This window comes from Nothobranchius furzeri, chromosome 3, assembly GCF_043380555.1.
Source record: "Nothobranchius furzeri strain GRZ-AD chromosome 3, NfurGRZ-RIMD1, whole genome shotgun sequence".
In the NCBI taxonomy this organism is placed as follows: domain Eukaryota; kingdom Metazoa; phylum Chordata; class Actinopteri; order Cyprinodontiformes; family Nothobranchiidae; genus Nothobranchius; species Nothobranchius furzeri.
The window spans coordinates 49,977,035-50,117,027 of NC_091743.1; the positions used below are offsets into that span (position 1 = coordinate 49,977,035).

At 42.2% G+C, this 139,993-nt stretch overlaps 7 protein-coding genes across 15 annotated transcripts in view; 4 read left to right on the forward strand and 3 right to left on the reverse strand.

Annotated features, from left to right (window-relative positions):
- The first annotated feature begins 9,298 nt into the window (after positions 1-9,298).
- Positions 9,299-22,375, forward strand: si:dkey-195m11.8 (fidgetin-like protein 2). The gene is made up of 2 exons (XM_070549877.1): positions 9,299-9,513; positions 21,007-22,375. The coding sequence occupies exons 1-2, from the start codon at positions 9,489-9,491 to the stop codon at positions 22,146-22,148; spliced, it is 1,167 nt and encodes a 388-aa protein (XP_070405978.1). The 5' UTR covers positions 9,299-9,488; the 3' UTR covers positions 22,149-22,375.
- Positions 22,376-28,758: 6,383 nt separating this feature from the next.
- LOC139068948 (SCAN domain-containing protein 3-like) lies at positions 28,759-30,675 on the forward strand. Its single transcript, XM_070549792.1, has 3 exons — positions 28,759-29,689; positions 29,798-29,972; positions 30,111-30,675. Exons 1-3 carry the CDS (start codon positions 28,759-28,761, stop codon positions 30,673-30,675), a joined length of 1,671 nt encoding a protein of 556 aa, XP_070405893.1.
- Positions 30,676-39,061: 8,386 nt separating this feature from the next.
- Positions 39,062-96,489, reverse strand: scn8ab (sodium channel, voltage gated, type VIII, alpha subunit b). Of its 5 annotated transcripts, none has more exons than XM_015957072.3 (28): positions 96,325-96,489; positions 93,840-94,177; positions 87,344-87,462; positions 84,007-84,096; positions 83,788-83,916; positions 82,308-82,399; positions 75,882-76,103; positions 75,693-75,756; positions 75,470-75,611; positions 74,880-75,086; positions 74,521-74,802; positions 62,319-62,675; positions 61,242-61,374; positions 60,843-61,081; positions 57,128-57,301; positions 56,688-57,044; positions 56,412-56,585; positions 56,047-56,340; positions 53,424-53,541; positions 53,140-53,294; positions 52,089-52,262; positions 49,352-49,474; positions 46,927-47,211; positions 46,788-46,841; positions 45,848-45,985; positions 45,495-45,599; positions 44,891-45,161; positions 39,062-44,410 (listed from the first exon to the last, which is right to left on the reverse strand). In XM_015957072.3, the coding sequence occupies exons 2-28, from the start codon at positions 94,119-94,121 to the stop codon at positions 43,248-43,250; spliced, it is 5,943 nt and encodes a 1,980-aa protein (XP_015812558.1). In that variant the 5' UTR covers positions 94,122-94,177; positions 96,325-96,489; the 3' UTR covers positions 39,062-43,247. The 5 variants fall into 5 exon arrangements, with proteins under 5 accessions (XP_015812558.1, XP_015812559.1, XP_015812557.1 ...); XM_015957073.3 differs by lacking the exon at positions 82,308-82,399 and adding an exon at positions 81,959-82,050 and having other exon boundaries at positions 62,352-62,675; positions 96,325-96,488; XM_015957071.3 differs by lacking the exon at positions 82,308-82,399 and adding an exon at positions 81,959-82,050 and having other exon boundaries at positions 96,325-96,488.
- Positions 96,490-102,452: 5,963 nt separating this feature from the next.
- LOC107384046 (thiol S-methyltransferase TMT1A) lies at positions 102,453-108,445 on the forward strand. Its single transcript, XM_015957070.3, has 2 exons — positions 102,453-103,028; positions 107,881-108,445. Exons 1-2 carry the CDS (start codon positions 102,516-102,518, stop codon positions 108,112-108,114), a joined length of 747 nt encoding a protein of 248 aa, XP_015812556.3. The 5' UTR covers positions 102,453-102,515; the 3' UTR covers positions 108,115-108,445.
- A 767-nt stretch (positions 108,446-109,212) lies between these two features.
- Positions 109,213-113,278, forward strand: LOC107384045 (thiol S-methyltransferase TMT1A). Its single transcript, XM_015957069.3, has 2 exons — positions 109,213-109,754; positions 112,817-113,278. The coding sequence occupies exons 1-2, from the start codon at positions 109,257-109,259 to the stop codon at positions 113,051-113,053; spliced, it is 735 nt and encodes a 244-aa protein (XP_015812555.1). The 5' UTR covers positions 109,213-109,256; the 3' UTR covers positions 113,054-113,278.
- On the reverse strand, positions 113,260-123,387 carry atf1 (activating transcription factor 1). Of its 2 annotated transcripts, XM_015957066.3 has the most exons (8): positions 123,225-123,387; positions 122,356-122,459; positions 120,295-120,417; positions 116,495-116,592; positions 116,281-116,411; positions 115,989-116,171; positions 115,570-115,723; positions 113,260-114,058 (listed from the first exon to the last, which is right to left on the reverse strand). In XM_015957066.3, the coding sequence occupies exons 2-8, from the start codon at positions 122,452-122,454 to the stop codon at positions 113,914-113,916; spliced, it is 933 nt and encodes a 310-aa protein (XP_015812552.3). In that variant the 5' UTR covers positions 122,455-122,459; positions 123,225-123,387; the 3' UTR covers positions 113,260-113,913. The 2 variants fall into 2 exon arrangements, with proteins under 2 accessions (XP_015812552.3, XP_015812553.3); XM_015957067.3 differs by lacking the exon at positions 122,356-122,459.
- Positions 123,388-126,177: 2,790 nt separating this feature from the next.
- The window catches only part of dip2bb (disco-interacting protein 2 homolog Bb), a 56,248-nt gene continuing 42,432 nt past the window's right edge, over positions 126,178-139,993 (reverse strand). For 2 of the 4 annotated variants that reach the window (XM_070549278.1, XM_070549277.1), the window contains 18 exons: positions 139,819-139,933; positions 139,460-139,661; positions 137,322-137,434; positions 137,085-137,108; positions 136,591-136,671; positions 136,339-136,462; positions 136,131-136,252; positions 132,628-132,739; positions 132,295-132,404; positions 131,912-132,042; positions 131,664-131,832; positions 131,419-131,589; positions 131,275-131,336; positions 130,326-130,383; positions 129,391-129,465; positions 128,996-129,170; positions 128,022-128,145; positions 126,178-126,647 (listed from right to left, as the gene is read on the reverse strand). In XM_070549278.1, the coding sequence (XP_070405379.1) occupies positions 126,395-126,647; positions 128,022-128,145; positions 128,996-129,170; positions 129,391-129,465; positions 130,326-130,383; positions 131,275-131,336; positions 131,419-131,589; positions 131,664-131,832; positions 131,912-132,042; positions 132,295-132,404; positions 132,628-132,739; positions 136,131-136,252; positions 136,339-136,462; positions 136,591-136,671; positions 137,085-137,108; positions 137,322-137,434; positions 139,460-139,661; positions 139,819-139,933 (2,221 nt within the window). In that variant the 3' untranslated portion in view covers positions 126,178-126,394. The remainder of the gene's footprint in view (positions 126,648-128,021; positions 128,146-128,995; positions 129,171-129,390; positions 129,466-130,325; positions 130,384-131,274; positions 131,337-131,418; positions 131,590-131,663; positions 131,833-131,911; positions 132,043-132,294; positions 132,405-132,627; positions 132,740-136,130; positions 136,253-136,338; positions 136,463-136,590; positions 136,672-137,084; positions 137,109-137,321; positions 137,435-139,459; positions 139,662-139,818; positions 139,934-139,993) is intronic. The other 2 variants (XM_070549280.1, XM_070549279.1) reach the window with 1 other exon arrangement.

Here is a 139,993-nt window from a genome sequence, read left to right on the forward strand (position 1 = left end):
TCTCTCTCTCTCTCTCTCTCTCTCTCTCTCTCCTCCCCCCCCCCCCCCCCTCTCTCTCTCATAACTCACCCCTCAGGTCCATCGACATATCAGGTCTGATATTTAACTCTGTAGAGCAGTGGTTAGCACTGCTGCCTTGCAGCAAGCAGGTCCCAGGTTTGAATCTCAGCCTGGGGTCTTTCTGCAAGAGTTTGTATGTTTTTCCTGTGCACTGGTGGGTTACCTTCAGGTGCTCCAGCTTCCTCCCACAGTCCAAAACCTGACTGTCAGGTTGACTGGCCTCTTGAAAATTGTCCTTAGGTGTGAGTGTGTGCGCATTGTTGTTTGTCCTGTGTGTCTGTGTTGCCCTGCGATGGACTGACAATCTGTCCCGGATGTACCCCGTCCCCGCCTGTTTGTCCCTGGAGGGCTGCTGGAGATCAGCACCAGGCCCCTGCAACCAGGGGCGGATTTAGGACTGAAGAAGATCCGGGGCTTAACACACACACACACACACACACACACACACACACACACACACACACGTGATACGCACTAGTCAACATCATATATATTTGTCTTGTACCACATAATTTTTAATCTGAAGCTACATATTAAACATATTCAGGGCAGAGTATTGTTCCTGTTAGTGTTTAGTGTGAGAAGATAGTAAATATTCCCTTTCTTTCTCCAACAACTTTGCCTGATAGTAAGCTAACTTTAGGCAAATCAGCAGCACAACAAATATTTTCAAATAAGACTCACAAACCTGAGTCAACACCAGTCTCATCAAAGCTGCGGTTCTGTCGCGGTACTTTTTGTCTAAAAAACGTCCTTATGTCCATCTTTACTCATGCATTTCAGGCAGAGAGTGTAGAAGAAACCGGCTGCTGAAGGGCTTCTTCTTCAGTGGTGGAGGCTCAGGCAGGCTGTATACAAACTACTGCAAGCTGCTCCCTCTCTGTTGGACTTTGGTACTGCATGTTACTTCCGCGATTTAGATCCGGGGCTTTTCATAAAACATCCGGGGCTTGAGCACAAGTAGCCGGGCCTAACGCCGCCCCTGCCTGCAACCCTAACAAATAAGAATCACAGACATTAGCAGGTTGTTTTAACACACAAGAAAAATACGTATCACCTTCTAGAGCTTCAGAAAATATAGCCAGTCAAAGATAGCATCACAGATAAAGCTAACAGGAAAATTTACACTCACCTCCATCACTTCACATTGAGCGGCACTTTAGCATCAACTCTGAGCAAATGCTGCTTGATGGATTAAGTCCAGATTAGATATAAATGTACAAGTGGTTAATGCTCTGAATAAACTCCAGTAAAGATGACTGCCGCAGGAAATCTACAAAATAGAAAAGACTTTAAATCGGTGAGGTTAACAGGAAAGGTGTTTCCAAGACAAGCTTTTATTTCCATCATTTGTCAACATGATCTGTTTTCTTTTAGTGAATTTGTTTTTTTTAAATTCCTGATTTAAAGAAGGCTTTTAACTAGAGCAGCAACAGCATAGAGAAATAGATTGGTGTTCTTGACCTGTACGTTTGCTCCGATTGCATCATTTCACAAAGCGTGAGATTTTTCTTCAAGTAAAGTAAAATAGACAATTCTGAACATATCTGAATCAGTATTGGATTTCTGTAACACCCGCAGATCAGCAAGCAAGATGCTACAAGAAGTGAATCTGACCAACCAGTATTAACATGGACAATGATGCAAAGAATCAGACCGCTTCAAAAATAGACAATTTATTAATAATTGCAAAGCTAAAAGTCCACATAAAATCTCAGTCTGTGCAAGTTGTGCCCAGGGCAGGGAGACCAGTTAAAAAATAGGGGGAGTTGAATTGTCGTCATCAAAACATGCATGAAGCCAGGTAGTGACTGTGACTTGAGTGTCCCCCAATCAGCCCGGAGCCTCCAGCCGTCTGACTCAGTGCTGGACTTAGGCGTTTGGTCTTTCTGGTCGGTGACTCCAGGTCTCCCCTTTTTGGCACACCAGTGAGCCTCTACCTGCAGTGTTCAGCACAGCCACAATAGATGCAGAGCAGTGTGACTTTCACAGTGCCTGATTTCTAATGGAAATCACCTGTGTTGCTGCAGACACACACACACACACACACACACACACACACACACACACACAGTGTGATACAGCGCTACCAGGTTACAATTCAAAGAGGATTTTTTAAAACGAGAAATTAAAAAGAGGCACTTGGAAACAAAACTGTGTTTCTCAGGATAGGAAGTTGATCTGATCTTAGTTTAAAATTCTGGGATGAAGGGTGAAAGTGAAGGGTGATGCTTCTAGGAGTTCTGAGGTGATCGTAGCTGCTTGTTCATTTGTTATAAGGCTAGACTGTTCTGCACTCATTATATGTGTAATTGATCATAACTAATCCCAACCCATCAAATAAAATTTGATCAGCGATTAATCACTAAATGATGTTAAACTGTGTGTGCCTCTTCTTCATTAGCTTCAATAATACGAACCAAATGTTGTTCTGTGTATCTTACCAGTCCTTCATTTATTTTCATTACCAGCCACCATCCTCACACACACACACACACACACACACACACACACACACACACACACACACACACACACACACACACACACACACACACACACACACACACGTGCTGACACTAATATCATTACAGGGACAGTTCAGTGGAGCAGTGGGTCAGCGCTCAGCTGCTGCAGACAGAATTAGAGGCTAACAGCTGAGCTTCTCTAGGCTGCTATCATGTGACCTGTCCCACCCACAGGACAGAAGCAGCTCAGGGTTAGGGTTACCACTTCCAATTTCCACCATGACTGTTATATGCACGCCTGCAAATCTGTCTTCCTGTGTACATTTGTGTCATGTTACGGTGTAAAAGAAATCTTCCAGCTGACACCACAACTACTCACCCCGGCCTTTCTTCCTCTGGTTTTTGATTTCACCTGCTTACTCACAGATGAAGGTGTTTCTGACGTAATCTGACCAAATAATCATATCAGTGGGCTTCGACTCAGGTGTAATGAGAAAGGCTTCCTGCTACACATTTGGGTTTGTTCAGATTTAATGTTTTCTCTCTTATAAACCATCCATCCATCCATCCATTTTCATCCGCTTATCCGGAGTCGGATCACGGGGGCAGTAGCCTAAGGCGAGAGGGCCAGACTTCCCTCTCCCCAGCCACTTGGGCCAGCTCCTCTGGGGGAATCCCAATGTGTTCCCTGGCCAGGTGAGAGACATAGTCCCTCCACCGTGTCCTGAGTCTACCTTTAGGCCTCCTCCCGTTTGGACATGCCCGGAAAACCTCACCAGGGAGGCGTCCAGGAGGCATCCTGACCAGATGCCCGAGCCACCTCAACTGGCTCCTCTTGATGTGGAGGTGCAGCGGGTCTACTCTGAGCCCCTCTCGAATGACCGAGCTTCTCGCCCTATCTCTAAGGGAGAGCCCAGCCACTCTTCGGAGAAAACTCATTTCGGCCGCTTGTATCTACAATCTCGTTCTTTCGGTCACTACCCAAAGCTCATGACCATAGGTGAGGGTAGGAACGTAGATCGACCGGTAAATCGAGAGCTTCGCCTTCTGACTCAGCTCTCTCTTAACCACGACAGACCGGTACAACGCCCGCATCACTGCAGATGCAGCATCAATCCGCCTATCGATCTCACGCTTCAGTTTTCCCTCACTCGTGAACAAGACCCCGAGATACTTAAATTCCTCCACTTGGGGCAGGACCTCATCCCTGACCCGGAGAAGGCATTCTACCCTTTTCCGAATCAAGACCATGGTCTCAGATTTAGAGGAGCTGATTCTCATGCCAGCTGCTTCACACTCGGCTGCGAACCGCTCCAGCAAAAGCTGAAGATCACGTTCTGATGAAGCCAACAGGACCACATCATCTGCAAAAAGCAGAGACTTGATCCTCAAGCCACCAAAACAGATGCCCTCCACAACTTGGCTGCGCCTACAAATCCTGTCCATAAAGGTTATAAACAGAAACGGTGACAAAGGGCAGCCTTGGTGGAGTCTAACTCTCACTGGGAACAAGCCCGACTTACTGCTGGCAATGCGAACCAAGCTCTGACACCAGTCATACAGGGACATAACAGCCCGTATCGGAGGGCCTGGTACCCCACACTCCTGGAGTACCCCCACAGGGCCCCCCGAGGGACGCGGTAAAACGCCTTCTCCAAATCCACAAAACACACGTAGACTGGTTGGGCAAATTCCCACGCACCCTCAAATCAAATCAAATCACTTTTATTGTCACGTCACATGTGCAGGTACACTGGTACAGTGCATGCGAGTGAAATTATTGTGTGCAAGCTTCACTGCAACAGAGTTGTGCAAAAATACAGTAATGTAAAAACAAGCAAAATATAAAAATGGCTAATCTAAGTAATAATATGTTTAGTATGTAAGGTATATACATTACTAAATGTGTGTGCTAGTATTTTTTTTCCTCCATGTGTGCGTGTGAGTGTGTGTATAGTGTGAATATACATGTTTTACAAATGAATAAAGTAAACAATAAGATAAGAGATATAAAATATACAGAGGTTGGTATGTGCAAAACTGTGGCATTAATGTACAGTATGGAGTGTGTAATGTTGGAGTTTCAGTAGTGAGGGTGAGGTGTCTGTGAAGTGTTCAGCAGTCTGATGGCCTGATGGAAAAAGCTGTCTCTCAGTCTGCTGGTTCTGGACCGGATGCTGCAGAACCTCCTTCCTGATGGAAATAGTCTGAACAGTTTATGGCCGGGGTGACTTGAGTCCTTGATGATCCTCCCCGCTTTCCTCAGGCACCGCTTCCTGTAGATGTCTTGGAGGGAGGGAAGCTCACCTCCAATAATCCTTTCTGCACACCGCACTACTCTCTGGAGAGCTTTGCGGTTGTAAGCGGTGCTGTTGCCATACCAGGTGGAGATGCATCCAGTGAGGATGCTCTCAATGGCACAGCGATAGAAGGTCCTGAGGATGCGGCGGCTCATGCCACATCTTTTCAGTCTCCTGAGAAAGAAGAGGCGCTGCTGTGCCTTCTACACTGTATTGTTCGTGTGCACTGACCACGTAAGATCCTCAGCCAGATGAACTCCAAGGAAACGAAATACCCACCCACCCTCTAAGATCCCCCTAAGGGTATAGAGCTGGCCCAGTGTTCCACAGCCAGGACGAAAACCACATTGTTTCTCCTGAATCTGAGGTTCAACAATCTGATGGACCCTCCGCTCCAGAACCCCTGAATAGACCTTACCAGGAAGGCTCAGGAGTGTGATCCCCCTGTAGTTGGAACACACCCTGCGGTCCCCCTTTTTAAATAAGGGGACTACCATCCCGGTCTGCCAGTCCAGTGGGACTGCCCCCGATGTCCACTCGATATTGCAAAACCGCGTCAGCCAACACAGCCCCACAACATCCAAAGCCTTAAGGAACTCTGGGCAGATCTCATCCACCCCTGGAGCCTTGCCACAGAGGAGCTTTTTAACCACCTCAGTGACCTCAGCACCAGAGATTTGAGAGGCTAACCGAAAGTCCCCAGATACTGCTTCCTCACTGGAAGATGTGTCGGTGGGACTGAGGAGGTCTTCGAAGTATTCTGCCCACCGATCCACAACGTCCTGAGTAGAGGTCAGCAGCACACCGTCCCCACTATAGATAGTGTTGGTAGCACACTGCTTTCCCCCCCTGAGGCACCGGATGGTGGACCAGAATCTCCTCAAAGCCGTACGGAAGTCTTGCTCCATGGTCTCACCAAACTCCTCCCATGCCCAGGTTTTTGCCTTAGCGACCACCCCAGCCACGTTCCGCTTGGACTGCCGGTACCTTTCAGCTGCCTCTGGAGTCCCACAGGCCAAAAAGACCTGACAGGACTCTTTCTTCAGCTTGACAGAAGAAGAAGAAAAGAAGAAGAAAATATCATTTCTATAGCGCCTCTCAAGATAAAAATCACGAGGCGCTTAAAGGACACCATCCCTAACCGCCAGTGTCCACCAACAGGTTCGGGGGTTGCCTCCACGACAGGCACCGACGATCCTGCGACCATAGCTCCGGTCGGCCGCCTCAACAATGGAGGCACGGAACAGGATCCATTCAGACTCAATGTCCCTTGCCTCCCCCGGAACATTTTGGAAGTTCTGTCGGAGGTGGGAATTGAAGCTCCTTCTGACAGGAGACTCTGCCAGACGTTCCCAGCAGACCCTCGCGATACGTTTGGGCCTGCCTGGTCTGACCGGCGTCCTCCCCCACCATCTGAGCCAACTCACTACCAGGTAGTGATCAAGTGGACAGCTCCGCCCCTCTCTTCACCCGAGTGTCCAAGACATGCGGCCGCAGGTCAGATGAAACAACAACAAAGTCGATCATCGAGCTGCGGCCTAAGGTATCCTGGTGCCAAGAGCACATATGGACACCTTTATGTCTGAACATGGTGTTCATTTTGGACAATCCATGACTAGCACAGAAGTCCCAATAACAAAACACCACTCGAATTCAGATCAGGGGGGCCATTCCTCCCAACCACACCTCTCCAGGTCTCACTGTCATTGCCCACGTGAGCGTTAAAGTCCCTCAGCAGAACGAGGGAGTCACCGGAAGGAGCGCTTTCCAGCACCCCCTCTAAGGTCTCCAAAAATGGTGGGTAGTCTGAACTGTAGTTTGGTGCGTAAGCACAGACCACAGTCAGAACCTGTCCCCCACACATAGGCAGAGGGAGGCTACCCTCTCATTCACTGGGGTAAACCCCAACATACAGGCACCAAGATGGGGGGCAACTAGTATGCCCACCCCTGCTCAGCGCCTCTCAGTGGGAGCAACTCCAGAGTGGTAGAAAGTCCAACCCATCTCAAGGAAACTGGTTCCAGAGCCAGAGCTATGAGCTGAGGTGAGTGCGACTATATCTAGTCGGAACCTCTCAACCTCACGCACCAACTCAGGCTCCTTCCCCACCAGAGAGGTGACATTCCATGTGCCAAGAGCCAGCTTCTGTAGCCGAGGATCAGACCGCCAAGGTCCCCGCCCTCGACTACCACCCGTCACACACTTTACCCGACCCCTTTGGCCCCTCCCACGAGTGGTGAGCCCATGGGAAGGGGGACCCACGTTTCCTCTTCGGGCTGTGCCCGGACGGGCTCCACTGGTGAAAGCCCGGCCACCAGGCGCTCGCCAACGTGCCCCACCTCCAGGCCTGGCTCCAGAGGGGGCCCCGGTGACACATGTCTGGGGGAGGGAACACGGTTTCCAGTTATATAATTCATCGTAAGAGGTCTTCGGGCTGCTCTTTGTCTGATCCCTCACCTAGGACCTGTTTGCCATGGGTGACCCTACCAGAGGCAGAAAGCCTCAGACAACTTAGCTCCTAGGATCATTGAGACACTCAAACCCCTCCACCACGGTAAGGTGGCAGCCCAGGGATCTTATAAACACGTGACTTTTTTAAGTCTGAAACAGCTGAGCACTGCCATTATTCCTCCAAGTCAACCAAAACCTCTGCTTTCACCTCTAATTCTCAACTCTTTAATTACTGCTAGAATAAACAGAAATAAAACTGGAAATGTACAATTGACTAGTTTTTCATGTGTCTGTGTTTTGTCTCAACAACCAATGAAATGGCAATGAGTTTTGCAGAAATCATGCTACTGTTTGGTATCATATTAGACAAAAACGTAATCCCTGAATGAATGCCGGGCCTTTCATTTTTCTACAGAAAGTAAAAGTAACCACCTAAAACATGGCTCACACATGCCAAGCATGTGATTTGGGGGGCAGAAAGGAGAGCATCCTGCAGGGCTTTAACTGTTTACTGCACGGTAACATGAGGTGGGGCCACAGCGTCACAGCACAGAGTCACAGCTGTGCTTCTGCGTGCGTGAGCTGCAGGGCGACGGGATGCTGAAAAACACACAAGTAAGGGGAGGAAAGGAAAAAGGTCCAGTTGAGGTAGTTAAAGTCAAAGGTTTGAGGCAGCGGGGAGGTCATTTACTGCTGGTCATCCATGTGCATGTGTGTGTGTGTGTGTGTGTGTGTGGTGGGGGGATGGGTCACCTCAGGAACAAGGTAATATTGACATGGCTGTTTGAACCCCACCCTCCCAACAATATTAGGATCAATAAACCTGATCAATAGAAGTTATTGGCAATAACTGAACTTCTCCACGTGATCAACGGAGGAGAAAATTCAAAACATCTTCCCTCACATGTGTCCCAACATGCTCATCCATCATGCTCACACACACGCACACGCACACGCACACGCACGCACACACACACACACACACACACACACACACAAATCAGCTCTTCTCTGACACTGCATGATTGGTCACTTTTTCCCTCTCCTCTCTCTCCCTTCCTGCTGAAATACTAAGTTTGAACAAAAGAGAGAGGGAGGGGGGTGTACATGGGTGGGGGAGGGGACGCTCCTCTGTTGTCACCAGGAGGGAGGGGGGAGTCAGAAAAAGGGGGGAGGGAACTGCGAGCAGGAGTATTGTGGGAGAAAAAGGATAGGGTCCTGGGGGGGAGAGAGAGAGAGAGAGAGCGAGAGAGAGAGCGAGAGAGAGAGAGCGAGAGAGAGAGAGAGAGAGAGAGAGAGAGAGACGACCTGATTCCCATCGGCTCCTCCTGTTGTTTTATCTTCAGGAATACTGGATTACTTTCGGCTCTGCGGCTCTAACCGACACGGTCGGGTCGGTAATTATTTACTCACTTGTTGGAAGTAATCTATTATTAATCTAAAATTTACCCTTACTTTCTTCTTCTGTTCTATTTCTTGTCTGTTTTAGTTTTTTTAACTCTTCTACTATAATAATTAAGTTATTTTGCTTCTTCTTCTTGCTTTAAAATTTGCGGTATTTTCAAGGTTTGTCTGTGCGTCAACTCGCGTCTTTGCGCAAAATGTTGATTTTTCTTCCCTCAAATGTGCTCCGACAGAAGTGTCTTCCTCTGTCCAGAGTAGAAGGATGGGGGTGTACAAAGTTCGGTTTTTTGCTGTGGAGAATATTCGAGCTTTCGTTTATAGTTTTGTTGTTGTTTTCGTTAATCAGTTTTAAATTTTTCGTTACCAGATTAATATACAATCTGTTTGAGGGGTTTCAGTAAGTACGTTTTATTTGTTAGCGTTTAGACCCTCTTTTACTTGTGTAATTTTCCGCAAACGCATGAAAAACTATTACAGCAAGTATTTTCTTCAGATTATTTTGCTTCTTCTGTTTTATTATAATAAATTACATTTAGTGTGTAGACCGTTAAAAGCGCGACTCATCTAATGAATGATCCCAGTGCATCTATTGACACTGCTGGTGTCACTCTTCAGGTGGCAGCATGTCAGACTGGTGTTGAGGTGTGAGATGAACCATGGAGCCACACTGGAGGCAGGTCAGTAGCCACGACAGCAGCAGCCACCACATCTACAGCAGGAGAGGACCCGGGAGCATGCAGCCCGACCCCCAGTAGGAGCAAGTGGACCTGGTCCTGTCCTCTTCACCTGGGACCAGGGCTGCAGAATGCTCAGCCCTGCTGCCCCTTACAGTGAGTCAGAACCTTTTTTACGTCTACTGCACCATAGCTGCTCCTTGAGTCAGCTCGATTGGGCCTGTTTTCCTGTCCACAATCCAGTTTTTTCTGGTTCCTCTCTTGTCCAACTCCTGGTTAGAGGGAAGGGAGCTGTGTAGTGGGGAGGATCTCTGAGAAGTCACGTTGAGAAGGCAGATATGCTAATGGCTTTAACAGCTGCTTTGGGGAATTTCACAGAAAGTGTTCAGTAGCTGTTTTCTTTTTTAACTTGTGCGTGAGCAGAGTTCAGCAGATAAAAGTTTCACGTTTCTGCTGCATGTTCACGGGGCTGCAGCTAGCTGGAGAAACAAACTGTGAAAAACAAATGACCTGTTATTAAAATGCATTTGATGCATACAAAACTTTTTTGCAAGAAGTTGTAGAGAGATTACTTCTGATGCATGTGAGGTGCACCAACGACTGCAAATCTGAGCAGGATCCTGGAAGCCCACTCCCATGCTCATTTTCTTGTTGTTAGGACTGAAGAAAACATGTTTTTTAATTTTTGGGGGGTCCCTTAATCGATAGATCACTAAAATAAAGCAATTTTTTCATACTGGAAACATTTACTCACGTTGGTTTCAGAATAACATCACAAGAGTGATTCAGAGAATCAACATTAATGAGATATTCAATACCTACATCTATGCATGGATGGCTTATGACTCAACCAACATTTGTGCAAACCTAACAGAGAAATGAACAGCATATTTACTGATTTTAGCGTGGAAATGCCAAATCTGCAGCAGTTTTTCTATTTGGTCACAAAGGGTTAGTTAATCCTTGTGTTTGTGATCGGATCACCAGCCCTTCACAAGGGTTTCTCACACTTACCAAATGACTCTGTGGCTATTTTGAGAGGAAGTTTGTTGCACATTTTTTTAGAACATGCTGAAAATTCCAGCAACTCCAGAAGCTCACACCCCTGCAAATGTCTGAAGATAAGTTGGAAACTCCCTTCAGACTGCTGCTTGTCACCATCCAGTGAGTTACTGAGTTGAAGCTTTATCAGTTCGTTAATGTCTTTGATGCAAAGTCAGTGAAGTAAAAAGCAATCAGATGTTTGAATCTGCACAAAAACACATCCAGCAGTGTCTAGCGTTGTTCTTGCATGCTGATCGTGAGGCTTTCCTAGCTCAGCTACTTGCTATGCTTCTATTGACTGATCAGGTTATTGATCAGGACACGCTTTAACAAGATTACAACACTAACCTGATTGGAATAACCTGAAGGGGAATTCCCTCTACATGTTTCTGCATTCAGAAAGCAGACTTCGTGATCTAAGCCTCTTTTTTGTCTTTTTAGGAATGAGGGAGTTGTAAGGGCAGATAGAGGTTTACTAGCATGCATTTGTCACACTCCTTCCACAAAGTGACTCCCAACGTTGTGTTACTTCTCCCCTCCTGAATAACACACACCTATAAGATTCAGTAATATCTCACAAATAAGCTCCCAGATAAATAAGCACCTCGTTAAGGAGCCCTAATGATGACAGTGTAACTCAGAGAGAGTGATGATTAGCTCTTTTTAGAGGCCCGTTTCCACGGTGAAGCGTTTCTGTGAATGAGAGGCGCATCGTTAGTAACTCAGTGTCAACAGCCTCTCATTAGTGTTGAATAGTGAGCCACATAAACATCAACCTCTGCTTCTCCACCCCATGCACATGCATTACTCCTCCAAAGTAATCATGACTGCTCATTAGGCAAATTGAAGGACACCTTCAGACTCCCCGTTAGAGCAGCTAGGCTAAAAGATGGAGAAAAGAGCAACGTGGAGGACAGATGGAGAAGACGTGAGGAGGGACTGGTCAGCTGCAGGCTGATATATGAGTGGAGCCAATAAGCAGGGGGAGAGAGAGGGAGCTGGGGGGGTGGGAGTCCAGGGTAGCCTCTGCCACATGTGAGTGGGAGCTAAAGGAGGTAGGGGGAGGGGGAAACTGACCACACAGGCCGGGACACACGGTCATGTCGTTACAAGGAGAAGAGAGGCTCCAGGGCGTGAGTGTGTGGCAGAAAATCAGGGAAACAGATAAATAAATGAATAAAACATTAGTGTTTGAATCCATGGCAGCTTCATTTATAGGAGTGCAACAACAAAAAAAGAGGAAAAGGAATTAGAGAGAGAATGAGGGTCCATTCTCCTTCACACTGACTTTGTGTTCACTGCTTACATAACAATCCAACCCTCATTTACCCTGAAAGCAAGGAAGCAAGGGCATGGACAGCTGTGTGTGTGTGTGTGTGTGTGTGTGTGTGTGTGTGTGTGTGTGTGTGTGTGTGTGTGTGTGTGTGTGTGTGTGTGTGTGTGTGTGTGTGTGTGTGTGTGTGTGTGTGTGTGTGTGTGTGTGTGTGTGTGAGTGTGTGTTTAATCCACTCTGCTCTTTGAAGATTCATACCATTTTTTGGATCTTATCCTTTCTGTATTGATCGTTGCAGAAATGTGAATCAACTCCTGACACAAACCACCAAATGAAACACACACAGCTGTCATGGCCATTTATTATGGCTTTCTGTTTTTGCACTGCTCATTCACACACACGCACGCACGCACGCACGCACGCGCGCGCGCGCGCGCACACACACACACACACACGCACGCACGCACACACACACAAGCGTCTGCTGAGTGTAAGGAGAGGATATATGTGCTTTGTAAATAGATCTCAGGTTAGATTCCTGACATTCCAGCAGCTTGACTCATCCGATGGATGACCAAGAGTTCCTCTGCTTGTTGTCCGGCTGAAGTCAAACTCTGCACGAACACCAGTGTGTGTGTGTGTGTGTGTGTGTGTCTGTGCGTGTGTTTTCTGATTGGCTGTCTTCAGGCAGATCTCTTTGTTTATTGTGAGTAGAGTTAAAGCGCTAACAGAGACCCTTCAGCTACAGAAGGGACACTTTTCTACTCCCCATCCAACCATCTCCGATGCTTCACAACCCCCAAATCCCCGTTCCAGTCGGCCCCTTCCCCCACCGGTACTTCCATCTTATTAACCCCTAATTACTCATACTGACCACGCAGCCAACCAGCAGTCGAACAAGCCTCCACTCATGCACGGAGAAGAATGATTAGTTCACATAATCCTGAAAAGAGAAAAACATGAGAAATGGAAAAATCTGACAGCAGCTGTTTAATAAATTCTCAATCTTTTGGAGTATTTTATCAGCCAGCTTTAAACTCAGGGTAATTTTATATTTCTGATTGTAGTAAAGCATCTGTTAAGTTTACTTTAGTCTGCAGAAAGTGTTGCTGTTGTTGGATTCATCTTGTAAATCAGCTCTTCTTTGTCCTCTCTTGCCGCAGCATGCCCACTTGTTCTGTAATGTCACACAAGTTCAATAAAAGATTCATAACATTTGAAAAAAGTGGAGAAACTTAAAGATATCTTAAAATTTTTTGACAAAGGTGTCCAAAGTGCAGCCCGTGGGCCATTTGTGGCCCTCTGAGAAGTTGTGTGTAGCCCTTGAGCCCAAACATGCTGTAGTTACTGGGTTTAAATATTTTAACCCTCTGGAGGCAGGCATTGCAGATTAGCAACGTTAAAACCTACCTACCTGGTTACTCCACACACATATTTCATGAGCATTTTTTAACTCAGAAGTACCCCTGAAGGACTTAGTTGTTCGTCCTTTTATCAAAACCTATTTTGAGCCTGAGAGGGTTAAAGACTAAGTTCACTTGTTCCATCAACACATTTGCAGTGGTCTCTTGTACAAATGAATGCCTTGTAAAGCCTGGTTCATGCTTCTCCGTCAGCTCCGCAAGGGACAGACACGCACGGACTGATGGAAGTGCTTTGCTCTTTTACTTCTCCGTCTCCTGGAGAGTGTTGCAAAGCAATTGCCCGGCAGGACAACAGAGGGCGTAGCGCTGTTCTGTGGTATCCTGTCATGTATCGGTCCAAGATAGTGTGTTTATATTGTGTTTTTTGTGTATATAAGAGACTTTTTAACACAGACAAATTTGTCTCTCATCCTCCTCCACCTCTTCAAGCGCTCCCCACCTCTAAACCCACGTTTTCTGTCATTTCAGTCCACAAATAAAACGCTTGCTGCGCATCTTTTCACTCCTCCAGTCACGGGGAATTAAACGTTCATGTTTTTAGAGTTTTCTCGCGAGGTATTCTTCAAGATTCTCCGTGTCTGCCGCTTGTTATCCTCGGCTCTCTTTATGTTTTTGAGGGAGCAATGGCGGCGCTGTAAACAACAGCGGCGTCCTGACCAATCACAAGCTTGCGTTGTCCGTCTCGACGGACGGATGTTTAGAAAAGAGAGCTCGACTCCGTCCGTCCTTGTGGAGCTCTCCGGTAGGCCCGCAGGGACGTTGCGTGTCTCCGCACTGACGCAGACGGAGAAGCATGAATCTCTCCTGAGTCCATCTCTAAGGGACTTAAGTGTCCATGCTCATCTGTCAGAAACTAGAGGTGAACCACAGGAGAGTTGAGCTTCATACGGCAGGATTTGGAGTCTTATCTCCTGATATTCTGGCATCTCGCCTCTGATTGGCTAACAGCAACACAACTTTTCTGACTCTGCTTTGCAACGTTGATGTTAAATCTCCACAAATAACACAGGCCTGAAGGAGTTCTGTCATATCGTGGAGTTGCTAATGCTAACTGTTAGCTTCTGCTAGCCGAGACACGCTCTGCTCTTTCCTGGATGCTAGATCCACAATAGCCTTCCTTGCCATGCAGTGGCGGTTCTACATCGAATTACTCCCCGGGCGAGGCCCCCTTTGAGCGCCCCCCCCCCACCACCACCACACCACCCCACCTGCATGAACGCACGCATGTTTTCTACAAACAGGCATGTTTTATTAGAACGACTATTGAACATTCATTTCTCTAAGTTGCACATATTTACATTAATTACTATGAAGTTGTCAGAATGTAAAGCACTATACATTATATACTGTATCAAAATATATAGAATCAAATATACAAAAACAAACAATAACTAAATATTAAGAATATATGAACATAATAATCGACCGGAAAAGGGTGGCTTGCCACCTCCGGGTCGGGGGAGAGGTCCTACCTCAAGTGGAGGAGTTTAAGTATCTCGGGGTCTTGTTCACGAGTGAGGGTAGGAGGGATCGGGAGATCGACAGGCGGATTGGTTCGGCGTCTGCAGTGATGCGGACGATGAGCCGATCTGTCGTGGGGAAGAGGGAGCTGAGCCAGAAAGCCAGGCTCTCGATTTACCGGTCGATCTACGTCCCAATCCTCACCTATGGTCATGAGCTTTGGGTAATGACCGAAAGAACGAGATCGCGGATACAAGCGGCCGAAATGAGTTTCCTCCGTAGGGTGGCCGGGCTCAGCCTTAGAGATAGGGTGAGGAGCTCGGACATTCGGGAGGGACTCGGAGTAGAACCGCTGCTCCTCCGGATCGAAAGGAGCCAGTTGAGGTGGTTTGGGCATCTGGTCAGGATGCCTCCTGGACGCCTCCCCGGGGAGGTGTTTCGGGCATGTCCTGCCGGCAGAAGGCCCCCGGGTCGACCCAGGACACGTTGGAGAGGTTACATCTCCAATCTGGTCCGGGAACGCCTTGGGGTCCTGCCGGAGGAGCTGGTGGACAAGGCCGGGGAGAGGACGGCCTGGAGCTCCCTAGTTGGGATGCTGCCCCCGCGACCCGGACCCGGATAAGCGGAGGAAGACGACGACGACGATGAACATAATAGATAATAAATATTCTAAATAGCAAAAATATTTCACACATAACAAACTAAAGATAATCACTACAGCATTGCACTTAGAACAGAAAACACAAACAAAAATTAAAACCTAACCTTGATGCAATGTCATCAATAATGTCATCACATGAAATCTGCTCCCCTACTGAGTGATTGATACTAATCAGAGCCAGGTTAGTGAGCCGCCCCTGAAACATAGGTGACCTCAGGTATGACTTGATCAAGTTTTGAAAAGCTCCTCTCAGCTGGAGCCACAGTGACTGGCAGAGAAGTCCAAAAGTTGGGGTAGATCTCCAATAGATCTCATGATCCATAATATTTTAGAATTGCCTCTGAAATTGTAATTTAAACTGACATAAAAAACTGTAGACTACCAAAAATGCCAACTTTTACAGAACAAATCATGTAAAAATAATCAGTGAAGCCATCTGCAATAAATAAACAGGATAGTTAGTGGTGACTTGGGAGTTTTCTTCTGCTTGTAGAGTTGTTTTATTTATTATTATGTGAACATGATCAACATGTGTTTGTTGTTGTTCATGCAGGCCACAGGCTGCAGCGAGCATTTAACAAATCCTAGTTTGAATCAGTAAAAATCGATTCAAGGACTTTTTTCGAACCATTTGAATATTCGTTTCAATATTTCAGCCCTATTAGCTCTGTTAGCAATTAGTTGACCGCATTTAAGCATTAAAATCCCAGTTAACTGGTTCAAAAAATTGAAAACATGCATCATGAGAGCTACATACCTTTATCTTTCTCCTCTTTTTTATTTTTTAATCCCCTGAATGGGGCACCTGGTGGTTTTAGCCTTTTTATGTTCATCTCTTCTGTTTGGCTCCTGACTCAGTAAGTTTCCTTTAGTCAGGACTAAACAATTTGACCTTGATGGGGGGGTGACCACAAAATCGTTTTGTTTTTCCTTTTTTTATTCGGTCATTTCACACAATTCAGAAACACCTGAAAGAATGATAGGCCTGTGTTTATGATATTATGAATGAAATATGGAAGAACTTTAAGATGTGATTGACTTTAGCCATGTTAATACAGTTGATTCAGCCCCTGCACGCTCATTTCATTTGGGAAAGACGCAGAGGTGAATTCCCCCGCCGCACCCCTCCCCTTCCTGTTCTTCATAGACACACGGTGCACGTGAACGTTCTCAGTCAGCAGGAGCGCCTGCAGCTGCAGGGGGCGCCAACTCGCTGTTTCCAATCCAGACACTATGACAGATAATAGAAAACCTCGGTGCGGCGCAGATTTCCTTTTTTTTTTTTTTTTTTTTTACTCCGCGCTTGTGCGCCCCTTTTGTGTCATGAAAAAATGCCGCCCCGGGCAACTGCCCTGTCTGCCCGTGCCTAAAACCGCTACTGTTGCCATGTGAGTCCATGAATGCTAATTTGACGTTATGATGTGCACATCTCTCTGGCTCTTTTAATTCAAGCATTTCACCATTCTTTTTTTTTTTTTGGCGCTAATGCAGGAAATAGGGGTAGAAGATTCATTCTGTTAAACTCGTTACCGATCAAATTTCAACAAAAGTAAAAAACTGTGAACTTGGCCTTTAAGGTTGAGATTTTAGTAATGTGAGTTTGATTCTAACTTTTTTGATTTTCAGAAATGCAGACATACAAAAAGCTTTACAGTGGTGAATGTTCACCACAATATATCCGTCAAACTTTCCATTTTTAACGCTAATTACATCGGCTAAAAATTGGACAATGCTGTTATTTTGACTGATGCTGAAGTTTAAATTAAGAAGACTTTTGTTCTAAAACTAAATCTAATTTTCACTTAATAAATAATCATTTGTGTATTTTAGTAAGAAAATGTAAACAAATTCAACTGCAGTATAAACTAAAAAGAGTTTTGAAAATGGGCTAAATGAAACAAAGCTAAACAAATATTTCCATTTTTTAAATTCTGTGCAGAATAAATGATAAATGACCCACGCTTGTATAGCGCCTCTTAGAGTAAGGTCTCCAAAGCGCTTTACACTACAGTGTATCATTCACCCATTCACACACTGGTGGGGATGAGCTACGATGTAGCCACAGCTGCCCTGGGGCACACTGACAGAGGCGAGGCTGTCGAGCACAGGCGCCACCAGTCCCTCCGACCACCACCAGCAGGCAAGGTGGGTTAAGTGTCTTGCCCAAGGACACAACAGCAGAATTCTCTGACCGGAGCTGGGATCAAACCTGCAACCTTCCGATTACCGGACAACCCGCTCAACCTGTTGAGCTACTGCTGCCCATAAAGTAATATGTCTGGGGATTTACTGTGATCTCTGGGTTTTTAACTAATTAACTAATTAAGGTGACATTAATCAATCCTGAGTATCGTTACTCTCCATGGCAACCACACCAGGAGCTTTGTCATTAAAGTGACAGTGTGTATTTTCCCTGGTGATAAGGAGCAGTACATACCCAAATCATTGCAAACAAGCAGTGTTTTTGTGTTCGAGTAGGACCTTACCAACGGATGGCCATTATGGTCAAAGGTCCAGCAAAATAACAAGCACATCAGACTCCCTTTCATCACTGCCAAAGAGTGAAGAAGTAAAAGTGTAAAACAATGTTTATTAATGGCGAAAGTTTTGTAACAGTTTGTTACAAATCAGTAAATGCATTTTGTCCTCACGGGCTTCCATAGAAGGAAACATGGCATCTAATATGGCGTCACCCAGAGACTTAGACCCGCCCCCATGCATTTTAGACCTGATTTTTATGGTTACATGTTACGAAGCTGCCAATATTTTTTAACTGGGCATCTTTTCATTCATTTTCAACAACGTTTCGATGGATTAACGCAAAAAATTGCACATTGTCTCTTTAAGATTATGATGAATACAGTGACTGAAATTAAAATATTAACAATTAAACAACAGCAGTAAAGAGAGAGGCTGGAGTTCATTCTGCAAGATTATTAATTTCCTTAAAGGAGAAAATTTGGTGGATTGATTTCAAATGTCTTAGTTTAGATGTAAGCGATCAAAAGAAAAGAAGATGTGTATCCAGTTAAAAATGAAAGATAAATCAGAAAAGACATGATTTTATTGAAATTGACTAGCTCTGTTTTAATATGTAGTAAGAACCTCCTTCTGCATCATTGTTTCACATCAATTGGTTTCTTTATGACCTTTAGACTACAATATACCTTATAGATTACAACTGAGGTAAATAATCTCTTATATCATTGAATATATTGTAAATGAAGTTGTGTTCAGATGTCAAAATAAAGGTTTTTAATGTGTTTCTGCTTCATCTGAATTAGAGGAATCACAGCGAGACAATCCAGGAAACAAACAGAACTTTTAGAATAAACAGCCGAGCTGTGGGTTGCCCACATGGATCCGGGACTTGTTCCCATTGTAAACATCTCATTAATGTCCATGTAAAAACATCTCAGTCCTGCGGCCAACAGCTCCCACCACATCAGAGCTGTGACTCGTCTCCACACACCGCCGCAGCTCACGAGACTCAGAGCATGCAGGGAAACAATTTGTTTCAGTCAAGATATTTATTCTAAAGATTCAAAAGATGATCAGTCACCTGTGATTTGTCACATCTATGTGTGTGCATTAGTGTGTGAAACGTGTTTTTTGGTTTGTAAATCTGAGTTTAATCTGCTGCACCCACTGATCACCAAGTTTTGAAGCCAAAACAGAAATTTGATTGTGTCTTTTGCCTGTGAAGGCAAATATTTTCATATGAAAACTATTATTACTAGAAATCTTGCTGTAATTTGCATATTTTAGATGACTTATGTGTGCCGTTTTGAGGATTTGAGGAGTTTAAATCCATTTAATCAAGACTTAACGTCACTGTGATGATAGATAAGAGTTTGCAAAATATTCCAGACATACTGAGGATATTGTGCTCTAAAATGATTCGACACCAAGTGATTGTTTCTTTCCTGCACCGCGCATGACCAGAGAATATTAATCTGATGATCCTGGTTGATTGCACCCGCACTTCTAGTTTTTAATCATCATTTAGAGTGTCTTTAGAGCAGCGTTAGTCTGATGCAGGTAAACAAATGCTTAACTGCATGCTAATATTGGGATTCAAAAATAGAACTACAGCATAAAGAACAAGATTACAGACAATACAAATAAATAAGAATTAGAGAAAATACCTAAAACAATAAACAGATACAACCTTTAGGACACTTTCTGTTTGGTTTTAAATGTTTTAATAGAGGTAAACACCCTCTTCCATCATCCTGTAAACTGTTAGGCGAGGGAATGTTTTAGAGGATCCTCTTGTCTATTAACACCAGGAGCTTTAAACATGACAAAATACAACTCTAAAATATTACTGCTATCTGTTAACCTATTTCTGGTAAAGGGGGAATATATTAGGTAGACAACGTGTACATGTGGTTCGATGCTCTAAGCTCCTGTCACATGGTTGTTTGTCAAAACTGTAGACTTTAGATAGTCGATCATTTTCATTTTAACCTCAGTGCGATGGAAAATTAGCTGATATTTCCATCTGTAATAAGGTTTTTGAAGCCTGGACCTCTGGGATTTCCATGATTCAGTTTGAAGCTTCTGCTGGCCGAGAGCTCTGCGATCCTTGGATTGGAGGAAAGGGATTAGAGGGCTGAGGGATCATTTGATTTAGGGATCAACATGTGGATTGGTTAGAGGCCCATCTGGTGGTCCTTGTAAACATGTGACTCAACCTGGTGTAATCCAAATGTAGACATGGGTCAGACCAGGCAGGGGAGCCAGTGAAGGTGTTTGCATGTTCAAAAGCTAATAAAAGACAGGCACTTCCTGCTTCGGTAACTCTCAAATGAATGCTTTCTGATCATTTAGATGCTTTTATTTAGACTATTTAGTCTCAGAATTAACTAACTAACCCATTCTTTTAATTATTAGCCCGATTTGTTTCATTCAAATTTATGAAACATTTCACTGGAACAGTTAATGTTGAGAGAATCTGGAAAATAAAGACAAGCCAAAACACAAAACACCAGACGTATCACAGGATTGTGTTGTGCTGGCATAAAAGTGATATATTCTCCTGAAGTCTTGCAAAAACATCCAACTCTGTCCGATGCTGAAGCAGGGAAGTGTCTCTGGCCCAGGCCTGGGATCAGGACAGTTTAATAACTCTCTGCAATGCCTGGAATGTCCTCCTAATTCCAGTTCAAAAAGCCTGTGGTGCTCAGCCACTAAACAAGTGGATTACTCTGTGGTGATGTCCATCAGTGATTGCCCATGTTACATGAAAAGTAGACATCTTTTGCACGCCCAGTCAATCACGACAGTGGTAAAGGTGTTTATGGAAGTTCTGCACAAGTGACTGTGACGGGGAGGAGAAAATTACCCGGATCCCTCTTCTCTGTAACCCCCCTGCACTGCAGACCCCCGAGGTTTGGGCAGAATTAGATCACACGCTTGGAGGGGGTGGCTTTGTGACTCACTGAGAGACAACAATGGCTCCAATGTGAGAGAAACGGATTCAGAGGGTAGCGTGCAGGCTGACAGGGTTTTATCGCCGTGGAGACCAGGCTGGGGGCTATGCTGGCAGCTTCACATAAAGGTTAGAACGTCCGTCCCCTGCCTGGACGAGACTGTGTGAAGGAGCGGGGGCTAAGCATTGAAAGGACTTTGAAAATGCTTCAGTTTTTAGGTGATTATGAGAATTCAAGGTGGCCTTTAAGGGGGAACAAAAACACGTTTAGGTGTTTAGTAGTTATTTCACGTAGAAAGCTTATCCTTGTCTGTATTTGAGCTGACCCTTGCTTCCTTGTCTCTATCAGGTCTGTTGAAGATGCACTGGTCTCCGGAGCACACTGCCCCTTTATCTCAGTGGCCTGAGCAGCACCTAGACGTCACGTCTACCACGTCGCCCCAGTCTGCCCTCAAACAAGACCCCTACACTAGTGTTGCGCGACGCGGCTACGCCCCTGCAGGTTATCCCTGGGCCAGTGATGACATATCAGCCCTCACTGCTTCTTCACTGCTCAAACGCTATGCTGAGAAATACTCTGGCCTGGAATTGTCGTATGAACGCCCTCCTACAGGTTCCTACTCAGAGTCAGGAACTTTCCTGAAAACTGAATCGGAGCCCTGGGCTATAGGTCAGGGTATGGAATGCTACCCTGGACTGGAGGCCCTGAGTGGCTCCAAAGTGGGCTCTGCCTCTGTGGGAATCCCAGCCACTGGAAGTGTAACGGTGGTGAGCAGTAACTTAGCCTCAGAACCAGGCTATAGTGGCACCGGCTCTTGCAACGTTCCTCCGTCTCAGGAATACCCTCCTTCCTACAGTAGCACCTATCTGCCCTCAGGATACTGCCCACAGCCCAGCACAGCACTTCCACCTGCCCCTCTACACTCTCTGCAGGCTGCACCTACTCTAGTGACCAGCTACAGCGCCAGCACACCTGTCTACAACTACCCACCAGGTTGCTACCCGCAGTCCGGCCTGTCCTCTGGATACACCCACCCTAGTGCCTCCTACCTTTCCTCAGGAATAAGTGCTCCCACTCCTCTGACCCCTAGGCCCACAGTGGTCGGGGGCAGTTACAGCTACCCATCCCACAGCCTTGGAGGAACTTCTGATGGAGGAGTGCAGCTAAAACGCAAAGCCTTTGAGATGACGGAGGATGTACAAGGGGAAGCAGAGGTGGAGGGATCGCGCTACAAAAAGTTTGGCAATGGCCAGAGCAAAGGTAGCGGGCAGGGAAATGGCTACAATATTAGTGGCTTGGCCTCCGACCCACAGGCCTACAAATCTGCAAAGCCTCTGATCTCACCTCCTTATGGCGGAGCAGGAGACTTTAGCCCACCGTCAGGTCTAGCAGTTGAGAGGGTATCAGGGGAGCACACTTTTCCTCAGCCATCAAGAATGAAGATACCTGCACCTCACACACGAGCAGAGGACCCCACTGGTGGTCGCTGATAATCCCTTAAATTAATTTGCAAGTAAACCCATATGGACACGTGTAATACCTCTACCAAACACTAGAGGGCACAATACCTCTACTTGTACATCATGTCCATCACTTGTTTCCAAAGATTCAAATGGACATTTTGGCCTCTAAGGTTGAGATGAGTGTTGGGGGGTTGGGTCGAGCCATTCTCCACATAGATCGCATCAAGATCGCTTGTGTCTGTTTTTCTCAGGATCTTCTTCATTTCTGCTCAGCCACAGTGGAAGCAGCATCACAACCTGCTTTGGTAAAGGCCCTGGAAATAAAAAATCATAACTGACCAAAAAAAATGAAACTGACAAATAAATGAAACGCTGAGATTACCATGCAACTTTAGCACAATCACCGCAAGGCTTTGTGCATCACCTGACCTCAAAAAATGATTGTTTTTATTTCTCACCTCATTGTTTAATTTCTAATGTGGAACTCTGCCCTTTCTACTTTCTACATTTATTGTTGGAAGCTTTTGTTTTGTCCCCTTTGGTCAAACAAAGCTGCTTATCAAGTAGAAGGAAAGAAGTTTTAAAAGATCAATTTAAACTCTTTACATTTTAATGTAATAAAAGAAGGCTAAGTTAAACATATAAAAACTGGACAAATGAAAATTTTATCTTCATCTTTTATCATTTCAACAATAAGACATTTAGCAGTTGATGATGGACAGAAGGAAGCGGTTAAAAGAGCTTAGAATAAACATATGACGTACTCTCCAGTCTGTCTCATGCCTTGTCTTTAATATTTAAGATTCTTTCAAAATAAAGTAATATGGCACTTCATAACAAAAGCATAAACTGCTAACATTCAAATCTTTTTGAATGTGCATAAACGTTGAAAGTCACAGTTTGAGAGTCCTGCAGCTTTCTGTGGAGAATGAGTGAGTGCCTCGTAACACTTTTCGCTCAATGTAGTAATTCTTTATGAAGAATTGCTTTTTTTTTTTTACTATGATTTACTTCTTTTTTTATATGCAATCTCTGTTCTTAAGCCTCTCAGAAGGATGATTAATAGTCGTGAATACTCAGGAAGAAAACTGTTACCTCAGAATGATATAAGAAGAATGTATGTTATGACCTTAGGGTGTTGGTAGCGAGCTTTATGGAGCACGATTTAAAAGTGTTTTTTTTTATGGAACCATGGCTAAAACTTCAGGGAAACTAAGAAACTGACAAGGCCTTTAGTGATATCAAACATCCGTGCACAAACACCCTCAGCTTCTTTTTTGTTTTTATCTCTGGGAAACTTGAAGTTTTTGTACCAAGGCCTGAAACGTTGAATGTAATTCAGATTTTTTTTTTGTTTTTAAGGACAATACATGCCATAATGTTCATCGATGATGTTTTAGATATATGAAACTTGTTTTCTTTGTGTATAGATGTAATTCTCATATAGGATTTGGTGGAAAAAAAAAACATTGGCATGTTGTGTTAGTGTAGTTAGTGTTGGCAAAACAGTTCAGCTGACAAACAAAAAGCACTCCTGAAAAATGAAAACCCAAACGTCCTTTCTGACGGAAATGTTTATAAAGACAGCCTTCACCTCTCATGTCAGTTCATTAGAAATTTTTAACCAAAACTGAAAGCAACTCAAAGCAAAAAAATAAATAAATAAGGCAAAAAAATAAAATAAAACAAGGATGCTTTTAATAGTTAAACTTAGGCTGATATGCAGCACCTGAAATTTGCTGGGATGAAAAATGTATTTTGACGTCCCTTTGGGAGACGTACATTTAAAAAAGTTTTAAACCAAAAGTTCCTTTTAAAAAAACGAGCTAAGATGAAAAAAGAACTCTTAGGTATACAATACTAACATGTTGCCCCTAATTCTTTAAAATTTTAAGCGCTTAAGCTACAAGAAGTAAATGCTCTTCAAAGTCGCACAAAGAACATGTGCTACATTAACTACAACAGCTTTTTATTGGTTTTGCTCTGAATAATAGAAGTCAAAGATTAATTTCTGTGTTATTTTGGTTATTTAGTTGTACTTTTGACATATTTTGTACATTCTCTGTAACCATTTCTACCTCAATTTGAAGACATTGTACATGAAAGTGTTTATTTCATGTCATTTCTACACCAGTTTGTGGAGCAGTGTTTTTAATGCTTGACCTGTTATAGTCTACCTCACTAAAAACTGTCCTGTCATGGAAATAAAAGTATATATAAACAGCCTCTTTTGACTCTGTATTTGTGTGTGTGTGTGTGTGTGTGTGTGTGTGTGTGTGTGTGTGTGTGTGCGTGCGTGCGTGCGCGTGTGTGTGTGATTCAGTACAACCACCACTGAAACCAATGAGAAGATATTCACTTCAGCAGCAGTGATTCTTGAGATGCTTGGCTGCATGAGCAATAATACCCACCATGGAAAAGTAGGTTGTAGGCTTAAATCAAGGCAATGTGGAGAGAAGTGAGCCAACTGTCAGAGCTCCAGAAGAAAAAAAAACAGAACCCAAGAGCTACAGCCAGATACCCATACTTGAAGCACTGGAAACTGATAAACAAAGGCTCTAAGCCACCTAAGGAGCTGCACAAGAGAAAGTGAAGCCAGATGAATGAACCGGCTCTTCTCGACCCAACCAGCTAAGTACTCTCAGTGGCAGGGTAATAACAGAGCAGACCCACCAAGGCTGGAGACTGAACAGTACTGGAAGGGCATTTGGGAGAAGGAGGCATCACACAACAGCAAGGCAAAGTGGCTAGCCTCTCTAAGAGAACCTCCTTGAGAAGTAGCCAGTATCCATCACTGTGGCAGAAGAAGAAAAGGTCTCAGGTAGTCAAATTCAAAAATACTTTATTAATCTCAGAGGGAAATTAGAGTTTCAGTACACACAATTCTGAGATCAGACATACTTACATAGACACATGACAAGAATTGGTGACTGTGGTCATTCGCAACCCGAGTCGCACTACCGTAATAGATCAAGAGGGTTAATATGAGGATAGAGTCAGGGGGAGGGAAAAAAGGCACTTCAGAGTTACCCTCCACAGAGAGGGTAGCTTTGCTATGCAAAAAAAAAAAAATAAATAAAAACACCTCAGACAGATATGCACACAGACTTCAGACATTACACAACATAAGTGTCCACCAGGTGGGGAGGTAGGGTTGGGACTCTCCTCACTTCAGTGTGTGCAGCCGCATGGAGCAGCGCTCACCACCTCATCACAGACTCAAGGGCACCAGATTCAGATAAGAATTGTTTCTGTCATGATCCGCCCCAGCCTCCCTGACTGTGTCTCTCCTGCCCTGATTAGCCTAATTGTTCTCACCTGTCCCTGATTACTCTGCCCATGTGTTCCTGATTCCCTTGTGTATTTATACCTCCCTCCTTGTTGCTGTCTTTGTCGGTTCATTGTCGTTTGTGCATGTTCGTTCGTCCTGTTGCTCCCAGTCTACGATTAAACATCTTTTTATTTTTTCATCCGTCTGCCTGATCTTCTGCCTCCTGAAACCCACCACCACACATGGTCTGCCATCTCCACCCGCAGAACATGACAGAATGAACCGACCAACCTGGACCTGTGGTGAGCTAACACCTGCTTCTGGAGGATTATTTTTTCTTTTTTTTCCCTTTCAGCAGAGGGTGATTTCTGGCCTGGAGTTTTGTGTTCGGCGCATCCTACCTGTTCTCGGGGTGGTCGAAGTCCTCTGGGAGATCCTGGCGCATCCTACTTTGTCTTCGGGGTGGTCAGGGTCATTCACCTCCTGCTGTTTTTGCCCCGTCCCGTTCTTCTCCTGGAAGCCACGGATCCTGGAGCCTCGAGGGAGCTTCACCCCCTACGCACGCCATTGTTCTCCGGTGTGGTAGGGCTGGTCTCCCCACTCTTCTCCGGCTTCCCTTCACCCGAGCCTCCGCCGATGGACCCAGCAGATCGGGATGTGCACCTGCTCTGATTGGATGTCAAGTACCTGCCGCCGAGCTGGGCTTCCACGCGTCGCTCCCGCTGCTACCAGTTCCTGGTCCACGCCTGCAGGGTCTGTGCCTGCAGGTTCTCCACGCGGCAGTTCCTGCTGGGGCCTATGCCTGCTGCTGCAGTTCCTGCTGGGTCCCACGCCTGCTGCTGCAGTTTGTCTCAAGTGTTCCTGGTGTCAAGTGTTCGAGTCTAGTGTTCCTGGTGTCAAGTGTTCAAGTCAAGTGTTCGAGTCTTTGTGGTCAAAGTGTCGAGTCAAGTGTTTGTGGTCAAGGTGTCAAGTCAAGTGTTTGAGTCTTTGTGGTCAAGAAGTCAAGTGTTCGTGTCTCAAGTCAAGTCAAGTGTTCGTGTCTCAAGTCAAGTCAAGTGTTCGTGTCTCGTGTCAAGTCAAGTCTTCGTGTCTCAAGTCAAGGTGTCAAGTCAAGTCTTCGTGTCTCAAGTCAAGTCAAGTCTTCGTGTCAAGTCAAGTCTACGTGTCAAGTCAAGTCTTCGTGTCAAGTCAAGTCTTCGTGTCAAGTCAAGTGTCCGAGTCCAAGTCAAGTGTCCGAGTCCCCTGTTCCCGAGTCTTTGGTTCGATTCCGGGTTTCCCAGTCCGAGCTCGAGAGACCCTTTGTAAGACGGAGTGCCGCCTGATCTGAGAGGCCCCTGCTCCGCGTCCCTGGTCTGAGTTCGTGGGAACTTCTGTAAGTCGGAGTTGTGCCACCTGAACCGAGAGGCCCCTGCTCCGCAGCCCTGGATGGTGTTCCTTGTTCCCTGGTCTCGTCTTCTGTGTTCCCTTGTCATGTGTGCCCTAGTCTGGTCTTCGTTCGTGCCTGGGTCTCCTGTGTTTTGTGGCTTGTGGGCGTCTGGTATCCGCCCCTTAAGGGGAGGGGGGGGGGGGGGGGTACTGTCATGATCTGCCCCAGCCTCCCTGACTGTGTCTCTCCTACCCTGATTAGCCTAATTGTTCTCACCTGTCCCTGATTACTCTGCCCGTGTGTTCCTGATTCCCTTGTGTATTTATACCTCCCTCCTTGTTGCTGTCTTTGTCGGTTCATTGTCGTTTGTGCATGTTCGTTCGTCCTGTTGCTCCCAGTCTACGATTAAACATCTTTTTATTTTTTCATCCGTCTGCCTGATCTTCTGCCTCCTGAAACCCACCACCACACATGGTCTGCCATCTCCACCCGCAGAACATGACAGTTTCGGGGACAGACAGAGATAAATTCCTCTCTGCCTTAGTGTTCTGTTGGTCCAACCCCTCTAGATCCATTAATGGCATAATTAATCTATCCCAATCCGTGCTGATCCGTCAACTTGCTCCTTGATGGAATCCATCTTCTGTGCCAGAGCCGAATCCCAGCCAAAGTTTGTGCGTTCACAGTGCGGTGCATTCCATCCCTGAGCTCCGGGATTGAGCCAATATTCCTCGACAGCTCATTAATTTTCCGGTAAGCTAGGTAACCACTCAGGCCGAACAGCAGGAATCCCGACACCAAAACGACAAATATCCAAACATCTTCAGAATCCTCTACAGACAGTTGAGAGAGGCAGATCAGGTTCCACTGTTTCCAGGAGTCCATGATATTCCCAGCTGGCTCTGTCCCAGAGGGGCACCCAGGAGCCCCTTCTCCCATTCTCATCATTGAAAAAATGTTATCTATCGCATTGAGTGACCAGCTGACCAGGTCCATTTTTAACAATTTCCACTTTCCAGAAAAAATGCACCGTGCACCCAAAAACAGGACAAAGAGCCTTGGGATGAGGAGGGAGGCAGAGGAGAAAAAAGCGTCTGTACTCTCCAAGAGCCGGAAGTGAAAAACTGGACAGCACTGGGGCCTGACATGATCCACGCCTACCTGCTTAACAAGTTCGTTGCACTTATTTGTGGGTGTGATTTCTGTATGGTCTTGTCCTTTGATGCTATGTTTTATTCTCTGTTTTAATTACTACTTATTTACTATTTTATGTTTACTGTGATGTGAAGCACTTTGGCTTTTGCCTGTGAAATATGCTATACAAATAAAAATTACTTACTTATTTACTCCATGAGCTCCTGGCAGCTCAAATGAACCAGCTGCTAAAGGTTGGGACTCACCCTGAATGGCTAACTGAAGGGTGCACAATCCTGATCCTGAAGTACCCTTGCAAGGGTACAGTCCCATCCAACTATCGGCCAATTACCTTTCTGCCCACAACATGGAAGCTCATGTCAGGCATCATAGCAACTAAGATAAGTGGGCACATGGATCAATACATGAGCACAGCACAGAAGTTCATCGGCAGAGATATCAGAGGAGCCAAACACCAGCTGCTGAAAGACCAAAGAGTCGCCCAATGGATGACATAAAGCTGTCGCCAAGAGCGAACAAGACATCGACTCACTGATCCACACCACGAGGATCTACAGCAGCCCTATTCAATAGGCGGCCCAAGGGCCAGAGCCGGCCCATCAAGCATTTTGGACCGGCCCATTGTCTTCATAATTCTTGATAAATAGTTTTTTTAAGTAGCAGTGTCGCAGTTATTAGCAGCCGATGGCTAAACCGTAATCGCGGCAGTTTACAACACTTTGCGACATTTTACGGCACGTTTTGGAGCGGGGACCTATCCAACAGGTCGGTGACGCTGTTATGCTCTTCAGTGCCCGTAAACCGCAGGTTTTACGACAAGTTGCGCAGCTCCTGATGGAAAGTATATGACGATTTATAACAGCGGTTTCTTGGAAAAAAACATGTCACATTCAAAAGAGAAGAGACGTAAAATCGACACTGAAAATAGAAGATTTAACAAGGAGTGGACTGATAAGTATGCACACATTCAAAATGCTGAAGGAAAACCCATGTGCCTTGTCTGTCTCGTCATTTGCTCGGTAAATAAAGAATACAACGTGCGGAGGCACTTCAAGACGAGTCACGCTAACTTTGACAGTGAATATTCACCAGGCTCTGAGGCTCGACAGATAAAAATAAAGACACTGAGCCAAAACTATCAGCGGAGTTGTGTGCATTTCACCCGAACCTGCACGTTGCAGCAGAAAGCTACAACAGCATCTCTGCGAATCGCATGGATATTGACTAAAAATAAAAGACCATTTACAGATGCTGAAACAGTGAAAGAATGCATACAAGCTGCTGTTGAGGAAGTGGTGACGGATGAAAACGTAAAAGAGCAAGTTATAACTTCGATTAAATCAATTCCACTGTCCGATACAACCACTGCGAGAAGAGTGGATGCTTTAGCTACGGATGTTTTTGACACTCTTCTTGATCAACTGAGGAAGGCTGATTTCATATCCCTCGCTGTGGATGAATCAACGGACAACTCGGATGTTGCTCAACTTTGTATGTTTGTGCGTTTTTATGATGGTCACGGTTTCAAAGAGGACATATTGGGATTAATACCACTTGAAGGGCATACAACAGGAGAAATACTCTTCCAGAAGATTGTGGATTTTTTTCGAGAGAACGGACTGGACTTGGAGTGTATTAACCTGCTTGTTACAGATGGTGCACCTTCGATGGCAGGGAAGATCAAAGGATTGTCTGCACGGCTGTCTGCACTTGCGCCAAAAATGAAGTCGCTGCACTGTCTCATCCACCAGAGTGTCCTTTGCGCACAATTAAGTGGTGAGTTGAAAAACATAATGGATTCTGTCATGGCTACAATTAACTTTATTAGATCAACATCTGGTCTTCAACACAGACTGTTTCGCAAACTTCTTGTTGATATGTCAGCTGAGCATGCTGACCTACTTTTGCTTAACAATGTGAGGTGGTTAAGCCAGGGAAATGCACTCATGAGAGTCTGTGAACTGAGGAAAGAAATCATTACTTTCCTTCGTGAATGCAAGCAGAGAAAGGCTGAAACATTTCTGACCAACATGCTGGATGATAAATTTGTGTCTGAGATGTGTTTTTTATGTGATATTTTCCATCATTTGAATGTACTTAACCTGGGGCTTCAAGGGAGAGATTAAACTGTTGCTGATGTGGTTGAAAGACTGACTGCTTTTCAAAATAAACTAGACATGTTTTCATCTGATCTCAGTAGCAGACTGCTGCATTTTCCAACCCTCAGTGGCTTCATTAAGTCATCACAATGTGGTAAAGTCACAAAGGTCATGTCAGACTTTCTGGACAATTTGAAACACAACTTTGCACAGAGATTCTATGACTTTGGCATTCCCAAAGAGTTGCTGCATGTTGTGAGGAACCCATTCACCAGCACGCCCAATACTTCCCCCAAAACAGCAGCGTTCCTGGAGTTACATGGCATTGATGAAGGTCCCCTGCAACTTGAAATGATTGAAATACAAGCATCAGGGGAATTCAAAGATGTCCTTCAGGAAAAAGGTTGCACCGAGCTTTGGACAAAGCACATTGTCCCAGAGATGTTCCCAAACATGAAAAAACTGGCTATATGTGTCTTAACAATGTTTGGATCCACATATACATGCGAATCAGCCTTCTCTCACATGAATGCCATAAAAACAGAGAATCGAATGTCCTTGACAAATGAGCATCTGCATCATTGTTTGCGGATTGCCGTCACCCCATATGAGCCTAACTTTTCTCATCTTGCCCAGTCAATGAAGTGTCATTTTTCTCATTAGAGATTGATCAAAGTCTCCTGCAGTATGAAGACTAAACACATTTTTGTTTCCTTTGATATGCTTTAAAAGCCAGCAGTTTAATTTTGTTATTTTATTCAAAATTTAGATTGTTCTTATTTGCACAATCACTCTTACTGTTTTAGTTTATGACTGTGATATTTCCACAAAAAATATTTTAGGTAATGCTACTGGGAATTTATGTTACTGGGATTTCAGTCAAACTAAAACTGGTTATGTTTTCTACGCTTTACTAAGCATAGAGCAAGTGCTGTCACTGAGTTTTTGACTAAGACTTTTGTTTCATTTATATGCTTTAAAAGCCAGTAGTTTAATTTTGTGATTTAATTCAAAGTTTTGTTTATTCTTATTTGCACAATATGATATTGCTATTACTGAGAGCTGTGAGGTTGTTACTGTATTTGCACAAAAGACATTGGAATTATTGTTACTGGCATTTTATGTGACTGTGATTTCAGTCAAACTAAAGCTGGTTATGTTTTCTTGGCTTTTATTTTAAGAGGAAAAAAAGTACTGTCACTATGAGTTTGTGACTCTGATTTCTGTTAAACCAGAGTTGGCTATGTTTTGCAGTTTCTATTATTTTCACTAAAAACCAGCAGTTAATCCTAATGTCATTTGACTTGTTTAAATAAAAATGTTGAAAATGCAGTGGTACTTTGTTTTAATGGAAAAATATGAGATACAGGGAAATGTGCGGCCCACTGGCAAAAGCCTTATGATAATTTGGCCCAACAAAAAATCTAATTGAATACCCCTGATCTACAGCACTGATTTCGGAATATCATTCGGACTTGAGAAATGTAGTTGGATGGTGACAAAGAAAGGGAAGGTAGTTTACACAGAAGGGGTCTCACTCCCAAAAGGAACAATAGCAGACATTGAGGACAGCTACAAGTACCTCTGTATCCCACAAGCAAATGGCAACCTCGATGAAGCCACAAAGAAAGGAGCCACAGCTAAGTACCTACGAGTAAGGTAAGTCCTAAGAAGTCAGCTCAATGGCAAGAACAAGATCTTGGCAAGAAACAGCTACGCCCTGCCAGTAACTACATAACCTGCAGGAGTAAAAAGCTGATCAAAGAAAGAAATACAGACCACAGATGTTAAGACACAGACGTTTCTAACCATGCATGGAGGTTTCCATCCCAAGTCCAGCACCCTTAGACTGTACACTAGCTGTATGGAAGGAGGCTGAGGACTAGTGAGTGTGTGAGCCACTGTCCAGGATGAAACATCCAAGATCCATAAGTACATCAAGGATAAGACCCCAAAAGATGAAGTGCTCAGTGAAAGTCTCAGACAATGGTGAACAGAGGAGGAAAATACCATCGCTACAGAGATACCATCGTGAGAGGACAAACTCCTACATGAGATGTACCACTGACAGATAACTGAAGTGGCTGGTATCAAGAAATCCTACCAATGGCTAGAAAGAGCTGGTCTGAAGGACAGCAGAGGCACTCATCTGGCTGCACAGGAAAAGGTCCTGATCACCAAAACAACAGAGGCCAAGATCTATCACACCAGACAAGACCCAAGGTGTAGGCTATGCAAAGAGGCCCCTGAGACATTACACCACATAACTGCAGGGTGTAAGATGCTGACAGGGAAAGCATTCATGGAACGCCACAACCAAGTGGCTGGCATCGTGTACAGAAATATGTGCAGAGTATGGACTGGAAGCCCCAAGGTCAAAGTGGGTAACATCCCCAACGAAAAAGCCAAGCTCCTGTGGGACTTCCAGATCCAGACTGACATAGTGGTGACGGCAAACCAACCATGGTGGTGGTGGACAAACAACAGAGGACAGCTTCTGTGGTTGATGGAAACTTCAGGAAAAATTAAGCTAGAGAAGTACCAGGGCTTCAAAGAAGAACTTGAGAAAGCCTGGAGAGTGAATACATCAGTGGTGCCCGTGGTCATTGGAGCAATCGGGGCAGAAGCCCCCAGACTAGAGTAGTGGCCAAAGCAGATCCCAGGAAAAACATCAGACATCTCAGTCCAGAAAACAGCTAAGAAACTGCAGAACCCTCAAACTCCCTGGCCTCTGGTAGAGGACCCGAGGTTGGAAGGATGAGACCACCCGCGGAGGGTGAGATGGGGGTGTTGTTTAAATCCACTTCCATGTGGGATTTTTACCCTTAGTCAGCCACCGATTGTGCAAGTTCTCCCACTTAAAATGATGACAGAGGTCAGTAATTTTCATCATAGGTACACTTCAACTGTGAGAGACAGAATGTGAAAAAAAAATCCATGAATTCACATGGCAGGATTTTTAAAGAGTTTATTTGTAAATCAGGGTGGAAAATAAGTATTTGGTCACTTCAAACAAGGAAAATCTCTGGCTCTCACAGACCTGTAACGTCTTCTTTAAGAAGCTTTTCCTCCTCCACTCATTACCTGTATTAATGACACCTGTTTGAACACATTATCTGTATAAAAGACACCTGTCCACAGCCTCAAACAGTCAGACTCCAAACTCCACTATGGCCAAGACCAAAGAGCTTTCGAAGGACACCAGGAAAAGAATTGTAGACCTGCACCAGACTGGGAAGAGTGAATCTACAATAGGCAAGCAGCTTGCTGTGAAAAAATATACTGTGGGAGCAATTATCAGAAAATGGAAGACATACAAGACCACTGATAATCTCCCTCGATCTGGGGCTCCACGCAAGATCTCATCCCGTGGGGTCAAAATGATCATGAGAACGTTGAGCAAGAATCCCAGAACCACACGGGGGGACCTGGTGAATGACCTGCAGAGAGCTGGGACCACAGTAACAAAGGTCACCATCAGTAACACACTACAACGGCAGGGAATCAAATCCTGCAGTGCCAGACGTGTTCCGCTGCTGAAGCCAGTGCATGTCCAGGCCCGTCTGAAGTTTGCCAGAGAGCACATGGATGATACAGCAGAGGATTGGGAGAATGTCATGTGGTCAGTTGAAACCAAAGTAGAACTTTTTGGTATAAACTCAACTCATCGTGTTTGGAGGAAGAAGAATACTGAGTTGCATCCCAACAACACCATACCTACTGTGAAGCATGGGGGTGGGAACATCATGCTTTGGGGCTGTTTTTCTGCTAAGGGGACAGGACGACTGATTCGTGTTAAGGACAGAATGAATGGGGCCATGTATTGTGAGATTCTGAGCCAAAACCTCCTTCCATCAGTGAGAGCTTTGAAGATGAAACGTGGCTGGGTCTTCCAACACGACAATGATCCCAAACACACCGCCCGGGCAACAAAGGAGTGGCTCCGTAAGAAGCATTTGAAAGTCCTGGAGTGGCCTAGCCAGTCTCCAGACCTCAACCCCATAGAAAATCTGTGGAGGGAGTTGAAAGTCCGTGTTGCTCGGCGACAGCCCCAAAACATCACTGCTCTCGAGAAGATCTGCATGGAGGAATGGGCCAAAATACCAGCTACTGTGTGTGCAAATCTGGTAAAGACCTATAGTAATCGTTTGACCTCTGTTATTGCCAACAAAGGTTATGTTACAAAGTATTGAGTTGAATTTTTGTTATTGACCAAATACTTATTTTCCACCCTGATTTACAAATAAATTCTTTAAAAATCCTGCCATGTGAATTCATGGATTTTTTTTTCACATTCTGTCTCTCACAGTTGAAGTGTACCTATGATGTAAATTACTGACCTCTGTCATCATTTTAAGTGGGAAAACATGCACAATCGGTGGCTGACTAAATACTTTTTTGCCCCACTGTATATATATATGTATATAAATATATATATGTATACATATATATATATATATATATATATATATATATATATATATATATATATATATATATATATATATATATATATATATATATATATATATATACATACATGTGTGGCTGGTGCTTATCTCCAGCGGTCAATGGGCAGTCAGGCAGGGTACACCCTGGACAGAGAGCCAGTCCATTGCAGGGCAACACAGAGACACACAGGACAAACAATCATGCACACACACAAACTCACACCTAAGGACAATGTAGACAGACCAGTTAACCTAACAGTCATGCTTTTGGACTGTGGGAGGAAGTCGGAGTACCTGGAGAGAACCCACGCACAGAGAGAACATGCAAACTCCATGCAGAAAGATATATATACATATATATATATATATATATATATATATATATATATATATATATATATATATATATATATATATACTTTTCATACTATACTATATATACTTTTCATCAGGATCTTGGATATAAAATGTATTTTCTACAGGTGCCACCAGATGGAGTCAGATAGCTTTAGGTAATTTTGAGGAACTCCACCAAAGTGTTGTTCAGACATTACAGGACCATCTAGTGGTCAGTCCACCCTCAGTGGCAAAGATAAAAACAGTCATCAAATAACATCAAATAAAATATTTGGGGCACATTTTAAAAAGTGACCTCTGTGATGATGAGGATATTAAGAGGCAATGCGGTAAGTTGTACATGCACTCTGGCACGTAACTTTGGCATGTGCTCAGATCCTGTTAAAGTGTCCCTCTTTCGTTCCTTTTGTACTCCTCTCTATACAGCCCACTTGTGGTGCAACTATAGTAAGGTAGTAATGAAGAAGCTTCAAGTGGCTTATCAGGATGCTTTTAGAATCCTCATGAAGCTCCCTAGATGGACCTCTGCAAGGCACATGTTTGTTGTGAGTAACATCCCTACTTTTCATGCGCTTCTGAGGCTCTTCGTGTATAAATTCATCTGCCGACTGAGTTTGTCAGCTAACGCTGTTGTTAGAGCGCTGTCATCTTTAACTTACAGTGACACGAGGTACTCCTCAGTCCTTTTTAAACATTGGAACAACTGCCTATATAGTTTGTAATTAGAATGTGTTGTTACTTTTATTTTATTCTTGTTACGGACATATCCCATGTCTGAAATAAAGTTTGAATGAATGAATGAATGAATGAAATCCAGGATGTGACAGCAACTTAAATGTTCAGAGTGGTATTGTGTGATGGGAGAACACAGAAAACAGAATGCCCTACACATGTGATCAGGATTTGGATCCTAGTGATTCCTTGAAGAAATGCAGTCTTTTTCTTTCCTGTCTCCCTTAAACATGAACCCACACAGTCTCCCCCTCTTTTTCACAAAACTCCCACCTGACAGATCTCACCAATGCCCCACTTAATCCACGTCCTACGTCTGGAGCTAAAGAGGAAGAAACAAACTAAAGGATGTGCAAAATGCAGCAAAATGCCTGCAGAGGGGAAAAACACATTAAATCCACTCAACATCAAAGCTATTGCAGCTTCCAGCACAAAGCATGTAACATAAAAACAATCATTGCACATCTTGCTTACTGAATTGTTAAAGCCAACTGGTGATAGGTGGAAAAAGACAGTTCTGTAAAGCAGTGTTTCATGTTATGTTTTAATGTGTGATCCTGCGTTCATTGTTCTGATTTACTTTTGTTCTCCCTCCCTCTCCCTCCTCCTGCTTTGATGGCCGTGGATGAGGAGGTGCTTTACAGTGCAGTGTACAGTCTGAGCCTGTTGGGAACATGCTGCTGACTCAGCCCAGGCCACTGCATTCATCTATCTGCACTGCAGTGCTGCCTCTGCTTAGCCCCTCACACTCCTCCCTCATTCAGTGCCACACACACACACATCCACACACGCACACACAGGGAGGTTGGGAGGGGGAGAAAACACTCTTGCACACACACCTGCCATGTTGCAACCTTGCACACCCAAACGTTTCATGTAATAAATGTAGTCAGGTGTTGAAAACAAAAACAAAAAGGCACAAAGAAAATGATGTAATCTTGAAGAAAACAGTGCTGTTGTGTGCTAACTAGGCATGTGTGGGTGTACAGTGTTTTTTTTATTTGCGTTTTCATTTATTTGCAATTTTCAAGCAGCCCCAGCACATGTTAACACAGACAAATTCAAGGTATCAGCTGCATTTTCATTGTTTCGGATTTATCTAATCAGTGACTGAGATGATTTTATCAACCGCAGACAGGAAGCGAAGGATGTGATTGGTAAGACGAGGAGGTTGAGTCTAAGTTTTCATGATTCATTTCAGCTCCGACTTATTTGTCTTTAGCTGCTCATGACGTTCATTCTAGTTTACTCAGTTCTGTTCTTTGTAAAATGTAAACACTTGCCACCTGACTCACATACACATCCACAGCTAGTAACAGTTTAGAGTTACTGGTTCACCTGACACATGTATCTTTGGTCTGTGGGAGGAAACCAGAGCAACCAGTAAAAACCCACACCTGCTTCACCGTAGGCTTTAATCTGAGGTTTAAAGATTACAAATGTGCATGCAGCCATCAGCATATCTTCTCCATATGTCACTTATTGGGTTTGTCCCCCTAGATGAGCCTGTAAGCCCCACCCACCTCATGAATCCAATAGTTCAGGGATCTGCAACCCGTGTGGACTCAGAGAGTAACTTTTTACCTTAATTTGTAGAAACTGTACTCGATCCCTGAGAGTTGAAATTCAAATGTGAATTTAGCAACACTGTCAGGTTGTTCATGACATAAAAAAATCAGCAATAAAGTGTTTTCTAGTGCTTTTAATAGGATTTTATTTCTGCTTTTCTCTTTGTTGTTCAACTATGATTTATTCTAGACTAGCTCAGTGACCTAGTGGTAGAGGGTCCGCCCTGAGACTGGAAGATCAGGATTCGATTCCTGGTCGGGTCATACCAAAGACCTGGAAAAAATGGGACCCAATGCCTCCCTGCTTGACACTCAGCATTAAGGGGTTGGGGAGGTCAAACCACCAAAAGGTTCCCGAGCGCGGCTGTGTCTGCAGCTCACCTCTCCCACCAGGGCATGGGTCAAATGCGGAGAACAAATTTCACACAACTAATGGGACTTTAACTTTAACTTTGTTTAATTGTCTTAAATTTCAAGAATTCTAATAAATGTGCAAAGCTGCCTTCAACTTTTCAGAAGTTCAGCTCGAAGATCCTGAAAAATATTAGTTTTTTTGTTGGATTTGGACAGAAATCTCTCTGAGTCAGACAGCTCTGTAATTATTCTGCAGCAAAAGGCAGGCAATAAAGTTGTTTAAAGTTTGCATAGTTTACTTTAAAATAAATGTTAGTCTAGTTTAGGTTAGTTTTGATCAAAGGAGCCACTCAGGAGCCTCTGAGGAGCATGTGGCCCCAGAGCCTCAGGTTTAAGAGCCTTATAGCAGGAGCTTCTGCTTTTAAATGTAACTTTATCAGCCGATCGATCACCTGTTGGTTCAAGTCCTAGGAAATAATGGGTGTCTCAGCTCTGGGGTTTTGTAAAAAAAATTGCATTAAAACGTTAAAATAAGACGAATGTCTTGATTCTCAAAAATCACAATAAATGCAGTGAAGCTGTCACCTTAGTAAGCTCAGATTAGCTGTTTTTATGCAAAGGTTATGAGTGGATTTTAAGCTAACATATAGTGTTAGCCTCATAGATGCTGCTCTTTCATTTTAGTGTGCAATTTGATTAAAACATTTTTTATGAAAGCTATTAATGCTGTTTAAGTGTCTTTTGTTCTCCAATAAGTTTGTTTTTATTGTCATCAGATACCAATAGCAGGTGACAGCCAGCGGTCGGTATTGGGCGTGGCTTGTTCAGCTGCAGATTGTGTTTCAGTTCGGTTTGGTTTCACCATCTCTGTGGCTGATTGTTCTCTGTAGTATGTTCTGTGTGCAACACCATGCAGTTAAACACATTCTTACTGGTGCAAAAATGTACAAATACATTACATAATGGTCAACTGGCAGCTAAAGGTTTATGGAGTGTGTGTGTGTTGTGTTAATTTGATCAAAAGGCTTTCTCTGAGTAGCTTAGCTTAAAAACTCCATGAGAAATCTGTAGACTCCCCCTCTCTCTCTCTCTCTCTCACACACACACCCACACACACACACACACACACACACACACACACACACACACACACACACACACACACGCGCGCACGCAAACACACAAATAAGAATAAATACCAACGTTGATTTACGTTATTTTGCTTTTTTTCACACAGGCAAGTTAAAACTGGGCCAAATTAAAATTTTAACATGTAGACTAAATTATCTACACACAACCAGCTCACAGTTATCTCTAAACAAGAGCTGGGACAACTATGATTGAAGATTTGATCCCATTCTGAAAGTCGTAAAGGCGTCACTGATCAAAGACTCTGAGAAGTTTGTTTATGACACCAACAGAATGTCCTTTTTTCTTGCCTTGCTTCTCTTTTGTCAATTATGTGACTTGCCCTCAAACGTTTTTGTAATTATTTGCATAAAAATGTCAAAAAGTTTGAATGATTTAAAATAAGACATTTAAAATGACATCATTCACTCAAAAAGCAGAAACGACACCAGCCGCAGAGATAACTGGAAGGCTGCTTTATTGTTTGGAAATAGATTCGTGCTCAATTGAAGACATTCTTTCACTGATTCTCACTTAGATGTCCCAGGTGGTTTGCAACACATGTCCTCAGTCTGACTGTAGTAGTGGCAAGAAATGACAGTCAACGGTTGGTTTGTAACCTATTTGTCAAAGAGAAGTAGTTCATCTCAGTCATGCTACAAAAACAACGGCCTCATTAACCAACCCATAATTAACAAACATTTAAATAAACTAACGTGGGGCAAAAAAGAAAAACAGAAGGCAAGTTTTTCTTTAACCAGCACACACACACACACACACACACACACACACACACACACACACACACACACACACACACACACACACAGAGCACCTCCTAGGATGTTTGTCCACACAGGTCTGAACTAGGTGGTGAGTTTTCACTTCATTTGAAACTCAAAGGAAAAAAAAGAAGACAGACATCATCGTGCTCCGTTTCACTTCACTCCATGGGTGTTAAGAACTTTGTTGCAAATTTTAGTGATCGACTAAATAGAAAGCTAAAAAGGCACATGCCGTTAAGAGATATTGCACCATAAACAAACACTGACAGGTATAGGACAACTAACCCTTCAAATCGTTAGATTATATTAAAAGTGACAGCAGAGAAAATGAAAGTCTAAACTGCAGCAGTGTGTTAGGGAGAGGCATGGAGGGTTATGGGTTGCAGCGAGCAATAGTTAGCCAAATAAAGTGATCCGTGGATCGTACTGGCTGGCTGCAAAAGGCTGTGAGCGAGTGTGTGTTTGCATTTCTGTGTGGAATACACAGGAAACGAGGGGCAAGACATCTTCACACAAGTACAAAAAAGGGGTATGCTGGTAGTGCAATCCTCTCACCAAGGCAGGCTCCACAAATGTCAGCAAGCAGCCAGTACAACATCATGCATCCTACTCCTAAAACTCTGAGGACCTGGGCTAGCCGGAGGTTTGGGTTTTGTTCTCTGAACATGTCACACAAAGAAAAGATGCATGATCAGCTACACTCTGTGGACCTGGTGTCACCCCAACGAGAGCAGACAGGAGAGCTGCGTTACAGACATTGTTCTAATATGTATTATATATTTGTGTGTGTCTGTGTGTGAGAGTATAAAAGAATATATATTTAAATATGTCATATAACTTTGTATATGTACGCATTAATTTATACAGTTTTACATACAGTTTTCTGCTGTTTAACATGGATTATTTTAGTGTACTCTCCTCTTTTATTGTGAAAAGTGACTGAAACAAAACTGAACCATCTAACGTGTGTCAGGGGCATCAGCTGGAAGCCATTCTATTCACGATTACTGATATTTAGTGTTAGACTAATAGCTTTACTTTTTTTTAAAGTAATTTATTATCTACAAAAAAAACTACACATGCTCTTAAAACAGTATTTTACATTATTTATAATTTCTTAAAAAGTCCCGTTTTAGCCTTTGCAGTTTGTGCCTGACAGAGCTTCGCCTGAATTCAGGTCATTTATCCTAAACAGATGAGTGCGTGGCAGATTTGTTTGTTTTTGTTTTGGATTTTTTTTAAATCATAAAAATGTTGTGTCCGTGAGGATCTGAGAGAAAATGCACGGCAGTAGCTTTGATGCTTGTCATTCAAATTTTTATTTGGTTCAAGTTGACACCCACACTGGTTTTGGAGATCTCATGCAGCAACTGGAGCCCGGAAAGTTGAAAATGAACGAGGGACTTCTTCATAAACAGGAAAGTGACATCGCTGCACTACAGGAAGTGTAAAAAAGCTCTGCTGCGGTGCTCAGGTTCACAGTACCTTAAAGAATGCATCCGGTGCTCTGTTGGGTTATTTGGTATTTGTTATGCTGTTGAGTTGCATGAATTCAAATGGAAAAAGCAGAACTTGTTGGTATATAAAATTTGGGTTTTATCTCTTGAACAGTCCACTTCTCTGTGTGTGCTGCTCAAACCAACTCAGCCCAATTCACTCTCAGGATGTCTCTCCATAAAATCGCCTGTGTTTGCTAACAGTTTTTTATTTTTTTCATTGAAATAAATAGAGGTCAGACCTTAGTCCAGATTGAATTGGCCACAAATATAATCCACAATCACTAATAATGTCACCTGTTACAAGCGAACGCAATGTCTTTGTTCCACTGCGATGCCTCTAGCCCTATTTTTCAAAGCATCAGAAGCAGGAAGCACTACACTGACCCCCGACGAGCAGGTGTCAGATTAAGACAGCCGGCTGAGATCATTGTCCACCAGCATGGCATACAAACTAAAAAATAAACATGATTTCATGTATACTCTCATCACATTCAGTTGCATTTCGTTGCAGAACTCTTAATAATACATCGACATAATCTCCTGAGAAAAAAGGGGCGATTTTTTTTCTTCAAGCATAGCATACATTTGCAGGGTCTCTGTCTGATAACGGCAGCAAAAAACAGAACGGAGTAGGGCAGGCTTCGCCCGGCCCCACTCCACGGACAACAAGGGATGGCAAAGGCAGATCTCTTTGGCTTCTCCACACACATTGTTCTCATCACCCATTCAGAATGTTCACGTTCCTCGCTGTAACAGAACACCACTAAACTCCCGACCATGAACTTCAGGCTTATAAAATCATGTAACACAAGATTTGTCGCACAACAAAGCAATAATATTACATACGGGGAAGCAAAGACACACAGATTTACATTTACATGTGGACAAATCAAAGGATGTGAAACGGAAAACTCTTCTCTAGCCTTTCAGAAAGGTCTAACCACCCACAGAGAAACAGGAGGAAACAGAAAGGAGGAAAGCCCCCAAAGACCACTGAGAGTTGGACTCCCAAAACGCCCTCTCGCATGAACATGACACACGTTACGTATAAATTATGAACACAAGCTTTTTAGCTTCAAAGTGTTGCACCTTTAAAAACATTTCAATACAAATGAACAAACATCTCAGTCCACTGATGTGCACAGACATCCAGTCATTTCTTCACCTCAGAACCTCCAAAGCCGCTACGAAAGTGCTTAGATTTTACCCACTGATTCACTTTGGTGGGATTATGTGTTTCATTCTGTTGTCTACATAGGCAATCGTTTAAAACGTCTGAAATGTGTTATGTGATGAGCTAAAACTTTGATCTCTTTAAGGATGACTAATCCCACATCTCTTGGTTTAGTAAATTCCATCTGAAGATATTTTCTGAAAACGCTTCCGTCGTACCGTCGAGCCACCGGTGAGGTCTGCGCATTAGTGTCTTGTGGACTATGTTAATTCATGCAAGATTTCTGATCAAAACATGCCATCATGCAAGTCATTTCTATGCATTGAACAAGCACAATTATTTATGTAACTGTTTGGAAATCTCTCTGAGTAAATGTAAGCCCTTGGCCCGAGTTGACCCCCGTGATTAAACAGACCCTTTGACTAATTGGTGAGAAAGCCCATGTAAAAGAAAGCATTTCAATGTGGGTATTAACAAAGAGGAAATGAGTAGAGGAGGAGGTTTAGTGATATGGGCAAACCTTTGGATATTGTTCCTTTTTTTTTGTCTGTTTGCATTTTTGCTGCACAAAGGGAAAGAAAAATCTAGCTTAAATAAAACAAAAACAAAAACATTCAAGACAACTATTTGTGTCTTGTTCTCACTCAAAAGTCAGAGTTTGCACGTAGAGTGAGTATGTCATTCCGTTCTCTATACACCGCACTAGGACATGACACAGGAACACTTTGGCGGCTTTAAGTGGACACTTTGAACGTTAAGCAGCATCCTTGTCTTCCTTTCACAGCACTGTCGTCCTGGGGAATCTGTTGGTAGCGTCAAGGCACCAGATTCCACGCCCCCGGTTTCAGAGTAACTGGTCTTATCGTTGGACCAGTAGCAGATGAGCACTGGCCCTTTCCCTCTCTGTTTTTGACTGCGTTTCCTCAAGATCAGCAGTTTGGTTACGGCAATGCCACGCAGAACGTTAACCAGGTTTGGTTTTGACAAAAGTTCAAGAGTCCTTAAGCTGTCACAGACTGAGCTGTTTCCCTCTGCATCAATATAGTAATGAAGTCTGTAAACAAAATTATTGAACACTATTTTTTGTACTTGCAAATGCAATAATCTGTACATCTGTGTGGGTGAGTTTCCTCTGACTTTGCTTGAAGTAACATTACTTTTATTAATGTGATCATTCATCCACCACCCTAACATTGAGATTCCCTGATGTCTTTTTGGTTTCTTCCTTTCTCTTTCCTGTCTCCTTTGCCCTCGTTGTTGTCTTCGTGTTTCTCCTTCTCAGGTTTGGTTACACTGTCATAAGAGGGTAGGGAGGCCGTTGATGGGGTGCCCTCCTTCTTGTCTTGCTCTCGATTGTTACCATCGTTCTCAGGTTTTTTGACTGGTTTGCGCTTACATACAAATCCCCGCCATGCCAGGTGGGAGCGGTAAGCTCGTTGAATGATCCTGGCGGACACATCCTCCTGCTTCCGCCTCAGAGTGGTGGTGATCGGCTCATAAGAGACCTTGGAAGGATTGGCTGCGACAAAACGCTCCTCCATTTGTTGCCGCAGCATGTCCAACTCACCGCTGTCGCCAAGCACACGCTTGGTGAACGCGAACAAGATGTCCAGACAATGGATGCGGTCTCCACTCACCATTGGCATGTCCATAGCAATCAGCTCGATGGTGTTCGGCTTGGGGACGCGCAGTGGGTGTTCCAGTGCGTCAGCAAAGTCAGAAAGCTTGGCATAAGTGATGAACTGGGAGGCATCGGGGTCAAACTTCTCCCAGATTTCATAAAAGGTCTCAAAGTCATCCTCACTAAGTGGGTCGGCACTCTCCTCCGTGGCCACACTGAAGTTCTCCAAAATGATAGCAATGTACATATTGACCACAATCAGGAAAGAAATGATGATGTACATAACAAAGAAGAAGATCCCCACAGATGGGTTTCCACAGTCTCCAGTGGATGGAGTTCCAGCGTTTTCCAGTAATGGGTCACAATCCGGGGGGTAGTTGAGTATGGGCAGGAGCAGGCCATCCCAGCCAGCCGACGTGGTGATCATAAACAGGATGATCATGCTGTTTCCAAACGTCTCAAAGTTGTACATGTCATCGATTCCAGCCATATGCTTCACATAGCCAAAGTTGGACATGCCGAAGATGGAGAAGATGAACATGACCAGGAAAAGCAGGAGGCCGATGTTGAACAAAGCAGGGAGTGACATCATGAGGGCAAACAACAGAGTTCGGATTCCTTTGGCTCCTTTGATGAGACGAAGGATTCGGCCGATTCGAGCCAGACGAATCACCCTGAAGAGCGTCGGCGACACAAAGTATTTCTCTATGAGGTCAGCCAGGAACATTCCTGCAAGAGTGAGATAACACATTTTTGATTAATTATAGGAAATGTTAAGCATTGGAAAGTATTTTTTTCTTTGCTTGTCTCACCTTAACTGATCTACAAATAGATTTTCATTGGTGTTCAGTTTAATATAGCGCCTTCTAGAGTCCTAGAGCCCCCCCCCCCCCCCCCCCCCCCAAGGTGCTTTACAACCCAATCAGTCACCTATCCATGCACACGCACATTCACACCCTGGTGGTGATGAGCTCCAATGTAGATGCTCAAGAACACAATGACAGTGACAGACTGAGCAGGAATCGAACCTGCAACCATCCGATTATGGGGCAGACAACTCTTCGGCCCTCGTGGTTGATAAATAAACTAATTGGTAGCTCAAGAGAATATTTCAGAAACCTCAAAAACAGAATACAAAAATGACCTCACGTCAACACAAAATGCTACTTTTTCTATTCAGGAGGTCTCACACTCTTTTCAGATACTTGCCCACAATTGAAAGGATGACCACCACCACATCGAAGATGTTCCAGCCGTTGGTGAAGTAATAGTGACGAAGCGCAAAGAGCTTCAGTAAAAACTCTCCAGTGAAGACCACAATGAAGACAAAGTTGACCCAGTAAAGCACTTCCTCCGTGTCCTCCGTCTGATCGTCTGTCTCCACCATCATTGTGACCATGTTGAGGCAGATGAGGATCATGATGGAGATGTCAAACACCTGCTGCGTCACAAAGTCAAACACCATGCCCTGGATCGGGTTCTGAGGAAGAAATCAAAGGAAATTGTTGTGTTTTTGGGTCATTTCTCAACTTAAAGTTTTATTTTTAATTACGAGCTAAATGTGCACAGTAGTGGTCTAGTGGTAGAGTGTCTGACTGGGGACTGGGAGATCAGGGTTCAAATCCCAGACTTTAAAAATGGGGCCCAATGCCTCCCTGCTTCATACTCAGCTTTAAGGTGTTGGATTGGGGGGCAAACCACCAAACAGTTCCTGAGCATAGCCACAGAGCACTCCACGCAGGGATTGGTCAAATGTGGAGATGTAATTTCACCAGTGTGTGATGACTAATGGGACTTTAATGTAAATGTTTACCTGAGGCCTTGGTATTGGTTTTTGAGGTTTCTTTGACCCTAGTTTTTTCATGGCATTGTAGTATTTCTTTTGCTCTTCGGTCATGAAGATATCCTGACCTCCAAAGTAAGGACACAAAAACAGTTTGGTTACAATCTTTAAAGACAAATGTTATTTAACCCAGAGATAATTCTAACAATATGAAGACATTTGGTGGTATTGCTTAATATGTATCTATTTAATTAGAATTTTCAGGTTCAATGCCTGATTTAGAGACTTAGCAAACAGGTGGTATGAGCTTTTACAGACTAAAGTGTTAGTTTCAATAGTTTTCAAACTGGCTTTTTTGAGAAGGTGAGGAAAATAGGCCTTATCTTTTTCTTCTGTTGGTTGAAGTTATCAATGATGACACCGATGAAGAGGTTTAAGGTAAAGAAGGAGCCAAAGATGATAAATATGACAAAATAGATGTACATATAAAGGTTGTCCTCATAGACTGGCTGGTCTTCCACCTGTAAATGTGCAAAAAAAATCATAAACACACAAAAATCTAATCTGCATGCAAGGGCGCCCCAAGGGGTGGCCAGAAAATCCCCCCCCCCCCCCCCCCCCCCGAAAGGCAGTGTTAAATGATAAATGATCCGCACTTGTATAGCGCCTCTCAGAGTAAGGACTCCAAAGCACTTTACACTACAGTGTATCACTCACCCATTCACACACACATTCACACACTGATGGTGATGAGCTACAATGTAGCCACAGCAGCCCTGGGGCGCACTGACAGAGGTGAGGCTTAACAAATCATATTAATGTTCAGTCAAACCATATATTGATCTTGTTTATTTAAGACATAATTGTAAAACAAAAGAAATACATTACAATTAATGAGTAAATAAATAATGAGACTAAAAATTGCATATGCTTCTGCTGCTCACCATTAAAAAAATTGATCTCTAGTTTTTTTTTGGGGGGGGGGGGCACAGCAACAGGTGACAACCTAAAAAAATACATTTTTAAACTAAATTAGGGATAACATTATAAATAACTGAAATGTATTTTTCTAAAATGTTTGTGTTTGCAAAATTTAAGTTAAATGTTTTGGATACGTACTGTTATTTTAATCAAAACGAATACAGACACAATGCAGTACATCGCCACAGACTAAATTCAACCAGAGTTACCACAGGGACCAATTTGATGTGCCACCCCAAAAATTTCTTTGGCCCCATCTGGCCACCCCTATCAAAATTTTCTGGCGGTGCCCCTGACTACATGAGTGATCTTGAGGTGGATGTTAAAGCTGTAAGGACTTACCTTCCTAGAATCTATTGCTGCATACATAATGTCCATCCAGCCTTTAAATGTTGCCTGTGAAGCAGACAGTCACACTGTGAGAAATCATGTTTCTCCAAAGCAAAGAGAGGAAAACAGCCGCAAAAAAATGGAGTCTCACCACTTGCAAGAGAGCCAGGTATCCAGCACCCACGTTGTCAAAATTGATCTTGACGTTTTTCCATCTGACTTCAGTGTAATTTTCGTTAATTAACGCAAGGCACTGTGTTTTGTTGTTCACAACATCTGGCAAAAAGTACTCTTCGGCTGTTTCGTTGAAGCAATAGTAATACTTTCCAGCAAAAAGGTTGACGCCCATAATGCTGAAGATGAGCCAGAAGATGAGACACACCAGCAGCACATTCATGATGGAGGGAATAGCACCAACCAAGGCGTTCACTACAACCTGAGGAGAGCAGTGAGGAAACTAAACTGTGATTTTACCTTCACACAACAGCTGCACTCAGATGGTCACACACGAGAACATCAATAAACACATAGAAATGCACACTCTTCCTCTAGAAGAAGCTCACGCGTGTTGTTTGGTTTCATGGCAACAGTTCAAGTGAGCCATGACAAAGGAGTGTAATAATGCACAAGACAGACGGATAACTAAAATCAAACGTTACAACGTGACTGAAGGCTTTTCCTGCAAAATGCAGTTTGAATATGAATATGAAAAATAAATGGTTTTCGGACAAATAAAAGGCATCTAATCCGAAGAAAATGTCTAATTAATGTTTGTAGTAACTATCTTCAAACATTTTACATGACATTATTCACTTCAGCAATAGATAAAGATACACGGCTATGTCACTTTATGTTAAAAAATACCATTTATTCACTGAAACTCTCTTGTAATTAGTTCAAAAATGTTCAAAACGTCAATTAGAATGAGTGGTGCTGCAATGAATTGTTACACTCCTGTGTAATTCAATCTAAAAACACCGTTTATTAATTGCACAAATATATTTACAAGAAAATATTCCAGCATCTATGCAAGATATATCAAAGTAAAAATAATTACTTATTTTTCTTATGCGCCAACCACTAGACATTTTTATGAATGTGCATTTCCACATACAGAGGTGCCATGGGGACAAAAAGCCAAATAAACCAAACCAGTAACATACAACAAAAAGCCAACTTTTTTCTTTAGTTTGCTCGTGTTTTCTAATATCACAATATATAGACAATGCAGTAAGTGCAAAATTGTGATCACGAAACTCATAATGATGAGAGTCACTGAGGAGTGATGAGCAAGGATGGCGGGGGAGGGGGGTATGCAACCAGAAGTTTGTTGATCTTCCAGTGTGACAATGCCAAAGCCAAACTGTGATAAGATCCGATAGGGGGACACTCGAGGCAGAGCAAAAGTCAGAAGATGCCAGGATTTTTTTTCTGCCCAACAATAACAACCAGAGGCTGACCAGACCCATCACAAATTTAAGCGAAAGTGAATTCTGACATTGTGACAGTTTTTCAAACTTTTCTCAAAGTATGAGAACTGTTGACTCACTGAGAAGAAGAGTGCATCACTAGATAATCCAGATCTTATGAAATGGCATTCTGTGGAAATATGATGTTTGTTTGAACAACTTTAATTCAGAAAAATTCAAAAAGAGTTCAATTTAAACCGGACTGACGAGCCAACTGCTAGCTTGAGTAGGGCTAAAAACAGTGTAGATTGATGCCATATTATTTATTTTTAAATTCCACAGGGATTCTTGCAAACACATGTCATAAAACCATTACTCCACCATTGTTTTCCAGTCATTATAAGAGAAACCTTATTTTATCCCTGCTGGAGGAGCCCCAGGCTGGACAGGAAGTGATGTAGCACACTGGAAAATGATAATGAAATCTCAACTCTGTAACAAACCACGCACTGCAAAACTGATAGGGATGGTTTATAAAGTAGTTTCCACATGAGAAGCTGTGAATTTATTTTAGATTGAAGCTGTTTTAAGCCTGTCTTGCTAGGAATAGCTGTTAGCTTGAATGTTTGGTTTCTCCAAACCAGAGGACATCAAATGTTCATAACTTTTCCACAGAATTCCAATTCAGAAGAAATGGTGCTTTTCTTTGGAATCAGTAGCTGCAAGCCTGAATGTATTCGGTTCTGTATTTTAGGTGGAACATGTTTCGGTGCGACAGTTCAGGCCAACCTCTTGTTGTTTCTCAGCCAGCAGCTAAAGTGCGTGTTTACTCTGTGTCATCATTCAGGTAGAAATATAAGAGGGATGCATATTTTTATACTGGGTAATATTTTATTAGAAAAATCATTGCTGATAACCTGCACATAATGCTAAAATTAATTATATGCTGAAATGAAATATGATAAATCAGATCAGATGCCTTGGAACCATCTGAGATGATCGTTATCCATGCAAAAAAAGCTCCTCTCTGACTGGAAGTGTTAATAAAATATTGTCTTCTGAGAGATTTAAAGTTTCTTTTATTTTACTGCCATTTCTAGCATGCGTTAAAGCTTTTATTCAAAACGTCATGCAAAAGGACCAGCTGCCTGGTGTCTCAGGTCTTACCCTCATCCCTTCAAAACGTGACAGGGCCCTGAGGGGTCTCAAGGCCCTCAGTGTCCTGAGTGATTTAATCGGGCCTAGATCGGAGAAGCCCAAAGCATTAGCTATAAGGCTGACTATAGACACCTACACAGATAGGGACAGAAGGAGAAGGAAAGACAGAAGCAAAGGAAGAGAGGACCCACACAGTTAGAAGGAGAGAAATAGGAACCCTAAATCGTAAGGATGGCTGAGTGATCATAGACAGATGAGTACAGATTAAATCCCTTATGCGTGAGGATATTTCTACAACATAAACAACATAAAAAAGGTCAATAAAGTGGACCCAGAATTATAATTTTTTCCCTTAAAAAACTGTTTGTGTTTGGTTTAGTTTTGGCAAGCCAGCGTGATAACCAGCTTTACAGCACAGTGAGCACACCTGGAAAGAAACTTGTGGTTGACACAGTGAGAGGAAGAGAAGATAGTCAAACAAAGGGATAAATCAGAGGAGAAGATGTGTTCACGAACACCAAATCAATGTGACACAATCATATACACACAGTACACAGTACGAAACAGTAGCACAACCAGAGGGCACTTTTACTTAAAGACGGGAGAGAAAAGGCAGGAAGGCTGAGGACAACTTTCAGGGTTAGAAGAGAAGATAACCTGTGAAAGTAGGCGCCCCACCACTGCACACAAACCTTACCCTAGACCCCAAAACACCGACCTCTCAGTCCGTCTCGACAGCTGCACAATGTCTCTCTGAACTTAAAGAGACACAGTTAGAGGTACCTGCTGTGAGAGAGAGGACAGGTCAGCAAGAGAGGATTCAGTTACCTTTGTGCATCCAAACTCCCTCCTATGTGACACACTACAAAAAAGGATCAGGTCTTCTTTTACAGACATGTAACATGTATTCATAAATAACTCTCCTTGTAAATGAGGACAATAGCATCCTTTTTGGATCTTTTTGTGTTTATTTCTCCACACGATGACAAATTCCAATAAAAGATGTTTCTGAGGCAAGCTGATCATTTAGTCAGTGGTCATTATTGTTCTGGACACTGATAGATTATAGTCAGTAACTGACCACCCAACTGTGAGACCACAGGGAAATGAGGACATTTTGCTGTTGGATGGGTTTAAAGGTGCAGTATGTAAGAATATAGTGAGAATTTTACAGGGAGAAAACCCCAAAGAGACTAATGTTTCTGTCAATTTGGATGGAATGTTTTCCTGAAACATATTTTATATCCAGCTGGCCGTGGAGATGGTCAGTTTTTCTCCTTTCAGAACAAAGGAAGGAGGGACGTAGCTACGATTTACCATCAGTGAGTGGGGGGTTGCCGTGTCCCCTGCGAGCTAATACTGCAGTGCCGACAATTGTAATTTGATAGCGGCCGGCAAAACGCTCCAGAGTTGTTTAAAGTGGTTACAGCACCCAGATTTTACCACAGGGTGTCCTTTTTAATTCATTTCTACATAATGCACCTTTAATACGTATCCAAAGTTTCTGGGAGGACACCGGTAAATATGTTAAACTTATGGTCAGTGGAGGATCTTTAACTTAAACCAATTTAAGATCAAAACATCATGAAAAAAGCACAGTAGTCATTCTAGGAGTTCATTTTGGTTCTAAATGTCCGAGCCTTTACACTCTGATCCGCTACTGAGACTGGATCAGCCTTATGCCCAGATTAATTGTGCATTATAAAGCTCTGTTGAGTGGGAATAAGGCTCCCACTGCCCCAGAAGTCTTCATCAAGTTTATTTGCCCAAAAACGAATGAACTAATGAACAAATACAAATCTTCTCATTTAAATTTCTTTAGCTTTTGAAAAATGTTCTTTGTAAATACAAGATTTTCTTTTCTTTTAAATTATTTTTTCTTGAGAAAGTGTTTCTCTTAATGTTTCTCCAAAACCTCTTCATTGAATAAATACTTCCTTTCCCTCACATTGCAACAACCAATAACACCACCAGAATTTATACATTTACAGACAGATAAATGGGCTTTTGGAATGTAATTTTAAAATGAACATAAGATGACGTTAAAAAGAAATATTTGTAAAAAAAATTAAAAAAAAGAAATGGTTGAGTTAAAAAAGAAAAAGCTTTAGAAAATTGAGTCATTAAGTAGAAACACCAGAGGAAGAACAACAAAGATGAGACATTTACATTGATATAACTCTAACAGGACTCACCTGAAACAGCCTTTGCATGTTTGTAGGACTATTTATCTTCCAAATTTGTCATCTCCAAGCAGCATTGTTGCTACTGACTGAAAATAATGTTTCTTACAACACGTTCGCTCTTGAAATGTAACTCTGAAAAGGTTTTCAAGTGTTCTATATTAAAAAAAAGTTCAAATACAAAAAGAGTGGCTTTACACAAAAAGTCGTGCAGCTGGTGAGTAAATTAAACATTTTATAGTCTTTAACTAGAAGCAGGTATAGAAAAATGTATCCTTCTGTTTTGGAAATTTTCTAAATTCCTGTCATCTAAGGGTTTTGAGGTAAAAATAAACAATAAGTTCTTTCAGATAAAAGTTTCATTTAAATATTTTTAATCTGTTAATAATTACCTCTACAGCCAGTGAGCGTTTCTCCATGAGCAGGAGAGATGTGACCTATGTGGGTGGGGCCAGTCGGCACTAAACCTGCAGAATTTTTGACTTGACTGGTGATATAATTTCACAAAGCGGCGCTGAAGCGAACAGGAAGTATGCAAACGAACAAAACAGAGGTGTACTCACATCCACAATGAAGAAGTCCAGCCAGCACCAGGCGTTAGTGAAGTACTTGACAAAGCCGTACGCCACCCACTTTAGCAGCATCTCCAGGATGAAGATGTAGGTGAAAACCCGATCCGCATAATCCAGAATGATGCGCACGGTCTTCCTCTTTTCAATGTACACGTCCTCGAAGGCCTAAAGTGTAGCAGAAGCGAGTTACGTGTTTGTGACTGAACAAACTTATTTACTTTTTGATTTAAATAAAACAGTTTTCATTTCAACAGATCAAAAAAGTGCTTCTGGTGTTTTTGTCAAACTTGTCGATGACTTACTGTATATCACCCTTTTAGAAGAGAATAGACTAGACTAGACTAGACTAGACTAGACTAGACTAGACTAGACTAGACTAGACTAGACTAGAATAGAATAGAATAGCTTCTGTTGTTGATGTACAAGGTACAGCGAAATTGGAGTACCACTCCTTTTGGTGCAAATTGTAAAATAATGCAAATAATAATAATAATAATAATAATAATAGTAATAATAATAAAACTGAAATAATATAATGTAAAATCAACAGTAATTTTTACTAATATACACACACATTTGATTACTTTCAGTTGTGAGTTCTGCATTTTGTTAAGGAAACACAGTTCAGTAGCAAGGTGGGGACTGACAACTCCATCATGGTGTGTGTTCACTCTTCAGAATGGGAGTGTTTGGATTTGGCCAGAGGCTGCTTTCCTTCAGGAAGCTGCACAGCTAAGCTGAATTCTCCTGGTTGAAAGGTTGGTGCATTACAGCACGTTGCTGTCCATTAGTGACTAAAACATCAAGAGCAGTAGCAGAAGAAAAGCAACATCGTGCTCTTGGCTGCCAACATCCTGACAGAGAAAAAATGTTCACCATCTGTCAATAAATGTTAGGTCTAAATCTATTCCATCAGTAATTTATGTCAGTTTTTACTCACATGTTGTTGATGTGAAACCATAAGTGAACTCGGCTTTCATGTCTTTTACAGCAATAATCATGCACTTTGTGTCGCTATGTCTAGGTTGTTGTTTTTTTGTACCAGAGCTCCGCTGCTGAGCAGGATCATAAAGATGATGAGGGTTTCAAACCAGTTGTGTTCCACTATCAGGTAGCAGGTTTTCCTCAGGAACCACCAATGTTTGCCCCAGCCGTGGGTGATGGGAACATCGCAGCACTTGTATTTAGCCACACACTCTGCACGAAACGTTAAAAAAAAAAAAAACAGAACTTCCATTGAGACATCACAGAAACAGGGAAACATAATGAAATGCAAACATCTTAGGAATCCCGGATATAGAAGAAAACGTTCATAAGATCACATACCATCAGTCCAGCAGGCGTCTGGGTCCAGATACTCCTCCACAACTTCCACCACAGCCACCTCCTCCACATCAGGCTTGATGTCTATGGTGCTGCCCTCAGATGAACTGGTGTCATCCAGCTAGGACAAAATAATGCCATCAGTGTCTGAGAAGCTCTTATATATGGAACAGTGTGAGAACAGCCATTACTAAAATTTTAACAGTCCTGTGCATTGAACGTTATATGTTTATGTTTATGTTTATTTATTTAGCAGACGCTTTTATCCAAAGAGACTTACAATTTATAACCTATAGGGCATGTTGTGATCTGTGGGGGAAACCGGAGTAACCGGAGGAAACCCACGCATGCATGGGGAGAACACGTAACTCCACGCAGAAAGGCCGCAGCCGAGTTTCGAGCCTGCGACCTTCGTGCTGCGAGGCAACAGTGCAAACAACTGCGCCACCATGCATATGTTATGATTCAGCTCAGGTAGCATGTAGCAGCAGCAGTAACACAGCTAGGTGCAGCAGACCAAATCCACTGAGATAATGACAGAAATAACATCACCAATGATGAGTCCTTGTTTCAGTGATGATGAGTGTAAAATCTGAATATTTAATGATGGGGAAAAAATGTTCTTTTTGTTTGAACTTTTAAACAAAAACAATGTAAAACAGACCCAAAAGGGTTCAAATGAAGGCAACTGGACTTCTTTGGTTTCTTGAAGATGTTTCGGTTCTCATCTGAGGAAGTTTGTCGTTTCTAACTGGAATATGGAAGAGTCAAGCTTATAAACTGTAGCTGTCTGTTGTTATTTAACGAGCCGAAACTACTCTGAGTACCCCGTCTCTCTACCCCCTGATGAGTCGTTAGCCTCTATTGAGAGGGAGTCGTTGTGCTGATTAGAAGCAGGAAGGTGTGACCTAGACTGAAGCAGTTTAGGAATGAGATGCAGAGCTGCCTAAATAACAACAGACAGCTACAGCTTATAAGCTTGACTCTCCCACATTCTAGTTAGAATTGACAAAGTTCCTCGGATGAGAAGCAAAATGTCTTCTAAAAATAAATGAAGTCCAGTTGCCGTCATTTGAACCTTTTAGATTACCATGACCTGGACGATTGAGAACCTTCACCAGCATAATGTAATACAGCGGAGGAGGAGTTTGAGTGCCCTAATGATCCGAGGAGCTTGTTTTTCTCCTTTGAAAGGTCTCCCACGAGACATTCAAAGGCTACCTGCTTCAAAAGATCTGAACTAATTTCTTGTCTTTGAATGGTAAAACAAAAAGCTTTTTGAAGCTTTTGAAAAAATTCTGCCACTTTAAAACGTGTTGAACGTTATTCAACTAAACACTTTAAGAAACATCAGTTGTCAAGAAAACACGGTAGTTATTTTAAAGGGCATGAGCTTAGGGAATTGAAGGCATTTCACTTGAAGGTCTCTTAAAGCTACAACACCAAATTTGTTATCCAAATAGTTGTAAATACATGGGGAAGATTTAAAAACAATTAATAAAGTGGTTCTCTCGCATTTGTCTAAAAACCTCCGCCAATAACACCTTTTGGACCGGAAGCAACTATTGGACCGTCCAGTTGTCGGTTTCGCCAAACCACTGCACTTCCCTGGGTCCTCCTTTCATTACGCACTCATGTATTTAATAACAGAACACCACAGGTGTGAGAGGTTTGTGGCTCAGTAATATCAGTGAAGGAGAAACAGCCAGCTGCTACCACTTCAACTTTAGACAAACTGCCAGAGTCCCAAAACAAAAAGCACCATTTGAAGTCACGGACAACCTAAGGCATTTGGACATAGAAAACAGCGACTGGTGTTTAGCACTATCTCGTTTCCTCTGGCATCGCGGCTTTTCGGTTCCGGCAGAAGCGTCTCAGGGAAGATACTCGAGGGGAGAGGTGAGTGTTCCATGACCATGCTTGTGTTCAAAATCTAGCTTGTTCTGTAGATTCGCTATAACAGCTTTATATCAATCAGAAGAGAGGAAACACTTTAAACGAGGTGAAAAGTGCTCATTCAAGACCAAGAGCAAAAACTGCATGATGGAAAATCTACTCCACAATACTCTAATGTATAATCCTGGATCATCAGCTAAGAAAATCCCCATCTTCCTGTAATCTAGTCAGATTGATCTGACTGGATGACAGCAGCTCTCTGTGATCTTCCTTTCAGCGTGCTCTATGGTTGGTTGTGGTACAGAGAAGATGGTTGTTAGAGAAATGAGGTCCAGGTGCAGCTGTGTCTCCTACAGAGTCAAGTCAAGGTGACTCATATACTACACATCCCTACAAGCTTTGGGGCTGACTTTAGCTTTTTTTTTTCCACATTCATAATATAAACAGGAGTATGCTTCTCTGTCTGCCGCCTCGTTGGGCCTGCCTCAGTCTGCTTTTTCTTTTTCCTTCATCTGCAAGATCAGCACTTAGGCTCGGCGTTACAGCACTCCTAGCTAATGGGATGTTCTGAAATGCTGCTAAGACTGGTTCGCCTCACCTCATTGCTTGACAAACACGTTTGAGCTTTTTCATGTAGTTATAAAACACGGTTTGGGCAGATTTTTCAAATGCTTTGCTTCATACAATCACCTAAACCCTGTTTTTCACACTCGTAGCACTTGCTACTTACATCTTTGCTGTTCTCAATGTCCGACTCACTGCTGAAGTCTTCCGTGTTCAGGTTTTCAAAGTCAGACTCTCCAACAGCGATGGGAACGCACACGGTGAGGTTGGGGTTGTGGATGAAAGACATGTAGTCGTCATCAATCATGTACTTTCCCACACTGCTCCCAATGCCACTGGTGGTACCGTTCCCATTTTTGGGATAGTCTTGCTCACGGTTGATGTCCACTGTGTGGTTTGCGATACAGTTGAGCTTCTCTTCATACATATCACCCAACGGCTTCTGTTCCTCTTCTAAAGGCTGCATATCAGAAAGATGACGACTTAAATGCTGTCCTTAAACCATCACCTGTACGGTTTGTGGTGCTTTACCTTTTTGAGCACTGTGGCTACCAAGAGCCGCATGTTGGCCTTAAACCAAGCAATCCCTTTCTTAATGCGGGCCACGGCAAGCTGGAGGTTGTTTGGCTCTCCATCATCATCGGTAGCAGCGAGGTTGTCTGCACTGAAGGAGCTCAGCAGCAGAGCCAGGAACAAGTTCAAGACCTCGGGACAAAAAAGAAAACATCTGGAACTCCTAACCTTCACAACACCTCCAGACTAAATGAACTTAACTGACTGCATCGTGTGATTTTTGTTTGTTCTTACCACAAGGTTTCCAATCACCATGACCATCATGAAGACAATTAGGCACATGGCTTGTCCTGCCACCTCCATACAGTCCCACATGGTTTCAATCCACTCTCCACACAGAACTCTGAACACGATCAGGAAGGAGTGGAAGAAGTCGTTCATGTGCCAACGAGGAAGCTCACAGGTCTGTGCGATCTTGCAAACACAGTCCTTGTAGCTTTTGCCAAATAGCTGCATCCCCACCACGGCAAAGATGAAGACAATGATGGCCAGTACTAGGGTCAAATTACCCAGAGCTCCCACTGAGTTTCCAATAATCTTGATCAGCATGTTGAGCGTTGGCCACGACTTGGCCAGTTTGAACACTCTTAGCTGCAAGACAAACAGTATTATCCTATCGTGCCTATATCAGGTTGAACAAGGCTATTTGGGAGACCGACCACGTTTCCACTCACCAATCGGAAAGACCTGAGAACTGACAGGCCCTCCACGTCAGCCAGTCCCAGCTCAACTAAACTCAGAGTCACAATGAAGCCATCAAAGCAGTTCCAGCCTTCCTGAAAGTAGTAGTAGGGATCCATGGCAATCAGCTTGGCAAACATCTCCCCAGCAAAGATCCCGGTGAAGACCTAGAGAAGCACAAGGAACAGAGATTTTAGAGGGAAACCTAAAGGACATTTTAACACATAACTTCTTTTTCTAGTAGGTCTTTTCCCAGCCAGACCTTCTGTTGGTGAAGCACAATGTTCAGGAAAAATATTATATGATTTCCTTTTCCACTTATCACCACTCGATCGGTGTTTCACAAATGTATTTATTCCACTAAAAGCAGATTTGATCACATGCGCGTTTGTGCATGCATGTATGTATGTATGTGTGTGTGTGTGTGTGTGTGTGTGTGTGTGTGTATGTGTGTGTGTGTGTGTGTGTGTGTGTGTGTGTGTGTGTGTGTGTGTGTGTGTGTGTATGTGTGTGTGTGTGTGTGTGTGTGTGTATGTATGTGTGTGTGTGTGTGTGTGTGTGTGTGTGTGTGTGTATGTGTGTGTGTGTGTGTGTGTGTGTGTGTGTGTGTGTGTGTGTGTGTGTGTGTGTGTGTGTGTGTGTGTGTGTGTGTGTGTGTGAAAACTGCCTTTTACAGCATCTAAGCTGCTTTTAAATGAGTGTTTGTTTTCTCCACCCTTCTTTTGATTCATTTTTTAAAAAGAGCTTCTGCTTTTTTACAAGTTCTTTCTCCCCCCCCCCCCCCTTTCCATATTGGTTGCCATGGTGATCATCGTTATTGTCTGTCTCTGTGTGGAGCTTTAGTGTGTATGTGTGTGTTTCTCTTTCCCCTCCACCCATCACTCTGTCTACACGGCTGTTCTGATCTCCAAACCATTTCATTTGAAATCATTTTAAAATGTCACACCGTTGAACTGATTGTTTTCTTTTAAACTAACCGTGTTGGTTCTGGACCTTTTTCTGATCATCAACAGCAAACCGTTGTTCCAGTCGGTGCTGCAGAGGACTCTCGGGTGATTCACACTGCACCATCCAGCATCTTATGCAGACTGAGTTAAATTTTCCTTTCACTTTGGACAGCGTGCCAGTGCTTATGACCTCATTTCCTGTCTTAGTGCTGACACAGAGCCAATACTGCTGTGCTACAGTGATATTTGAAAAGCACAGCCAAATCAAAATGTCTGCGTCAGGTGATACACTCTGCCAGAGCTGCTCTGAGCAACCTTTAAGTCCACCTGTGTGTTTGTGTCAAAGCATTGTGAGAGGTCAAAGGTCTGTCTGCGTGCAGACTTTTGATAATCAGGACCAACGGCCAAAGGTTAAGTGATCTAAGTGGGGGGATAAGGCTGGGGAGCTAAATCTTTAATGAGTCCTCACAACCCCCCCCCCCCCCCAACGCCCATCTGATGGCTCTATATGGTACGTGTGAATACTTAAGTGCACATATCAAACGATGCATGGATTACTTTAGGTATGACTCTGGAAGAATGCGAGGTTCTTATAGATGGAAACATTACTAAAGTAAGCAGTGAAATAAGTTTCTCCCTGAGCTGCAAACCGTTAGAGACATAAATGTGCCAGAACATGTCAATATTCTGTTGAAATCACATTAAATTGGTGTTGGTGACAAATTTGCTGCAAGTTCTCCTCCTGGGACTGTTTGTTTGTTTTTTATTAAGATCCCATTTAGCCACTGTTGAAACAGTTGCTATTCTTCCTGGTGTCCAGTGGCACCCCCAGAAAACTTTCGAAGGGGGGGCTGGGTGGGGCCAGCGAAAAATTTGGGGTGGCACACCAAATTGGTCTCTGTGGTAACTCTGGGAGAGCTAAGACTGCATATAATCTTTTATCTTTCTTATATACCGTATTTTCCGGACTATAAGTCGCTCCGGAGTATAAGTCGCACCAGCAATAAAATGTATAATGAAGAAGGAAAAAACATATATAAGTCGCATTTTGGGGAGAAATTTTATATTTTTCTTACAAAATCTGAGACCAAGCGTTTCACATTGCAAGACAAGTACTGGTAACAATAACAGAATAAACAACGCAGGCGCAGCAGCGCACCGCGGTCTCCAGCACAGAATGGTGGTGTTTGAAACCCTCCAAACGGGCCAGGGGAGCTCATTCCTGGGTCGGAACCGGCCCCCAGCAGCGCGCCACAGGCTGCAGCAGATGATGGTGGGGCAGAGGAGCTGAAACCTGGGCCGGATCCAGACCGCAGCTGCTCACCACAGTCTCCAGCGGGTGATGGCTGTGTGTTTTTAGTTGCCTGCGGGTCAGGGGAGCTCACTCCTGGACCGGAGCCGGCCCGCAGCAGTGCGGTATAGCCTACATAATTTGGAATATAAGTCGCTCCGTAATAGAAGTCGCAGGACCGGCCAGACTGTGGGAAAAAGTGCGACTTATAGTCCGGAAAATACGGTATATCTTTCATATTTGAGAAACACAATTTTTTCCCCTAAAAAATGGACAAAAATTCAAAGAGTTATTCCAGCTATTGTTTCAAATGTTATAGTTTAAGAAATTTAAAAGAGTTTAATTTGCCTGTTGCTTTTTCACATAAATATTCACAAAATCTCCTGGGATTTATACGTTTTTAAACGATGAGCCTCAGTGACATTAACTATAACTATAAAAAATGAATTTATAATTTTTGTGAACATTAATGTGATTTCGATAATAACATTTTACTTTCTTTAATCATTGAATGTGCTACTGCTAGTTTACCGATTGAATTATTTATAGATTCACTAAGATAAATACAATAAAGTTGATCTCTTACTAAATGGAATATTTACTAAGAAATCACAACGTAGCCATAGGAACACTACTTGGTAAATATGTTGTGTGTGTGTGCGTGCGTGCGTGCGTGTGTGTGTGTGTGTGTGTGTGTGTGTGTGTGCTTTGTCTGCTCTGTCTTCTCGATCCCCAGTGAGTCGTGGTGGATGGCTGCTTATACTGAGCCAGGATCCTCTGGAGGTTTCTTCCTGTTAAAAGTGAGTTTTCCTCTCCACTGTCGCTACATGCTTGCTTAGTATGAGGATTGCTGTAAAGTCACTGACACTAGTCAGTGACTCTATGCAACCTGCTGGGTTCCTTATATAAGAAACCTTTTTTTCTGATTGGCTTAATGAACTGACCTGTATTGGAATGTTTACTATGTGAAGTGCCTTGAGACGACTCTTGTCGTGATTTGGCGCTGAACTAAACTATGTCTGTATGCTACACAGGAACACAATTCAGCACAAAAATGGTGGTGATGTTGAACAATCTGCTCAGTTTTATGGCATTTTGTCAGACTCTGAACCAGGAAATGGCTGCAGGCAGCGAGGCAGCAGCCGGAAAGTTCCAATGCAACCAATGACTCCGCCCCCTAGCCAATCAGCGGCCGACAGTCGCGATGCCAGCCCGGCTCAACCCTTGGAACCACAATGGAGCAGAAACTGAAAAGTTGAAGGAAAGTAGGGGGAAAATACCAAACTTTGCTGTTGGAAAAAGGGACCAGACCGAACCACACCAGCCCGAGTCACATTTAGTGTCGTTGGAAAAGGCCTATTTACTCACACACACTCCCTCACAAATGCAGGTTGCCAACAGTCCAAATTCAGCTAGGTACTGGTGTAAATGGTAGTAATGGGTGAAATGTGGGAAACAGAAGCGTCTCACCAGGTTTCCGGTCGACAGGACGCCCTCAAAGTGTTCAGTCATGGGGTAGTGCTCCATGGCCATGAAAAGGGTGTTGAGAACAATGCAGATGGTGATGGCCAGATCAACAAACGGGTCCATGACGATCAAGTAAACAATGTGCTTCAGCTTGAGCCAGATGGGACAGCACTCCCAGATGAGGAAGATGTTTGCAAACTTGTACCAGCAGGGAGGACACTTCCTCTGAGACTCCTCCAATTCTGCAAGAAAATATTCAAAATATTTCCTGATTCCGGTCAAGCGAGAATGAAAAAATAAAGGTAATCTTGTCCAAAACTTTCTGCTTCTTTATGCATTTATTTATTTTCACCAATATTCTAATCTCCAGAAAGAAAGGTGTAAAGACGCGCCCGAGCGTACCCTCTAGGAGCGTGTTGGTGACCACACTCATCTGACTGTTGGCTCGGTCTTTTCCTTTGAAGGAGGAGTTGAGCTGATCCACAGAAACCATGAGAGAACCGGAGTGTTTCTTCTTGATCTCCACGTCTGTCGTCTGTACTCAAAGAGACAAACAATACCCGTCATCTACAGATAAAACTCAACAGATGATCAAACATTCGTTTAAACAAAAATGATGCTGAAGATGTGATCACACATCAAATCTAAAAACAACAGCTAATCATTTCTCTGGATATGTTACACAGCAAACCTCAGTTGTGTTCTTTTAGCACAACTACAGAGAATACTAGATATTTGAATTTGCCTCACATTAATCACTGCATAGCAGATTTTGCGGATTTAAATACATTTTTATCCCTTGTGATGCATTATACTTTGCAACATTAAACTGCATGCATTGCAGTCGCATGCATGTCAAGTCAACGAAGGGAAATTCAAGATGTCGACACCATGCTAAATTTAGAAAAGGATAAAAAGAAGGTCAACTGGTTGAGAGTAAAGAAGGTCTACCATGCTAGCTGGAATAAAAGGAGACATATTGTTACACAGAAAGTTTCAGGTTTGGTGTTGCACCATCCAGGGTTACGAGCAGAGGTCAAATGAAGAGAGGAGGAAGAGTTACAGCAGCAGGAGAGTGAAAATGAAAGACAGGTGCAGACAGACATGGATACTGGTAGATATAAATAAGAATAGAGCATATTAATGGATGAGAAGAGCTTTGAGTTGTTTTGTTTTTAGAATTGTGATCAATAAAAGGAGCCATAATGTTATAAGATGATGAGTTACGCTTCAGCTAGTTAGTGACCTTTTGAAGCTGTTAAAAAATAATCAATGGAAATGGAGAGTCGGATCAGTTTGGAGGAATAACGGTGAGATGACTTTCAGATAATCAGAGAAGAAAAAGAATGCTGCTGAAGTTTGAAAGTAAAAGACTCAAAGAGAGGGAAGAGGTTGTGAAGGAGGAGCTGCAGAGATCAGGGCCGCCACCATCATCACCATCATGCCTAAACTGTATTAGTGTCCCATGGACGTCCTTACGCTGTCATCAGTGGCTGCCTTATCTATTTTCACCTCGGGCAGAAGCCGTCTGCCGGGCCCAGGGCCGATGAGGGACACCACGCCGTTGCAGTCCACCGTACTGTTCCTCTTCCCTCCAGAGTGGGGGGCCAGCGGGTGGATGCGCGACGAGCCTTGGCTGTATCCGCTGTAGCTGTTGCGACGGTAAGGTATGAACAACGAGCCTCTGCGATCCTCGCTCTCCTCCACCGTGCTGTGCTCGTCGTCCGCAAACTCGTTCTCCGAGCCCATGTCCTTGGAGCGGCCTTTCAGGCTGAAGATGCTGCTGCGGCTGTTGTGGCGTGACATGAAGGGCGAGCCGGGGATGCTGAGCAGCGACTGGGGAAGGACGCATAAACAAGAATTAAATGTTTAAAATGGAAGGGGAGAGAAAAAATCCACAAAGGGGCAGAAAAATAAACTAGAAAAGGTCTAATTATTTTGCATAAGACACAAAATAACAACAAGAACTAAAACAGGGTATTCTTCATCAGCTGCATACTTTGATTTCTCAGCTACATAAAAGTAAAAAAATAATTTACCATTAACTCTGACAGGACTGAAATTAATCAGTCTGAACTTTATTCAGTGTTTAGGGATGAAACACAACAAATTTGTTTTAACAAAACTGTATAAAAATTTTGGCTGCAGAAAATCTGTTTTTTTAACCAGACCTGGAGAGGCTGAGAACATCCAAACAAACCCAGCCTGATCTTGTTGTTCAGCCCTAGTGAGCTGATAAAAGCCTGCTCACAATGTTCCACTCATCTCAAACTGAAAATGAAGCTTAGCTTACAACAAGTGTAAGCTTAACAATTATTTTATGGTCATTTTAAGTGATGGCATGCCAGTTGTTTATCTACAGCAAGGGTCCGATCTGCAGGTGACAGAAACAGGAAGTAGTTCTCTGACCGAAGCAATACAGTCAGATTAGCAACAAACTAATGGCTAATTTCCGCTGTTTAAAACAACTCTTGTTCAAAAAGTCATACAGATGTTATAGAACCCTATTGCACATCTCTACAATTTTGCATGAGGCTGTTTGGTTCAGTTTATGGTGTTTGTTTCAACCGAACGTCCAAATGACCACACTGCTGTACGTGTGCCTCGCTGCTGCTCCTGTATCACTTCACCTGATTGGCTCAGGTTTTTCCCTCTGGCGGAGCGACACAGCAGGAGCAGAGTAGTAATCCAGATTTTGTTCAGTTGAAACAAACAGCATAAACTAAACAAATGGTCCAATGAAAATTGTAGAGGTTTTAAACCAAAGTAAATACCACATCTAGCTAGCATCTACAATTCGGCTAGCCATGAGCATTGCCATCGGACAAGGCCGGATTATAACATGGGCAAACTGGGCACAGGCCCAGGGGCCCACAGCAACAAAGGCGCCCACGCAAGCAGTAGTCTTTTTTTTGTGCAGCAGTCTTAACGTTGGAGAAAAATGTTGAGAAGTAATTAAAATTGCGCCCACATTTTCTAAGTTAACACACATTTTTTTAACAACTGTAGTTTTTGCATCTTTACTGTTCCTGCTTCAGCCCTCTCCTCCCTCCCTCTGCGCAGCCACTGCAAACTCACTGATGCGCCTGCAGCCTCTCAGAGATCCTGCTGCTGTACACTTTGAAAGAATCATTTAATTTTCTGTTCCTCATTTCTGATTACCTTTAATGGTGTCTGTTTGTTGCAACCACCAGGTACAAAAACAAACTTGTTTTTATTTGACTATTTTTCTGTCCTGTCTGTTTATTATCTTCCTGCATCTCCTCTCAATCCTAAAGAAAAACTGCTACATGGCTTCATATATATTCACCTTATGAGTTACCTTTGAAGTGCAGTTCAAAAAGATCTACCGACTGCAAAAATAGTGGAGTGCGCACCGCGCGCCGGCCGCACTGGTTATCCGCTCTGCAGCAGTAAAACGCATCAGGCACAAATAAAAGACTGAAAACATAAAAGGATATGAGCCGACATAAACGATCGCGTGTTTAATTTGTTTTTGAGGTGGCGACACTTCCAGACCGCTTCAGTGGGAGGAAATCTTACCGCATGCGCAGTGGTTCTGTGCTGCGCTGCGAACCCCTCTACAGATCTTTAGCCCACTGTCCACCGTGTGCGCTGCGAGCTGCTCTGAGCACAGTGTCCAGTATAAAGCTCTGATGTTCTGATGGGAATCTTTTCTTGATTTATTTAGTTACCTCCACGATGTGCGTAACGATTAAAATATCAGCTCATCTGTGTGCGCATCCATGTGCGTCGGGGTAATTCTTTCAAAACAACCAACATCCTTGAGTTTATCCGTCAAAATAAACAGTCAAATGGAAATATCTGTAACCTGCCATTTAACTGTTTTGCCTTCTTGTGAAGATTGTTGCAAAGAGAAACAACTAAACTTGATTAACCCCAGAGCCATGCGCAATGCGCTGTACTGACTGTAAATGAGGGGGAAAACGATTTAATCTGATCCTTTTCTTACCTTTTCAACATGGTTTAATGTAAAAATTTCATACAAACTTTAGTCGCACCAATATAATGAGACAGAGCCTGGATTTGTGTTCTGAACAGTTTAAACATGTTTCAAATGGAGACATGCGTGACGCGTCTAAAGTTCGCACCTGATCAGCTATTATGGAAATTAAACTAACAAGATGAATAACATAATTATTTTAGGCACAGACAACATCCCCCACACTTTTGAAAAGCTTGTAATGCGCCTGCCACCAGTTACAAATTGTGAAGGGAACGATTTTCATAAATGGCAAGAATAAAAAATGAACTGAGAACAACACAAACTCAACAGCACCTCAGTGCACTGTCACTGATGGCAATTGAATCTCAGCTTGTCAGGAATCTGGACTTTGATGACATTGTAAATGAATTTACTAATAGAAAGGTCAGAAAGCAGTTTTTCTGAAGGCAAGAGAGGAAACCAACAAGGAAACAAAAGGAGGAGGAAGGAGCCAGGGGTCAAGAGGAAGGAGACAGGAGAAAAGACGAGGAAGGAAACAGGAGACAAGATGAGGAAGGAGACAGGAGACAAGAGGAGGAAGGAAACAAGAGACAAGAGGAGGAAGGAGACAGGAGACAAGAGGAGGAAGGAGACAGGAGACAAGAGGAGGAAGGAGACAGAAAACAAGAGGAGTAAGGAAACAGGCCCATTGCAGGGGCCCTTAGCACATTGTGCCCAGGGGCCCCTGCAATGATAATCCAGCCCTGCATCAGATGACTACTTCCTGTTTATGGAGACTCAACTTTCTTTGAGTGGTGTCACGTATGGGTAGCGTCTTTGCTGTAGAAAATAAACAACTGATAAAACATCAAAAAAATAACTCCACTTGACTGCTTTTCATATTTATTTCAGACGAATGCACTTTAGCTGCAATAGTCTCACATACGGAGTGCTCTCTGCACAGCCTTTTAATGCATAATCAATACACAGAATTGTGCAAAAGTTTTAGACCAGCCCTACTTTATTTTCTCCGCCATTTTCAATGATTCAGACCTTCTTGTAATCTTTTAAAGTGGTCTTGATCAATAGTCTTTTCAGGCTTTCTGAAGGTATTTTAAAACTCTGGCTGCTTCCTCACACATTTTTATTCCAGCACCTCACCATCACAGCAGTTTGGGGTAAAAACGAAGAAAACTCTGAAACCATCCACTGCACAAGTCACCCTTCAGATTATTACTGTTCTCAGCCAAAAATCCCCTTATTAGTTATAAAATTGCGTTTTAAGTATCAGACTGTGTTATTTTGTGTCTTTATGACACACTACTGATGGGAAAGTGCCTAAAGCTCCTAATTTAAATAATTTCCTTGCTCATTTGTTAATGTGTTGATGCAAAATTGATTCATCTCTGAGTCTGTGCCATTTTATGCTGAATATTCAAAAATTATTAATAAACAAGCAAACAAACAAAAAACTTCCTTTGAAAATGTTCAGATACCAGACAGAAAAGGAGTGGAAAAAGTGCTAAATTAAAAAATATACATGTGTATATCCAGAAAGTCTAAAACATTACTGAATTTAAAGAACCCACGAAGGCCTGGCTGCTTGGAAGCAAAAACTAAATATAATGAAAATACAGAAAGGGCAAATAATCTAAGACTTTATCACATTGTCTTACATAATCTGAAGTCTTAGCTTTAAGGCTAAACCAGTGAAGGCATCAGCAGAGGAAGAGAGAAAAAGATCCCTTCAACACCCAACAAACGACGTGCCGGCTTTCCTTTTCAGTCAGACATCTCAACGGCCAACGCTAAGTGACCAGCGTGTCCACTTTTCGTCAGAATCCTGCAGTCGCTGCCTGTTGTGGCTTTTTTGTTGGATAGCGCGTGCTTTCAGTGCAGAATGAATACTGGGTTGAAATGTCCTTACAAATAAAAGGGCAGTCCAAAATACATGTTTGGATATGCTGATCCATTTATTGAAGTAAAAAGGCAGAGAAAATAAAACCAAAACTCAAAGAATATTGATGCCTACACTATCCTGCACAGTCAAACTGTTTGTCTCCAAAGCAACACACCTGTCGCTTGATTAGGTCACCTTTAACCTCTAAGTAGAGCCACTCCCAGAGTGCCCTCCGCAGTAATTGGCTCCAACATACCGGCCCCTAATTGTCCACGTCTGCTCATGACAATTACAAACAAATGTGGAGCCAGTATTAATCTTGGTGCATATCCTTTTCAGATTCAAACAAAAAATATATCCAACCAAACAAAATAAAACAACAAAACCCCTTTTGATTTATATTTTTCAAAAATGTTTTCAATGTTTACTATTTCTTTGTAATCAATTTTTTGGGTCGTTTTCCATCAACATGCATAACTTTGTTACTGGTCGTTTGATTGTGCTAGTTTTTGTTTGGATTTCAACAGATGGAACCACTCCATTTTTGTCCGGGTATACATTTGTTATTTTTCCAGTCATCCATGAGTTGCGTGGGGCTGCAGAATCAGCAACAAGAACGATGTCTCCTTCATTTAGACTTCTTTTTAACTGATTCCATTTTTGTCTTTCTTGCAAAGTTACCAGATATTCTCTTGACCATCTTTTCCAAAAATGATCTGACATATATTGGGATTGTTTCCACCTTCGTCGAATATATAAGTCATGTTGGTCAAAGACACCAGGAGGGAGAGTTGGCTTACACTAAAGGGTGAGCAGATGATTGGGAGTCAATGGCTCCAAGTCATTCGGCTCGTTTGACACCTTAGTCAAAGGTCTGCCATTAAGAATGATTTCTGCTTCACACAACACTGTGTGCAACGCTTCATCAGTGAGTGTCTGCTGATTTAATACAGAACATAGCACTTTCCGAATCAGCTTGATCATACATTCCCAAGCAACCCCATGGTGTGAAGCATAGGGGGGATTGAATGTCCGTTAAATGTTATCAAACAAACGTTTTCTCTATTTTGTTGTGGTTCAAATCTGTAACCATTTTTCTCAATTCCTTTTCAGCTGATGAGAAGTTTGTTCCATTGTCTGAGCGAAAGTGTGAGACTGGCCCTCCTCTGCACATGAAACGGCGAATTGCACTGATACTTGAGTCTGTATCTAACGAGTGTGCAACCTCAATGTGAACTGCTCGACTGACCATGCATGAGAATATGACTCCATCACGTTTTACACAAGCACGACCCTGTTTTACTTCAATGGGACCAAAGTAATTGACTCCAACATTTGTAAACGGAGGCAAGTCAGGAGTTATTCTTTCCTCTGGAAGATCAGCCATTTTTTGTTGACATGTTTTACCTTTGAATTTTCTGCAGAAGAGACATTTAGACATAATCTTTCTTGTGGCTGCATTGGCTTATGGGATCAGTACCTTTTTCTCAGCTTTGAAAGGACATGATTCCTTCCTGTATGGTTTGCATGTTTGTGAACATCCATGATTATCAAACTTGATACATGTTGATCTTTCGTCAAAATTATTGGGTGTTTGCTTTCTTCAGGCATTGAAGCCTTTAACAAACGACCCCCGACTCTTAACAACCCATCTTGAAGAACCGGGTTGAGCTTGTAAATGTGACTGTTTCTTTCAACGCCTGTGTTATTAGACAGAGAACGCATTTCATTTGGACATCTTTGTTCTTGCAAAAAACGTATAATGGTCCTCTCAGCTTTAAGTAAATCTTCAGTTGAGAGGTTGACATCTTTTTTCCTTTTGGCCCCTTGTAGCTCTTGCTCAAAATGAGCTGGAGTGTAACTCTGTGAAAAAGTTTTTCGGATGTGACTTAGTTCAAAGAGAGTTTGCTTAACCTTTAACATCCAGACAACAGCAACTTTAAGCTTGTTCCAATCCGAAAAGTGAGTGATCAGTTTGTTGATTGGATCCATACCTGTTTGAGTTGAACAGATAAAAATGTCTTGCTTTATTTCAGGGTCATTGGTGTCAGAATCCTCCTCAAAGTTGAGTTGATTCTTCTGCCTAGTTTGTTCCACATCCCACAAGATATCAGGTCCCACTAACCATGTTTTAGTGTTCAATAGTTTGTTCATTGAAACACCTCTAGAAGTGATGTTGGCTGGACTTTCTTTGGTGGGAATGTAGTGCCACTGGTCTGGATTTGATGCTTGTCAGGTCTTGATGATTCTGTTTGCCACAAAAGTTCGAATTCTTTTATTTTCAGTATTGATGTACTTGAGAACGGTGCAACTGTCTGACCAAAAGTAGGGTTTTTCACATTGGAGTTGCAACCCAGTTTTTACAAGATTGTCTACTTGTGTTGCGAGGACAGCCACTGTAAGTTCTAGGCGAGGTATTGTGACTGGTTTTAATGGTGTCACTCTGGATTTGCTAAGCAGAAAAGAAATATGTATTTGACCCGTTTGATTTTCCAGTCGCAAATAGCTTACTATGCCATATCCATTATTACTTGTATTACTTGCATCTGCAAAATGGTGAAGTTGAGCTTTGGTAGGTGTTCCGAACTCTGCAGGCTTAATGCATCTTTCTGCCTGAAATGAGGGCAAGATTTTTTGTTCTGACAACCAGTCGATCCATTGTTGTTTTACTGGTTGTGGAATCTCTTCATCCCAGCCATGTTGCCTTCGACATTGCTCTTGCAAGAGAAGTTTAGCTTGGAGTACTGTTGGAGATAAATAGCCGAGAGGATCATAGATAGAAGCAATCACAGACAGCATTCCACGGCGGGTATGGAGCTTTATTTTTTCACTAATTGAAAAGATGAAATGATCACTTTCCAAACATTATTGTAGTCCCAAGGCCCTCTCAGTTGGAAGTTGGTCTTTGTCTAAATCAAGTACTTTGACATATTTGGAATGATCCTGTTTAGGTATTACTTGAAGTACTGTCCGATTATTGCTGGTCCACTGTGTGAGATGAAATCCACCTTGGTGACACAGTTCGCTCAGATCATGAGCGACTTCTATTGCCTTTTCAACCGAGGGCAAACTTTTCAAGCAATCGTCAACGTAAAAGTTTTTATTAACGGTTTGAACCACTTCACAGGAAAACTCATGACAATGATCTTCCGCCATCTTCCTTAAGGCAAAGCAGGAACAGCTTGGTGATGAGACCGCTCCAAACAGGTGAAAGGTCATTCTATATTTGGTAACTTCTTTATTTAAATCACCCTCCGGCCACCACAAGAACCTGAGAAAGTTCTTATGCTCCTTAGCAACTCTGACTTGGTAGAACATTGATTCGATGTCCGTCATGAATGCAAATGGTTCTTGTTTGAATCTTAGTAATACTCCAGTCAATGAACTTGTAAGATTTGGCCCTTGGAGAAGTTTGTCATTTAGAGACATTCCTTTAAACTTGGCTCCACTATCAAAAACCACACGTAGCTTGCCTTAATGCGGGTGATACACACCATGATGTGGAATGTAATTGATGTTTTCTGGAGAGCTTCTTAATTCATTTTCCAGTATTAGCTCTGCAAATCCATTGTTTAGTATTTCATTCATGAATGCAGTATATTCCTTGTAAAATACTTCATTTCTTTCCATTTTCCTTTTCAGACCACTCAAACAATGTTGAGCAACATATAGGTTGTTCGGAAGTTCAATGTTTGGCTCTTTGAATGGCAACGGTAAACTGTAGTGTCCGTTTTCATATTTCACTGATTCATTCAAAATCTGCAGAAACTTTTTGTCATCTTGGGAAAGTTCTTCCTTGTCATCTTTGCTTAAATCTTTGAAGTTGTGTTCATGTTGTTTTTCCAAGAGATTTTCTAATGCGAGTACCGAAGTGCGATTTACTGTTACAAATTGACTGCTAACCTCCAACTTGTCAGGACCCCCTCCCTCTGTGCCTCTTACAACCCACCCCAATAGGGTCTTTGTGGCATAAGGTCCTTCTCCTTGGCTGTTAACCACTTCCCACGGTTCATGCAACTTTGCTGCATCTGCGCTTATTGTCACACCCTGCCCTGTCTCCCCGTTCTGTTCAGTCATGTGTCCCTGTTAATTGCTCCCACCTGCCTCTCGTTTTCCAATCACCCAAGCTCCCAGCCCTCATGTATTTAAACCCTCTCAGTTCTGTGTGTTTTGTTGGTTCATTGTTTCCATGTCCTGCATGTGTTCATCATTAAAAACCTTTTACGTGCTCCAGTTTGTCTGCCTGCCTGCTTCCTCCCCAGTATTTGGATCCTCACAACCGTTCAACTCACCTGCACTGTGACCGAATGAACCGACCTCCCGAAGGATCCAGCGGGGAGGTTCTCCCCTGGGAGTACCTGCTCCGATGGCTCACCCCGAGCCACCAGCCGGCTTATCCTCCTCCAACACCGCCACGTCGCCGACGCCGCCATCAAGCCTCGGCGATCCTTTCCACCATCCCGGAGCCAGAGGAGAGGTTGGACTAGGAGGCGCAGCCGGACCAATCCTGCTATGTGGCACCAGGCTGGCTGTGTGCTCCCCTGGCGTTGGTCCATGGCGCCGGGAAGGAACCCCGACTCCACCAACACCCCCAGCCCCGGAGCGGCCCCACAGGCTCACCGCCGCCCCGGCTTGGCGCGCCAGCTTGGACCCGCCACCAGTAAGATCAGCGGCCCTGCCTCCGGTCCAGTCAGCACCTCCTTCATCTGCAGGCTGAGGGACCAAGCCTGCAGCCCATCAGACGGAGCTCGCCAGCCTCCAAGCGGAGCTTGGCCAGCTTCGTCAACTCATCAACCTCCAGGAGTTCCAGCTGGACACCCTATCCTCCCTGTATCTCCAGAAGAGGGTTTCTGTCCAGTCGGTGGCCCCGCCTCCGGTCCAGTCAGCAGCTCCCTTGTCTCCAGACCAAGGGACCGAGCCCGCAGCCCATTCAACAGAGCTGAGGTCTCCGAGCTGAGCTGGTCCGACTCCGTCAGATCCTCAGTCTCCAGAAGTTCCAGCTGGACAATCCATCCTCCCTGCTTTTCCAGTCATCGGCTCCGCCACCGGCCCAGTCATCGCCAGGTCCTGCGCCTCCGGCCCAGTCATCGCCAGGTCCTGTGCCCCCTGCCCAGCCTGTCCAAGAGGCTGTGCCCCCGGCCCAGCCTGTCCAGTCGTCAGCACCTAGTCCGGCGCCTCCAGTCCAGTCGTCAGTGCCCAGTCCGGCACCTCCAGTCCAGTCATCAGCTCCCAGTCCGGCGCCTCGTCCGGCGCCTCCAGTCCAGTCATCAGCGCCCAGTCCGGCGCCTCCAGTCCAGTCGTCAGCGCCCAGTTTAGCACCTCCAGTCCAGAGGTCAGCATCACGTCCGGCGCCTCCAGTCCAGAAGTCAGCGCCACGTCCGGCACCTTCAGTCCAGAAGTCAGTGCCATGTCCAGCGCCTCCAGTCCAGAAGTCAGCGCCACGTCCAGCACCTTCAGCCCAGAAGTCAGCGCTACATCCTGCGCCTCCAGTCCAGAAGTCAGCGCCACGTCCGGTGTCTCCAGCCGAGGCAGCGGCCATGCCTGCAGTGGTGCCGCCTTTCCAAGAGGCTCCGCCTGCAGCGGATTCACCTCCACTCAAGTAGGCGACTCCAGCCCTGTCAACGCCTCCAGTCTTGTCGCCACCTCCAGTCCTGTCGACGCCATGCCTGGCGTCTCCAGCCCAGTCGACGCCACATCTGGTGGCTCCAGCCCAGTCAGCGGTCCCGCCTCCAATTCCGTCAGCGCCCGACGCGGCGCCTCCAGTCCCGTTGGCGCCCAGTGCGGCGCCTCCACCCCCGTCTGCGCCTGGCCCGGTGTCTCCACCCCCATGGGTGCCCGGCCCGGTGTCTCCACCCAAGTCATTGGCGCCTCTACTCCAGTCACCTCTACCTGCCGAGACTCCCCCTGCAGCGGCTCTGCCTTCAGTCATCCAGGCGCAAGCCTCCCAGAGCCCGTCGTCGTCTCCTCATCTGCCCCAGACGCCAGCCCCCCAGAGCCTGTCGCCGTCTCCTCCTCTGCCTCAGACGCCGCCCCCCCAGAGCCCGTCGCCATCTCCTCCTCTGCCTCAGACGCCGGCCCCCCAGAGCCCGTCGCCGTCTCCTCCTCTGCCCCAGACGTCGGCCCTCCAGAGCCCGTCGCTGTCTCCTCCTCTGCCCCAGACGCCGCCCCCCCAGAGCCCATTGTCGTCTCCTCCTCTGCCTTAGACGCCAGCCCCCCAGAGCCCGTCACCGTCTCCTCCTCTGCCTCAGACGCTGGCCCCCCAGACTCAGTTTCCACCTCCTCCTCTGCCCCAGACGCAGGCCCCCGGACTCTACTGGTCCCTGCCTCTTCTCCACCGGTCCCTCGTTTCCTTTTCGGAACCAGGTAAAAGCTCCAATAAACTCTCATGTGCATCTTTGGCATCATTAATGAGTATCTCATACTTTGAAAACAGACCTTTGACCTCCTCAAATGACCCATTTGTAGATAACAATTCAAGTAACTGTTCTTTAACGCCAGAAGCTTTACTCCGCAAATATTTCCTTCTTTTTTCTAGGTCAGAGATTTTAGGCAGAAGTGCCCTTTCTGTTAATTTAATTTCCCTTTTACCTTCACGCCCTGCTTTCTTGCGTTCAACCGCACCAGTTGGGTTTTCACACGTTTGATCACCTTTAGACAAAATGTTTGTATCAACGTCACTCATTTTACCACGTTTTAACTTAACCCTTTTAAATTCAGTTCATTCAAACAAAACACTGGTCTACACCATACTCTTCAAGTTCAAACTTTTAATAATAAGTCTTTGTTTTCTTCTTTAGTTCAGTTCAGATATTTTGACCAATGCACATTGGATTTAGTGGCCATCATTAAGACTGTATTTAGACTGTAGCGCTACTGGTATCTCATATGATGAACTTCTGAACTTCAATCACCAACCAGATACTCCTGCTGAATCCTCTTGGCTGCTTCAGGCATGACCTGCCTGACTTGGTTCGGCACCTCACTTTGAGTTCTGTCTTCCGCGGGTCCCAGAACTGCGGTTCTGCGTTGCTCCTGGCCCACTGGCTCCGTCCTCTACGGGTCCAAGCACCGCTCCTCTCTTCCGCTCCTTGTTCCGATCACCAGGTGCCGTCCTCTTTGAGACCCAATCTCGCTCCGTGCTCAGGTAAGACCCAGTCCTTCCTGGTAGCTGCGCCAAGGCTGCCTCTGATCCTTGCTCCGTGGCTCTGGTCAAACCCAGTTTCCCAGCTCTGTGAGATGTCACCACAGGTTCAATGCTTCCTCTGTGTGGGAGAGCGCACCCAGTGTGTTGTCAGACAGGAGGCAATCAGCGCTGGCAGCGCGCAGGTGGATGCACCTGTATAGCTTACCTCTCCAACATATTAAGGAGATGGGTTTGACTTATTGTTGTGGCTTTTTTGTTGGATAACGCGTGCCTTAAGTGCAGAATGAATACTGGGTTGAAATGTCCTTACAAATAAAGGGCAGTCCAAAATACATGTTCGGATACGCTGATCCATTTATTAAAGTAAAAAGGCAGAGAAAATAAACCAAAACTCAAAGAATATTGATGCCTACACTATCCTGCACGGTCAAACCGTTTGTCTCCAAAGCCACACACCTGTCGCTTGATTAGGTTACCTTTAACCTCTAAGTAGAGCCACTCCCAGAGTGCCCTCCACAGTAATTGGCTCCAACACTGCCAGTAAACCAATATTGTAGGACGAGACTGGAGCAAGAAGCCTGACCCCTGCAAGCTCACAATCTCACTCATCAGTCTGTAAGCAGCTCACGTTTCAACCATCTGAAGCAGTCAGACGCATTAGAAATCTATGAAACCTGTGCTGTATTTCTACCTGGTTCATGATGGACGTCTTCCTCCCCAGTCGGCTTCCTGGGAACCGGATGGTGCTTTTCTTGCTGCCATCATCTGATTCAGACTTCACGACCTTCTCGCTATCTCCTTTCTCCTTCTCCTGTTCTTTCTGGCGCCACTTCTTCTTGCGGTTGCGACGCTCTTTTGCGCTCTTTGAGCTCAGCTTGGAGACCTCAGAGGAGCTGCGAGACAAATGCCCTCCTTCTACGTCCTCTAACGCAGCCTCCGACACCGTACCTGCAGATGTTGCCATCGCGGCAGCCTGAAAAGACAAGAAAAAGTTCACCAGGCAGCGTAAAACAAGTAAATGCCCATGTGAGAAGTGACACTGAGACAAACCTGCGTCTCCTCTTGTTGTTTTTTAAGCTGTTCCAGCATGGCTTTGAATTCAGCCTCTTTTTGCTCCGCCTCCTCCATCGTAGCCTGGTTCTGCTCCTCATAAGCCATGGCCACCACAGCCAAGATCAGATTCACCAGGTAGAAGGAGCCCACGAAGATGACCAGCACAAAGAAAACCATGTAGGTCTTCCCTGCAGCTCGGAGCGTCTGAGACAAAAATATGACCATGACTGGACCTTCTGCTAAAGAACATGAATTTATTCTTTGTGCTAACACTAAAGGAGGTTGGAACACAAAAACAAAATAATGAATAATTATTTATCTGCTTTTAAACTAACCAAACACATATTTCAGAAGTGCAGAAGTTGCATTTTTGATGATCTGTTCTTCCATCTTTCTTAACCAGAGAGTAAAAGAACAAAAGCTGCTCAGAAACACTGCTGATTCATTCAGGTAGAAAACTCATGCATTTTTATTACTGCCTACAAGGTAGGTAATTAGAAACATAGGGTTCCAAAACCAGCATAAGAAGCTGCAAAGACTTTAGGTGTGATGTAGAGTTGGAGCAATTATGGAAAACAGTCCTTTACCAGCATGTAGAGATTTTCCCAGAAGTCCTGAGTCATGAGGCGAAAGAGGGTGAGGAAAGCCCATCCGAAGCTGTCGAAGCTGGTGTAACCGTAGTTGGGGTTCCTCCCTGCTTTCATGCATGTAAAACCCTCGGGACATTGTCTGGAAGGAACACACAGCAAGGTAAAATAATAAAACAGACTTGTGGGAGTTTTTGGTGCATTTGTGTGCTCCGATACTCACCCTGAGTCTGAACTGTTTCCACATAGCAGAGCATCCAGCGCTCCAGGGAGGAAGTAGAAGTTAGCTGAGAGAGAAGGTAAAACGGGACAGTCACCTTCTCCGCTGCATCATTTAAACCCGAGCACATGTTCCATCTAAACCCTGGTTCACATGGTCACGGTTCAATCAAGCACCAGAAGATTTGCTTACTCTCATTATTGATGAACTGGCCCCAGTCAAAACCTCTGCTTCCGTTCTCCAGGTACTGCTCGGTCATGTTGATCGGCCAGAACACACACTTGTTCCGGAGGTTCCCCATGAAGAGCTGCAGGCCGATCAGAGCGAAGACGCTGAGACAGAAGACGGTCAGGATCATCACGTCTGACAGCTTCTTCACAGACTGGATCAGAGCGCCCACAATGGTCTTCAGGCCTGTTAACACACAAGGACACACACACACACACACATGAGCATGCACACACACACACACACGCACGCACGCACACACACACACACACACACACACACACACACACACACACACACACACATGCACAAACAGACAAGCAGTGAGATGCAGTGAGAGACCCAAATAACATTTCTGGCTGCTCAATAAACTCAAATTTGGGATTAACTAATCTCAGCTAATCTGATTGTTTCATTGCTTCATTCCTTTTTTATTTTGATGAAATTTTGTTAATTATTTAATTAATTTAATTAATAAGTCATTATTATTTAATCAGTATAATTTCAGTAAAAGACAAATGGCTGAAAACTGATCAGACTGTGTCTTCTGCTGGGTTACTCCTGGACTGTTCCCAAATTGTTTATTAGGTAATAAACTTTTAATTTCTATTAAAAATTCTCTTTGACATAAAAAGCTGCATCTGAAAGGACAGCATATGCTGCTTTCATAGGAAAAATTCATCTTGTTACGTACGGGGGTACATGTGGTGTTCAAATGACAACAAAATCAAACCTACAGCAGCATTTCAGAAAACACACCATCATCCTGTATATGGTTTTATTTATTTTTTATTTGTTTTGTAAATTATAAAATTTATAAAAACTAAATCTGACCATCATTTTTATAAATTAGATTGTTTGATTAAACAATTTGCATCAAGCAGACCTGAGCATCATAATCCCATTGGATTAAGTATTCTTAGTATGACTTTGAACATTAAGGACCTTCTTCTACAGGAAGAACCCAGAAGATGTAGACTTGAACAGGACTTTTTGAGCTGATTCTGAAATAAATAATTACTGTCTTATAAACCAACTCCAAATTTTCACAGCAGATGGCACAGCCCTTTTGCTAATGTGTTAAAAACTGTAGTTTGTATACTTTAGTTTTATTTATAAAACAGCTGCTCTGATTTACAGGACTTACCATCAGAATTGGCCGTTATTAGTCAACCCCTAAAGGAAACTTCTGTCTATTATTTGATCACACTTACTGAAATGAGCTCAGATTTAAATCTGAGGTTGGTGATTATTAGTCTTGAAATCTACACCAACCGTGGCAGTAGCAAAACAATTTTCTCTGCTGGTCGGTCTTGCCATGCCCCATTGTAGCCCCAGCAAGTCTACTATGGCCTCAGCCGGGCCAATCACAGTGCGCTAGGCTTGTAGAGAGGCACTGGGTGGGCTTAGCACCACTGCGGCAGAACTTATTTATGATGACAGCAGAGCTGCAATTAAACAAAACAACAAAGATGGCAGCGGCTCAGGAACAGCGCTCATTTGGGTTTAGCATCAACTTTGGACAATTTAAGCTTGGGCTTTTCAGACGAGCAGATAGAGGTAACACCTTCTTCATCGATGGTATATGGTGGCCAACCCCAATGGAAGACTTCCATAGAGATGAGTACATCACACTGTTTGTTGCTCTGATTGGTCCAAGCGCTGTCCCATTGCATGCAGAGACAGTTTGAAAGACAACTGTAGATTCCGCCCCACCACTGAGCTTTCTCAATAAGTCATGGCCGCTCTTCATATTTACATAGGATGTCTAGCCAGGCTATATTATTAATCAATCAATAAATCAAATTTTATTTGTATAGCACCTTCTACAACATTATTGGAAGTCCAAGGTGCTGAACAACATCATTAAAAGAAAAACATTCCCGGTACATGGGCATAAAAGCAGGATAAAAACATAAAATCATAAAATATCAAGCAAACACTATTACAGATAAAGAGAGATATCGGAATAAGACTAATCGATAAAAAAAAACAAATGTCGGACAAAATAAAATCAAGCATCTGGGTTAAAAAGAAGAATAGTTAAAACCATAATGTTAGGACAATTCAAATGACTCTAGCACTAAAACGCAATCAAATAAAAATGAGTATTTTATTATTGCTGCTAGGTTGATTTTTATTGTTTCCAGACAATCAGGCCTGATGAGTTCCAGATGAACCACAGCAGAAGACCAAGAAGGGCTTTGGCTGAATACTTTAATATGTTTTTGACTAAAGTTAGAATTTTTATCAAACATTTTTATAGAACATAGTCAAAGTGGTGGTCATGTTTCTAAAGGCCGTTTTAATAATACTGATGCTGTAACACATTTCCAATGTTTATTTTTTTAAAATTGTACTAAATTTTTATCTAAGGCCAAGATTAGAATCCATCTGCAGAGCAAACATCACATTTAGACTTGTTTATGGAAACATCCCATATTAACTTCAGATATGAATTCTAACAAAAATAAAACAAAATGCAAAAAACACTAAAACAGCACAAAAAGCAAACAGAGCACAGATCCAGGCTTTGGTAGGAAGTGGGAACTATAAAAGAAGAAGAAAAGAGAACATGCGAGGAGGATTTAGGGGTGGAGTTTGGGGTCCATGAGAGGTGCCGTGCAGGTCATTTAAACGCCAAGGCTGAAGGAAATGACTTTATCACCTGTCTATAGCATAACTTAGAGCTGATCTCCCATTGGCCCTACATTCCAAGTAATGAAACACTGAATTTATTAAACCACGTTATGTCAACTGGTTCCACTTAACCCAGTTGTTCAAATGTACAGAATAATGTACATTTACTTTCAACATGACAGTGTATAACAATGTGTATTACTCTATACATTTAAGAAATTAGGTTATTATTTTGAAAACGGAGCCTTAGGTTTATGTGAGTGGAGTTGTTGACATAGCTGAACATAATGCAAATAAATGATATTTGACTCTGAGATGATCTGAAAATATTATATAAATACCTGAAATACCCATTTTAAGTTATAATCAGATTACATTTTTTTAATTAATCAGCGTCAGGCTTTAATAAAGTAAAATAAAATAAAACATTTAAATTTTGGGACCTTTTGCGAAATCTTTAAAGCCAGTCTTATACAGCACATCTGAAAGCTTCATGCAGCAGAGATGTATTTTAATCAGGTCAGGCTTGGTAGTCTTAAGCTTGGTTTATGCTTGACGCATGTACATTCTGCGCGGAAATGACACGCGTGGATGGAACTAGCATCGGAACTTGCAGCGTTTATGGTTCCTTTCTACCTTAAGGTTGGTTTATGCTTGACGCGTCCGCGAGGTCCGCTCTGAGCCGTGCGGAAAAGTTGCGTCATTTTGTGTCATTTTAACAACCACGCCCCTCCACCGCGCCTCCGCACGGCTCAGAATTTCCGCAACGCGCACCTCGGAAAATTTCTAACCACGCGGACGGACGGACACGGAAAAACATGGCGGACCGGCAAAAACTAGTATGGCAGAGGTTCGTAAATACAGACATTTGTATAATTCAGCTCTGAGAGATCACCGTGATCAACATGTTGTAAATAATTCTTGGAGAGAAATAGCTCGCACTGTCGGAAAAGACGAGAACGCTGTTAAAAATGCTGGAATGCCGTGTTGTAAACAGTAATTTCTACTTCTACTATGGTGTAGTGTTGGATGCATGCCGTAGAGCTCCATGCTGCCCCATTCAGTTTGGGAGAATATTGGCTCACCGCAGAGACGAGCCGCACGAACCATAAACGCTGCGAGTTGTGAAGCGCGTTCCATCCGCAAGCCGCATCACCACGCGGAAAGTGAATGCGTCAAGCATAAACCAAGCTTTATGCAGCTTGTCTCTGACAATATTCTCCAAGACTGTAGGGGGTGGCATGGGGCTCTATGGCATGCATCCAACACTAAACCATAGTAGAAATGTAAATCCCTGATGTTTACAACATTGTTACTGTGTCCTCAGCTTTTCCGACTGTGATTGCAGTTATTAGTAATATTTTGATCACAGTGATCTTTATGGGCCGAAGGCTAACTTACAAACCTTCATCACAACGAGCGATTGCCAGTCCGCCATGTTTTTCCGCGCAGGACCGTCTGCATGGTTAGAAAATTTCCTAGGTGCACGAAGCGGAAACTTTGTGCCACGCGGAGAGTTGTGGATGCTAAAACGATGTAACGTGGTTGCATGGAGCCGTGCGGACCTTGTGGACGCGTCAAACATAAACCAACCTTAACAGGATTGTTATTAAAGGTGTGATTCACTGAAAAACCATTTTAACGATTATTTCTGATTATAACCAGTCACATTTTTTTACTCGTTATTTTTGAAACACCATCGGTCACTCTGCGTTTGTCATGCAGGCTGAACATAAAAATAGTCTCCTACACCAATCTCCTACTTTAGCTTCTGATAGAAAATAGACGGTGAAATTCTAGGATTTTAAAATCCTGACAGATCTTCATCACACTGTCACTTAACACTCATGGACTCACCTATCTTGACTCACGACGGGGTAGGCTGTCGTTGTTTTATCATCCAGGAAGCAGCAGAGAATGTCAGGACTAGCAGAAGCTAACTGTTAGCATTAGCAACTCTACCACACAGTAGAAATCCTCCAGGCTTGTGCTATTTGTAGAGATAAAACATCAACGTTGCAAAGCAAACATGAGTCAGTGGTAGAGTCGTATTGCTGTTAGCCAATCAGAGGAGAGATGTCAAAATATCAGGAAAAAAAGAGACCAAATCCTGTCATCTGAAGCTCAACTCTGATCTGGCTCACTTCTAGTTCCTGAAACAGGCGCACCGGGGCTTTTTGTCATGTTCTGTGTCCCTCTGGTCCCCAGCCCCCTCCTGTTCTCACTCCAGGTTCTCCTCTTGTGTCTCATTATCATCCCCAGCTTTCTCTAGGCTTCCTTCAGGTTTCCTTCTAGTCTCTCCCTGGTAATTCCTATTTTTATTAGTCCTCCTCATCCCTCTAGTTATTAGTTGTTTATATTTGCCCTTACTCTTTAGGTTTAGTTACTCCGTGTTTTATAGGTTAATGTTTACCTTCCCTTCTGCTTAGTTCTTTCCCCCCATTTAGTTTATTGAATGCACCTGCCTTCCCTCCAGAATCTCACTCCTCACACCTGTCACCTGCTCCCCTGATTACCTCCCTCTGTGTTTAAAAACCCTGTCTTGTCCCTCAGTGTTTGTCGGTCCAATGTTGTCAGAGTGTTTTGTTTCCCCCGTGTAAACCTTAGACTCCTGCTCAGTTAAGTGACCTTCTGAATTTTTCGTTTGTTCCTGATACCTGGCTTGGCTTCCTGTCTGTGATTTTTGGATTATTTCCCAAAATAAAGGATTCTACCTTTTTTCAATTTCTCCTGCCTCATGTCGTCTGGAGCTCTGCATCTTGGGTCCTACTCCTGCTCCGAGCCTGACATTTTTCCTCAGAGTACAACTTACAAGGCATTCATTCCTACTAGAGGCCACTGCAAATGTAATAAACGAGTGAACCACACCTTTAGGTCTAAGCCAGATGTGCAAATATGAATTGGTTATGAACATAACTGGGTTAAGTAATTTGATTTTAGAAGCATTGCTTAAAACTAAGCAAACATGCAATCACAATATTGTTGAATATTGTGAAGATGATATCAGTTTTTATCAGTTATCATCACTTTGTCTCTTTGTCTGAGTTGAGGGTTTCTAGGGTCTATCTGATTGCCAGTAAACCAAGTGTGTGTCTGTGATTTACAGAGTTCCTTTGCAATAACAATTTTGTGCCAATCAAAATTATGATTGCAATTACGCCTCGTGATTTTTAACTTGAGAGGCGCTATAGAAATGATATTTTCTTCTTTCTTCTTCTTATGAATATAATGTGCAAAATGTACGTATTCAGAGATGCCAAATAAAAGTGCACTGCGGGCACCTTTAGTTGTCCTAAAACATCCTCTCCTTAAAAGAGACAGGTGGAAATTAATGTAAAAGCAACAAAGACGTGTGGTGGACATTTTGGAGCTCAGCCTTAGTGTTTAAACGGGAGTCTCACCTGGAATGACAGAAATAGTTTTCAATGCTCGGAGAACCCTGAACGTTCTCAGCGCCGAGACATTCCCAAGGTCCACAAACTCTGTTATATATCTGTAACAAGGTAGGATGACACACAGAACAGAACCCCATGATACACAACACACACAATAACCACACACACGTTAGCGCAAGAGCACGACACCAGCACCATCATTGAAGACCAGAAGGGGACACCACGGTGGGAGAGAGGACACCTGTCTGACTGGTGAGGAGAGGAAGAAGGTGGAAGTGGAGAGGGACTGAAACACAACCATGACTAACATCAACCCCCCCTGGATCGCCCGCCCCAACAGAAACACCTGCCTTACCTGGGATAACTGAAATTGTTTTCAAAGCCCTCAGAACCCTGAACGTACGCAGAGCTGACACATTGCCTAGGTTTACAAACTCTGTTATATACCTGCAAGGTGGATCAGATACAGTTACTCAGGGGCCGTCCTGATCAGAGGAGGAAGAGAAAAGTTTGTTAAGTCAGATCTGAAGCATGATCAACACGGTGGAGTTGGCTGACTGAAGGACCTAAAGGCAACTTCTTCTAGTAAATCCCATTTTAAATACAAAACTCTTAATAGCAGCGAGGAAATTTACAAATGCTGTGCTTCCTGTCTGTCAGGGACTTGTGGGCTGCGTCCAAATTCAGGGGTTGCATCCTTCCAAGGCCGCATTTGAAGGCTGATTATGTCACAGTGATGCTATGACAGACAGGTGTGGTGAATCCTTCATGGCCCATGCTATCCCAAGATTTCCTTTGGGCTGAACGGGGGACTTTTGTTCTTGTAATGATGGTGGAAGAAACAAGAAAGGATTATAGTTTTTAATGTAAATATGTTCAAATCTAGCGGTAAAAAATGTAAACTTCAGCGAGGTTCTGGCTCTTGTTTTTTAATTTTTTTAAATAAAACTTTTGCCAAAAGTCACAAGAAAAATCATCGTAAACCAGCTAGCATGGCAGCAAAGCTGCTGTGGCTTACCGAGGATAAGGAATAAAAAAGCTCAGCAAAATGTCACAAGTCATGGTTTCTAGACAACAGGACACACGCTGAGGTGAGGGGAACAAACCTGAGGGCTGGATCGTCTGATTTCACAGCCGCTCCCTGACTTTGAACGCAGCCACAGATATCAATGCCTCCGTACAAATGATGTAAGACAGACTTCAGATTAAAGAACTATTACAAAGCTGAATTATTTTTAAACTTTTTTTAACAAAAGCAACATATCAACAAAGGTCATTTTTCATTTTTTATGACAGTTTACACAATGCTTTTAAAGATAATTTTTCATATTTTCTTCAAGATTTTGTGCTGCTTGAGTTAGATCCAAAAGTCTTCCAACACAACTATTAAGGTTTTAGATTTTTCCACATTTTAATGAAACTTTAGTAGGTCTAAAGGAAATGGTATTCTCAGTGGCTTAATAAAAATACCCAGGAAATTTGTAGCTTTTGTCACTTCCAGGCAAAAAAAAAGTGGATTTCCATTTTTCAACATCATCCTGTTTTTGCACCAATCACCTTTACTCTTTACCTTTTACATCTGTTGTCAGGTGTTTGGAACATTATTCAATCAAAGGTACCATAGCAAGCTTATGATTTAGTCATAATTAATATCAGACAAGATGCTATGAAAATGCTGTATTTCTTCTTATAAGCTGGTGTGCAATGGCATGTATTTGTTACACAAGAACCATCTATTATATGTTATTTAACTGCAGTGATTTTTTTCATGTCATTCAACCCTCTTGATAAACGTGTTGAATATTTGCAGAGTAATGACAAACTGAAGTACTTACGCCATTGAAATGACCATAAAGTCCAGCCAGTTCCACGGGTCTCTGAGAAAGGTGAAGCCATCGATGGCGAAGCCTCGGGCAACAATTTTTGTGAGGGACTCGAATGTGTAGATACCTGTGAAGGTATACCTTAAAGGACAAAACAAGCAGAGTAAAAAGCAGTGGGAGCAACGTGGGAAAGGAAATAACTGCTGAGAATATGTGAAAGCGTCAACTTACTCTACTTGTTTGGACCATTCTGGCGGGTCACTGAATGTCATGAATATACAGTTGGTCAAAATGGTGCACATGATGATCATGCTGAATAACGTGGGGACATGATGGTTAAGGGAAAATTCAACAGTGTGGCCCGAGACACCCCAAAGAAACACAGCAGCAAGGAACAACCAGACAAACACCTCATATGTACATACTATTATTTTATTACTATTCTTTCAATTAAGAATGGTTCAACTCTGAAAGTAGGGCTCTGTTGAAACATCGTAAGCAGTTACCATCCTCCATGTTGTAGGTTGTTTGTTGAAAACAGGGATTAGTTCTGATTGATGAGCTAACGGCTAATCGCGGCAGGGATGGTGTTTCTGCTGGCTTTAAGCCACTCTAATCTCAACCTTTGATAGCTGTTCATCCTTACGGCACAATAAATGTCACATAACATTTTCTGTGGTTATTTACAGCCGCCATAAGCTGCAGCACTAGCTGTTGTACCACTACTGGCTGGAATGTCATCAAATTTCTGCTGGAATCATTTGGAAATTTCAAACTTGTGAAATTTTTTCCATGCTGGAATGTTTTTGAGACAATGTGTGACTAACATTTGGCTTTTTGGTTAAATTAAAGCAAATCTTTTTGTGTAAACTGATTTTGTTATAGAACAAGTTCACAAATTTTTTTAAAACTGTTGTTGTGGTCTCTAGCATGCTACTTTGTCAGTGTGGGGAAAAATTCTTCACTCCTGTTTCAGGAAGTAGACGCTACTCTGATGAGGGGGGAGCAGAAAACTATGGAACTCAAAAGTATTCAAAATCCAATAAATAAATAAGACATTATGAAATAAATATCTACATGTAGAAGTACAAGACAATGATGTAATCTGACAATGAAATGATGAAATAACAGAATGTTATGTAAAATCTAAGCTCAGTGTTATGAAATATTTGTCATTCTTCTTTTAAAATATCTTTATTAATATAATGTTTTTCAAAAGTCATTTTTTCATAATAATCCAATTTAATATTGAGCCATTTTTATTTAATTCATTCAGTTTTTATTACATAACGTCTTTTTAACAAGGACAGCTTTTATTTCATAATAGTGTTTTTTTCTCATGGCTGACTTATTTCATAATGAGACTTTACAGCAGAATGTCTCAGTCCGTCAGTCAAACCTAACGGGGTGGAGCCAGTGTGTCATTGGCTCCTAATTCAGTCAGACAAAAGCAATCATTCACAAAGTATTGAACCAAATGCTTCAAAAATGTCATCCAAACAACTCAAAATATCGTCTACTGAACTATTCAACTCTATTTGATCCGCCAAAGAAAACAGCTAAACTAAGTTCAGGCAACGCCACCATCTTTCATGACCATTGACCTAGGAAGGTGTTACAGAGAACTACCTTAAACTGTCCGGTCATGTACGGTGAGCAGAAATCAAGGAAAACCAAATGATGTTGAAGGATTAACCAATGGTGTTGCAGGTCACACCCACTGGTTTGACTGACGGACTGAGACATTCTGCTGTAAAGTGTTATTATGAAATAAATCAGCCATGGGAAAAAACACTATTATGAAATAAAAGCTGTCTTTGTTAAAAAGACGTTATGTAATAAAAACTGAATGAATTAAATAAAAATGGCTCAATATTAATTTGAATTATTATTAAAAAAATTACTTTTGAAAACATTATATTAAGACATTTTAAAAGAAGAATGAAACATATTTCATAATATCGAGCTTAGATTTTACATAACATTCTGTTATTTCATCATTTCATTGTCAGATTGCATGATTGTCTAGTACTTCTTCATGTAGATATTTATTTCATAATGTCTTATTTATTTATTGAATTTTGAATACTTTTGAGTTCCATAGAAAACGGCAAGATTTGGAGTCTTACCTATTTATTATTCATGATATTCTGACATTGTGCCTCTGATTGGCTAACAGCAATGCGACTCTACCGCTGACTGTTTGCTTTGATACACTGATGTTTTATCTCCACAAATAACACAAACCGAAAGTAGTTCTGCTATGTTGTAGAGTTGCTAACAGTTAGCTTCTACTAGCCGAGACATTCCCTGCTGTTTCCTGGATGCAACAATAGTCTTCCCTGCTCACGAGTGAAGATGGGTGAGTCCATAAATGCTAATTTGCAGTGTGATGTAGATCTGTCAGACTTTTTCTGACCCGAATGTTTCCCCGTCTATTTTACTTCAGCGGCTAATGCTCTTCGGTCTGCTCAGCCGTTAGTTATAATTATGGGTGATGGTGAGCCACAGCTTAGCAGGATTTTTTTTTTTGGGTTGTTTTTGTGTGTGTGTTTTTGTTATTGTGAGTTTGTGATTATGCAATTACTTCTATCTCATTTGCTATTTTTACAATTTGAGGAAAAATGCTCTGAAATGAGACGATACATCTCAAGTGGTTTTCGTCATCACAAAATATAAGTAAAGAAATAATGCAGGAAATAGAGGTAGACGACTACTTTCCTATTAACAACTGATAGTGTTTTCAAAAATAACTAGTAAAAAGTGTTTGTGAAATTGCTAGATGCTAAATGTGTGCATAGCCTTTTCACAGAAAAACTCTAGAGCTAGAGCTCCTCGCGGCTATCTCCACGGCAAATAACCAGATAACAACCAGTGTTGGCACAGGGTTCATAAAACAGTGTTTTCATGAACTTATGACTGCTTGTAGATATTTGGACTTGACCCATGGTGACTAGCTGCTAGCTTCTCAATCTGGTCAGGAACCAATCTATTTCCCCAAACAGGTTTTTCAGAGAGCTCCTGTATCTACAACCGGGACAATTTTGTCTTTTAGTATCTTTCCACATAACCCTTCTTTAAAAATATCTGAAGTCAGTTGAAGGACTACATTTTAAATAATCTATTTATTATTTCAAATGTTCTGTTTGTTAACCAACTATTTGTTTGTTTGTATTTAATTAATTGATCCAAATAATGAGTGGGTTAGGGAGGAACTACATCATATAATCACTTATCCAAAACAAACAAAAACTAAGTCATTTCAACTGACAGGCTGTTGCTAGTTTTGTCAAGACAAAGTTTGTTAAAATTGATCATTTTACCCTGTGACACAATATCTGCAAAATGTATTTAAGCGTCATAAACAAATCTACTGATCCCTGACTCTTTTCGCCTCTCTTAACTTCCTGCCTGTGAGTTAGGTCTGGCCTAGCACTACGTTCCTCACGTTGACTCATCTGATCCCTGACACCTCCTGAAAGTCTCATGTCCCTTTGTGTTAAAGGTCTACCTCTGCATCCATCTCTAGTCCGTTTTAAATCAGAAAATAAATCACTTGAAAGGATATGAATGTATCAAAATCTTTATAGCTATCCGCCTAAATGGATTAAAAGGGCTTATAATGTACAAGGAGGGTGTGGCACTGAAGCGGAAGATCGTTTTCCCCTTGTTTAGGACTATAAAAGTCTGTGGAGAGAAGAGAAAAGAAAATAGATGTTAGAACAGTTGGAACAACCATACAGTGACCTGTGAGTGGTGAATGTTATAAAAAGTCATGTTTTAAATGTGGAGGAGCTGAGTAAGCTCAACACTGAGTCATGGGGCTTTACTGCACTGGTCTGGCTGACAGATTCTACCGATCCACATGGAAAAAAGGCAGACTGAAGCCATATTTACCCTGAAATATTTACTCTACAACAACAAGCTAACTGTTTGCTGTGTTATAAAAGCCTCTTAGTGAAGCAGAGAGAAGAAGACACATATTCAGAGGCACCAAGGATGTGTAACCTTGTTATAATCTGCTGACATCACCGTCTTAACGATCAGTCACCCAAGAGCCAGCCGGGACACCTCTGTCCTGGCTGGCCTTTCCAGCGTGACAGAAGCCCTCTCAGAGGCAGCAGACACGTATGTAAGGAGTTCTTGTATCTTTGTGGCCAAATGACTTTCCTCGTCGCAGGTTTAAAGCTCTTACTGGAAAGAAACAGCAAATGCTGTCATCGATCAGAGCAGATCTGCTGACTCCAGGCTCTCAACAACCACTCCCTGCCCATAAACAGCACTGGGCCAAGTGGGGCTGCATGGGGTGTGCTGGGGTGAGGCAGCTCTGTTTGTTTGTTTGTGTCGGTGCACCTGTGTGTGATGTGAGCTCAGAGTCACACGCTGCACTGAGAGCTTACACGAGTGTGTGTGTGTGTGTGGGGGGGGGGGGGGGGGGAGTGATATAAAATACTTGAATCTACCAAATCTAATAACTAAAAATGTAAACCAGTACGACAAAGCAAGACAGGAATATTAAAATCAGGCAACGATGTGCAAAAGGACACACAATAGATGCATTTAGTTGTACGCTTCACAATGAGTTTGTGTCAACGCCAAAAAAAGATTTGAGTCTAACTCGTGCCAGTTTAATAATACTTACATAAGTTATGGAAGTAAATAATAATAGATTATTATTGATTATGAACTTGAATTAACGGGTGATAAAACTGAGAGTCGGCACGTGGGAGAGGAGGAAGCTACAATAAAAACAGATGAATTAACTCAACAAGTATGTCAGGGCTCAGATATCCAAGGGCTAAATCTCAAACACACCTTTCCCTGAAGCAGAATTTTCTAATTTTCTTATTTTCCAACTTCTGTGCAGCAGGCTCTTAGTCACCCGAATCAACAAAATGTAAATGCAGAGTAAAAAACATTTTAACCATTTTACAGATCATGTCATACCGTATGTGCAAAGAGAGCTTGTTTTAATGCTGATTCTGTAGCTAAATGCCCATTTAAACACACACAACTCAGCAAATCAGGATGTAGGCAGCATGCAGAAAGCTGCTGCAAGGACAGTGATGTGTGATTATTTCTGTGTATTTGGGTGAGCAGATGAAACTGTAGAGGAGGGGCACAAGAAGGGGGCTGATGTGTATGGGACAGCTGCAAAGAGAGGCAAAGAAATGGAGAGAGAGATGGGGGAATGCTGGTGGGGGAGTGATGCAGGACAGAAAGCCAAAGAGCTGCAGAGAAGAGAAAGCCAAACCTGAGATAGATGAGTAGCTGTAGGGAGGAGGAGGGAGAGGGGGAATGGTGGAAGGATGCAGCAGAGAAACTCAGAGATGGGAGGTGGTGAGGTTGGAGAAAAGGAGAGATTAGAGAGATCTAAACAAGAGGATAAAGGGAGTAAATCGTTAGAAGAGAAGACTGGTCTGTTAATATGAACAGGACAGATTTACATTTATGTGTGATCTGCTGCCAGGTTGTCCTGATTGTTCTGAAAACATCCAATAGATCTCCAAACTTGCTTTTATTCATGCTGCAAGTCAACATTTGTGCACGTCCCCTAAAGACAAAAGTATTTAAAAATCAAACCTTATTACAGAAACTAGATTTAAGAAGTAGACATTGCAAACATGCTTCAACTTCTGCATAGTTTAACCCATTTCTTATCAATAGTATCAATAAACTGAGTGTCAAAGATTAAGACTCTCAGAGGCCAGATGAAGGAAAATTTGGGGTTTAATGAAGCAAAGAACAATATAAATAAATCATCACCAATGCCTGTTTTGTTATTTCTGTACTAGCTAAGACCTCCTTTAAATAATAAATCAAATGATATAATCTTCATTTGTTTTAATTGTTTAATGTGCACTATCCCTAACTGTGGTGCAACAAGGATATATTAGTTAAAATAATTCAGATTACCGGATTTCCAAAGTAAAATATTCTTTGTAACATCAGCAGATACAAACATTTTATGTATAACTAATATTCTGGGTTTACCTGCAAACCAGCCAGTAGATTTTAGTATAAATTCAAGTTTCAGATAAATAAAAGTTATCTCCAACATCCTTTACTGAGGAACTTTACCCTTTCCCTGCATGAGAAGGTTTCATTTAAGAGCATTTGTTCTTCTTGTGTTCTTTTAACTGTTTGATATTCCAGTAAAGAATTTTAGTCCCTAAATTTTATTAAAGGATACCCTGAATTTTATGGAAATCTAACTTATTATACTTAGAAAATCTAAAGATTACAGAGGTGTTTGAATAAGACGTTAAACATCATCATTAACATTGCCTGAATTTAATAAGAAGATGAAATAATAAGTTTTTATTGCTAGTGTGCACATTAAAGAGACAAAAACATGGAGTTTATTTTGTCATATTTAGATGTGAGTGCTAAGTTAAAAAAAAACACTGAAACCCAACAAAAACCTGCATTTGATGCAAATAACAAAGAAAATCCTCTCCTTTGCTCCACATTTCCTCTTTCTACCAGCCTGTGTAGCAGTAGCAGCAAGCTCACCCTCCACCCCCTCCACCTCCAGCCCCTTTTCACTCGGCTCAGTACAGGAGGATGCTGTGTCATCAGAGACTGAGGGCTCAAACGGAGCACCAAAGCTCGGCCCTCGCTCTAAGGAAGGAAAAACGCCAGCGACGAGGCAGCAGCAGAGAGAGGAAAAAGCAGAGTAATGGGCAGAGACACACTCAGAGCGAGCTGCCGGTGTATCATGCAATGGTGCGTGTGCAGTGCGCTTCACAAACTGCTGCGAGCTCACCTTGCGCGCCCTCTAGCAGCTGCAGCCGAACACAAACCGCTGCTGCTGCAGCCACAGTTAAGGGAAATGGGCTGTTTGCATGGATGGAACTTGTAGTTTTGTTTGTACTTTTAGCACGTATTGGGTTTCCTCCCCCACACGCATACAGAACACACACATCTTGCTCTCACTGCTTTTTCTACGGCGACTTTAACATTGTCACATCAGACGTTTGAAAAGCCCAGCCGGTCCTCTCCTCATCACAGGGGAAAACAAGAACTGCAACTCTGCATTTGTCTTCCTCACCACTGCCTGCTCTTCCTCTCTTTTATACATGAGTACTGTGATCAGATTTCCTGCAGCAATGACAACACACTCACACACACACATGGGCAGAGACAGCCACACACTAGACTCGCTCTGACATACAGAGCAATGCTGGACGCTGTCGGTCAACTAGAGGAGACTGACAGCCTTGAAAGGTGAGGGCATGGACGGGGGGGGGTGAGCTCTTCCTCAGGGTTGATGAAGGTCAACAGCTGCAGATTTGAGGATCTATTGATCTGACAAATAAAAAGATGCTGTGTTGCTTCTGCTTTGCCACATGGATATTGCAGGAATGATAAAGTGCTTGATTATGCAAAATAAAGGGAAGTAAGACCAGTTAGATGCATAAATCATATGATTTAGAGAGGAAAGAGGAAGATTTCCCCACCTTTTTTTTTTTTATAAAACCATCAAAATCTATTTCACATTCACCGCAGTGACACATGTAGAAAAATAAAAGATCAGGACTGTAAAAGATGCTTTTGTAAGTTTTCTTGGAGACTTAAAGCAAAGATTTAAGAAACAAATGAATGAATGAGACTATAAATGTTACCTATAGCAGTAAAAGGAAAACCACCAGAAAGAGTGTATGTAAGAATCACAATCAGGAAGATGTAATTTAGTTTCACAATTTTTGAAAAAGCATGAGTTAATTATATGTGACATAAACAATGGTGCAATAAAATAAAAGAGCGAATCAAACAAGTTTTGGTCAGAAGTCTGCAAAGAGAACATGAGCGTGGAAGTATCGTGTTGTTCCAGTCAAAGAGCTCATGAAAACAAAGAGTGTAACTGATCTTTGCATCATTCTGTACAGAGTACACTCTTAGAAAGGAAATGTTGAATTTACTTAACCAAGTTGTGCCAACTGGTTCCACTAAACCCTTAAATGTAAAGACTAATATACATTTACTTTCAACATAACAACGTATAGTACTCTTTACATTTAGTGGAACCAGTTGACATAACTTGGATAAGTAATTTCAACATTTCCTTTCTTACAGTGTAGACGAGCCATCAGACGATCCGTAGTCTGAACAGCAACATGTTTAAGTACAGGTTTTTAGTTGTCATTATTTTGTGTGTTTAGTATTTATCAAAGAAGTCATGAAGTAACATAACTTTGATAAAAGTAATTAATAGATATATACATTATTCCAAATAACAAATAGAATAGTTTGGATTTCCAATGTAAAAATAGCTAATTAAACCTTTTTTACAGTAAAAAAATGTCCAAAAGTATAATACCATGTTCTGAAGAAAGATGCAACTTTTTGGTTTTTGTTTTACACATAAAACTAAATCACTCGTCCTCAGTGCTCTGAACCCTTGGTGTCTCATGTGACTAGAGTATACTCATGTCTTTGTACAGTAGAGCCATGACACATAGATCACCAAAGCAGGAGGAAAAACCAGATAGCCATTAGGATGGATAATAAGGCCATAATGTGAGCCGTCATGTGCTAAACACTGACCCAAGGCTGTAAATCAATCGATCACAAGAGGAGCACACGCCTCCGGCGGCTCCATCCACCTCACGTTGGAGGGAGTGATGCTCAGCGAGGCTGTCAGTTCTGCTGACTAACCATCTTGTTTCTATAGAGCCTACAGATTCTCTTGCACATTATCACCACTACAACACAGGAGGCTGGCTACTCCATACAGCTGAAGGGTACTTTAGCTTGCTTCTGCTCTTTTTAACCCCCATCCCACTTCCTGTCCCGTCATCTATCTCCTGCTTTAACTTTTCATTCCTCTTTTACCAGAGCAGAGCTGGAGGAGGAAGGGCATGGCTCAGCATCGTCTCGGATTAATTTATCTTTTGAAACAAAATGATGGTGTTTGTAGGAACATAAACGGACTATCGTCATGCAACTTGGAGAAACATCACAGTTATTTTTGCAGCATTTCATCTGGAAGGGAATCAAAACAAATGCAGCTGCACTGATGCCAGTTTTTCATCTTGTTACATATAAGTGAGTCTAATCATAAAAAGATAAACAGTTAACAACAACAGCATAAAATGGACCACCCCACACATCACCAGGTGAACCAACACGCTGCCCTAGCCCTTCCACTTTCCTATCAGGTGACCCCGCCAGGACAGAGGCTGGCTAAGCGGGGTTTAAAGTTCACGCCTTGGCAGGGGTGAAGTGATACACCCCTTAAAAATTATTAAAACAAAAAATAGAAATACACCAGAGGTCCATCTGGCCCCATTCACAATGCTAGAGAGCTTGAAGAGCATCCCACAGAAAACTGGAACAAAAGACACAACAGGCAGAGCCAGTTTGATTCGTTTTAAATACACCAAGGAGGACACTAGCAGGACCAACACCACATTTCTGTCACGAATCGTTTTGACTTCAATGACATGACATTTGATTCCTATGTGGCCCTACTCACCCATCTGCTTGCTGCATGATTATGTTTTAGTGTGACATGTGAGGAGGTATGATGTTTCAAAGAAGAAGAAGTTGTGTAATCAGATAGTTTAAAGAGCAAGTCACCCCCAAATCAACTTTTTTGATGACAAACTATATAAATGAGTGTGTAATCATGCTGTTAACACGTGCAGTCAATTATTTAGCACTTTAGTGCATCTTAGTCAATATTTAAATATTCTGCCTTACACTGTCGCTGTATATAGCGCCCTCTTCAGGTAAAAACTCTGCACTACATTTGAATTTAAATCTGCCATCACTATTGGCTAAGAGGTACCCTAAGACATTAGCTGGCACCATGTGATGTCACAATGAGGCTGTGTGTGTGTGCGTGCATGCGTGCGAGCGTGTGTGTGTGTGTGTGTGTGTGTGTGTGTGTGTGTGTGTGTGTGTGTGTGTGTGTGTGTGTGTGTGTGTTAGTCGCTCCGCCCTCTCCGTCTGCTAGGTAACGCCTCCTTGTGGTGCATTTTCAAACAGGAATTAGGAGTGGAGTTAGACTCTGGTAGGGGGTTACTTGGTCTTTAAGAAATGATGATCCAACTCACTTTCTGGTTCAAATAGAATGGGTCCAGATCCTCCAGTGGTGTGGCCACCATTCCATTAGGAATGTCGCCGTAGATGAACGGCAGGCTCTTCCCGGCCTCCAGGTCGCTGTTGGGCTTAGGCTCATTGTCGTCGGATGTGTCGCGGTGACTGCTGTCCGACCTGGGCTTGGGTGGCTTCTTGTTTTTCTCTTCATTGATACGCTTCTCGATGTTAGCGAGAGACTCTGGGGTGAAATACTTGAAGCTGTCAGGTCCTGGGGGTGCAAGAAGGGGTGCGGCCATGTTTTCATCCTGCAGCTATTTCCTTTCTATTTGTTTTCCATCCCCAACATGCAGCTCTGGGAGAGGGAGGCACAGTGATTAGATGTGGGGAAGAGAAAAAAATTCAAGGTAACCTATAAGATGCTGCACAAAAGTCACTCATTTCACATGAACTTTTATGTTTTACTCATAAAAATTTAGAAACACAAGGTTGTGCATGAACCGTTTCTCTTATTAACTTACCGTTATCATAAATAATTGTTTTCCTTTCCATCTGCACCTGATCAGCCACGGTGTTTAATGTCAAAACTATGACTTTGCACAGAAATTACAGCATGTATCCATCTAAAGGCTGATGATGTACGCTGGAAGGCTAAACTAGACTGGGTGCACAATTTTTATGTAAACAATGGCATGATACTTTGAAATACATTTAAAAAATACATCTGGAGGAGAGCAGAAAGATCCAGTTATCCCCAGGGGGGAAAGTTAAGTAATCCAGCAGAAACAAAGTCTGGATGCAACCTCCAAGTATCCTTCCCCTAATGTCACATAAACTGATGCCTCAAGAGTGTTCAGAGCAGGATGCAGCCTGATCAGCAGCCGGGACTTTGTCACATAACAGGCAAGGAGAAGTGATGGTCTACGTTTAAATGTCGGAAATATCGTGGAGGCTGTAAGAAACGCCGCGTGGATTACATCCGTCTGACTTTAAATAGTGTGAATAGTTTTGCTCTGCATGGTCTATTTAGCTTCTTATCCATGTAACACGGCGCGTGCAGCTCCAAAGTGGTTATGGCTAAAATAATCCCATCCTGAGTCAAAAGAAAAATAAAATAAAGCCAATAAACGGATGCAAACCCTTGCAGGTTAAACAGCTCCATAAGCAAAAATGATCAGCTTTTTCACTTCCCTGCTCAGCAGCGTGGAGAAAAATGAGGCTGCGTCCTTGGAAAGGCACCTATACGCACCGCGGCGGCTGCGCGCGCTACCGGAAACAACTCATTTATATAGGTGTGTACTCTGATGATCCCCCAGCATCCTCCCAGGGGGAGGTTTATCCCTTTGCCATGCACCGGAGGTATAACGGTACCTGTGGGGAGAACCTCCCCTCCACACACCGATCCAACTGAAGTTCAGATCAGTGACACATGCGAGCTGGATAAAAGTCCCAGAGTTCCTCAATTTATTCTGATTGGGATATTTGGCTTGAAGATGAACTTTTTCCTTAAATAACAGAAGACTGATGAGCTGAGCATCCCTTCTTTATTGTGAGGAACGTCCTTCCTTAGAAATAACCCCTTCCAGCTCCCTTTCTCATTATGGTCATGTCTCGAGCCTATCTGCCATCCGGCCTTCTGTAAAGTGTATATTCCGGGTGCGTCGTTCTTCCATAGGGCCAAAGCCCATGCTGCAGTCTGCTTCTATACGTTCTAGCTCCAAGTAGGTCAGATGAATCCACAATCTGGGTCCTGACAACTCAAACCTGGCATCCGCAGGCTGCACATAAAAAAAACAGTCATGAGAATAAAGTAGCCGTCTAGAAACTAAACCGCACCCTAAGAGCAGATTTCTGCAGAAGGCTGCAAAATAAAACAGAATCACAAGAAATGTTGAGATTTACGAGGAAAGCCTTTTATGAAAAACGTTTTAAAAATGTGCCGCGGTCTCATTTGAGGACTGCCAAAGTAAAGACGCACCTTCTCCCTCACGCAGTCATCAGAGACCGCAAGCGGGAGGGGGAGGGGGGCTATTAGAGTTACTAAATAATGGTAAGGGGTAGAAATGGCTGATAAAAATGTTTTGTAAGCGGAGCGTTAATTCTGGGTTGAACGCAGGGCAAATGCGCTTTTTAAAACCTTTCTGAGAAGTTTGACGCGTTTCTCATACATACGCATGTTTCTGACACACCGAAATGTCATTTCATCCAGCTGCAGGCCAACTCCCTTCATAAACCGCTCTCTCTCCGTCCCCCGCGTCTCATCGGGCTTTCCTCCGCTCTGTTTGAATAAAAACAAAAACCACACGTCCCATCCTTCTGCCCGGAGCCTGGCACGCATGCATGTTTGCTCATGTGCTGGCAGGGAGCCCTCCACAGAGGAGAAGATGCTGAGAGAGGGACCGCTCTGCGGCACTGGGATGCAGTCAGTCGACTAAAGTGCGCCTGAGATCCACCCCGCCGCCGAAAATATCACACAAAGCAGAGAATCAAGTGTTTACTTACTTTTTCTCGCACTAACAGAAATCCAGACAGCTGCCACTGAACTGCAGATGTAGAAAAGAGTCGGGAGTAACTGCGGCTGTCGCCATATTGTTGCTGCTACCTTCCTTCCCAGTGCGTGCCGCTGCCCTGCATAATTGATGACTCTCAGCAAATTGTTAGGGAGTGTCGGTAAATGCCTTCAGTTTCAATAACGGATAAGAGACCGCAGCAACGTAAGCACATAAGACAGTGTTTACTGTTCATTCTAAACAATACTCACTCATATTCTGGCTGGCACAGGTACTGCACCAATGCTCATTTCTAGCACAAAAAGATATAACTTTATATTAGGATTGCTGCTTTGACGAGAGACCCGGAAGTTCCAGAACAACTCTAAAACTATCTTTTGATTGGAGTTGGAGGTGATTAAACATTATTTTGCCTCTAATTCCATCTTTTAGTTATTTTTAAAACACAGAAAACTGTGTTTTAAAAATAACTAAAAGATGGAATTTGAATTTCAACACAGCAAGAACACACCAACGATTATTTTTGCCTGTTTTAGATAACTGGTTCACAACTTAAAATGAAAAAGTTATTTTGTTTGGGAGATATTGATTATATTTTGAATGTAGGTCTTTTTTTTTTGGCGCTCGTTATTTTTTTTAAAAAGGATTCATTATTTACCTAGATTCATATCAACTGATTAAAGTTTGCTTTTGGATGTTGAATTTCATTTTCTTTCTCAAAACATTTTAAAAGCAGCCTGTTAGTAATGTAACCACACAATAATAGTAACCACTCTGTTGTAGGCCAACTGGAACAAACAAAGTAGGATATATGTTCTTGGGACACAGTAATACTGCAAAGGGAATATTGGTTTCGAAGTGCATGCCATTACTTTGAAAGGCTTGACAGAAATGTCTACATATAAAAGATTTCCTTTTATTCTTACCCCCAAAACATTGCCTCTAACAAAGCTAATAAAAGCTCAATCCTGTGTCTACTAATACCAAAGCTTGGATATTTTTTCTTAATATTAAACATGACAGGCTGCATGATTGGTTTAATCGAGAAACAAGAAAGCAGTCACAAAATGCTCAGACCTCATTATTCTCACTCCAACTGAACTCCCAACCCATAATGGGTGAAACTTAGAGAACCGCAAGGCAGCAAACATTTACAAAGGCTACGGTGGGATGCAAAAGTTTGGGCAGCCTCGTTAATCGTCATGATTCACCTGTATATGTATACATATATATATATATATATATATATATATATATATATATATATATATATCCTGTATAAATCATTGATTGTTATTATTTTCAAAATCTGTTTAAAAAAATCATAGGAGACACACAGAGACACAATAACAGCCTCTAAACACTTCCTACAGCTTCTAATGAGTGTCTGGATTCTGGCTGAAGGTATTCTGGACCATTTTTCTTTGCAAAACATCTCTAGTTCATTCAGGTTTGATGGATTCTGAGCATGGGCAGCTCTCTGTATCTCACACCACAGAATCTCAATAATATTCAGGTCTGGGGACTGAGATGACCATTCCAGAACGTTGTACTTGTTCCTCTGAACACCTACGCAGATTATGAGCAGTGTTTGTTGAAAGATCCAGCCCCGGTGCAGCTTCAGCTTTGCCACTGATTCCTGGACATTTGTCTCCAGAATCTGCTGACACTGAGTGGAGTCCCTCAACTTTAACAAGATTCCCAGTCCCTGCACTGGCCACACAGCCCACAGCATGAAGGAACCACCACCGTGTTTTACTGTAGGTAGCAGGTGTTTTTCCAGGGACGCTGTGTTCTTTTTCCATGCACATCGCCCCTTGTTATGCCCAAAAACCTCTGTTTTATACAAGACAAGACAGCTTTAATTCATATAGCACATTTCCTACACAAATGCAACTCAGTGTGCTTTACAGCAATAAAGACAGACAAAACAACACAAAAAATGAACAATGGGATTATATAACATTAAAACACTGACGACTAAAACTTGAAGACTAACATAATATCAATAAAACATTGAGCAGAGAACTAAATGTGGTCAGCCAGGAATTACTAAGTAAGTGAAAACAAAGATTAAACTGGTACAAAAACTACATAAAATCATTGTTGAAAACTAACAGAATTTCAATGCTTTGAATTACTAATACTGAGTATCGATGCAGACCAAATCTAAAGCAGTGAAAATGATACAATGAATTACAGACTAAAGTAGAAAGCTAGCAGCAGAAAAGGCTAACGTTGGACGACTAAGGCAGTGAAAGCTGGTAAACACTGAGTAGTGAACTAGCCAAATTACTATGTGAAATCGTTTATTAAGCTGAATGTGTAAGGTGACAAACTATGATTATTATTATTATTATTATTGTTGTTGTTGTTGTTGTTATTAATAAGAATAAGAATAATAAACTACAGGTGTAAGGTAACAAACTAATACTAATGGAGACTAAAACTAGAAAGCTAACAGAAAAGTGGCCAGCCAGGACTGACAATGTTTACTCATTATTTTTCTTTTTTTGTTATTTAAGTTTTTTTTATTAAGTTTTCCAAATTTTTACACAAAAACAAAATACCAAAATAACCCACCCCCCTTACAGCACAGGCTAGCTCAAAACCACACACAACCACAATTCATAATAATTTCAAAACATGCTGTCCAACAACTTTTATATCTTTTTACCAATAAAAAACAAAATTTCCTTCCAGGTATCAAAATATGAGTCTTTTTTCCCTTCATTTTAGCAGTTAATAATTCATGAGATGCAATCTCCGTCATCGTTATTATCCAGTCTCTGTAAACAGGTGCCTCAAAACTTTTCCATTTACGCAGTATGACTCTAGCTGCTGAAATAAAACCTGTAAGAGCCAGGGCCCCTGCCGTTGAAGATATATTCGGTACACACGACATGTCTCCTAATAAACAAAGTTGAGCAGTTTCCGGGAGAGGTATATCCAACCACTCTTGCATTGTATTCAGTATTTTTTCCAAAAAGGCTGAACAACATAGCATGACCACATAGAATGAATAAAAGTACCTTCCTGCCTTTTACATTTCCAGCATAAATTATTCTTCATTAAACCCATTTTATAAAGTTGAACCGGTGTAAAATAATATCTATGGATTATCTTATGATGTGTCAGCTTTCCTTGTGCCTCCCTGGTAAACCATCCCATATTGGACATTCCTTTGCCATGAATCTCTATCCAACCTTATGCTTAAATCCCTCTGCCAAACATGCTATAAGCCATCATAATTTCCACATAATACTTTTACTGCCATCCTATAAAACATAGATGATGACTGATACTTTTCTGCTAATTTTAAATAGAGCTGTAACATTGTCCTCTTCAGGCAACCCCTTAACTAAACCATCCAAACTACTTCTTATTTGAAAATATCTCCATAAATTACCTATACTATCCACGTTAAACTGTATTCTCAAGTCCTGATAATATTTCACTGTTTTGTTCTCGATTAGATCCTCTAATTTTGTCATGCCCCTCTCTCTCCACATATTCCAACAGATGACTTCCTTTCCCACCTTATTGCTGGGTTATACCAAATTGATGAATATAATTGTTTATAATGGGATATCTTTAACCACTTGTGGAGTTTGATCCAGATATTTTTTAGAATGCTGTAATATTGGATTACTCTCTTTATACTCAGCTTCCTTCTTTTGTGCTCTTTTTTGTGACAAAGCATCCAAAGGCCAAAAGGGGGCAGTAAATTATTTTTCTACACCTACCCATCCTAAATAAGCGTCCTCTTTACCACAAAGTTTTGTTAATTTAGCCAATTCAAAGGCAATGGTATACAGCTCCAAATTTGGCAAAGCAAGACCTCCATCCCTTCTTGTTACATACAGTTTTTGTTGATTTATCCTTGGTTTCTTTCCATTCCATAGATAATCCTTTACCATCTGATTATACTGCGAATAATACTTTTCACTTACTGAAATAGGAAGCATTATTGACAAATAATTAAATTGTGGCACAATCACCATTTTACTTACAATGTTGAATTTTATTTCCATCAGTCCACAGCACCTTATTCCAGAATGAAGCTGGCTTGTCCAAATGTGCTTTAGCAAACCTCAAACAGCTCTGTTTGTGCTGTGGGCAGAGAAAAGGCTTCCTTTGCATCACTCTCGCATACAGCACCTCCTTGTGTAAAGTGTGCCGAATAGTTGAACGATGTGACTCCATCTGCAGCAAGATGATGTATGGGTCTTTGGTGCTGGGCGGTGGGTTGACTCTGACTGTTCTCACCATTCTTCTCTTCTGCTTATCTGAGATTTTTCTTGATCTGCCACTTGGAGAACTGTGTCTGTGGTCTTCCTTTTCCTCAGTATGTTCCTAACGATGGAAACAGACAGCTGAAATCTCTGAGGCAGCTTTCTGTATCCTTCCTCTAAACCATAACGGTGAACAATTTTTGTTTTCATGTCATTTGAGAGTAGTTTTTAAATTAGTTCTTAAGGGTTTGGAATCAATAAAATGACAACAGTGCCCAACTTCGTGTTTAAACAATTATTTCACACTTTCTGTAAATCCTGTAAACTTTGTTTCATTTCTCCGGTATCACTGTGTGTGTCTCTATTATAAGATTATTTTTAACTGAAAATTTTTATTGTAACAATCAACAATTTACACAGGAAAGTCAGGAAGATTAACAAGGCTATTAACAAGGCTGTCCAAACTTTCACATCCCACTGTATATACAGTCACAAATGTACCACCAAGGCATTTATACTTTCATTAGATCCACACACACACACACACACACGCACACACACACACACACACACACACACACACACACACGCACACACGCACAGAGAGAGAGAGAGAGAGAGAGAGAGAGAGAGAGAGAGAGAGAGAGAGAAAGAGAGAGAGAGAGAGAGAGACTCAAGGCTGCTGAGTCATGGCCTACATCCTGACATGGTCTGAGTGTAATCTTACTTGACACAATATCTGTGTAATTCACATTTTTGATTTTAAATGTTTCTTTAATTAGTTGTTTTCTTAAAATCATCTAATAATGAAGATCTTTGATATTTGTGAACGCATGAACTCTGTGATGGGCTGTATTTCAATTACTTTTATGTTTTTATGAAAACAAATATATACAGAAATGAAAACATTTCAAGCTAAGTTGACCCACAGTCTTGAAATTTGGAGAACGTCACAGTTCTCAACGTGATCCAACAATGTCTCCCTCCAGCGGATCTCTACAAAACTGCACATCCCAGAAAATCCAGTACTGTGGTGGCTCATTGGGAGGTTACTTTCACACGCAGATGTGTGTGTGTGTGTGTGTGTGTGTGTGTGTGTGTGTGTGTGTGTGTGTGTGTGTGTGTGTGTGTGTGTGTGTGTGTGTGTGTGTGTGTGTGTGTGTGTGTGTGTGTGTGTGTGTGCATTTCCATCCACAGTGGGCTGAAGTTGAGTTGGGGAAGTAAAACAGGTCTGTCTCATCCATAAATGCCTCCACAAAACAACCAAAATAAGCTGCAGTGAGAACTCAAATTTTATTTGCAGAACCCACAAAAAGGCCACACACACATTATAATTTATACTGTAGGCCCTATATAAGATTTCTATTGTTATTGAAGCTAAACCAATTATTCATTTGTTTGTATTTTATTTGTGGTAAATTTATTATGTTAATATATTTATGTTTTAGATGTTTGGAATGATAAAATGCGTATGTCTACGTTTATAGAACTTTTTCCCAAAACTAAATACGTTGATGTAAATATGATGATGATGCTGCTGCTGCTGCTGCTGCTGCTGCTGATGATGATGATGATGATGATGATGATTTAAACAATTAACATTTATATTGGTTTCAAGAGTTTGGGTTTATTTACATGTTTTAACACACCTCCAGCTCATATGGTGAAATCAGTAAAGTATACTTCATTAGGGCAGCCGGGTGGGGGGTGCGGGGAGGGGGGTGGAACATTGATGAACAAGGAAAAACTTTCACTCTAGACAACATTTTGTCTGAAATAAACCTAAAAAGAAAATATTTGTTGAATGAACTGCAAACTATTAAAATAGAATTAGAAAGTTATTGTATTCCAAAGAACGGATTTTATTTTGACAGTGCCGACCGGAAGTTGCGTCAGACCGCGGCGCGCTTGTCGCCACACATGTTCCTGCACGCGCGCAGTCAGTCCGATGGTCTCTTCTGCAAAGATGAGTTTCCCAATTAAATTCTGGACCTTGGTGGTGAACGCGCTATGTTTACCTCTCCATGTCATCAGAGCGCTCGGTCTGTATGGAGTCTACAAACGCATCTTCCCGTTCTGTTTGAAACGCATCTCGATGTCTTACAACAAGAAGATGCACGACAACAAAGCGGAGTTGTTTCGCAGCCTGTCAGCGTTCAAGAAACCCGGCGAACAGCTCACAATCCTGGAGATTGGCTGCGGAACCGGGGCTAATTTTGAGTTTTACCCTCCAGGCGCCAAGGTGGTCTGCACCGACCCGAACCCGTACTTCCGGAGATTTCTGAAGGACAGCATGAAGAAGAACAACCACCTCAACTACGAGCAATTCGTGGTGGCTGTGGGGGAGGATATGGCGTCCGTGGGGGATGAATCGGTGGATGTTGTTGTGTGCACGTTGGTGCTGTGCACGGTCAGAGACATCCCCCAAACCCTGAGAGAGGCAAAGCGCATTCTGAAGCCTGTAAGGCCTTTTACCTGTCTCTCACTCACCTTTATTCCTAAAAGCGCGCGCGCACACACACACACACACATGCAAGCATCAGAGGTGATAAGGCTACATATTGAATTATTTAGTACTTAAAAGAGTACTTTGGAAGTTTAGTTTTGCAGTTGTTTGATATACTTCACTAAAAGCAGGAAGTGTTTTTCTTGAAGAAGAAGAAAATATCATTTCTATAGCACCTCTCAAGATAAAAATCACGAGGCGCTTCACAAAAACAATGTTAAAATATAAAAAAGCATTTAGAAAATGTTTTAAAATATATTTAAAATGAGCAAAAATAGGCAATTGGGATTTAAAAGAAGAAATTTTAAGAAAGAGAGAGAGTGAACAGGAAAGAGGGAAATCAGTGGATCCTGATGAAGGCGGAATAGGTGGGGAGAGCAGAATAAAGAGAGAGTGGTGAAGAAGGTCATACAAAAGCCAGCTTGAACAAGCGAGTCTTGCTATTTGGTCTGAATATCCTGCAGATTGTGCAAAACTCTGTGAGGAGAAATCACTTAAGAAGTGTTTCACTTTCACTCGCTGTGCAGTTGAAGTCGAGAGTTTCAAATAACAGGTTATGTAACCAGTTGCACAGAGATTAGCTTCCAAACTCCAACACAGATCCAGGCCAAGGACACGCACCCTGACATGTTGGCAGGCGAGGTGAATGCTTCGTCACTGTGAGCTGGTGATTGTAGAAGCCTGAACTTACATATGTAAGGAGGCAACAGGGTGTAGAGTTACTGTGCATGTGCCAATGGCAGCTCGTCCATAGGGGGCACTAGGGGGCTGTCCTACCTGACTTGAAGGTAAAAAAAATCTGCACACTTTTAGTTCATACCGTAAATCCTCTAATACAGGCCCGGGCCTGTATTTGACTCAAGCTCATCAAGCTCCAGGCCTTTATTGAAAGGAGGACCAGAATTAGAGGCAGGTCTCTATTTCTATTTGAGCAAAATGAACTAATGGTTCGCTGGAGTTTTTGACAATTAAAATTGCGCCCACATTTTCAAAGTTAAACACATTTCTTTTAACAACGGTAGTTTCTGCTTCAGCCCTCTCCCCCCTCCCCCTGTGCAGTGGTCGCAAACTCACTGACACACCTGCAGCCTCTCAGAGTTCCTGCTGCTCTAAACATTAAAATAATTATTTCATTTTCTGTTCCTCACTTCTGATTACCTTCAATGGTGTCTGTTTGTTGCAACCACCAGGTACAAAAACTAACTTGTTTTTATTTGACTATTTTTCTGTCCTGCCTGTTTATTATCTTCCTGCATCTCCTCTCAATCCTAAAGAAAAACTGCTACCTGGGTTCATATATATTCACCTTATGAGTTACCTTCGAACTGCAGTTCTAAAAGATCGACCGACTACAAAAACAGCGGAGTGCGCGCTGCGCACCGGCCGCACCGGTGAGGTGCATCACCGGAGGACAAGGTGATGTGCCCCGCTCCACAGCAGCGAAAAGCATCAGGCACAAATAAAAGACAGAAAACATAAAAGGAAATGAGCCGACATGAACGATCGCATGTTAAATTAGTTTTTGAGGTGGCAACACCTGATTTGATAATGTTACTGTGGCCGTGCTCAGGACGCAGATGTCTGGAGCGCGTCAACAATCAGAGCTTTGCATGCACAAGCTGGTTAAGGTTAGGATGGGGGTGAGGGGAAGGTTAAATTGCAAGAGGGTAAATGTCACAATTTGGTTAAGTGTCCGTTTTACAGCGGGTGTCAGTACCGACGCTGTGGCACAGCGCGTTGCCTCCCGACGCGCAGGAGCTTGTCACCTGCTGACAGCAGGCTGCTTGCTGTCTTTTCCGAGGACTGCGTCTTGCCGGTCATTATCACGTGACAGCGACTAGTCGATGACAGGGATAAAAAGTCACTATAGTGAAGTCGACTAGGTCATACAACCCCTACTATTGCTCCCCAGAGTGTTCTGCAGCATAATCAGCACGTTCTCTTTGAACTTGATATCAAATGTTCGCCTCCTCTTCGTCTCCGCACGGTTAAGGTTACCCTCGCGGTCTATCACTGGCAAATCAAAAGTGAGACGGATGACACAACCGCCCCCCTCCGTGGTACTTGCTTGTTACCACATTCCACCCGGCCACAATAAAAAACCGGCCATTATTCACCTCCGCCGACCCCGACACCGGCCAAAATATGATACCCGGCAGTTAATTAAATACAGGCTAATATTAGAGGATTTATGGTATATTTTTGCTAAATTGTGTGTGTCTATGTGCAATCTGAATTATTCACACATCATGTCCACCAGTTTTCTCATTAAACAGAGAATTTCCTCCACCAGCATATGTCACGTCCATTACTTTCAGTCATGCCAAAAAAAATGAATGGGAGTCTATGGACTGATAACTTCTGATCCACTCTGTGCTTTCGGTTCGGTCTAACATTCCACCCCTCTCCTGCCCCTGCGCTGTTACCACTGTAACCTTTAAAACCTGAGACACCCTGGATGTGTACTCACCAAACAAAGACTTCAGATGGTCACATCAGATGGTCACATCTAGGGCTGGACAATAAATAGAAAGTTTATCATTATCGAATTTTCTGACTTTGATAGAGTTCATTTTTCCCGTGTCAATAAATTTGATAAAAAATGAAAATATGTGTGAAAGTTGTCAACGCTCATGGCCCTTTAAGAAGCTGTATGACTCAAGGTGTTGAGTCATGTAAAAATGTGACTCAACGTAATGCACGTGACAGCCCCATCTAGTGGACAACTTTTGTTTCTGCGCATACCTATAGTGCTCCCTGCAGAACCACAAAGGTGGAGCTGCACCAGAGTCAGCCCCGCCCATTCCATCAGAGTCAGTCCAATTCCTTCCAGTTGTCAGACTTGATAGCATTCTGGAACCAAAGAGAGTGTTATAGCTAATATCATCTAAAATGCAAGATTGAGGACTGAGTTGAGAGGTTAACTGAACCATTTTTGTAAAGGTTCCATATAATTAAAAATCTAACTTTTGGAACTTTTTACCATGTTATATTGTCATTTCCTCATAAGAAACACGCCAAAGCCATTTTTGGCCTCATTCATGCATTTTCCTCCCATCTCAGCTTCACTTTGGTCTCCTCCCCCGAAGCGGGTCTGGTCTTGGTTCTCAAATCTGGATATTCTGTGAATTTTCTGACAAATTATTTCTGAAATGACTTCTACTGAGACACCGCCGGAAAAACCATACATCCCATCTACAAAGACACACTGGATGGCACAATTACATGTGACACTACATGCTCGTTATCAGATGTAGTGGTGAAGTGGTTATGGAGTCAGATAGGCGTGCAGTTTTGTGCAGGTTCACCTTCCAGTAGCGGCAGTAACTTTTTTCTTCCTTTCTAGCTACACTTGCCAGTTCTATGTTTACAGCCAGTTATTGGTATACCATTTAAAATATAATGACTAATGTGTTTTTTATTTTTTATTTATTTGTTTATTTAGCCAGTGTGAGTCCATTTGTGAGCAGAGTTTCAACTAAAATGCTGTTTAGGAACGACCAAATTCAAAGAACTTGTACAGACATAAATATTTTGCAGAAAATAAACATTACAACTAAAATATAAACAAATTAAATGTTTCAGCTGGCTAAATAGATTGCTGCCGACCCCACCGAGAGTCTGACCAGCATCAGCCGAGGGGAAAGCAAAACTCAAATCAGACAGTCATGCCACTGGACTACCAGAACCCATACAGCAATATGTGTTAAGTGCTGTTGTAGCCCACTTTTGTTGGAGTGGCTGTGGGCAGATATTTGCTAAAAGAAACCTTTTCATTTCGGGATATATTCAGGCTTTGTCATGTAGCAAGTTATATTTATCTTGCTTAATTGGAGCATAGAACATAGCATTAACATTTGTAAACTAGTAACAGCCGTAATTCATGTGGGTCAGGTTAGTTTGCGATAAAGTTAAAAAACAAAAACAGAAGAAGTCAGTGGGCTAGGCTGAGTTTGTGTGAACGGGCGGGGCTAACTCTGGTGCTGCTCCGCCTTTGTAGTTCTGCAGCGAGCACCCTCTCAGTTATCGTTTATCGTTATCAAAGTGAAATCCTCAATATATTGTGATATTGATTTTAGGTCATATCGCCCAGCCCTAGTCACACCTAATGCTTTTCCTCCCAACCGCGGACATTTTCTTGTTTTAGACATTAACTGTTCAAATATTACAGGCACATATGATTACCGCTAATTTGTTTAAACAGTGGCCGGATTCGGACTCTTGATTGGTTTTATTGTTGCCTAGTCCCGCCTCTACCAATTGCTGATTGTTTTTTTTTTTTCATTTTCTGATAGGATTTTTGTTAATGTCAATTATCGTTGTTGCCTTTTTTTATTGATGGAAAACAATCTGCAAAGCTGCGAAGGGTGAACCGCGTTATGGAGAGGGACTACTGTACAACTCTTATAAACAACCATGCTACAGCCTGTTGTTGCTAACGCTAGCAAGTTAATGCTAAAAAGAGCCAACTGATACTAATTTGATTGCTTTTTATGTCATTTTAATGTTCGCGTTCTTGCCACCTACTGGTGGAACTGAGTATTGTGCGGTGAGATGCTGCTTGCTTTGTGCAGATGATCGGTAAAGGAGCACAGATACTCAAGCCAGAAAACAATTGATGTCAAAACTTTATCTGTAAAACAGATTATTTAGAGAAAGGAAAAGTTCTCAGTACTGCAATCTCGGACTGACTTTGCAGTAAATAAACAAAAATAAAAGCAAACATACGCAAATGTTTTGGGCCTGTAATAAAAAAAGTAATGTATACAGAAAATGAAGTAGATGTACTTTGCATCTTGTCTCACAGGGTGGAGCCCTCTTCTTCCTGGAGCATGTGGTTGCAAACCCCTCGACTTGGTCGTACTTCTTCCAGCACATCCTCCAGCCCTTTTGGTTCTACTTTGGTGATGGATGTGAAGCCACCCGGGAAACATGGAAACACTTGGAGGCGGCTGGGTTTTCTGAGCTCAATCTGAGACACATTGAAGCACCACTCATCTTCATCATCAAACCTCACATCATCGGCTACGCTGTGAAATAGATTCAGTCTGATTAGCTCTGCAAAAGCTATAGATGTACCAAGATTTGTATTCCTCTCTGTGCATGTGATATGATCACAAGTGTGTCAGCTTTTACCCTCGTGGACGTTTTTGTATTGAAATAAAGTGTCTGTGTTTTTTGTGAAAATAATTCTTCAGAATTGTCACACAAAACAAATTTTATACGTTTGTATTCCCTATCATGCACGAGTGCTATATCTATAAAAGCTAACATGAGAAATTGCATATCGTGATTTAAAGATGAAGTAGTTTTTTAATGTACACATTTAACTGTACATCTTATTTTTACTGTGATTAAAGGTCTTTCAGAAATTGTGGTTGCGTTTTTTGCCTTATTGCTCATTGAAGTGACAGTGTGTGTTTTTCCTGGCAATAGGGGGCAGTAGATACCTAAATCGTAGCAGGCAAGCAGTATTTTTACGGATGCCCATTAGGGTCAAAAAGCCCCGGGGAGTGCAAACTTCAGCAAAAAAATAAATAAATACGTGCACAGCAGACTCCCTTTCACCACTGCCAACAAATGGGGGTTTCACCACTGCCAACAATTGGGGGTGCATGTGTAAAACAACTACATTTAAGAATGGTGAACATTTTGTTACTGTTTGTTACAAATCAGTAAATGCATTTTGTTCTCATGGGCTCCCATAGAAGGAAACATGACATCTAATATGGCATCACCCAGAGACTTAGACCCGCACCCATGTATTGTAGACCTGATTTTTATTGTTGTATGTTATGAAACTGCCAATATTTTTCAACAACTGGGCATCATTTCATTTGTTTTGAACAAAATGTTGATGGATATTTCCAGAAACGAATGGTAAAAACTACACATTGTCTCTTTAAATTTGTTATATTTTTCCTGGCGATAGGGGGCAGTACATACCTAAATCATTGCAAGCAGTTGGCATTTTTGTGTTTAAGACCTACCAACGGATGGTCATTAGGGTCAAAAACCCCTGAGTGCTTTGTTCCTAATAATAATAAACCGTGGCTTTTGACCACATAAGACCACAGCACATACTCGTCTGTTAACACCATCTGGTGGCCTAATTCTGACATTGCTCAGGAATGTTCTGACTAATCTCTTGATCTCATTAAATTGAATCCGTTTCAGAGGAAGATGAAGTCCTGTTTTGTAAGATTTTGTAGACTAGTTTGTTTACCATTGAGCATCCCTCTTTACGTACTGGAGTTAGTGGGCCTGTTTGGTTTGTACAAACGTATATTTCCCATGCTGGCTTACAACATTACATTTTCTTACAATGACAAAATGCACGAAGTGAAGAGGGAACTGTTTCGAAACGTGGCGAAGTTTTCCAACTCTGAGGGTGGGCTTCGTTTGTTGGAAGTTGGTTGTGGCAGCGGAGCGAACTTCCAGTTTTACCCTTACGGGTGCACGGTGACCTGCACCGACCCCAATGCGCACTTTGAGCGGTACCTGCGACTGAGCATGGACGCTAACAAACACCTGACTTATGACAAATTCTTAGTACTCTCCGGAGAAGACATGCAGGAGGTGGAGGACGAGTGTGTGGATGTTGTTGTCTGCACACTAGTCCTGTGTTCTGTCAAAAACGTGCCCAAGGTCCTGCAGGAGGTCCGACGCATCCTCAGAACGGTGAGTTAACATGCTGCCTTCGCGTGCGGTAGGAATTTTTAGTGAATTGCTAATATCAGCAAGATTTGTTGATGCTATAAATAGGGTGACAGGGACGAAATTTTGATTTCAGAAGTGGGGGGGACACAGCAGGCTTGTGCGGATTTGGGGTGGGGGGTGTTATGTAAAGACCCCTTGACACGTCACGTGCCCATCTCAATAATTTTTCCATCCTTATTGAAGTGCAGTTTTGGCTGTTGACAATGGATAGGCCATTGTATTTATTGTTTTGGGTCTTTTTTTATTGTTTTTGGTGCAACATTTTCTAACAGGGAGTTAGATTCCTTTTTTATTTAATTTTTGTTTGTTATTTTTATTCATTTAGAAGTTCTGGTTCTGGACATTTCAATGTTAAATGAAGGTTTATTTGTTGCATTTTAAAGGGTGTACTTGCATTATTATGATATATTAACATTATATTAGTGGTTATTTTGGTCTAGATAATGTTGACAATGATATCGTTTATCATCAACAATTTGTTGGACAAAATATCGTCCATCAAAATGTGTTACTTTCCCAGGCCTAGTCAAAAGTATAAAAATTATTTATACATAAACGGTCCCTCCTGAGATCTGGCCGTTTGTTCATTTGCTGTGTTAGAGGACATGCTGAACTAATGTTTTACACATGATCATCACCCTAACATTTGAGTGTATAAAAACATATTAAATATGTTTTTTCCCTTAAAAGTGTTTAAACAGTTGTTGCATTTCAACACACAAAAAATAAATGGAAAAAATAAGATAAATCTAATGAAAAGTGTACATCTTTGACATTGAGCTTAAAAAAATCTGTTGACGATGATGATACTGTTCATTTTTCAGAGCTTTTTAATGTGAAAATATACATTGCAATAGATAAGTTTACAATAAAGTTAAATGATAAAAGTTTTGAAGTTACACTTCTACTACTACTACTACTAGTAATAATAATTATGATAATAGTAATAATAAAAAAAATAATAATTATAATAATACGAACAAATTGTGTCTGAGGAGTCAGTTATGTGGAGGAGATGAGTTTGTAAAAGTTAGTTTTGAGTATGTTTGTGAAGGAGGAGGTGAGTCTGAACTTAATGCAGGGGTGTCACATGTTCCAACTTACGTTTTGACTTAGAAAGAAGTCTCTTCTATCCACTTTTCGTTTTCTTGACATGCTTCCTCCTGGCTGTGCCTAACTACCAAAGACTCACAAATGAACACTTATTCAAATGTTATGTAATGGAAGCTGAGCTGAGCTCTGATATTACACAGCGTCTAGTTGACGATGTGACTCAGTACCGGTGTTCCCTAGCGGCTCCAAACTAGCAAAACAACGTGAGCACGTTGACTGTTTCCAACTTGAGTGACAGCAGCAACAGCCAATAATACGTTAGCAAGTATCAGCAGAGCCAATAGATTAGCTTTTGGGCGGGTCTAATAGTAAACCGGTTTCCGTTTCGGTCCTAGTGCTCAACCAAATCCATTTAATGGAGCGTAACATTGTTTTTGGACGGAAAAAAGTGCAGGGGACCAAAACTGCCTTTTGAAAAAGTGGGGGGGACATGTCCCACCCGTCCCCCCCCAAAATTACGTCCCAGTAGGGTGACCAGTACTTCCTGTAGATTCCTTCAAAATAAACCACACCATTTAAAATTACTGCGGGTTTTTAATTTGTGTCAACAGTATGACTAACTATTGTGACAGACAGCCAGAACGTCTTCACTTATAAAGCTCAACAAATCTATTTGAATTACCTGTGGGCACCAAGATTAAACCAGTCCGCCACAACTGGAGCTCGTAGCAGCTAGCTACAAAACAGATTATCTTTGTTTAAAACTTTATTAAGATAAGTCGGCATTTCTCTAAAAATGGCAAAAAGGTAAAAATAAGTAAATAAAAGTGTAGTAGCAGCTTTCAGACACTGGAGGGGGGCAACTCTTCGTTTTCTGAGTGTTTTATTATTATTATTATTATTATTATTATTATTATTATTATTATTATTATTTTTTTTTTTTTTTTTTTGCCAGCAGAGGGACCAAAGTCTAAATATTTACTATTGAGTATTAGAGATTGAAATAAAAAAAAAAACACCATTTTGTTTCAAATTTAAGAAAAGAAAAATTCGCAAAGTATGGCTATTTTCTTCTATGAGATGTTGTTATTAGTGCAAAATTAAGTAAAAATAAATATAAATAGATCTTAAAACATTACTGGCACAACTTCATTGGGGTTGCTGAGATTTTGAGGTTACCATGATTATATTTGTAAAAACTGCATTTATAACATACCAATAACACACCCACTATCTTAATCAAAACTCTAAAAGATATATAACTCTGCATGTCTGTATAGAGTTAGCTTTTCATTACTTTTAAGTGTGCTTGTAGGCAGAATTCAGGGTCGGGGGGTCCTGGCTTTTCTTGGACACACGAAAAAGGGTCTGCAAGGAAAAAGGGTAGAGAAACACTGACATTTTTATGTTTGGATTATATCAACATGCCTATTTTAAACTTATTTTATGGAGTACACATGAGAAATGATCACCATAAAGTCATTTTTGCATTTTACAATAAAAATCTAATCTTTGTCTTGCAAGGATTAGTAGTGATTTTGGCCCTCATCCTGAAAAGTTTGGACACCCCTGACATTGACGTACGTAATATTTATACTGTGTCTAAACCATGGTGTTTAAGTATCTCAGTGACTAAAATGACTCATGTGCTGATGGATTTCAGCTATTTGAACACACAAAATCAAGATTAACAGATTGTGTTTGAGGTCCCTAAAGCACCCTGCTGTTTTTAGGATTACCTGCTTGTTTGACCTGTGGTATTCATTTACAAGGCATCTGCATAAAAAGGATGGATGTATATGCAATAGCAAAGCTCTGCTTCAGAGAAGAGCTTGTACACTCTCTAGACACTCGACTGGTGTCATAGCATGGTTGTTTTGCTTAAATCTACGCAGTTGTAACCAAGAAACAGAACTTTGTTGTGACAGCAGAATTACACAACATTGCAGTTTTTTTGTTGCCTCTTTCAGGGAGGAGCCTTCTATTTTTTGGAGCATGTGGTCTCGGATTCCTCCATGTGGACGTACTTCTTCCAGTATGTGTTTGAGCCCATTTGGTACTATCTTGGGGATGGATGCATGGTTACCAGAACAACGTGGAAAGACCTGGAGGCAGCTGGGTTTGCTGAACTTCACTTAAAACACATAGAAGCTCTAGGCGTTTCTTTAGTGATAAGGCCGCACATCGTGGGATATTCTATCAAATGACTGCTAGGGAAAAGTTGGTTTATTAAGCTCTAATTTAATTTCAATGTAAAACTCAATGATTAGCGCTGAATGCTGTTTACTGGCTTCTAATTAAAAAATTGCATCATGAGGTTTATCAGTAGTTTACACATACCCTGTATAATTCAATATCAAGCATTTATCAGAAAAGTTGTTTTTATCTTAAGCAACTTTTGCATTAACCACAATGAGTGAAAATATATTTATTTAGTCACAGACTTTGAAACTTCTTTTACAATGTTTGTTCTTTCCCACTTTCCCAAGACGTACATAATAAATATTACCTGGACTCTGCTTTTTATTCCCTGATTGTCTATATAACGGCCAAACAGCAACCTAACAAACCGACTTGGTTTCTTCTCCTTTCTGATACCCTTTATATTCCATTGCACAAGTCTAAGGAATGACGATTGCAACACCAGAAAAAGGGAGAAATTGCTGGTCTGTGTGATCATTATACAATTAAAATGATGCTGATGCTAGCAGATTAACCTCCAACAGCAACATTGTTTTCATAAAAGAAAAAAAAAGATACATCTGGAAACAGAGGACATTAAAGCTGACAAATTCAAATCTCTCAGTATTAAAAATGTACACAACTATAAATGTTATAGCATTAGCTATTTCTTTTCTTAAAAAAACAACAGTTGGAAAAAGCGGCCAATTTGTCCAGTAATTCTCACTGACACAAGTCACTGATATCAGAGTAAAAAAAAAAAAAAAAATAAAACATACAGGGACTCTTAACCTGAAATGAAGTGTTCCCAACAACCCAAACTTGTCCAAAGGGCTGAGGTGTCCCACATGGACACGTCTCAATCCTCGGTGTGAATTCAGAAAGGTTATCCAGTTTTAACGCAGTAAAGATCCTTTAATGTTTTCAGTTCTTCAATCAGAGTCTTGTTTTGGTTTTCCAGGACAGCCACACGGTTTTCCAGACATTTAACGTATTCCTTTTTCTTCCGTCGGCATTCTCGGGCTGCTTCTCTACAAGGAGGAAACAAGCAGTTTGTCAGACTGAGAAATGAAAACATTTTATCACAAAGTTTCTCAAGCATACAGCAAGTGTACAATAAATAAATAAATAATAAAAGTACTTTTATCTTAAAAATCACTGATGGTATGCCATTACACTAAATCCCAGTGAGCCCCTTCCCACCAGGAGCGTTTCAGATGTGAAACAGCAACGATCCCATGCTGCTGGGTAAGATCACCAGACAGTTGAGAGGCCATGCATGATTTTGGCAGTTCACTCAATAACAAGTAAGGGGACAGCAGAATGTATCCAAGAGGTCTGTGGGTTATTTTCTGTTTTGTTTGCCTCTGCTTCTGCAGCTTCACAGGTTATACATACTTCTTTTTTTTTTACTAGTTATCAGCTGACTTTTCTTTTGAAAGTTTTGGGATGTTTTACACGGTTTTCATGTTTGACTTCCTGTCTGGCCCGGTTTGATGTGCGCAGCTTGACACTTTCCGGAAGTGTGGAGCATTAAAAATGGACTAATTATAAATTTAGCAGATCGACACAACACTGCTTTTGTTAAACGTGACTCTTTGTGGGCTGGAGAAATGGACCCATCCACTACAACTAGGCTAATTACTGAACACTACACTTTGCAAACATTACGCAATTCCTCTTATCTAGTGGAAAGGCCAGGTTAGGCAACTAGTTAACACCATTTTAACTCGACTCCAAACCTCTTAAGGTGTCGGTTTCAATGCCTTTTTGTTAAAATCCAATATTTTTGAGGGATGTTGATATTAATTCAAACACGACCTCCATAAGACTGTAGTATGAACCGTCTACAGCTCTAACGTGAGCGGCATCTGCAGAAGATGACGCATTTTTAGCCGTTTCTGACAAGAGTAGAAGCTGTTTTGTGCCTTCAGTTCAAACTAAACCTCTAAAGCTTGGCTTATGCTTGACGCATTCACTTTCCGCGTGGTGGTGCGGCTCGCGGCTGGAGCGCGCTTCACAACTCGCAGTGTTTATGGTTTGTGCGGCTCGTCTCTGCGGTGAGCTAATATTCTCCCAAACTGAACGGGGCAGCATGGAGCTCTACGGCATGCATCCAACACTACACCATAGTAGAAGTAGAAATTACTGTTTACAACACGGCATTTCAGCATTTTTAACAGCGTTCTCGTCTTTTCCGACAGTGCGAGCTATTTCTCTCCAAGAATTATTAACAACATGTTGATCACGGTGATCTCTGAGAGCTGAATCATACAAATGTCTGTATTTACGAACCTCTGCCGTACTGGTTCTTGCCGGTCCGCCATGTTTTTCCGCGTCCGTCCGTCCGTCCGCGTGGTTAGAAATTTTCCGAGGTGCGCGTTGCGGAAATTCTGGGCCGTGCGGAGGGGCGTGGTTGTTAAAATGACGCAAAATGACGCAACTTTTCCGCGCGGAGCCACGCGTCAAGCATAAACCAACCTTAAGCCTCCATCATGGTCCCCTTTAATCTGTTACTCAGAGAACTAAACTGTTTATTTACCTGTTCTTTGCAAGCCTGATTTCTCTCTTCATTGTTGGGTCGTCATTCTTAGTCTGAGACAGTCCAACAGGAGAGGTCATAACTACAGTCTGAGGGAGAGAGGCGGATGTGGAGGCTGTGCGAATCTGGAACGTTTGTACTTCTCCTCCTGTACCTGAGTGAAACAACAGTGACAAAATAAAAACATGGATCCAGACAAAACACTGATTTGTTTTGGACATTTGAACAATAACAAAAACACCTGGTATATATGATACCTACTTCTGTATAAAAACCTATTTTCAGAAATATTTTACTTCTTCCAAATGGACTAGATAAGAACACTTTTTAAAGCAGCATGTGTCTGAATGTAGCTGGACATGGTTTGTTCTTTTAATAGAAGATTTACATAAAACAGATCAATCCTGGTTATTGCTCACCTTGTACAACAACCTGATTGCTGGGCACTAGTATCTGCTGGCCATCAGGGGTCTGAGCATACTGGAGGATCGTGGGTCCTTGTTGCGCGCCACCCGAGTTGGCCATGGTGACAGCCTGTAGTCCCTGAAGGCCTTCAGATGTCGGTGTTGCCAGCTGTATTGTGCCATTTGCAGCAATGGTAACTAGTGTTATCAAAGATGAAAACAAAACAGAATAAACCAGTAAAAAGGGGCCAAAACCAGTATGTTTGAAGTATCTTATGTTATCTGTCATGTGAACTTGGAAACTTACTGTACTGGCCACTGCTGGTCTGGTAGATTTGGGAGGTTGGAGCTGTAACACCTGTCACAACGGTGGATACAGAGCCATCTTTTCCTTCGATGTGTGCCGCTTCCTCAGATGAAAGATCATTCAGAATTTTTCTGTAGTGTGAAGTAAGTCATGTGCTCGAATTATCAAAAATCACATCGAAGACGATTTCCAGATTGTTCTTTTTTATGGTTACCTATATGAAGGCCGTCTTGCCAGGATTTCTCTAGTCTTTTGTGCTGCTGCTCCACTATCAGAAGAGTCCTGTGAGTCGTCACTATCACTACCCTGGGCCTAAGAGTGGACCAAGAGGAGAATGTGAGTATTTAGCATATTCCATAGTCATAAGGAAACTTAGATAAAATATTTTTTAAATTCATAAATAATGCTTGTAAACTGACTGATTTCTTTACTTTATCAAACTTTAAGGTAATTTTTGTTTAAATGGTAAACATTTTCATAATGTTTAGACCTGAATTGTTGTAATTCACGTTTGCTTTCTGGACTATTCGTTATACTTTACAAACTAGGGATGCACCGATCAGGTTTTTTGCTGCCGATCACCGATACCGATATCAAAGAATGCTGATCACCGATACCGATCACCGATACCGATCACGTGGATTGGCCAGAAATTTTCTACAACATTATAATGAGTGCTACAAACTACATAATCTGGGAATAAAGGAAATGTAACCTAATCTAAAATGGTCTGTATTAGGTTGTCACGGTGTGAAAATTTAACCTCACGGTTATTGTGACCAAAATTACCACGGTTTTCGGTATTATCGCGGTATTTTTTTTAAACGTGCTACATTTTCACACAATTAAATAAACACTGTATATCAGGAAATATTGTCCTCAGTTTGTGTCTAAATTTAGCCTAAAATGTGTTATTTTGTAATTATGTTGTTTATTTGTTTACATTTTTCCCCTTTAGTCTTTAAAATACCAATATTTGCCCATAACTTCGTATTTTATGTCTGTTTGATGTCATCATTTAAAAATATTAGATCAGATGATACTCAGTACTCAAGTAGCCTTCTAATCAGATACTTTTTTTTTACCCTTACTTGAGCAATCCGTATATCAGGAAAATATTGTCCTCGGTTTGTGTCCTTACCAGTGAGCTTTGCAGATGTGGGAAAATGTCATCAGGCAGTAATCATTGTTAAATTCATAATTATTCTCTGAGAGAGACCAACTCTTATCTGCCCCTGGAAGCCCCGTAATGCATAGCGTCATTTCAACATGGCGGTGTCCGCGACACGGTTTATATGCAGGTAGCGGCGCTGCGGCTGCTTTATATAGCGACTCGTTGCGTTCTCCCTCAACCCAAATCCTCGGATCACGCATTTTAGCTAAAACGCTAACGTTAGCTTGCCTTGCGTTGACTGTAGAGTTGTGGGTGATGGTCACGCAGATGTGTCATGAGATTTGAAGCGTTTCTGCCTTTCACACACTTTTTCTGCACGTGCTGCAAACAGGATAGCCGCCCGTCTTCTATAAACTTCCTCGGCATTCTTCAAATATCTAAAATATGCCCGTACTTCCGACTTTGTCTTCTTTGAGGGATAATAAATGTCCTCCTGAGCGCTGCCGTCTCCTCCTTTGACCATTATTTCAGCTTTAGCTTCAAGAAAGTTTTGTTGTAAACAAAGCGTGCATGTGCCGCCGGCAACTTCAGCAGGTGATACGGTGGCTGGTAAGGGTCACCGCGCCTACACCGCAGCCACGGTAAACCCACCAAGATAATATAGTTTTTTAAAAACAAGACGGTTATTATTGTCAACTTTTTTTTTACCGGGGTTTAGCGCTACACTGGTTACCGTGACAACCCTACCTGATCGGTTTGCTTTGATCTATTTTGAAAATTCCGATCAAAACCGATAGGGGCGCTATCGGCCGATTACGATCAAATGCCGATCCATCGGTGCATCCCTATTACAAACTGTTCTTTTTGTGCATGAAAACATGCCTACTGATGTAGAATCAGAAAAACATTCCAAAATGTGAAGGTCTATAAAACTAGAAAGATCCTAATGTTATGTCCCCATTCCGACTAAGCTGCTCCAAGTTATTGATCCTACAGTAGCCGCAGCAGTCACACATGTGATCAACGCTTCACTGACATCCGGTACATTTCCCACTTCTCTCAAGCATGCTCAGGTTAAACCACTGCTAAAAAAATCATGTGGAGAACTACCGACCTATCTCTCCTCCCTTTTCTGCCCAAAATCATTGAAAGGGTGGCTTTCAAGCAGATCACAGAATACCTCTCACAAAACTGTCTGCTTGACCCTTACCAATCTGGGTAAAAAAAGTGCCACTCCACTGAAACTGCTCCGTTAGCAGTGACGGAATCCTTAAAAGAAGCTAGAGCGACTGCCGAATCCTCAGTGCTTATCCTGCTCGACTTATCGGCTGCATTGGACACTGTCAACCATGGCTTCCTTTTGTCCACTCTCTAGCATGGGCATCACAGAGAAAGCACAAGCCTGGTTTGAATTTTACCCCACAGGACGATCATTCAGTGTATCTTGGCTTGGACAATCCTCTACCGTGCACCATCTTGCCACAGGAGTCCCCCAGGGCTCTGTACTAGGACCTCTTCTCTTTGCAATATACACCACCTCACTGGGTGAGATCATTCGATCACATGGCTTCTCCTACCACTGCTATGCAGATGACACCCAGCTTTATCTGTCATTTCCACCGGACGACCACACTGTCTCTGCACGAATATCAAACTGTCTCTCTGACATATCAAAATGGATGAAATCCCACCATCTCCAACTCAACATCTCTAAAACTGAACCACTTGCCATCCCAGCAAACCATCCATACAGCACAATATCTCAATCCAAAATGACTTCCTATCTCTGGCTCCTTCAAAGGCAGTTCGAAATCTGGGTGTTGTGATTGATGAACACCTGACCTTTAAAGATCATGTTGTCTCTGTTGCTCGTTCATGCTGCTTTGCGCTGTGTAACATACAAGAGATCAGACCATACCTAACACAACATGCCACCCAGCTCCTGGTGCAATCTACTGTCATCTCCTGCCTCGATTACTGCAATGCCCTTCTAACTGGTCTTCCAGCCTGTACTGTGAGACCTCTTCAAATGGTCCAGAACGCAGTGGCGCATCTGGTCTTCAATCAGCCAAAAAGAGCACATGTCACCCCTCTGTTCATTGAGCTCCACTGGCTACCGCTAGTATCATGCATCAAATTCAAATTGCTAACACTAGCATACAAAGTCCGAGATGGTACGGCTCTCATCTACCTGAATCCTCTTGCGAAGGCTTACGTCTCGGCCCGGCCGCTCCGGTCATCACAGGCTCGTCGGCTAGCAGTGCCTACAATACGCTCAGGACAATCCAGACTCTTCTCATGCATCGTTCCACAAATGTGGAATGACCTACAAAGCACTACCAGAACAGGGGCTTCCTTTTCAATTTTCAAGAAACTCCTGAAGACCCTGCTCTTCAGAGAGCATCTTCTAAACTAGCACCCTCCCTGCACCCGTCACCCCTCTCTACTGTCCACTCCTTGTTCCCTCCTCTCCATGATTGATGTCAAGTTGTTGCTGTTATTGTTGTTGTTAGCCTCAAGGGCAACATGCCGATTATCACTTGCAAGTCGCTTTGGACAAAAGCGTCTGCTAAATATATAAACATGTCAGTGTGAGCGTCCATTCACTGTGACCCGATTGATCACACACCCTGGCTACTTGGCCAAGGGGATGTCCCTTTGGCTGACTGGTAAGCGCACATGACTCTCACCCAGGAGTCTGGGGATCGAATCCCGCCCGGGTCCTCGTTTCTCTGCCTTGCCACATCAATGTTTATAAGTTTTTGTGTGTTTTCTAGTATAATTAAATTAATTTTTTTTCTTCAAATTCAAAGGGTCCACATTTCAATTCAATTCAATTCAAAAATACTTTATTAATCCCAGAGGGAAGTTGATTTATACATATAAGTGCAGATAGTCACCTGTGCAAGCTGCACCTGGGGAGACTGAATGACTGATGACTGTGCAGACTGGATCACTCCTTGAACCTGAAACTGACCCCCTGGAAGCTGCACCACTGCCACAGAAGAACCACCCAATGACATCTAGAAAAATTACAGAAAAACATCTAATTAAACATACTTCGTAAAGTACCTGTGTATAAATATAGCTCAGTTCACCAAAACATTATTAGGTTTTACCTTTATAAAATCTTAAAAATAAATTTTAAGTTGTCGAACTTAAGCCACCAAAGTTACTCAAACTGTCTCATTTACCACTTGGTTATCATTTGGGAAGTATAAGTTGTGTGCTGTCATCTCAATGAACATTTCTCCCCGATTCCCTAAACTAACACTTCTTTACTGCTGTCTACTAAAGGTAAAACAAGTCACTCGTACCTATCAACACAAATAAGCAAGAAAAAGCCAAAAGCTGTTATTTTGAGATAATGAAATATTTACCACCAATAAAACTCATTTCTGTACTTGTTGAATGGGGTAAAATTCTGTGCATTTAACTTAACGCTGCTTGGTCAAAATGAGCTAAAACATGATGTTGGTAGAGCTGGGAACTGACACTCACGGCCAGAGTCCTGTAGTGGCGGCAGCCCCACTGATTTCCGACTGCTGTGGAGGAGCAGAGCATGGGCTCATGCAGCCTGGCTCCACCACCTCACTGCAGGCAGAGGACCTCCGACCGCAGTGGAGGAGTGGAGCTTGTGCTCAAGTGTCAATGGTTAGCTCCTAGCTCCGTGTTAGCTCAGTTAACTCATAGCTACCTCCGTGTTAGCTTTGGATTAGCTCCTACCTATCTCCATTTGTTCCTAGCTCTGTGTTAGCTCATAGCGATCTGTGTTTTCTCCTAGCTCCGTGTTAGCTTCTGGTTTGCTCATAGATACCTCCATGTTAGCTTTGGGTTAGCTCATAGCCACCTCCGTTTGCTCCTAGCTCTGTGTTAGCTCATAGCTACATTGGTTCTGAATTTTATGGGTGTCTATAATTTGCGCCCACCCTCACAGCCCCACTCTTAGCTCCACCTCTTTGCCCATTTTTGTATTTGGCGGTAGTGATAACATAAGTTACAAAACCAAGATTGCTGTGGTGGGAACCACCCATTTGGCTTCAAACTAGCTTTTCAGAAAGCTATGAGTGACATCACAGAGGGGTTGTCCAGTATTTTAACAGTCAATTGGCTCAAAACAAAAGTCCATTTTTTTTATATGAAGGCACCATCTAGAGGCTGAAAAAGTATTGCACCTTAAGCTCCTCTCCCTACTTCTGTAATCACAGCCAAAAGCAATACCTCTCATTCATGAACACACATCTTTACTTGGCTAACAGAGCTAAAAACACATGTTAAAAATTATTTCCATGTTTTGCTGATAATTAGTAGTATTGCTGATAATTAGTAGTATAGATAGATAGATATAGATGATAGATAAATAGATAGATAGATAGCACTTGTCCATGAGAAATGATCTGTCTAGGTAATTGCTCAAACGCTCACGCATGCTCTGACATCTGTACATCTGATGCGATTGGCTAATGCACTCAAAATGCACAGGGCTCTAAAGGACAGGGGGTGGGCTTAGCAAAAAGAAAAGCCTCAAGAAGTATTGCCTTAAGGTGTGATAGTTTGCATCTAGATGGTACCTTTTGACTAAAAGCTCCAGATTTCTGTTTTAATGGAAAAAAAAGTGAGTGTAATTCTAGAAGATTAAAGAGCACGCCGATTTAGAAAAAGCCTAGAAATCATGAGTATCATAATAATTTGTATTATATATCTTGGTCTGGATAAGCTTTAATATCTGACATATTTCAAGCAATGCATGTTCTAAAAGTTAATAGAGGGCTGTATCAGAAATGAAGTAATGAGTAGAATTGCTTAAACTAAACATGCTAACCTAAAAATAAAGCAATTTTGTATTTGCCGTACCTTAGGACTCAAAGCTGCCTTACAATTGTGTTTTCTGTTGTAAATATATCTGATTGTGTATATGAATTAATCTACAAATCAATTGTGATGAGGGCAGTATTAGTTACCTGCTGTGCTATCTGTGAGAACTGAGAAGATGTGATGGTTGTGGGAATGGTTGCAGCCTGTGATTCAGTGCCATTGCTGCCCCGTTTTACTTCTTCCATAGTAACTGAGAAGAAATAAATCCGTATTACCGTTTGACAACAGCTCTAAACGCAGCAGCGGTCTGTCGCCTGCATTATGAGAAGTGTTGGAACCACTCAGTTTCGACTCTTAAAAGGTTTGTTCTGCAGAAAAACAGCAAATAATTGCCTTCGTGATGACACACCAACGCAATATAACATTTGTTCCTGCACTCGCTATTAACTAAACGCCTAAATAGGCGAAATGTCGTCTACAAAAATATGACTTCCTCTTTAGTTCAATCATCGAGTTACGAAACCCGAAGTCCCTTCTGCAGTTAAGCGTGCACTTTTTATCCCTCATCGAATTAATACTCCGCTGTTTTAATGTTGCATAACCTCGCCCTAAACAATCTTACAAACTTTCCAAGAAAAGAGAGATGTTACTTCTAGAACGTTCGAGGCATCTAATGTGCAAGCAGCTAGTTGTCTGCAGCTAACCAGTTAAGCGGATGTTACACTTTAAAGCGTTTAAAACAAGTTTCAAAACTAGAATCTGGACAAGTTTCGCTGGTGTGGTAATGAGAGTGGACGACCTGTTGTCCCAGTGAACAAATATATGTAACTCTCTGTCACTGGCACGCAACTTATCGCGTCAAAAGACGTCAGCGATACGAGGAGCCATTAAGCTAACTACACCTTCCCTTTTCGTAAAGCGGAGAGGAGTTGACGAGGAGCTACAGCCGCCATTACGGCTAGAGCGGAACAGACAAACACAGCACGAAAGTACCGCTCGGTCAGAGAACATTTACCTTTCCAAATGACATCTAACTGCTCGTGTTCACAGCGTGGAGTTCGGGCTACTCGTGTACAGACTTTCGATCAAAAAAGTAGCCAGTAAAGTAACTTAGCAATATCGGCTAACAGCTAAAAACACAAGGACGTCAGCCTAAAAAAATAGCTTACCGCCTTTCCACTCCCAAAAGAAATGGGCGGAGTTACTCGGGAACATGGCATTACGTAATGTTTCTTTAGGGTTGTGATTGGTGGAAAAGTTGGAGCAGCAAGTGCAGGTTTGTCAGAGAACGAGGCAGTTGGTTTAGCTTATTTTTTAATAGTTGTCCATTCAGCTTATGTTAAATAATATAGATAGATAGATAGATAGATAGATAGATAGATAGATAGATAGATAGATAGATAGATGATAGATAGATAGATAGATAGATAGATAGATATAGATAGATAGAAATAATAAACACCTAAATAAAAAAGTGAAAACGAAGCTTGTGTTTTACTTTTTAAGGCCTAAACCACTGTGTCGTATCCTTGGAATCACATTTCTCCCTTATTTACTTTGTAAGCTCCTAAACCTGTTTGATTAAAATCAAAGCAAAGTCTGATGGACCTTATAAATCTAGCATCAAAACTATTAAAACAGAAACATTCACACACACTGAGTGGTTAAATGTGTCTATTTATTCTGCATTACTGATACATAAAATATAAAACAAAGTACAACAAACCAAAGTAGAAAAAAATAAGGAGGGGGAAGATGATGTGTATCTTCATTTTTTTAAACTGTGGTGTTTAAATAACCCCCATGCAGTTAAAAAAGTCAAAAGCCAATCTCATCTTCTTGAAGCAAGTGTTGATTTCACTATTAAATTAAAATACAACATACTAAGTGCATACACAAAAATATCAACAAAACAGCTTAAGAGAGATGAATACAGTCTTAAGTACACTACTAGTTACATTTTATCAATCCCACTTGAGTCATAATAATAAAAATATTAGTATCTTGTTTATTTCTCCAGACTGTGCACACTCTGAAATTAAAATTGCACCATCATTAAGATTGCATAGTGTGTAAGAATTGTGATGCTGAAAGGTAATGAGTAAGAACCAGAAGAAGCCCTTGTAGACTTCCCAGCAGAGCAGGTAGATGCACACTGGTGGCCATAATCCATCTTTTAGCTCTTTAGAGATTCATTTTGTCCACATTATATGGGCTCCGTTCACAGATTGCATTATGGGACAACCTGGTCCTTCCCTGTAGTGAGTTTTACTCCCTGAATGTAGTTTCATACCTTGTGCATCAAAATGAGATGTCCACATAAGTCAAGTCCATGTTTTGCTGGAATGGCAGAACACAATGTTAAAGCTAAGGTGAAGTGCTGTTGGACCCCTTTTAAAATTAGGTGGATTAAGATGAGGTTAAAATGATCACACACTCTTATTGTTACATGAAATGGTGATATTTTCAGTCCACACAGTACATTTCTACTTTAAGTACCTCCAGTACATAAAATAATGCAAAAAACTAAAATTTATTTTTATTTATATTTAATGAATAGCATCTTCTCCAAAACTGGGTTCAGCTTGTCTGAAAATAATGAAAAATTATTTACAGTCTGATGGTTGGGGGTCTACTGATAAAATGCTATAGAATCCATTGCAAATTAAAACTTTCAATTATAGGAATGATTGCAGGAAATAAAATGTATTTTGTAAATATATCTTTCAGATGCATTTATTTGCCAACACGCGATGTTCTATCTGTGGCTCAGCTCTGCAGCTGTATTCACAAGCGCTCATAAATCCAGTGACCGATTACAGAAAATAATTTATGACAAACATGAATCGCTTCTGTTGACTACAATACAAACATCAAAGCTTTTGCATGTCAGATTAATTATTTACATAGTTGCACAAACACAAAACACAGTTTGAACATCTGAGTGCTGAGAGGAGGCGTATTAAACCCGTTAATGTTCCATCGTGTTGCACGAACTGAGAGGATTGGGTCTGTTTGCCAACACGAAGGCGATGAAGATCAGGTGGACGGTGGACTTGCTTTTTGCAAAACTACCCAGCTGCCTGTAAACAGTCATCACATTGGTTTTCTCCACTGACAGTGACGGGGAAAGTTCCTGGTTGCTGTAAACTCTTCACATTTCCTCCTGAACCCTAGCTCATAATGCCTCAGTTATAATAAAATAGATCATTTTTTTAAAAAGTGCAATTTCATATAGGACTAACAATTCCTTTAAAGTTATTTATCCTCACCCTCCCTTATAGCTAATAATTTCCATGTGAAATCAATTTTTTAAAGCCTATTTACAATCTTCTCTCTGCTACCATTGTGGTCTCTTTGTTATTCATCCTCAAACGCCCAACTGAGACATGTGAGTAATGCATTTTATACATTTATACAAATAAAAATATCTATACAGAAACATACAGTATCCAAAATACATAGAGACCCCTGTTGTTACAGTAGATAATCTGGCCTCTTTCCTCTCACTTTAATCCCTTTTTTCCAATATCTGTCAGAATTCACTATATTAGGCAAAAGCATTAACAGCCATTTATAGGAAAGCCATTAAAGTGAGGATAGGAATGTATGGCTGAAGTTTTGTAAGGCAGGGAAGTCTTTTTGGCTTCAATTATGAGGGGGAGGGGTAAAGTTTTAAAAGATGCACACTCATGTCAGAGTTCACTCTCTTATTTATCCATTTTGCTGTTGAGAAATTATAAGGACTTCAAATATGCATTCATGCAAGCTGCAAGTAAAACAATTGTAAGGAGACATAAATTAAGAAACTATTTTTGGACACAAAAAAAGGGAATCAGTTTGTGGTAACTAGATTAAAAGAAGACATATTTGAACTAAGAAAGAACTGTTTATCATAAAAGTGACCTGTTGTGTTATTTTGCCCTTTGCGACATGGCTTTTCTTTTCACTTTGCTTTTCATGTTAAGTTTTGCCCCGTTTGCAAGATGTTATTATAACAACACAGTGAATAGCCTTGAATGTGGCAGATCCAATCAAAGACATGCAGTGGCTGAGAAATGCTGGTGTCACACAGGGCGGAGTGTTGGTGCTTCATGCTTTTTGCTTTACACCCTCTCTCTGCCAAGCCACGATGCTGCTGAAGGCAGCAGACAACAGCAAAGCATGCCCAGAACACACCACTCCTCACATGTTGTACGCAACATAGATAGGATCCAGCTGGTCGGCGAGGAACGAGTCACGAAGGTGCATACGTTGTTTCTCTCCTCTGGAGTTGATGGGTATGACCCCTGGGTCAACAATGACCACCACTCCCACGATGAGGTGGTGCTCCTCCAGGACCACATTTGTAATTAGAGGCACCAAATCCAGAGCATCCTGCTCTGAACCGCACAACTCCGACACGACCACCAGGAGGTTAGTCCAAGTAAACACAGCACTGTGGGTGGGGGCAAAAGCAAGGTGCTGAAGAGCATTAAGAAGTCACTGAAATTAGAGATTTTTGTTTATATTAAAGAAAATTAAAGACAAGTCATGTGAATGAACCATCTCATGTTTTAAGAAAACTCTGATCACTGAATGTACAACTGCAAGAATCCTAGAAAGAAATCTGAAAACACTAACCCAGGTTTTCTATTGGACTCTTAAGCAGTGCGTAACCTAATTGACATGTTTTACCCTGTGCCAAATCTCTTCCCAACGAGAGCGTTTCAGACGCAGCTGGTCCAGCGGGATCTCAAAATCACAGGAGAATTTGCAAGATCATGCATGATTTTGACAGTTCACGCAATAACAAGCAGGGAGAAAAACGGCAGCATGTATCCAAAATGTCTGTGGTCTATGTTGTTTTTTTTTTTTTTTACCTTGGCCATGGAGATCTCACAGGTATTTAATAATGTATTTTTGTTACTAGTTAAGCAGCAGAAGAAGATCTGCATGTGTCTTTTATTTTGAAAGTTAACAGATGTTTTACACAACCTCTGACTTCCCGTCTGGGTTGATCTGAACTGCTAAGCTTGAAACGTTCTAGGAGAGAAGTGTGTGAAAAATAAACCCGAAGTGTAAATAACTGTAATTTATATCCTGAGAGGCGCTTTATAAAAGATGGTTTTGTTTATTTCTGTCTTTCTTTAAATTTAGCAAAGCAAATCAACACTATGCTAGCCGGGCAATACAGTTGTTATTTCCACCTTTTTCCTGATTGGTTATTTTTGAGTTGGCTAGTCCCACCCCTTATGGTACGCTCTGCTTCTGAGTATCCAGACTCATCCTTTGTGTAGAATAGACAGACTCTGGCTGCTTCTGGGATACATCCAAGACATGCTGCCCCGTCCCCGGTGGAAACACACCAATTGACTTCAAAGATGGCTATTAGCTGCCTATTAAGCTTTGCAGATATTATGCAATGACTACACATCCGGTGGAAAGCTGGGGTGGGAGCTCTGGAGGGGACAAAGAAATGAAAATATTTCTTTTGTGGTTCAGGTACGGCGCAGATTCGTTTGTTCATGAGAGCATCACAATATCTGTGATCACCTTTGTTCGTCATGGCTGAGTTAAGCAGAACCTCCCTAAAAAAAAGGGGGAAATTATTGCAGAATCCCACAAATAAAGTTGGGATCCCACAAAACAAAATCAGGATCCTGCTAAAGAAACTCAGGGTCTCCCAAAATAAAGTCAGGATGCAATTTTATCCCCTCCGTGGCTCAGCACAAATCAACCACATTTATTTCTGTCTATTTTGAACTATCTGCTCAACTTGGCCTTCAAGATTTACTCAATTTAGTTTAACAAATATCTGTATTATTCTCACCTCTCAGCAATACTTCTGTGAGCTCTTGACACTGATGTCTCAATGTCAATAGGGTGATAGCGCAGTCCTCGTAGCTCCAGCGTCTCATCGAGTGAGCCGACCACGAAAAGAGCATCATGCCGATCTGAATGCAGAAATACACAGATCACGAGAAACACACAAATATTTACTGACTCAGTGAGGTACGTTCTATTCTGCTTATGTTAGATCTGCCAGGTACTGGGGTTGTGAGTTCACATTTCTTCTTCACAGGTTGTTGGAGGGCTAGGGAGACACTTAGAGAGACTCCATCCAGCTAATTACCTCGGCCGCAGAGTCACCTTGCTCACCGGCAGCCCATCATGTAATTAGACGGGAGGAATAAGGAGCCAGCGAACCAGCCACTCAGCGCCAGATTGTTTGCCTTAGTGGTAACGTCCAGCCACCCGAATCCATTCCAGTTTATTGAAACTGAATCTAGTTTGTTCCCTGAAACCTCTCTGTTTGTCATCACAGGATTCCTAAGAACCCGCTCTGGATTACGCCTTCGTGTTGAAGATTTCAGTCTCTCATACCAGCCTCTGCAGTTCCCCTCGGATCTCCCGAACCACGGCTGAATCCTCCCCGGCCCTGTTCTCCTCCCGTGCGTCTCCTGTCCACCCTCCAACAACACGCCTCACTGCTCCGGAACCTCCACATCGACCCACAGCCCCGGTACCAGCTCACCTCTCCCACGCTCTGCTACAACCGAATCTCAGTAAGAACTCTCCCCACTATATGATGTATATTCCTCCTCGTCCCGATCATCATTTCATGTGTCATTTCTTCCAGTGATCCAATCTCTAGCTCCGGAACCAGCCCATCCCTACCAGCCTCCGCTCACCTCTCTAATAAACTATTTTTATTACTACATCTTCTGGTCTCCTGAGAGTCATATTGTATGTGGGTCAAATATCTTAATAGAGAAAAAACCATGACTAGATCAGTATATGCACCTCCACTGGCATCCAGGAGCTCTGTCCTCTTCACAAAACCCAGGTACCCTGTTCTGGCCCATAAAGTTTGCGGATCTCCAAAGCTGAGCTTGGTGTTGAAGTGGTTGGCCTGGAGACTCTCCTCTCCGTAGATGGTGTAGTAACCACTGGCATTGTGAGGGCTGTGCACCCAGATCTAACAAAGTGAGAGGGAGAAACACACACACACACACACACACACACACACACACACACACACACACACACACACACACACACACACACACACACACACACACACACACACACACACACACACACACAGGCTCAAGTTTTCAGTAAAACACCATCTTAACAGGGTTGTTTAGGTCCAGCCATGCTGTCATCACAAAAAAAAGAAATATCAGCTCTCTCACCTCTCCCAGATGAGAATCACCAAGTGGGCCTCGAGTTTCTGGGTTTACAATGATCACCCTAACGCCAGGCAGTATCTAAAAAAACACACAAATACATCCGCCTGTTTTTATTTGAGGATTCTGAATGGTGTCATATAGGGATGCACGAATACCGATACCAGTATCGGTATTAGTAAAAGTTAACCGATACCAGGAACCAATGCAGTTGCCTGAAAGTGGCTTCACTGTCACTTGTCATTTCTGTTCACCAATTTCTATTAATATATTTTACTTTTTATCTTCCTCACAGAATTTTCCTGTTGAAAGCAGAGAAGAAGAAAAAAACGTGTATTCCAATTCATTGCATTTTTTTTGTGCGGTAGAAGTATCGATATCGGCGCGTACTCAGATCCAAGTATCGGTTTCATATCAGTTTGGAAAAAAGTGGTAATGGTGTACCCCTAGTGTCACTAGGACTAGAACTCAATAGAAACCGCAGCAAAAGACTTTGCTCTGCAGGTTGGTCTAGCCATTTTAACTTCAGCGGGTCTACCATTGGCTCGGCTAATTTTCGGCTTGTTTGAAACGGCTTTGGTATCAATTTTGGATGATTTAGACTTGGACCTTTCTATGAGACATGGCCATATAAAGGTAGTTATGTTCTTTATTTCAAAAAAAGATATATATGAATATTCCTTTTCTTCTTCAACAGTGTATGACGGTGTATTGCTAATAATACATCACATTGTTCATCTCTCCAATTGGTCCTACTGCTGTCCAGTTGCGTGCGAAGACAGCTTGAAAGAAAACCGTAGATTCCACCTCAGAACTGAGGTCTATCTATGGGTCATGGCCAGACTTTATATTTACATATATAAGATGGCTTACAAGGCAAATGAATCATAGGAGGATATGAAGAAGCAGCATTAGTGAAATATATAAACTACGTATCTCACCTTGCCAGACTCCATGAGAGGAAGACTCTGAGGTGCTCCTCTCTCTACCAGCCTCACTCTGTAACAGCAAACAGCAAATCCAGAAAGACATTTTTGTTTTCTAGTATTTGTAGTTTTGTGCCTTGAAACCAAACACACAGACTTTCAGAAATTATTTATTTAACTGAAAATAAGGCAAAGAAAACAGATTAAGTTGTGAAAAAGAGACATTTTAGTAGGTGTGGTTGACTGAAACCATTTTTCAATAATTATTTCTGATTATAAATCAGTTGAGTTTTCACAAAGGCTGCACATGAAAATAGTCTCCTACACCTGTCTCCTGCATTAGTTTCTGATAGAAAGAAGACGGTGAAACTCTAGGATTAGAAAATCCTCACAGATCTGCATCACACTGTGAATTAGCATTCATAGTCTCATCCATATTGACTCACGACGGGGAAGGCTGCTGCTTTAACGTCTCAGCTAGTTTAAGCTAACCATTAGCATTAACATCTTTACCACACAGCAGAAGCTGCTCCAGGCTGCTTGTGGAGATAAAACATCCATGTTGCAAGTCAGTGGTGGATTTGCGTTGCTGTTATCCAATTCAGGGTGAGATGTCCAAATATCAGGGAATAAGACTCCAAAACTCGCCGTGTTAAACTCTCCTGTGATGACTTGTACCTGCTGAGATGGGTTTGTGGGCTTTTTTGGGCCCCGAGTACTGCCTGCAAGGCATTAATCCCTACTAGAGACCACGGCAATTGTACTGATTAAACAAGTAATCGACTCCTTTAAGAAACAGTCTGGAGCAGAAAAAAAAGTTCTTTTGGTTGATGGTACGAAACTGGATTTTCTTTTCTGGCATCTTTACAGCAACAAAGGTAAGTGATGATCTTCCATTTGCACTAAGTTTTCAATTTTTCATAAAGCTAGAAGCTGTAGCTAAGTGTTCAGTTTGTGCGCTCACCTGTCGTGGCGTAGAGACTTCATGTCCACATACACCGTACAGGGATCAGGACCAGTGGTTCCCTGTAACACGGAAATCACACTGGTTTGTGTTTCATCCATAACATAAACTGTGTATGAAGTCGGTGCCTGCTGTGTGACACACCTGCAGGCAGACTGCAAGGTTAACCCTGGAGCCGAAAGCTGTGCTGACGGCTCTGGTCGACAGTCCTACATCCTTAAACAGCTTGGAGAAGGACTGAGTAAGAGAGAGCCGAGGTCGCTCCTCTGCTATCACCACACAGCTGCGCACGCACGACAAGTTCACACCACGGGCCTGAAACACAGCCGGACACAACAATCAAGCCCACGGCTCTACGAGTCCTAGTTATCTTTGTGCTGATGCCTCACCTTGAGTAACTCGGTCTGAGTTCCCAGCCCTTTAGTGCAGAGCTCCATCACAGAATAGGAGCAGAAAGTGTCCCTGACGCGGTACTGACTGAGCGTGCTCAGCCACAGAGACAAGCAGCTCTCCAGCTCAAACGGAGGAATCAGGATGGACTGGTGACCTGAGTAAACACTGTGAGATGAGAAAAGAATGTGAAAAAGCAGGCAGATGACATGGAGACAGATGTTCAGAAAATGATGGTTTACTGCACCTTGCGAGGCACCACAACACAAAGCCCAGACCGCAGTAGGGGTCCAAACAGATGGCTATCTGCCGGGAGGAATACAGCTCACACTGAAGCTTTATGGAGCGGCAGAGTGCGCTGACGGCTGCATGAGAGATCTGACACAAACACAAAACTTTTTTTTTCAGTATTTATATTGATATTATTGATATTGTTACAAAACAACTCCACAGAGAATTACCAGCCACAAATTAGCAAATAAATGTATTTTTGTGGTTTTGCTTATATCTGAATGACGCCTACCACCTAATCACAACACACTTCACTTTTCAGATCTTTAAATTATGATTTATTAGAACCAATTAAAACCAGATATGACAGCAGACCAGTATAAAAGTGGTGTGTCTCACCTTGACACCAGTGAGCATGCCTGTAGTGGACACACTGAAGTCCAGATAAGCTATCATCTCTGCTGTGGGCGGCCTGTAGATCTGTGGAGGCCGGCGACGAGGAAGGTCATCTGCAAATAGGGTTAGTAAACAGTAAAATGTACAGAACAAGTGTGGTGCAGCAAATAACTAAAACCAGATGGATTCAGTTCACTATTCATAGAATAATGCATGCATATTATAATCTTAATAATAACCACATTAAAACTGAGCAGAACGGATACTGGTGGTTTTAATCTGTAATGTTTTAAACCTATAGGATGCGGCCTTTATTCAGAGTGTCTGGTCTATCACCTGTATCAATGATTGTTGGCCAGGTTTTAATGTTGACTGAAGCTGCAGCCTCTTTGGAGCGCAGGGTCCTCATGAGGTTTTGTGTTGTTAGGATACACGCAGCCTTACTAACCTGGCAAGGAAAACACAGTTCTCAGTAAATAAACCCCAACCCTAAGAATAGGTCATATTAAGTCAAAGAAAATTGAAAAATAGACAGCAAAGATCAGTTCTAGCCAAAAGTGCTAAGAATCAGACAAGCATTAATCAAGGTTGCTGCCTCAGATTTTATGATGGAAGTTTGCTTTAACTCAAGAATGACCCAATAATTTATCAGAAGGATTACAATGAATTAGTCTTTATTTGCCATGAAAACAAACACAATCTTTACTAAATAAATAAAATGAAATCACATGGGATGTCACACAGTCTTGTGTCACAACAACCGTAAAGTATCCCGAGAAAGCAAGAGGACTCACTCATAAAACACAATAAATGGTACCAAGACATTCTCCAAGAGGAACTCCTCACAACCATGTGAGAATGCTTTAGTGATGAACGATATATTTTCCTGCATGATCAAGTATTATGCCACAAGGCTAAAGTCACCATCATGTTGACTGAGAATTAAATCTGAATTATGGAAAACTAGCCAGACCTAAATCTCAAGCAAGAGGACCTTTCATCTGTCCGAATTTGTATCGGACGATGGTTGACAAAATGTCAGGGTGAACAACGAAAGTCTTGAAAAAGAAGGACCAACATTACAAATATTCACTCTTTACATAACGTTAAAGCTAATGTCTATGAAAGTCTTTGAAACTCATGAAATGCTATACTTCAGTAAACTATAGAGACATTGTCTCTATGAAACTTTTTCATATTTAAAAATAATTCTCTTGAGCCAGTATTTGCTAAATTTATCCTTTACAGGGAAGTCACTTAGATCCCCACCGCCCTCTAAGGCCAGAATACTGCACTTGCAACTTCAGAGTGCCGGTCCAGTCCCTGTTGAACTTAGTAAAGCAGAGCTGACATGCCTGGCTCTGGAGTCGGCTCCCTGCATGATTCCTGCAGGTTTAAAATCATGAACACGTCTGATTTGTTTAATTTAGTGATGAATCCCTCCTACAGACACTAATGAAGGCTGAGGAGACATTTTAGCTGTTACGTTAAGGTATTAAAAGACAAACACACAGCAGGGAGATAAGTTTCCCTTTTGCTTTCAATAAAGGAACACTTACACCCGGATCAAATCAGACGAGGAAGCGCAGCTGTGGAACGACAAGCGTTTCTATTCGGTGCCTTTGTTATACTACGGTTTCGGCCACATCTGCAAAGCGCCACAAAGGCTCACGCCGTGCAGTGATCGTTTTGGCGTGTGCTCTAATTTTTTCATGAGCCGTGAGTGAGCCGTGTCAATTCTGGCAGGAAGTCAAACCCAAACAGAAGAGGCAGGCCAGTAATTTTAACAAAGTAAAGTAAAATTTCTAAATAAAACACAGCGATTGATAAATGTGATCATCTTTGTGTATTTAAACTAGGGTGACCATATTTCCATTTCCAAAAAAAGAGGACAGGAGATCTGTGCCTACCGATGACATCACACTAGGCTGGGTGATATATGGCCTAAAATCAATATCATGATATTTTGAGGGTTTAACCTCGATAACCATAAATGGACGATAACTACAGGTATGTGCATAAACATAAGTTGTCCACTAGATGGGGCTGTCACGTGTATTACGTTAAGTCACACTTTTACATGACTCAAGGTGGTACAGCATATTTATTGACATGAGAAAAATTATCTCGATAAGAGTCAGAAATTTCGATAATGATAAATTTTTGATTTATTGCCCAACCCTACGTCACACTAGGGTGGCAAAACCACACAAACCACGTTGGGACCCATTTTTTCCCCAGGTGTAAGAGCTAAAATGAATATCAGATTCTGAAAACAAAAAGGCTCAAAACAATTCGTATGAAAATATTTAGCATATTTATTGCAAAATCTAATTTTTCTGCTGCTTTAGTGCTGCAACGTTTTATAAATAAGAAATTATTATACCTTTTGTTTTACTACAGCATCGGTAAGCTTCCTGTGCACAGATTATTATGGATGCTTGTTTCAGCTGTGGGATTAGACATTAGGATCAATGATTTAAAAAAAAGTTTGTTATGGACTCCATGGAAATTTTCAGAGAATCCACAAATAGTGGCTTTCAAATGGTTTTGAAACTGACAGATTTGTGTGAGTTTAGAAAAGAGGCAGATTAGACGGCATCTCCGACAATTTTGTTTTTCGTCGGACAATATTAGAACATGTCAGTGATGTCTGAGGTGTTTTTACAAACACTGTATAACTAACACTCCTGGACAGGGTAGAAATTACACAGAGGCTTCTGGGGGAACCCAGTGATTTGGGGGGGGGGGGGGGGGGGGGTCCGTTTTGCCTTGGCCTCCAAAATGCCTTGAAACGGCCCTGGGTGTGCACCGCCTCAAAATTCTCCAGAAAAACTGCTGCCTGGCTTCTTACTTATTCACCTCATCAGTAACTTTTGAACTAAGCAGTTTAAAAGGATCTCCTGACAGCAAAGTGGAGTGCGAGTTTCGATGCCGCCTCAGTGAGGTGGAGCCACCGCAGCACACGATGAGCGGAGCGCGTCAGGAACGATTAAAAGATAGAGTACCGGAGGATATAAACAGATATGAATGATCATGTGTTAATATTTTAATAAGGTTTGTTGCGCCATCTTGAGAATGAATCGTGCGCCGGATGCAGCGGGCGCACCAACGATCAGCGCTTTACGTCCTCTCCGCTCAACAGAATCCCGCTACACTGAAAGTCCATAATTATTGTAATATAGGCAGAAACGGGATCTTTCCCTGAAAGATATCTAGCCCCCCCATAACTCGATCCCTGCTCCTGGATGAAAAACCGGACATTTTGATCAAAGTAGGAACCCCCCACCCCCACCCCCCACCCCCCACCCCACCCCCGGCACCCCGAACAGAGTGAAAAGTGGACATGTCCAGGGGAAAGAGGACGTATGATCACCCTAATCTAAATAGACTAGATAGATCACACACACACACACACACACACACACACACACACACACACACACACACACACACACACACACACACACACACACACACACACACACACACACACACACACACACACACACACAAACACGCACACACACACACACACACACACACACAGCAAGGGCACAGGGGGTGGGGTGGAAGGGTTGGAAAACAGTAGGCGTGAGCGGAAGCGCTCGTTGAAAATTCTCGCCTGATGTAAACAGAGGAGCAGCGGGCAGCACGCAAACTTCGTAGGTGGGGCCAAAAGCAAGCCAAAACTGCCTATTATTCCTTTAAAAAACTAAAAGTTTGGCTAAATCCAGACACTTTTATCAGTGTCAAACCCTTTGACCACAGTTGTATTCATGAACTCTAAAGAAAACCTTCTTAACAGTCATAAATGTTAAACAGGAGGTCGCACGTACGTCGATAATCATCCGGACTGTGGGCAGAGTGGCTGCCAGGTTCTGCGGGTGTGGAGGTCTGACATTTACTGGGACACAACCAGCATACAGGCAGCCATAGAAGGCCGCAATCAAATCGATGCCTAGAGAAAATGATGCATAGAAATATTTAAAAAGCCCAAAAATGATCTTCTTGGAAAACATATTTAGACCTAACAGCAGAACGTACTGGGAGGAAAGAGCAGCACCACGTTCTCCCCGGTGTTGATGCTGCCTTTCTCTGTAAGAGCTGCTGCAATCTTCTCAGCTCGCTTGTGAAGCTGAATGCATGTTGCCGTGCCAACCGCTACACCCTGAGGAACAAGACAAAATGATGATCAAAGGGGGGGGGGGGGGGGCATTAATGAAGCAGCCTCTTCTATCACAGTTCAAAGTGACACACATTTGTTCTATGTCTGATAAAAAAGCACTGGTTTGGTACCTTTGAGTTAAGGAGCACAAAGAGAACGTGTTCTGGGTCGGTCTGAGCCCTCCACTGTAGAGCCTCTGTCAAATACTGATGCTGTAATCAAACGTGTTTACATCAGAAAAAGTGTCCATTTTTAATGTATGCAAACACAACCATTGGGGTCAGATTCAGGGAGAGGTTTTGTGCTGATGAAATAAATAATAATTAAACTAAATAAAGTGGTGCATAGCTCAGTAGAAAAGCTGTCTAACATAAATTGTTACTCGTCAGAGTGCAAAACAACTTAGACCACACCCTCTGAGTCACGTCAGCTCTTGAGAAAATGAATGATAATGTGAAAGGCAAAATACATCTGCAGAAACAAAAGGGAAAACCACAGAGGATGAAGTACTCTGTAAACAAATAAACATGCAAGCATTCAATACAAGTATTCAAGATAAAGCCACAGATAAGTACATAATGAACATGGACGTGGGGAACATGCCGGAGTAAACCAGGATCCTTACCATCACAGTGGGCCACATACAGAGCTACATCCAGAGACAAACGAGAGCAAAGAGAAAGAAGAGTCCAGAATTTTCTATAACACTGACTTTTGCCTGAGTTGGGACCATCAGTAGTTAGCTACCTTTCATACACCGTTATCATAGCATTGGAATGAATGATTTTGGAGGAGATGCTGTTGATGTTTTTCCTATTGTAGTTTAGATTTGGTGTCTGGTTGGAATAATGATCAAAACTACCTTCCGAACAAGATCCTGGTCTTCGATCATGCCAAGGTCCCTCCCAGCAGCCTGAGCAATCCGCTTCCCTGCCACCAGGTTTCCCACCATGACAGAGGCAGGACCAACACCAACTGCAGGTGGAAACAAGAGATGATTTAAAGTGGACACGTAGAACATGTATGCCCGATCCAAAGATGAGAGATGGAGATTTTAGCCCCATAAACCCAAAATGAAAGATTGAGATTGTTTTTTTGTTTTTTACAGTTTTTCTCAGTGGCTTTGGTGCATTTCTCACAACCGAATTAAACTTTGCATAACAGTTAGTTCAACCTCCACAACATGTAGTTGTTTTGGCACAACCTAGTGGCGGTTTCATGCTCTAAATGGCTTTGGACACGAAGCAGTTGATTAAGTACAAATGTCTAAAGAATGGTCCCTTTTGACTTGCTATTCATCACTATCTCCTTGCTTTTATCATGAATGTCACAATAATTTATACTTGTACCGGCTGAATAGTCATTGTCCTTACAACTAATGGCCTTCATTTCATTGCTTGTGTCATTGCACTCAAAACTGTTGAACATCTTGTCAAACACTTTGTACACCCATTTTGAAAACCCTATGTTTAAGGAGTTTCCATGGAAATCTCCATAAATTACTTTTCTCAGGTGAACCTTATCTCACACTAATGAAAATTGGTGTGTGTCCTGGTGAAAATCGGACAATGTGTGTAGTGGTTTGGGATAATGTTAGTTTCCATCACTCTGCTGTAGTCAGGCAGTGGTTTGCAGCACACGGCAGGATGCTTATGGAGTTTCTTCCTCCTTACACTCCATTCCTGAATCCAATTGAGGAGTTTTTCTCTTCCTGGAGGTGGAAGGTATATGACAGTCATCCACATACCCAAATGACCCTGCTAGCAGCTATGGATGCAGCTTGAGATGACATCACAGCAGAGTCTTGCAGAGGGTGGATTCGACACTCCGGAAGATACTTTCCCAGATGCATCAACAGAGCTGACATTCCCTGTGATGTTGATGAAAATATGTGGGCAGACAGACGGGAGCGTCTAGATATCAATGATTGATATGCAGCAGTGTCTGTTCAGTTTTTGTTTGTTTCATAACTACTGCAGTAAGGTTTACTGTCTAAGTGAGTTTATGTTTGCTGTAAAATGTTTGTTTTACTGTGTTTCCCCAGTTGCACAATGCTGTGTACAGTTTCAATCAACCCTTTGATGCATAATGGTCACTACAGTGGACAGGTACTCAAAGTGTTATTTCTTTATTTTTGCTATTAAGCACAGCTGTTGAAGACTTTATTGCATGTGAGCCCCTCCATTTGGACTTCATTAAGTCAAGCCACCATATTTCATGTTCAGTCCACTGAGATGGACATGTAATAAAGTATTTGTAAATTAACAAAATGGTACAAAAAATATTTGTTGAAATTTGTTTCATTCACATCTAAAGATGAATGAAAAAAATTGTTTAAAAAAATCATGGTTGAAGATTTCATAATTCATGCATCAGAGGGTTAAATATTATCAAGAATGCATAATCTTGATTTTCCTTTACAGTTTATGGTTTTCAACATGCCATGCAGGCTGTCCAGACTTGACATGTCATTGGGAAGCACCTACAAAGAAATCCGTCACAATGAGATCATGTTCAAACCATTTGATTTTGTGACCAAAGGTGCTGGTGTAATGACTTGTAATTGTGACAGCCCTGACACTTTGATTGATACAAGTACTTGCTTTTGATGAATATATTATCTGTTTGGATTAAGGGACTTGCTTTTGAAGCATTGACTACTTATTTTGAGCAACTGACTTGCTTTTGAACAACTGACTTTTTTTTTTTTTGATGAAGCGACTCACTTTTGCAAGTTATCCACCATGTTTTGCAGTTTGCACTAATTGTTTTGAGAAGAGCCTTAATAGTGGTGCAGAGATCAATTCTGTTGTGAGAAATGCACCAAAGCAACTGAGAAAAACTGTAATGGTTACGATAAATCAAAAGATACATTATTATTTGTGATCATCATTATTTTGCTTTTAGTTCATTTTCCATAAACATGTGCATTAATGTAGAAAAACTGAGGAGATCTTAAGCATCTGGTCTGATTTGTGACCAACAGACAGTCAGATGTACCTGGCTGCTTCTGGCGTGGCTTAGGCAGGTTGGTGACGCATGTATGAGGACACATCAGGATGTTGCAGGGATGCAGGGTGCCCTCTAAGAAGAACTGCTTGGTGTCAGAGATGTGGATGCCACCCAGGGGCGTTTTGGGTAAAGTGTTGGCCGGGACCAGAGCTAGACAGTACAGGCCCACTTGGTGGATGCTGTCGATGGCCTTCAGAGGAGAACCAAACATTTAGGTGGGATCTTATTTAAGGAAGAAGCATTTAAAAAATATGTGGACAAAATACTGCCTACGTCGCAACACAAACTGATATAACAGCTGACTGTCGTCTCACAGTGATAATGTTATAAAAGATGACTCGACACACCTGAAGCACTCGGCTCATCCACTGGAAGCTGTCCTCCTCGCTGGCATCTGGCCTCTGCTCTGCCACAATCACAACCCTCTCATCGTAGAAAACTGAGACTGAAAACACAGCGATCCTGACACACACACACACACACAAAATCCAACAATTATTCAGAAGCAGTCTAATACTGAAA

Bases quoted from the DNA above. Each gene is read 5' to 3' on its own strand.
- LOC107384046 (XM_015957070.3), top strand. From the start codon at position 102,516: ATGGTCTCTTCTGCAAAGATGAGTTTCCCAATTAAATTCTGGACCTTG. The intron at 103,029-107,880 runs GTAAGGCCTTTT...CTTGTCTCACAG, and splicing joins CAAAGCGCATTCTGAAGCCT to GGTGGAGCCCTCTTCTTCCT.
- scn8ab (XM_015957072.3), bottom strand. From the start codon at position 94,121: ATGGCCGCACCCCTTCTTGCACCCCCAGGACCTGACAGCTTCAAGTAT. The intron at 61,082-61,241 runs GTACGCTCGGGC...ATTTTCTTGCAG, and splicing joins CACCAACACGCTCCTAGAGG to AATTGGAGGAGTCTCAGAGG. The intron at 57,045-57,127 runs GTGAGTGGAAAC...TTTGTCTTGCAG, and splicing joins TTCTCAGGTCTTTCCGATTG to CTAAGAGTGTTCAAACTGGC.
- atf1 (XM_015957066.3), bottom strand. From the start codon at position 122,454: ATGGAAGAAGTAAAACGGGGCAGCAATGGCACTGAATCACAGGCTGCA. The intron at 120,418-122,355 runs GTAACTAATACT...TAATTTTTCTAG, and splicing joins TCTCACAGATAGCACAGCAG to ATGTCATTGGGTGGTTCTTC. The intron at 116,593-120,294 runs GTGACTATCTGC...GTCCACTCTTAG, and splicing joins CCCAGGTGCAGCTTGCACAG to GCCCAGGGTAGTGATAGTGA.
- LOC139068948 (XM_070549792.1), top strand. From the start codon at position 28,759: ATGACGATTTATAACAGCGGTTTCTTGGAAAAAAACATGTCACATTCA. The intron at 29,690-29,797 runs GTGAGTTGAAAA...TTGATATGTCAG, and splicing joins CCTTTGCGCACAATTAAGTG to CTGAGCATGCTGACCTACTT. The intron at 29,973-30,110 runs GTGTTTTTTATG...ATCTGATCTCAG, and splicing joins GATAAATTTGTGTCTGAGAT to TAGCAGACTGCTGCATTTTC.
- LOC107384045 (XM_015957069.3), top strand. From the start codon at position 109,257: ATGAAGTCCTGTTTTGTAAGATTTTGTAGACTAGTTTGTTTACCATTG. The intron at 109,755-112,816 runs GTGAGTTAACAT...TGCCTCTTTCAG, and splicing joins TCCGACGCATCCTCAGAACG to GGAGGAGCCTTCTATTTTTT.
- si:dkey-195m11.8 (XM_070549877.1), top strand. From the start codon at position 9,489: ATGCTCAGCCCTGCTGCCCCTTACA. The intron at 9,514-21,006 runs GTGAGTCAGAAC...TGTCTCTATCAG, and splicing joins CAGCCCTGCTGCCCCTTACA to GTCTGTTGAAGATGCACTGG.